Source organism: Pipistrellus hanaki, assembly GCF_964339955.1.
Source record: "Pipistrellus hanaki genome assembly, chromosome: 15".
NCBI classification, from domain to species: Eukaryota; Metazoa; Chordata; class Mammalia; order Chiroptera; family Vespertilionidae; genus Pipistrellus; species Pipistrellus hanaki.
The window spans coordinates 4,876,786-5,015,712 of NC_140517.1; the positions used below are offsets into that span (position 1 = coordinate 4,876,786).

At 47.0% G+C, this 138,927-nt stretch overlaps 9 protein-coding genes and 1 long non-coding RNA gene across 17 annotated transcripts in view; 7 read left to right on the plus strand and 3 right to left on the minus strand.

Annotated features, from left to right (window-relative positions):
* Positions 1 to 483, minus strand: part of AMFR (autocrine motility factor receptor) — a 24,304-nt gene extending 23,821 nt beyond the window's left edge. The window contains exon 1 of the mRNA XM_084905112.1: positions 79 to 483. Within this exon, the coding sequence (XP_084761238.1) occupies positions 79 to 351 (273 nt within the window). The 5' untranslated portion in view covers positions 352 to 483. The remainder of the gene's footprint in view (positions 1 to 78) is intronic.
* A 6,294-nt stretch (positions 484 to 6,777) lies between these two features.
* Positions 6,778 to 17,665, minus strand: NUDT21 (nudix hydrolase 21). Its single transcript, XM_084861307.1, has 7 exons — positions 17,354 to 17,665; positions 14,572 to 14,772; positions 13,637 to 13,700; positions 12,019 to 12,108; positions 9,467 to 9,542; positions 8,522 to 8,636; positions 6,778 to 7,057 (listed from the first exon to the last, which is right to left on the minus strand). The coding sequence occupies exons 1-7, from the start codon at positions 17,467 to 17,469 to the stop codon at positions 7,036 to 7,038; spliced, it is 684 nt and encodes a 227-aa protein (XP_084717433.1). The 5' UTR covers positions 17,470 to 17,665; the 3' UTR covers positions 6,778 to 7,035.
* A 157-nt stretch (positions 17,666 to 17,822) lies between these two features.
* On the plus strand, positions 17,823 to 52,634 carry OGFOD1 (2-oxoglutarate and iron dependent oxygenase domain containing 1). Of its 4 annotated transcripts, none has more exons than XR_014792925.1 (14): positions 17,824 to 18,039; positions 20,881 to 21,026; positions 21,192 to 21,238; positions 22,098 to 22,198; positions 23,802 to 23,918; positions 24,726 to 24,817; positions 25,214 to 25,342; positions 25,640 to 25,753; positions 27,342 to 27,421; positions 27,682 to 27,995; positions 28,563 to 28,685; positions 29,119 to 29,177; positions 29,963 to 30,209; positions 51,757 to 52,634. XR_014792925.1 is itself a non-coding variant. In XM_084861260.1 (13 exons), the coding sequence occupies exons 1-13, from the start codon at positions 17,886 to 17,888 to the stop codon at positions 30,122 to 30,124; spliced, it is 1,638 nt and encodes a 545-aa protein (XP_084717386.1). In that variant the 5' UTR covers positions 17,823 to 17,885; the 3' UTR covers positions 30,125 to 30,366. The 4 variants fall into 4 exon arrangements, 1 of the variants encoding a protein (XP_084717386.1); XR_014792926.1 differs by lacking the exon at positions 51,757 to 52,634 and adding an exon at positions 38,740 to 39,219; XR_014792927.1 differs by lacking the exon at positions 51,757 to 52,634 and adding an exon at positions 31,819 to 31,979.
* Positions 30,197 to 66,505, plus strand: MT4 (metallothionein 4). The gene is made up of 5 exons (XM_084861312.1): positions 30,197 to 30,209; positions 54,973 to 55,061; positions 63,712 to 63,773; positions 65,384 to 65,449; positions 65,897 to 66,505. Exons 3-5 carry the CDS (start codon positions 63,743 to 63,745, stop codon positions 65,986 to 65,988), a joined length of 189 nt encoding a protein of 62 aa, XP_084717438.1. The 5' UTR covers positions 30,197 to 30,209; positions 54,973 to 55,061; positions 63,712 to 63,742; the 3' UTR covers positions 65,989 to 66,505.
* On the minus strand, positions 31,768 to 48,884 carry BBS2 (Bardet-Biedl syndrome 2). Of its 2 annotated transcripts, XM_084861230.1 has the most exons (17): positions 48,538 to 48,884; positions 46,632 to 46,859; positions 45,300 to 45,425; positions 45,009 to 45,071; positions 43,913 to 43,990; positions 40,713 to 40,817; positions 40,543 to 40,629; positions 39,061 to 39,196; positions 38,680 to 38,819; positions 37,874 to 38,018; positions 37,612 to 37,783; positions 36,921 to 37,050; positions 35,687 to 35,818; positions 35,216 to 35,353; positions 34,252 to 34,364; positions 32,887 to 33,035; positions 31,768 to 32,228 (listed from the first exon to the last, which is right to left on the minus strand). In XM_084861230.1, exons 1-17 carry the CDS (start codon positions 48,652 to 48,654, stop codon positions 32,122 to 32,124), a joined length of 2,166 nt encoding a protein of 721 aa, XP_084717356.1. In that variant the 5' UTR covers positions 48,655 to 48,884; the 3' UTR covers positions 31,768 to 32,121. The 2 variants fall into 2 exon arrangements, with proteins under 2 accessions (XP_084717356.1, XP_084717355.1); XM_084861229.1 differs by having other exon boundaries at positions 37,612 to 38,018; positions 48,538 to 48,848.
* A 2,935-nt stretch (positions 66,506 to 69,440) lies between the features above and the next one.
* MT3 (metallothionein 3) lies at positions 69,441 to 72,172 on the plus strand. Of its 2 annotated transcripts, XM_084861342.1 has the most exons (4): positions 69,441 to 69,688; positions 69,900 to 69,968; positions 71,141 to 71,287; positions 71,530 to 72,172. In XM_084861342.1, exons 1-3 carry the CDS (start codon positions 69,658 to 69,660, stop codon positions 71,248 to 71,250), a joined length of 210 nt encoding a protein of 69 aa, XP_084717468.1. In that variant the 5' UTR covers positions 69,441 to 69,657; the 3' UTR covers positions 71,251 to 71,287; positions 71,530 to 72,172. The 2 variants fall into 2 exon arrangements, with proteins under 2 accessions (XP_084717468.1, XP_084717467.1); XM_084861341.1 differs by lacking the exon at positions 71,530 to 72,172 and having other exon boundaries at positions 69,445 to 69,688; positions 71,141 to 71,404.
* Positions 72,173 to 74,832: 2,660 nt separating this feature from the next.
* LOC311633132 (metallothionein-1E) lies at positions 74,833 to 75,847 on the plus strand. The gene is made up of 3 exons (XM_084905383.1): positions 74,833 to 75,105; positions 75,323 to 75,388; positions 75,596 to 75,847. The coding sequence occupies exons 1-3, from the start codon at positions 75,078 to 75,080 to the stop codon at positions 75,685 to 75,687; spliced, it is 186 nt and encodes a 61-aa protein (XP_084761509.1). The 5' UTR covers positions 74,833 to 75,077; the 3' UTR covers positions 75,688 to 75,847.
* A 3,106-nt stretch (positions 75,848 to 78,953) lies between these two features.
* LOC311633941 lies at positions 78,954 to 82,176 on the plus strand. Its single transcript, XR_014797022.1, has 3 exons — positions 78,954 to 79,422; positions 80,871 to 80,909; positions 81,406 to 82,176. It is a non-coding gene; the product is annotated as an uncharacterized lncRNA (long non-coding RNA).
* A 4,727-nt stretch (positions 82,177 to 86,903) lies between these two features.
* On the plus strand, positions 86,904 to 88,661 carry LOC311633940 (metallothionein-1E-like). The gene is made up of 3 exons (XM_084906949.1): positions 86,904 to 87,092; positions 87,629 to 87,694; positions 88,407 to 88,661. Exons 1-3 carry the CDS (start codon positions 87,065 to 87,067, stop codon positions 88,496 to 88,498), a joined length of 186 nt encoding a protein of 61 aa, XP_084763075.1. The 5' UTR covers positions 86,904 to 87,064; the 3' UTR covers positions 88,499 to 88,661.
* A 7,129-nt stretch (positions 88,662 to 95,790) lies between these two features.
* NUP93 (nucleoporin 93) overlaps positions 95,791 to 138,927 on the plus strand; it is a 73,805-nt gene continuing 30,668 nt past the window's right edge. The window contains exons 1-3 of one of the 3 annotated variants that reach the window (XM_084861226.1): positions 95,791 to 95,887; positions 106,759 to 106,951; positions 109,753 to 109,870. In XM_084861226.1, coding sequence (XP_084717352.1) covers positions 95,872 to 95,887; positions 106,759 to 106,951; positions 109,753 to 109,870 — 327 coding nt within the window. In that variant the 5' untranslated portion in view covers positions 95,791 to 95,871. Of the gene's footprint in view, positions 95,888 to 96,338; positions 96,452 to 106,758; positions 106,952 to 109,752; positions 109,871 to 128,297; positions 128,379 to 138,927 lie in introns of those variants that run through there. The other 2 variants (XM_084861227.1, XM_084861228.1) reach the window with 2 other exon arrangements.

Sequence of the window (138,927 nt, forward strand, 5' to 3'; positions counted from 1 at the left end):
GGACCTCGCTCTCGGGGTCCGGGGGGGGGACCCCGCCAGCCACACCCCCCGCGGATAATGGGGGGCCCCCTCGCTCACCCACACGAACAGGCTGTCGGCGAGCAGGAACTGGGCCACGTCGCGCAGCCCCGGGCCCCCCGCGCTCGGCCGGGCCCGGGCGGCGGCGCCGGGCGGCGGGGCGGCGGCGGCGGGCTCCCCGGGCGCCGGGGCCGGGGCCGGGGCCGGGGCCGGGGCGCCGGGCCCGAGCGCGCGGAGGGCGCTGCCCAGGGCGCCGAGCAGGGCCAGGCCGCTGAGCGCCGCGTAGGCGCGCAGGCTGGGCCAGGGCAGGCGCTCCAGGAACAGCAGCGGCATGGCGGGCGCGGCGGGCTCGGGCGCCCAGGCCGCGGCGCGCTGCGGGCCGCCCGCCTCCGTCGCCGCCGCTGCTGCCGGCGCGGAAGCGCCTCCGCGGGCCCGGGCCGGGGCGCCGCCTCCCGCGGGCAGCGGGCGGGCCGGGCGCGGGGGCGCGGCCTCCGTCCCCCGCCCCCCGCGGGCGCGCCGCCGCCGGGCCGGGTAGGGCCGCGGCCGCAGGGCCTGGCCGCCGGCGCCCAGCATCGCCGCTCCGCCTCCGCCTCCGCCCTCCGCCCGGCGACCCCTCGGCCTCCGCCCCGCGACCCCTCGGCCTCCGCCTCCGCCTCCGGCCCCTCCGCCGCGGGCCCGACTCAACCGCCGGCCCGGCCTCCGCGTCACCGGCGCTGACGGCGTGGAACCCGGCCGCGTGGCCCGGCCCAGGGCGCGGGGCCTGGACCCCCCGGCTTCCGGCCGGTTCTGTGCCTTAGTCCCCCTCCCCGCGTCACCCTGAGCCCCCTCCGATCCCCCTCCCCGCGTCACCCTGAGCCCCCTCCCCGTGTCACCCTGAGCCCCCGAGTCCTCCCCGTGTCACCCTGAGCCCCCTCCTCGTGTCACCCTGAGCCCCCTCCCCGTGTCACCCTGAGCCCCCCTGAGTCCCCCTCCCCGCGTCACCCTGAGCCCCCTCCGATCCCCCTCCCCGCGTCACCCTGAGCCCCCTCCCCGTGTCACCCTGAGCCCCCTCCCCGTGTCACCCTGAACCCCCCTCCCCGTGTCACCCTGAGCCCCACTGTGGGCCTAGCTGCTGCCCTGGTGGCCGGAAGAGATGGGAATAACAGGGAATAATAAGAGGATCTGACCCCAAAACAATGGAGTCTTCAGTGTGTTGCCTGATAACAGGTCATCAACTTTCTGCCGGTTTCTAGTAGCCTGGAGCAGAGTCTAAAACGAACCTGATGTAGCAGGAAATAAACGTGTTTCCTCATACACCAGGTAGGAAATGTATTGTAAAATGGATTCACTCGGCTCTTTAAATAAAGTTCAACATAGAAGGGATCGCTTGGCCTGGCAATTCCACTGCCAGGAGTCTTGTAGCCAAAGGAATGGAAACACATGTCCACATAAGACTCGTACCCTGGTGTTGATGGCAGCATTATTGTCATAGCCAAAGGGTGGAACGACCCTAATGTCCATGGAGGGATGAACCCTCAATAAAGAGTACAGAGCAGTTTTATTCGGCCATAAAAGGAGTGAAGTTAATGACATGCTACAACCTGGACAAACTGGGAAACCACGTGAAGGGAAAGGGGAAAGCAGCCCAGACCAGCACAATGTGGGATGTCCAGAAAGGGCTAATGTACCTGCAGATGCAGAAAGCAGATTCATGGTTGCTTAGGGATGGGGGCATGATGGAACTGTGGGGAGGGGAGAGCTAAATATGATTTCTTTATGAAGTAATGAAAATGTTCTGAAACCGTGGTGATGGTTGCACAACTCCGAATATAGACTAAAAGTCATTTGATTGCAGTTTAGTGAGGTATATCTCAATAGGTGAATTATAGCTCAATAAAGCCATTACCCAAACAAAAAAACACGCTACCAAGCAAGTCTATCCTCAAGGCCTATAAATAGTACCTGGCTCACAGTTAGGTGCTCAGTATGTAGTTATTGAACCTTACAAACTTTCAAAAGAACTCAATTATCTTCAAGGCCTCTTTTATGCCTAATACTCTAATTCTAAAAATCAATTAGAAAGCAAAACAAGAATCTCTCAGGATGACTGCCGTCCACTTGGGAATTTTTAGGAAAATCCTAGTGAAGGGCCTGTAACGGAGCATCACAGTTCCGCTCTTGGCAGTGAGGGTGGGCACGTGGTTGCCACACATTCTTTTTTATATGAGGCTTGTATATTAGACTTTAGTTCATTTGAAATGCTAAACTTTTATCTTTATTGGTAAAATAACACTTTATTTTTTTTTTGGGGGGGGGGGGTGGATGATAGTAATTGTCCAGGGAAGTTTTCTACTTTATCTGAGTTCCGTAATTTCTAAGCCATCCTATCAGATGACCTATATTCAATCCAAGTCACAACACGCCACAGCAGACGCGCCCTGCCAATGGGGATTGCCGTTAATAGATCGCCCTTATTATATTCCACCATCTTAAGTTTCAGGGTGCTATCCTCCCGTGGAATTACTCACTGCTTAAAAAACAAGCTTCAATCTGCTTTCTGAAATGACTTTGTAACGTGTTTAATAGCAACTATTTCTCATTCTGACTACGTCAGAACTATAGTCTAAGCTTCCTGTAAACTTTTAGAAACTTGAACGTTCTGAAGATCCAATGCCAGAGTAGGTGAAATTTACCCACTGTAGTTATTTTTTATTTGCATTTTAGATGTTTAAAGGTTTTCAAGGGCATGTGTATGGTTGTAGGCTCAATCGCCTTGCAGGATGCAGCCAATCGATGATTCTCTCTCACTGATGTTTTTCTCTCTCTCCTCCACTCCTTTCTTCTCTGAAATCAATTAAAAAAATATATTTTTTTAAAAACTGCGGGAGTCAACTCTCTTCTATCAAAGAAGAAACTGAGTCCCCAGTGGTGAAAAGACATAGCACTTAATGTGATTGTGTGGCAACTTCTAAATGCGTCTTCAGGTTGTCTGCAGTGTGAGCCGGTCTTCCTAAGAGCACTTCTCACACACCCAGTGGAGAGGGAGGGGAGGGCATTATCGGTGCACCAGTAGGTCTTCAGGCCCTCGCCGTTAGGCTTGTCTGCCTCTTACCTAATGGCCCCGGCCACTGGCGCTGAAAAGGAAGCCTGCCATCTGAATGGCACACTAACTGCAGCCATGCACACAGTCACAGTCATTGTTTTAAATTGTTTTAATTGAAATGACAACAAAATAAAACTGTAAAACAACAGTTGACCATTTTAATCGAACTTTTACTGTAATTACAAATATAAAAATATGACCAAAACTGCAGTTTCTTTTTATACATTTTCTGTATATTTATACGAGAAAACTTAATATGAGAAAAATTCTCCAAGCCCAACTATAAATGATGTCTGCACTCTAGGATGTGAACACAAAACCAAAAGCTTATAAATGTAGTGATCTTTCCCTCAACATTTCCCCTCTATGACTCTAGTCTAACAATACAGCCCATCATTAAAATACAAACTACACCTAAACTGGCTCAATCTAGACTGACTTGGGCTTTAGTCTATTGTTTTTGTCTTTTTTTTTTTTCCACCAAAAAAAACCTTATAAATATAACAGGAGTTAACACTAAAGTGTCTTTTATGGCTGAAGTGAAAATTATAGTAGTATGTTTCTCATCACATATTTAATAACAAAGGGAATCAAAGTGAGTCCAGTTTAACCCAAATAAGTGATAGAAACGAGTGGAATAATTACGGGAGATGAAACCTAATGTTACAGAAGCTGCCTTGCATTACAGTCAAAAACCACTAACCCCCTCTGGCAATGCACACTCTCTGACACAGTCTTAGTGATGGGCACATACTGTCCCCAGCACTGTAAACTAGTGAAAACATTAAGTCTGAGGGACTCCAATGTGAAAAGCTACACCATCATTATCTCAAATGACTGAACAAATAACTTAAAAAATAAAAAAAGTCATTAAAAACCTGGAAGCAGGTTTAACTGACTGCTTGCTGGCCTACTAAATCTGGAGGGCCTCTATCTCTCACTTCTAATTAATTATGGAAGGAAAAAAATAGGCTAATTTATTTTAGCCAAACAAAAGTGCTCCCTTAAAGGAACTCTTAAATATCCAAAGTAATAATTGAGCCACACAATGCTAGTTACAAGGTAGGATAAAAATCCAGACCGGCTCTGAAAAAGCACCAATTCCTAGATTATCATAAGCCATTTTAAGTATTACCTACGTTTAAAAAAATCACAAGTCTTGCCCTATCCTGTTTGGCTCAGTAGATAGAGCATCGGCCTGGGGACTGAAGGGTCCTGGTCAAGAGCAGGTGCCTAGGCTGCAGGCTCCTTATCGGCCTGGGCCCTCGTCAGGACTCCTGCAGGAGTCACCAATAAGTGTGTTTCTCTCACATCGATCAATATTTTTCTCTTTTCCTCTCTCTAAAAATCAATGGGGGGGAAAAATATCCTCAGGTGAGTATTCAAAAAAAATTAAAAAATCACACATCTTGACCACTTAGAAAAAAATGGTTTTCAATGCTAAATATGATTTAAAACATTTGAGTAAAACCTTTTGTTTTTTCCCCTCAATCTTCTAATGAATATTTCCCAGTTTCATTTAGTAGTTTTATATAAAATATATACTACTTGGATTACTCAGGGAAAATAATATGACAAATACTATAGTTATACAATACAAAAGAACATGCATTTATAAACAAACCTGAACATAGAAGGCAGTCAAAAATATGTCAGTTAATCAAGAGCTCCTTTAAAAACTATGCAGTATTTAGTATGTAGAGCCTTGGAATGCACAATTTAAGACTTAGTTCTTGAAGAAGTGTGGTATGTTTATTTATCCAAGACCTTTCTGTTAAACAGTGTCCTTGAACCCTCTTCCAATGCTATAAGAATACATCCTATTTAAACATCCCTATTTCCTTCCAGAAACCGGAACAAGAGTGCGAGGTTACAACTACAACTAGCCAGTTCAAATGCAGTTTGAAAAATTTATGTTTGTGTGTTATGAATATTACATTCAAACCCAGATCTCTCAGAGTCCAAGGTTAGTCATCCAGCTGGCTTAAATGAAAGATTTTTCTCACCTCGACCCCAGTGTACGGATGACTGACTCAAGTACTGATACTGGAAAGCAGTGATTAAAGAAGAATTTCTAGGTCAGAGCTTAAGTTACAAAGGACATGAGTGGCCTCAAATCAGATGCCTCTTCAATTCACTCCTTTACTGACAGCACTTTATAAATCACACCAAAAAATAAAAATAAAAAAGGCTACCTCTTTCCACCCACCCCAAGTGGCAAGAGCTAACGTGGTCTGGAATGTGGTCGCTTGAGGCCTTTCCGTTGGGTTCAGAAGCATCATGGAAAGTGGGCTGGATCCCGCAGTTTCCAACTCTGCCTTCCCCAATGTTTTAGGACTCAGCTAATCGGTGAGTTCACCAATAAAGTAATTATTTAGAAATACGCTAGTGTAAACCAGAGGGCAGGACCGTTAGCCCTTGCGGGAAGAGGACCATCCACAGAACTGGGGCTTTTTCGAAGGACACTGCTCATTTTGGTCCCAGAGTGTGGAGCTCACCTACTACCCGAGCGGAGGCCCAGTTACAGTTACTATTTGATACGCAACCAGGTGAAGGTTTGACAGGACCTCAACTAAGTGAATTCGAATGTTTATAAATAAAATTGCCCAGGCACTCTTGGTCTGACTTTCTCAAGTCTAAATAGGGAAAAACATGATACAGCTTTCACATCAGAATAGCCGTAAATTGTAAGAACCTATCAACAGTTCCTCTCTATTAAAAACCTAACTTGCCAATCTCCTTGAATAGCTGTATCTTGCAAAATTTCCTTTGCATTAAGTCTACAGTAAACAAGTTTGTAATAGGCATACACAATATATTTTGACCATTAAGAAACGGCACAGCCAGCAAACTGCCCTAAGATTTGTTTTTTTATTCCTTTAATTTGACATTAATTCAGCAGTATTTTTAAAGTTTTTAAAATTTGTTGTTTTTCTCTTAGGCTGACAAAAATCTATCCCCTATCCTGTCCTTAGATTTCAGATTATTCCAACATTACTTTGGAATATAACTTCTCCACTGGGTCAACTGCTAAAATCAAATTTTCATCTCTATGGATACAACAAGTTAATTGAAATAACTAACTTTGCAATCCAAGAGTACAAAACCTAACTCATTCACTTTCATAAACTTCCTTCACAGATGGCCATTTTACCGTGGCCCTAAGAATAACCAAGACACAAATTCAGAACAGCACAAATAATTAATACCCTGATTATGTGAGAAAACTCTCTAGATCCTTCTCTTTTTATGCCAATCCCCCTGATTTTCCCAAGCCTACCCCATTTAATGGTTCCCCTTATGTTTAAGGCCCATTGTTTATAAAGTAAGGTCTGGCCGAACCGTGTGAAATGTACCAGGCGTTAACATACTGGCATTTCGGCTGTAATACAGCGCATCGGAGTGTAAAGTTTGGTACAGAAGTTGCACCTTGGACTCATTCAAGCCAATCCAGTTCCCAAAAGTAACAGAAGATCCTCATCACAAAGACCTCTGCACGGCCTCAGAGTGTACCCTCAAGAGTGGTCCCCCAACAAGGGTCCCCTAAACCTGACTGATCTAAACCTGCCATGGTCTCTGAACACTCACCAGCCTAAGCGGGGAGAAAAACACCATACCATCCTCACCTGTAACAGTTTTACAAGTTTAATGTGAAATTTAAAAAAAATACAAATAGAAAGAAGTCCACTTTTTTTTTAATGTACAAAAATGTGTGAGTAGAAACAAAAGCAAATTAAACATTATCACATATGTTTTCACCACTATCTAGGTTCTTCATATCAACATTACTGTTCAAACAAGAGAAAGCAGGTGGCAATTTAGGGCGTGGGAAAGAGAGAAAACAAAACACCTTTCTTTTCTACCATGTTTTTTCTAGACTGTGCGGAGCTGTGCTCACAGAGACGGCTTCTTTTACTTCTCCGCTGCGCAGGAATTCAGTTGTATATAAAATTGAACCTGAATTTTAAAAAGAACAGCGGCTTTATTAAAAACAATGTTCTTTACATAGTTCTTACCTGAGATCAGCAATTTTCAACCTTCTTCATCTCATGGCACATGTAAGTGAACCACTAAAATTTTGCAGCACACCAAAAAATGTATTTTTGCTGATCTGATCAAAATAAAAATAGGTATAACTTTGATTCATTCACACCAGACGGCTACTGTGTTGGCTGTCATTTTTTCATTTGACAATCTAAAGGAAAAGAAGTCAGTGCCCCGGATTAAGTAGCCATGTATTGCAAGTTTTAAGAATTCTGCAGCACACCAGATGAACAATTACTGCCTTAGATCAGTGATGGTCTGCGAAGTCCGAAAGGTTGGCAGCCACTGCCTTAGATGATAAAATAATTTGGACGTTTCTACCCTCCTTGACATTTTTGGATTTTCTACCCCGAGATGCACTTTTCTCTCACCCGTCACATCTTACACATTAAATAACAGTTATTGAAACTTAAAAGAGTCTAAATTTGATTAACTATCCACTAATAGTTTCCCCGAGGGGAGGAAAAGTTTTTATACTTCATTGTATTCTGATCACTCAGCCCTGTTCCTGGCCCGGTAGGTGGTGTTTAAATAAATGAATAATATGACCTTTTATCATATCCCATTTTTCAACCAAAGCAGAGGAGTAAAAGATGAAGTTTGATTAGTGTAACAAAATAGAAAGGCCAATTTTACTCAAGAAGCTTTAATAAAAGGCAAAATGACTACTGGAATTGTTTTTAAATTAACGTTTATTAAGCGCTTACCAGGTGCCTGGCATTATTATAAGCACTTTATGTGTGATATTTCACTTGTTTCTCACAATTCTGTGAAGTGGGGACCACCATCCCCATTTACAGATGAAGAAAGAGGCAAATAGGTATGTATAACCATTTGTCCTGGCCACTCTGTCAAATCCAGACACTGACCACAGAATCTGTAATCTTAACCGCCATGCTATTCTGCAATTCCTGGCTATGGCTGGCTCTACGTTCAACCACTATGAGTCAAATTTCAAAAAATGCATTTCTCACCACTCTGACTTAAAAAAAATACCAAATTCGAAAGGAAAAAGAATGTATTACACCAAGAGATTCAATGCCCACATTTTTATGTAGGTAACTCCCTTCGTCTTTATTGCACATTGCTGACTACAATTTTTCCATAGCTTCTTTGAATAAAGACTTCAAACTTAACTGTACAGAGTATCAAATTTGGAGAAGAGCAGTTACACAAATACCATGATGACATGTCACAAGTTAGGACCACTTTTGGCCAGTCATGTTTAATCTGTGGCTGCACATGATGTAAGGGCACATCTACGGTCTTAACTTCCTTAGAGACCAAAATCCATGAACTGTCCCTTCTCAAGCGGCTCGGAGTATTTTAAGTCTGGCAGCTTCATCAAATCAACCACAAATGCTCAACATTCCATACCTGCTCAAAAGCTGAGGGAGACTAGAGATGATGGGTCCGTAGCCCGGGGCGTTGTCATACAATTCAAACAGTGGCGCGGCTACCAGCTTGTAATTCTTAGGGACTGCAAACAAGGCTAAAAGAAAACAAAGCAGTACTCATTTTCTCTAATTTCTTACATAATCAGTTTCCACTTCATTTGTAATCACCAATTTTACATGTGAGAAACATTTGTGGAAAAAGGTAATCTCAATACATTTTGGTTCAGTCTTTGAAGCAAATTCATAGTGAGAGCTTTGAAACTGATTCTCTAAAGAGATCCGTACTACTACGGTATTAACAACCAAGAGCACCTGATATAAGTTCTGACCCTGAGAGGATGGGGAGAAGTAATTTGTAATTTATTTTGGATTCCCCTTTAAGAATATTATAAGAAATTGGATAATTATTTGTTAAAATGCACAATAAGCCTAAAGATGCTATTTTTTTTTTTTTTTTTTTAAATAAAAATTCATCTGGTACTTTAGGCTCTAGTTAAACTTACTTTCTCGCCCTAGCTGGTTTGGCTCAGTGGATAGAGCATGAGCCTGCGGACTGAAGGGTCCCAGGTTCGATTCCAGTCAAGGGCACAGGCCTGGGCTGCAGGCTTTATCCTCAGTTGGGGGAGGGGGATGTGCAGGAGGCAGCCAACCAATGATTTCTCTCATCATTGATCTTTCTCTCTCTCTCCTCCTTTCCTCTCTGGAATCAATAAAAATATACTTAAAAAAATAAACAAATAAATTTACTTTCTCCCCAATAGTATATCACTAGCATATCTATGAGAAAAACTAGGTAGTTCTGTATAAACTTGCTTTGTGTTTTTAAAAAACTCAAGGAAACTGAAGAAAAGACAAATAGAAGTATCCTTGAAATTACTCTATAAAAGTTTTTAGATGGCTGCATTCAAAAACAAAAAAAACCTACCTTTCTCTTGAAGTTGAACCAAAAACAACTTCTTATGTTCCTTAGGCTTTGTAATATGCGCAGGAATATATGGATACTAAAATAATAAGAGAATAATTTGTTGTTGCCAAATCATCCCTTATACCTCCATGCCTCTATTTATCAAATTCTTCCATTTCAGACATTATGTCCAAATATAAGCCCACTGAGGCCAAGTTCCTCACAACCCCAACATAATTTATTTTAACATATACTCTGTAACTTCATTTCTTTACATGTTTATCCCCAAACAGTGCTGCTGAGAGAACCAGAATCCTTTCTAGTCTTCTCTTTACCAGGATCTAGTACCTAATGGATGTACTAATAAAGAAATGCTTTAAGAAATATAAAACAACAAATAGTGATCTACTCAACCATTCAAGACAAACAGACATAGGATTTACAGTTTGAGAAATTTACAACACAATTAAGTCTAATATTTTTAAAAAGTTGTTTGTTTTTCCTGCAAATATCATGATTAATTTAAATTACTAGAATCCTGATGTGCTCCTTTCCTTTAAGCCTTTTTCTCTAGTCATCTTGGTGTTTAAGTCAATTGTGCTTTACAAAAAGAGATACAAAGATGGTGCTCATTTTCCCCAACACCTAACCAATACCCCAAGTTTACTAAAACACAACCCTTATGTTATATCTTACACTAGCAGAGCTGACACTAGGGTTTAATAAATTAAGGGAATTGTCCTAGGACCATGGCAGGGGACATGAATGAGACTATTCAGAAAGTAGCCTGGAGAGCTTTTGGGTTTTCACTGAGCATTTTCCAGTTAGATCCAGGAATGTACAAAAGTTTACAGCAATTGTTCTGTGCATCTTTTGACCAGGAACTCCATTCATTTCCAGATGAAATTCTACTTTCTTAAAGCCAACACAATTCTCAGGCAGTGAGCATGGCACAGCTTCCATCGCACCTCATCTTCCTATCCCTCGGCTCTACTGGGAAGTCAGAAGGAAGAGGATAGACAGAACAATCTTTAGATTGGCCAACATTTTGTGAAATTCTTAACCTGGGATGTCTTGTCATGCAAAGAAGCTATTAAAGTCATAGAGCCTGGCCAAAAGAATTCCTGATCCAACTTCGAGTCTCTATTCTTTCCTACACAAACTATACTTCAGGGTAACCAAGTACTCGATGGGAAAAGTTTCTCTTTATTTTAAGGATCAGAATGCCAATGAAATGAGCAGATCCAGGAAACTGTATCAATGAGCTAATAACATTACAAAGGAGACAATCTGACATTATAACATTTCTGATAAAAGTACACAATACCACCCTTGATAGCCAACCTCCAAAATGACTCCCATGGTCTCAGTCTCCTTCCTGGTACCCACACCTGTGTGTAGTTGTCTCCCACAGTGTACTATGTGGGTTTGTGTGACTGACAGTATACAGTAGAAATCCTAGTATGTCACCACCAACATCAGATTATAACAGGCTGTAGCTTCCTAGTTGGGCACTCTTTCTGTCAAAGTCTCCATCTTGTGGATCACACACTGGGGGAAGCCAGCTGTCTTACTGGGAGTTGCCCTAAGGGGATGCTCTCATGGCAACTGAGGAAGGTCTTAGGTCAACAGCCAAGAAGGAGATGAGGCCTTCAGTCCAGCAGCCCAGAGGAACTGAGAGGTCTGCTAAGAATCACACATGTGAGCTTGGGGTCAGATACGTAAGCCTCAGTTCAGCCTTGAGATGATGCAATTCCAGATGACAACTTGACCAAAACTTCACAAGAGACCATGAGCCAGAAACACCCAGCTAAGCAGCTCCAGATGCCTGACCCTGAGAAACTAAGATAATAAATGTTTGCCGTTTTAGACCGATAAGTTTCAGGGTAATAGATTAGGCAACAGTAAATAATATTACCTCCTCTGGTGAGTCTTGCACTCGCCTCCCAAAAAATTGAATCCAAATTTAATCTATTGATCTAACTATCAATTACAGGAGAAGATAAAGAGCTACATGTTCAATGACAACAGGGAATGCAATCAGCAATAGGAACACTACACTCTCTCTAAAAATATCAATTTTAAAAAAAGAAAAAACAGGGAGCCAACTTGTAGATGTAAAAAAGACTTAAGAGATTATCCTAATTCAAATAAATTAACAATAAAATTTTAAACTATAAGGAATATGTGAACAGTAACTACATGTTTAAAGACATTATGGATTTATTTTTATTATTTAAAAAAAATCCTTATCTTTCAGAGACACACACTGGAAAATTTACTATTGAAATTATATCGAGGATTTGCCTCCAAACAATCTCAGCTCTTAACTGAAGTTGGATGACAGGTAAAGGATATATTCACTCTTACTATTTTCTGGACTTTTGTGTAGATTTGAAATGTTCTTTTAAAGAAAAAAAAAATTTCTATTAAGAAAGCTAAAAAGAAAATTTCAAGTTTAAGTCTACTATGATATTTTTATTTTATTTTTTTACTATGATCTTTTTAAATGGCTGGAATTAAATCCATTTCCTACTTCCTCAAATGCCCAGCAAATACAACTGAACACTGACCTGAGGAGGTTCAAAATTTGGTCTCCACCAGTTACCAATGCAGTCATCAATGACCCAGTCTTGCAGGACTCCATCTTGACGACCTAGTATCTGTGAGAAAAGAAATGATACAGCCAGTGAACAATAAAACATCCAGGCCCACACACTCTTCTTCAATGAAGAGATTTTTTTTGGCAGCCCTCCTAATAGATACATGCTTTCCATATGGGCTTCCTTTCTATAATCTCTATTTATTACTGTATGTGTCACCCTGCCCAAGACATACACTATTAGTTCAAAACTAACAATCTAGCATTGACATGACCAGAGAGGCCCGACAAATATTGTTATACCCTGACTATACTTTAAAAAAAAAAAAGAAAGATAATCAATTACCTATATCAGCCAATGTTATAGAATAGTTTTTATAAAATCAACTATTGCTTCTGTATGTCACCTATCTGACGAAGTTATAAAAGTGTGCAAAACTCAAAATGTTTCTTTTTATGATTCTGTATAACATTAAACTTACATTGTTTTAAGCAAAGCTGTACTCTACATTTTAATTAGTCAAAAATGGTTCTAAAAGCTTCATAACAACAAAGAGCAGTTCCCTACCCCACTTCACCCATTACCACTGGCTGTAACTCTCAACTCTTAGCTGTTTTACCCTGATATTTGCCTCTATTTTTAAAAGCATTCAAAATTCTAGAGAGGCCTACCCTGGAACAAAACTACCTGCATTCAGAGCTCCAGCATCAAGACCTACTGGATAACACCAAGTTACTTGAACTCTCGTTGCCCGTTTTCTTATCAGTAAAATGGAGTTAATAGCAATACCTACTCCCTAGGGCTGCTGTGATAACTAAAGAAGTTATTGTATGTAAAACACTTAGTATAGCACAGTAAGTACCCAATAAATATTGACCTTTGTTAACCATTACTGTTACATAAACACTTCAAAGAAAAAAATAAAAGTATAAGTTCAACTTCTGGAAAATAAACATTGTACATATTAACACTGGGAATTAAGTTTGTGGGGTTTTTTAATATATTTTATTGATTTTTTTTTTTTTTTACAGAGAAGAAGGGAGAGGGATAGAGAGTTAGAAACATCGATCAGCTACCTCCTGCACACCCCCCTCTGGGGATGTGCCCGCAACCAAGGTACATGACTTTGACTGGAATTGAACCAGGGACCCTTTAGTCCATAGGCCAACACTCTATCCACTGAGCCAACCCAGTCAGGGCAAGTTTTATTTATTGAAAAGTAATCGTCAAGCCGAAACTGGTTTGGCTCAGCGGTAGAGCGTCAGTCTGCGGACTGAAAGGTCCCGGGTTCGATTCCGGTCAAGGGCATGTGCATTGGTTGCGGGCACATCCCCGGGAGGGGTTGTGCAGGAGGCAGCTGGTCGATGTTTCTCTCTCATCGACGTTTCTAGCTCTCTATCCCTCTCTCCTCCTCTCTGTAAAAGATCAATAAAAAATACATTTAAAAAGAAAAAAGAAAAAAAAAAAAGTAATCGTCAAAATAAACTTATCCTTTTCAGAAAACATAAAAAGCCTAATTATCTAGTAAGTGGGTGGTATTAACAAGAGCAATAATAATAACCGTCCAAGTGGTTAAATAGAAAAATACCTCTGTCATTAAGCGTTTTAGTCCTTCCACTTCGTCTTCTCCTGGGTTAAGTTCACCACCAGGTCTGCATAAAGGTTAAGAATTTCAGCTTTCAACTCAATACAATATTGGGATAATAGGAAGAAGATAGTAATAGTTATTTCTATCAAGTAACTGAACAGCACACATATTCCAGTGTCACATGATGAGGCAAAATCAAAGCGAAGGGGAAGAATATGCTAGAAATAGAAAGCTGAATTCATATTAATTCACCAGACTAACCAGTACACAAACGCTAATTTTAAACAAAATATGTAGCATAGTGTAAACATTACATAATTGCTGACCATCAGTCCACCCCATCTCTTTTCCCGGGGAAGCTATCTAGCGATAGTGAAGTCTGGAAACATCCAGAGAGCAGTGAGCCACATTCTTTTGGTCTGAAGAATGGGGCATTTTTCCAGAACTCCAACCTAAATATAACTCCAACCTAAATATTTGAGACCTCCCTTTTGGTACAATCTGGTCAAATAGTTGTGAACCAAATGTGTATCAGGAAATCTATAAGCTTAAATGGTAAAACTAGAAATTTATCCATAAAAATGTTAAGTCGTTTGAAGAACAGAAAACACTATTCATCCTAAGAAATAACATCCATTGTTCATAGCGATGCTACAATGACATCTAGTAATAGGACTTGGACCAATTTGTTTAAGAGGGCTCCTGTCAAGCTCAGTCATTAATATCAACAACATCGAGACACGTGGATTTCTAGTGAGGCAATAAGTGAGCGTTGCCCTGAAGAAAAATTACTTGTGATTTTTCTGTTTCTGAAGACTCCAAGAACAGCCCTGTTTGTTGAGATAAATGTCTACCGTAAAAACTATATTCCAACGCTGCTTAAGACAGCAACCTTATTGAAAGCTGTCTTGCTATTCATTTCCAACAACACTTACAGTTTGAAGAAAGTTGTTCCCAGCTGGAGCAGTAGCACATGGGGCAGTCGGTGCTCATGTACAATCAGAACCCCTTCCACAGTCCTCCTCATTCCAATTTTGTCAAATTCCTCCCTCATGCGTTGAAATCGGGCTGCAACAGAGCTGTCCTTCTCATAGAGGGGCTCTTTTGTACCAAAAGTATAATTGGTAAGAGGGTACCTGTGATCCGAAGACACACATTACACATGAGAACCGGGACCATAATTCACCATCATAGATACAACCATACAACATATACATATGTACGTATATAGAACATATGTATATGGTAGATAGTGTATATATTGTACTCAGAGACATAGGATTTGTCCAGAGTTACACAACTCGTTAATGAAACAGCAGAGACTAGAATCCAGATCTTGGAAGTCTTCTATTAGATTAAGCATATACACCACTATCCGTAAGGCCCTTAAATATTATCTGGACATCTGATAATCCTCTGGTTTTAGGTTGTGGCTAGTGTAACAGCATTGCCAAGCTGGCTAATGTCCATTTGGGCTCCTCTTACAGGTAATCAGAAATTCTATTAGCTTACATGCTAATCTCTTTTGTCTAAAAGTAGAGCTACCACTTCCATCATCTCTTCTGTTTTTTTCTACTTCTCCCAGTCAAATATCCGCAGACATCTTTAGACGAACTTTCCTTTCCCCTCTAAAACCTTCTAGCCTGCGTTTATTTCATTCATTACCCTTATTCTTCCCTTCTCTTCATTCATATCTCCGACCCAATCTGAATATTCTCTCCTTCTTTATCAGAATATGCTCAAATTTTGAAGACCATTTTCATCTTGCCTAGCAAAGACCAAATTTTTCCTTAAAACTACCATGTTTATATTTTTATCACACATATCACCTTGTAACCCCTCAATCAGGAGACTTATAGTAAGAAGCCTCTAGTTATAAGCCTTTGAGTAAAAATGGTTTACCACATTGTCCATCCCCAAGATATGTACTCTATAAAAACGCCTTGACATTCAGTCAGTAACTACATAACTAGTCCACTCTGCTATTCTTGAAAGGGGTTGCCAAAACTTAAAAAAAAGTTAGTTTGAGCCCGGCCATGTGGCTCAGCAGAGGTCAGGGCACATGCCTAGATTGTGGGCTCAATTCCCAGTGAGGAGGTGTGCAGGAGGCAGCTGGTCAATGATTCTCTCTCATCATTGATGTTTCTATCTCTCCCTCTTCCTGTCTGAAATCAATTAAAATAAATGTTTTGGGGGGGAGAAAAGGACTTACTTACAATTTGCTCACACACATGAATTGATTTACAACACAATTCTGAATACCACATTTATATAGGAGAGAAAAATCTGTAAATCCATCAACACATAACTTTAATGGAGCAAAGATTAAAACATTTTCACCAAATTAATTCTGCGTAATGGCTTAGTGCAAACTGATCCAATAACCGAGGCAACTCAAGGGAAAACTGTGAGTCCCGGTTCTAATCACCACTATGGAGCTGTGCTTTCACTTTGTTTGAAAGGGGAACATTTGTCTTTCCCACATGATGGGAATCTTATGAGGATTTTTAAAAGCAGTAATGTGCAATTAAAATATATTTCGGTAATATAATATCTATTCACTTGTATATACGCAACTATACCAATCCCAGGTTTCATAAGCCCCAAAGTTTCATTATCTACATTTCCAAGTCAGCATCTGTTTTGCCAAATAAAACAATAACCATCTTTTCGATTTCAATTCGCTTTTGAGGGAAATTCATTTATTTGAATATGAAACAGAGAAAACATCTAAAGTGTCTATCAAAAACACCAATATCAGAAAATCCTTGCACTTTTTTTTAAAAGCTATGTTGTTATTGATTTGAGAGAGAAGAGAGTAGAGAGAGAGAAAAAAAAACACTAATGAGAGAAAGAAAAATATCAATAGGCTGCCTCCTTTACAACCCCTCTCCCCGCCCCCCACGGGGGATGCAGCCCTCAATCCAGGGCTCGAACCCTGACCAGGAGTCAAACCGGAGACCTTCTGATGCTCCACCATCTGCACACCCAGGGCAAACCCTTTTACACACTGACCAGAACTAAATGGCCATTTCCTCCATGAAGGCCAGCATCACAAGTGCCTCTCAAACTCGCAGGACAACTTCTTGACAATTACCTGCCACCGCGAGATTACTAGTGAGAGTGGCCTCCACACGCAATGGCTTTAAGTGCTTAAAACAGAAAGATGTAGAGGACAAAACGCAGCTACCACGGGTTCCCCGGGGTTACACTGGAGACTCCTCCAAGGTCTTAAAGCCCAACCGTCTCAGCACCCACCCTCCCGAGCGGATGGTGGGTGGCTGGAGGGCTCTCCCCGCGGCAGAGAAGCCCTGTGCATGCACAGGGCAGGCCAGAGAGCCCTGAGCACGCGAATAACATGTGTGTGCATGCGCTGAAATGCACAGAATTGAAATCTGAGCCGTTAGGAAGAAAGAAAAAAAACTAACGCTAAGCGTTAAAGCTACTGTGAAGACACCATATTTTGCGGGTATCTGTGGGTAGGTGGAGGAAAACAATGAATTCAAAGCAAACTATGGTTCTTCTTCCTATGAGTACAGGGGCATGGGAAACACACTTCTTTCGGGAAAAGAAAAAACCCTTGCAAGTAAGACAGGGCTCGAACCCCTTGGCGCCAGGGAAGGTGGAAGGGGCCTGCGGGAGGGGGGTCGGGGGGAGTCATAGAGCTCCGGACGGGTGAGCCGGCCAAGGGGCTCGGGCAGGCCGGGCCGCACTTACAGGTTGATGGTGCGCTCCAAGGTGAGGGGCTTGGTCTGCTGGATGTACTTATTGCCGAACTGGTTGACCCCCCGCGGCCAGCCGGTTTGAGAGCGATTGGGCGGCACCACGGACATGCTGGCGAGGACCGGCGGCGAGGACTGGCGGCGATCGGAAAGGGGGGGAGAGGAGGAGAGGCAGGGAGGCTTTCCCCGGCGCGGGCAGCGGTTATCTGCGGGCCCGCTCAGCAGCCGCCGCCCGCCATTAACGTGAGATCGCTAGAGGAGGCATCCGCACGCCGGAAGTGCCTCCAGCGCCTCGGGCGGCCGGAAGTAGAGAGGCGGGAGCCAGCCAAGGCGGAGCACCGCTGGCCCTGTGGCTGGTGGGATGTCGCGACGTCTTGAGCTCCCATTGGTAGAGCAGGTATGGGTTCCGCCTCCTCTTGCCTTTGGCGCTTCCTATTGGGTGGCGCTGGGAAAGAGTGCATTCTGGGAATTATAGTCTTGGTGAGCTGCTTGGTCTGGGTGGCGTGGGGTCTGCGGCTGCTGAGGAGATGAATGGGAAACGGCCCCCCGACCCTCACCCGGACCGGATGGGGAAGAAGAGGAAGAAGGAGGTGACGGTGGAGTTTTCGGACGCTGTCAAGGAGGAAGCCTTGAGAAAGCGGGTGGCCGAGGCCTGGAGGGGCAGGACGCCGCTCAGTCACGGTAACCGGGTGCTGGGAAGGGGGAGCCACCATGCGGGGCCCGGGGCCTCGGCAAGTCCTGGCGCTGGAGCCCAGCCCGGGGCAGCGGGGCCACAGAGATGGATGGAGGCTGTTGGAGAGAGCGTGACTTGGGCAACTCCGACCCTCCGGCCTGGCCTGTGCCCCGCTTTCGTTGCAAGTTCGGTTTGGAAGTAGAAGCCGGAGGCGGGCGTGCAGGTCGGAGAGTTCGGGGAAGTAGAGGGCGTGCAAGTTCTTGGCTGAATTCTGGAACCAAAGGCTCCTAGTTGAATTCTCGAAGCCCTCCACTGGCTGTGCGTGGTCGTCGTCGGTGGGTTTAACTTTTTAAAAACTTGAGTTCCTTCCGGTGTAAAATGGGATAGCTAAATAGGATTTACCTCGGAAAGACCTTGAATGAGATTAGTGAGCTAATGCGTGTATGTGTCTGACAGTGTTTCCCCGAAGAAGCACCAATAAGCATTGGGACACACATCTGAGTGGCTTAGGTGATGTTTTCCTGTGAAGGTGGTGCTGGGCTGGCCCGGGATGGTGCAGCCAGAGCTTTGGAGCGTACTCGGTTTTGGTTTTGGTTTTTTAATATATTTTATTGATTGTTTACAGGGAGGGAGGGAGAAGGAGAGGGATAGAGAGTTAGAAACATGGATGAGAGAGAAACATCGATCAGCTGCTTCCTGCACACCCCCTACTGGGGATGTGCCTGCAACCAAGGCACATGCCCTTGACCGGAATTGAGCCTGGGACCCTGCCTGCAGTCCACAAACCAACGCTCTATCCACTGAGCCAAACCGGTTAGGGCCATTCTGGCTATTTTATGCCCGGCTCCCACCCTCCTTGGCCGACCTGGCGCTACCCGCTCGCGACCCCCCCAAGCTCCTGTCTTGAGCATCTGCCCCCTGGTGGTCAGTACTTGTCATAGCGACCAGTCCTTCCACTGTTCGGTGGATTTGCATATGTATTAGGGTTTTAGATAGATGAAAGGTACCGTAGGTACCGTGTTTCCCCGGAAAATAAAACATCCTCCGAAAATAAGACCTACTTACAGGTTTCCTTCTGAGTGAAATATAAGGCATCCCCCCCGAAAATAAGGCCCCCGAGGCTAAACATGAGAGATTTGGTCCACTGATTCTAAAAGAAATGGAGTCACAAGAAATTCACCAGGAAATTCAGGAATCGGATTGTTGTGATGATGTTCCAGAAGATGATGACATGATTGTCATTGAATAAATGAGTAAATTCTTGATACTGTAGGATTCACAGTTTGTCTGGTTTGTGTTGACAACTATCGTACCACCGTACCGTATACAGATAATAAATTTCCTTTATTTTCATTTAACAATCAATGTGTACCGTATTCTTCTTCATGGAAAAATAAGACATCCCCTGAAAATAAGACCTAGCGCATCTTAGGGAGCAAAAATTAATATAAGACACTGTCTTGTTTTGGGGGAAACAGGTTAGGTAGGTAGGTGATAGATGATAGATAGATAGATAGATAGATGATAGATAGATAGATAGATAGATAGATAGATAGATAGATAGAACCACTTGGCCTATGAAAGTAAAACGTGTTGTAGGAGGAAGGAACCTACAACCTCAACTTCACGTGTCACCTTATAGCATAAGAACTCCATAATGCATCATGCTTTCCCTTCTAAAGTGCGTGGTGATTTTTGTTGTGGTGAAGTGCTCTAAGCGGTGAGTCCTGGGGGCTCTGGATGCACGTGGACAGTGACAGCCCAGCCGTAGGCAGCTGCCTAGGTTGCCTTGTACCTAGGTACGTGTTACACTGCTGGGAGAGCAGCAGCCGCGAGCTGGCTGGCGTCCTGGGCATGGTTCCTTCCCACTCTGTTGTTAACTATACCAGGATGCCCGCATAATTGAAAAAGAAAAGAAAGACACAATAGCTCAGTGTTTAAAGATTTCTCATTGTCCTCATCTGTGGGATGAAGACAGTGATCATGTCTGCCTTAGCATGGTGGGAAAATTAAATAATGCATGCAAAGCACCACTGTGCTTGGCACTGGTGTGATTATTAGATGGTACATAATATAGCCCAACAGAGGCAGTGGGTAAAGTGAATTAGAAGGGGTTATGCCTGAATTGGTTTTTTGTGGGTTGTTTTTTTTGTGTTTTTTTTAACCCACAAAGTGTATATGTTCTAACTGTCTTGGACAATAACTTAGGGAAAGAAAAAGGGTTGAGGAAAATTGCCAACCAGTATTGCTATTCTCATTTTTAATTGGCTACTCTCATTTTAAATGTGTTGGGGAGGGGGTGATATATTCAAGACTTTAAAATATATTCAGTTCGCCGGAACCAGTTTGGCTCAGTGGATAGAGTCTGCGGACTGAAAGGTCCCAGGTTCAATTCCCATCAAGGGCATGTACCTTGGTTGCAGACACATCCCCAGTAGGGGGTGTGCTAAGAGGCAGCTGATCGATGTTTCTCTCTCATCGATGTTTCTAACACTCTATCCCTTTCTCTTACTCTCTGTAAAAACTCAGTAAAGCATATTAATATATATATATATATATATATATATATATATATATATTTTTTTTTTTTCAATTCAACAAGTAAACATTAAACTAACCCTCCCGCCCCCCAATTTTAAGGCCTAATATTTTAAGCACAGTATCATTAAAAAGTAGTGTTGGGTGGGTAAAGAAAAAAAAGGGAACAGCTTATAATCCCCCAAATCTGAGACTTCAGGTATTAGATTTCTGAAAATTCATGACCATCCCCTTTTGTATTCTCTGTACTATGCTACTCAGGGGTCAAAAATACAAACGAAAAATAAGCCATACTGTTTTCCTCCCAATAGAAGCCATCATCATGGACACGGACCCCTTTCTTCATTGTGTGATCCCAAACTTCATCCCAAGTCAAAACTTCTTGGAAGGGCTTCAGAAGGAGCTTTTGAACTTGGACTTCCATGAAAAGTACAATGATTTATATAAGTTCCAGCAGGTATTTATGACCTTTTCCATTCGTTCTTCCACTTTAGAAACCTATTTACAGAAAAGTCATTCAGTACCTTTACATTTGAGGTTTTACCTTGGAGGGGCATTGCCTTGATGTTGTGTCATATATGAAGGAAATCCTTTTTCTCTCTCTCTCTCTTTCATGGTTAAGTCTGATGATTTGAAGAAGAGAAAAGAGCCTCACATCTGTGCTTTAAGGTAAACAAGTAATCATATTTGTTGGGTGTCTGGTATGTGCCAGGCTGGCTAGTAAATGCTTTAAAATGTTATGTCTTAAATCTCTGTGGATGTATTACCCTATTTTGTAGAGGAGGAAACAGCCTCTGAGAAATTACGTAACTTCTTCAAGGCCACCTAGGTAAAAATTGAGGGAACTAAGATACAAGCCTGAGTGTCTGATCCCAGGGTCCAATTCTCAGTGATAAAATGTTCAGCTTTGTTAGTAGTCCAGGCAACAAATTAACACTGAAATTACCATTCTTCACATATTAAGTTGGTAAATATTAAAAACAAAAACTCCCGCTCTGACCGGTTTGGCTCAGTGGATAGAGCGTCGGCCTGTGGACTAAAGGGTCCCAGGTTCGATTCTGGTCAAGGGCATGTACCTTGGTTGAGGGCACATCCCTAGTTGGAGGTATGCAGGAGGCAGCTGATTGATGTTTCTAACTCTCTATCCCTTTCCCTTCCTCTCTGTAAAAAATCAATAAAATATATTTAAAAAATAAAAACAAATCTCGCGTGTTGATAGAAGTATAGTAGATGCCTTTATACACTGCTGCAGTCTTTCTTAGAAATGGTTTTGAAAGATGTATCAAAGCCCTTCAAATCAGGCTTTCTCTTTTTGTAGTGTGATTCTACTTATAAAAATTTATCCTGAGCAAATAATTAAGGATGTGTCCTGGGAATATTAGCCCTAAACTATGCAAGTTTAAAGTGAGGGAGACTCTTGGGAATAGATCTCTTGAAAAACAACAACCTCCAGGAAAAAACAGTTGTGACATATACCCAAATGTAGGCCACACTATGACATCACAGGTTATCTTGTTTGCATTTCTAGGAAAATTCTGTTTGAAGATTTCCGGGCTTGGCTTTCTGACATTTCCAAGATTGACCTGGAATCAACCATTGACATGTCCTGTGCCAAATATGAATTCTCAGGTAAGAAAGATAAAGCCCTGATGTCTGTAAGAGTTAAAGCCTTATCTAAACAATAGTAGAAAGATAGTATCAGTATATCAAAATCCTGGACTGTGTCCCAGTATATCATTAGGATCTTACTAAGGAAGATCTGACCTGGCTCCTATACAGAAACGCCCTTCGTATTGGAAGGTATAAGGCAGTGGTTCTCTTTGGGAATATGATGAAAGCTATTGACCATATTTTCAGGAAAATGCTGATAACATACACACCCACTTTCCCTACAATATGGGAAATTCAGAGGTGATATTGTAAACTCTCCTCTTAGACTGCTTAAGGAACAAATGTCCCCCTCAAAGCAATTTTTTTCTTTATAAGTTTGAAGTTAATAAGTGAATATACTCTTTAAGGAAAAAATTTTGAAACAATATAGAAATATACAGTGTAAACCTTGATAGTCCCCTTCACGTGTGTCAAATTCCCGCCCCCCAACCCGCTATCTCTTCAGGGGTATTCATTGTCACCAGTTTGGGGTGCATTCTCCCAGTTCCCACTCTGAGCATCTACATGTCTTTTTGAAAACATTTGGTTACGTTTTGAAAAGTGTGGTGTGTTGTTTTAGATTTAACTCCCGTCTTGGAAGTTTAACTTAGTAACAACGTTTTGAGGATAACTTAGTGATACACATGAAAAATCATATCAGATGATTATTTTTTAACTTTTTTTTTTAAGTAATTTCAAACTTAGAAAAGTGGCACACATAGTACAAATCTTTCCCCCCCCCCCCCCCCCGTTTTACTACAAATAGATTACAGTTGTGATCTCCGTGAATGACTTCAGTAACGCCTACAGGAACAGTCTCCTACTAATAGTGATAAACCATTAAAATCAGTTAGTTCCATTACTTGGTGCTCTACAGCAAAAGGATCCAGTCCAGGATCCTACATTCCATAGGGTTCCTTCTAGAGTTCTCCTTTTTCATATTTGTAATTCCTTCTTCGACGGAGAAACCTGGTTACATTATCTTTAATATATTTATTCACTGTAGCATTCCTTCCTCTCCTACCCTGCACAGCTCCCACCATGCTCAACCCCACCTCACGGGTTTTAGAAGTTTACCTGGAGAAATTAGTGGGAACAAGTCCAAAAAGATCTTTGTGCAATAATTCCCATTGAAACATTATTTCTTAATAGATAAGAAATGGGAACAACGTAACAAAGAAGATTGATTAAAGGGTGAGGGAGTGATTCATAATCCTTAGAGTAAAATAACTGCAGTCATTAAAAAAGATGAAAAGTATATGGAAAACACACTTGCCATGTAGTAATTGTTTTAAAAAAGCAGGCCACAAAATAACCACCCAGGATAATATTTCTTTCCTGAAGCAAACACGCATATAGAAACAATATTGTAAGGAATATGTAAAAATATTGTTAGTGATTCTTCAGTGTTTTCAGAGTTGACAGTTTTATTTCTGTAATTATAAAAGAGAAGTCAGTGTCATTTTAAGGCCGGAGGAGCTGACATTACAGATGAGTGTCCAATGGCTGACATAAACGCAGGGTCGGGTCCCAGCTGCTCCTTGTCTGTGCAGGGACATGCAGCTGTGCGTTCAACTTGCAGATGCCCTGCTCTGCCATGACGATGAGCTGGAGGGGCGCCGGATCGCCTTCATTCTCTACCTGGTTCCTCCCTGGGACAGGAGCTTGGGGGGCACCCTGGACCTGTACAACGTCGATGGTAAGACACGCGCATGCTCTTCAACACCCATAGCTACGTCCCAGGCCTTAGGCACAATGCCTGTACTCCAGGGAGATGGGAGCCATTGATTACAGTAACTGCTGCAGGAGGAATGAATGCCAGCTCTGACATCTGCCTCCCTGAGTTGTACTTGAGATAATGATCACTCCAGACAGAGATAAGTTATAAGTGATTTAGATGAGGAGCAATCAGATCTGGCATCTGAATACAGACTGTGGAAGGGTAGCAGAGACCATGTACACCTGCCTGTGGCTCTGAATCTGCCAGGACCAGTCCATTTGACAGGAAATCAGGGGGTTTTTTGTTTGTTTAATAAATATATTTTTATTGATTTCCGAGAAGGGAGAGGAAAAGAGAAATAGAAACATCACTGATGAGAGAGAATCATTGATTGGCTGCCTCCTGCATGCCTCACACTAGGGATTGAGCCCACAACCTGGGCATGTGCCCTGACCAGGAATCGAACTATGACCTCCTAGTTCATAGGTCAACGCTCACCCACTGAGCCACACTGGCTGGGCATCGGGGATTTTTATTATAATGACTGACCACAGAGGTTGACTCAAGGGAGGTTTCAGCCCTCATCCAATAATAGATGGGTGGTGTAAGGAGGAACAGGTGTCACCTGGCAGAACTAGCAAAATGAGCAAAGTAGCTGGGAGGATGGTCTTTGAGGATCACAGGGTACATTCAGAGACGCTTAGAAATCAGGATTGTTAGGGTGAAACGGGTGGCCTGAAGTGGTAAGTGCTAACATGTTTATGGGTGTGTTCTCTCCTGGTGCAGAACATTTCCAGCCGAAGCAGATCGTCAAGTCCCTTATTCCTTCGTGGAACACACTAGTTTTCTTTGAAGTGTCTCCAGTGTCCTTTCACCAGGTAAAGATTGTAAGCCACAGATGTAAGAGCACTAAGGCTGATGCCTTAGGTTCTCTCATTCCTATTAGAGCTGGCTGGTCAGACTATTTTCACACCCAGCATGAAGGATCTAGAATAGGGGTGTCGAACTCAATCAGCAAAGGGGCCAAAATCTAAAATCCAGCCTAAATCGCGGGCCGAATGGTTTACTGAACAGTCATAAACTGACAATGTCATAAACTGACAGCGGAGTGCAGTGATGACAGCGCAGTGCGGGCCACATTGCAAGGCCTGGCGGGCTGGATTTGGCCCGCGGGCCTTGTGTTTGACACATGTGATCTAGAAGGTGGTGTGCCTTGGCTGGTAATCTCCCTCCGCATTCTTTGAGTTGATGTCCCATTGGTTTTGTCCTTTCAGGTGTCTGAAGTCCTGTCTGAAGAAAAGTCACGTCTGTCTATCAGCGGCTGGTTTCACGGTCCTTCACTGACCAGGCCTCCCACCTACTTTGAACCTCCCATACCTCGGAGCCCTCATATCCCGAGAGATGTAAGAATAAGTGCCTGCTTCCGGATTTTTAACTTAGCAGTTGTAGCGTAGCGGGTGTTTTTGTGGTTCCGAAAGTGGCTCTTCCTGATAATGAAACTGGCCTTGAGCTTGCCCTTCCACTTTCCTTAGATAAACTTGGCTGGTGTCCTTCTCAGGCAGTTTCCCTGCGCTTTATATTTAACAAGGAGACAATTATAAATTGAGGATTTGCACTTATTATTTTACTACTGTGAAATGATGTGAGAACAAAAGCAATAGGAATTAACTCACCTTTTGCATCTGCTGCTTCTTTGTAAGCATGAAATTTTGTATGAGTGGATCAACCCTACTTATCTGGACATGGAATACCAAATTCAAATTCAAGAGGAGTTTGAAGAACAGTCTGAAATCCTCCTAAAGGACTTCCTTAAGGTAGGTCCGCATGTCCCGTCTGCTATGTCTTGTTTGGCATGCAGTCTTGCTTCTTGGGGGGGTGAATAGGCATCACCGAGAGTTTTTGTTGTTTTTGTTTTGTTCCTGGTTAGAATGCTTAGGTCATCCTCTACGTCACATAAGACATAGAGATGATGTTAATAGCTAACATCGGTATCAGTTGTGTGTTTAGTGGGTTAAGAGTCCCTTGGGCCGAAACCGGTTTGGCTCAGTGGTAGAGCGTCGGTCTGCGGACTTAAAGGTCCCAAGTTCGATTCCGGTCAGGGGCATGTACGTTGGTTGCAGGCACATCCACAGTAGGGAGTGTGCAAGAGGCAGCTGGTTGATGTTTCTCTCTCATCAACATTTCTAGCTCTCTATCTCTCTCCCTTCCTCTCTGTAAAAAATCAATAAAATATATTTAAAAAAAAAAAAAAAGAGTCCCTTCGGTATTCTCCATTTCTCTAGAATCTTGATACACACACAGAGGCTGGGGGGAGGGGGGATTCTACACTGGAGTTGTGTGTCATTCCCGTCCCATTCATTTGATGACTCTGGTGCATGCTATGACTTTTAGTGAGACAGATTGCTAATTGATCAGCACCTATTGATGAATGTTTGACAGTGATGAAGCAACACTTTATAGTGAGAAAAAAGCTAGAGCAGAAGTCGGAGACCATATAGTCATGCCTGGCTCTGTGATTTACTAGCCTGACCAGATCACTCAGTCCCTGAGCTCTAAACCTGCCTGTCCATCTTGAAGGGTGGTGGGGGCCAGATGAGATCATGTCACCGGTGTGGTGCTTCACAGTTGACCCTGAGCCCTGAGTGCCATGGCATCACAGTCCCAAGAGCGGTTCCTCCATGAGAAAAAGGTTGAGACAGTACATATTCTCTGTCTCTCTCAGAATTGTATTGCTGACATTAGCTATTAAGGAATTTGAAAAGTATCGTAGAAAATAAACTTCTTTAAACCCTATGTAATTCAGCTTAACTACACCATGCTTTGGAATCCTTTTCCTACTTTGCTGATAGGCCTACTATTTTCAGAACACTCCTTGGGAAACTGCATTAAGCAGGTACATAGCTCCTTTGGAAAATATTTTAGTAAGTTAACCTAATTCTTGTACTGAACTTAACGTTTTAAGTTTAGAGTGTTGATTAAATGAAAGGAATGAGCTGAAGCCTAGAGAATCCATATTGTTTACAGATTTTCATTGTAATGACATTGACTGCTTTGCTTTAATTCTTCCCCCTCACATCTTATGAATTACAAAGTCTACATTATGATCCTTATTTTATAATTGAAGGAGATTAAGAGGTTGAGCAATCTGATACAAGATAAACAACTACTTTAGGAAATGGTCCAAGTAGACACTTGAGTCTCTTGGCTAAAGCATGCTGATGATTTATCCCATCTTTCCTCTGGCTTCTTATCGGGACTAGGGAATGTTGTGTGGAAGGGGTGAGAATCAGCTGACCCCTTTAAGAATCAGCCAGATGGTTCTGCAGAGCTTCCACACCAGCAAGGCCAGGGAGGAGTCACAGGGAGATTTGCTGACTGCTTCTTTATTTGCTCATTTTCCAGCCTGAGAAATTTGCGGCAGTCTTTGAGGCTTTGGAGAAAGGAGGTGTGAAATGGAACAGCCGAGGGCCCCCTAACAAAAGGTAGGACCCATCATCCAAGACATTTGCTTCTGCGTGTGGCGCCTGCCTGTCTGTCTGGAAGGCTCACTTCCCTAATGATATCTGGTTCCCAGGGACATCCAGTACCAGGCCCGAGCAAAAGCTCCCTGTTGTCATATGTGCTTTAGTAGGTAGCTATGCCAAGAATTAGGGGAGAGGCCCAAAGCTAACTTATCAGCTTTTATTCCATAAGTAATTTTATATCTGTGGCTCTGATGAAAACTGCCATTGCTGCTTTCCAGGTTTTATGAAAAAGCTGAGGAGAGCACGCTTCCCAACGTTCTCCAGGACTGCATGACATTGTTTCGCTCCGAGGCACTGTTCTTGCTGCTGTCCAACTTCACGGGCCTGAAACTTCATTTCTTGGCCCCTTCCGAAGAAGAGGAGATGGAGGGCACAAAGGAGGGAGAAGCAGCCTCTGTTCCTGAGAGCACTGAAGAAGGGACAAGTCATAGCTCCTCGGAGCCAGAGACTCACCTGGCAGCTGCCAGCAACAACAGCCAGCAGAGCAATGAGCAGGCAAGCCCAGAGCCAGAGGAAAAGGAAGCCAAGGAAGGTAAGCTTCATGGCTTGTCCTGGTTTTCCATTCAGCACTCACCATTCAGTCATGCATTCAACAAACATTTCTTGAGTATCTACTGTTTGTTAGGTCCTGTTTGGGGAGTTGGAGAAGAAAAGCACAGACAAGGTCCTTGCTGTCCTTGAGCTCACATTCTAAAAGGAGAGGACAGTTTGTTTTTTAAAAAATATATAAAAAAAATAACATCAATTTCAGATGTTTAGACGAACAAATCATTGTCATTCCTTTGCAATCTAGCAGTGGTATCAAAGTTATTTTCATATTAAAGGCCCTGTACACAAAATTCATGCACGGGTAGGGTCCCTAGGCCTGGCCAGTGATCAGGACCCATCTGTGGGGGAACTGGCGGGGCAATCAGGGGACCCCTGATGGCACCTACATTGTCTGGGCTAAGGGCAGCTCCTGCATTTAGCATCTGCCCCCTGGTGGTCAGCGCACATCATAGCGACCAGTCATTCTGCTGTTTGGTTGATTTGCATTTTAGGCTTTTATTATATAGGATTTTCTGGCCTTTTATTTATTTATTTATTTATTTTTCCTTAGAATCAAGTGTTCCCACATGCCAGGGTGAACTGAGGCATTGGCAGCCTGGTCACTACACTTTAATCCATGACAACAGCAAGACTGAATTTGCCCTGGACTTACTTCTTTACTGTGGCTGTGAAGGTAGGAGGGAGGAGAGGAAGCAGTGACTGTTGCCTTAAAGGGGCAGTCTCTCCTGCATGCCCCTCTCCAACTGAACCAGTTCAGAAGTATTTGCCTTGTCCAGGATCTCAGTATTGGGAGCGGTATTGGGGGGGTGAATTTCAGCCTCCGAACTCAAAGTAGGATTTGTACCTGTGACCAGGGTGTGGGAGATGGACCGAACCATACATACTTACCCTCCAAGAATGCTCCCCTCCCTGATCTACTGTCCTTAAATCTAGCATTTAGTTCTTAGTGTGGAGTTCTTTAGTGTTGATTGAATGGTAAATTCAGGCTCCTAAGTCATAGTGTTGGTTACTACTAGACTCCCAATCCCCCGTTCACGCAGCATGGGATCAGTGGTCTAAGCAGCAGATGAGAGCTTTCTGAATGTTGTTTTTTTTCTCCTTGTAAGGTTGGGAGCCTGAATATGGTGGCTTTACTTCCTACATTGCCAAAGGGGAAGATGAAGAGGTAAGTTGCTCCTGATAGCAAACTATCTTTTTAGTTCTTGATGCTTTCCTTCTTCAAAAACCCAATTTTTATGACCTACCATTGTCTTTTACCAATGAGTCAATGTTGATCTGCCTGGCAGTGATCTAATTTCTAGTAGAAAGTACTCAGCATGGAACAAAGATGTAAAAGGATAATCACTAAGCATTTATTCATTCTACCCTAAGAAATTACAAATGAATTAAGAGCCACGTGAGCCGAAACCGGTTTGGCTCAGTGGATAGAGCTTCGGTCTGTGGACTGGAGGGTCCCGGGTTCGATTCCGGTCAGGGGCATGTACATTGGTTGCGGGCACGTCCCCGGTGGGGGGTGTGCAGGAGGCAGCTGGTCGATGTTTCTCTCTCATCGATGTTTCTAGCTCTCTATCTCTCTCCCTTCCTCTCTGTAAAAAATCAATAAAATATATTTAAAAAAAAAAAAGAGCCACGTGAATTCCAAATGTATTAAGACCCAATACATTCCCATCAATTTTACAATGTAATAAATGAGTGCATTAGCTGACATTTTTCTGGGTATGTATTAGAATGGGTTTGTTGGAAAATGACTTGACAGCCAGAACAATAGCTCTTCTTAGTAAAAGCTCTTTATTATCCCCTATGCTCTATTATCCCCATATCAAGTACTTAAGTACCTGTCTTAAGTACTTGCTATGGAAGTACTTGATATTCATCTGTTTAGTGATGAATCACTGAAGAGTTTAGAATAAGCTCTGTGTTCTGATGTGTCATTGTATTTGCCTGTTTCAGCTGCTAACAGTGAATCCAGAAAACAATTCTTTGGCATTGGTCTACAGAGATAGAGAGACTCTTAAATTTGTCAAGCATGTTAACCACCGAAGCCTGGAACAAAAGAAAACCTTCCCAAACAGAACAGGTTTCTGGGACTTCTCGTTCGTCTACTATGAATGACAGGGCTGGGCGAAGCTGCCGAGAGAGACCCTTCAGCGGCACTGGAAAGGCTGAAGAGCTGTCATCCAGCCAAGGAGAGCTACAGGTAACCTGTCTTGACACTTCTTAAAACCGCGTGGTTGGCCTTCAATAGGACTCACAGTGATTGTCCTCAGTCTAGACCTTGAACTTGGGGAGTTTTAAAATGTGGGGTTTCTTTTTGTGGTAAAATACGTGACATAAAATTTACCATTTTAACCAAATTCCACTACATGTGGTAGTTTCTTCCCCACAAAATACAAAAAAAAAATACCAACTCTTGGGTTCTCTCTCCCAGAGAAGTAATTTTTTAGCTAGAAGTTTTGGCTGCAGGATCTCTTCAGTGCCGTGATATATACTTACCACTTCTAATGAGTGAGAGCGTACAGATCCTCTTGGGAGAGTCTGACAGATCCCAGAGGCAGGCTTTCCAGTCTCCACGAACTAAACATTCCCACAAAAACTGATTCCTTCTCTGATTGACACGAAGTCAGTCCACATAGGCAGTTTTGAAAACTACTTAGGAACTGTCCATGTGGTATCATTTTAGGAAAAGCAGATTTCTGTACCAAAAAGATAACTGAAGAGCCAGAGCACATAGTGTGGGCAGGGGCCAGATGGGAACGAGGAGAAAATGCAAAACACCAGGCTGCATGGGTATCATCTTGTACTTGAGTTTCAGAGTGAAACGGGGGATAATTTAGTTCTGTGATCACAGGACTCTGCTTTTGGCAGATTTGTAACTACTAATTATAAAATTTTAAGCTTTAATAATGTTGAAAGTCATTCTTGTAAAGCATGTCCAGGGTTGCATAATGGTTATAAAGTTCCTAGTTCTTTGATTTCTAAAACTACTGACGGCTGACAGGACAAGACAGTCTCAGGGGGAGTAGCAGATGCTGTATGTGCTGAAAGCATTCGCTCAGCATTGTGGGGAGATAAAGCTGATTAAGACGCAGCCCCTGCTCTCACTTAAGAGGGGCTTAAGATTTATATAAAAGGATATAATGAGGGCTAGAAATAGACATGAGAGAGGAACGGTCTCCTGAGAAGAGAGCATTTCAGCTGAGCTGTGTGTGGATAGGCAGACATGGTGGGAACTAATACAAACCATGCTAAGATACTGAGGTCCTGGTAGTGGTGGCTTGGACAGAGTAACTGCAAGGCCTTAGACATCCCTTATCCAGTCGGATTCTAAGTGAGAGGGAAGCCCCAAGGCCGTCAGTCTTCACTGCGTGCAGTAGAAGTGGTCACCCCAGTCCTTGCGAGGCAGGGTTCTCTAAAGCAACGGTTGCCAACCGGTGGTCCGCAGACCACTGGTGGTTGTGAGGTCTGAAAGGTTGGCAACCGCTGAGAAAGGCTGCCCTGGATGGTCCCTGAGCAGCTATAGAGAAAGCTGACATACTGAAAAATAAATGGGTCCTGGGCATTCTGAGGTCTGTTTTAGCAGTTACCATTACTCCGGCCAATAGATCATCCTGAACTTTTAATACAAATTGTTTACACCCACCTTTCAGCGATTAAAACAAAGGCACACAAATGTAATGACCATATTTTTTCTCTGCACTTAATAGAAATGGTTTATGCAGTTCTGATGTGGTAATTTTAAAATCAGTCAACACAAATTTTAACGTAAAGGTAGATAATCTATTTTAAAATTACAAATTTAATTACAGGAAAATAGATGTATCTATACATCAACTTTACATATATGCAGAAATAATTGGACTTTGGAACCCTGATGCTTCAAAAGTATTCACCTTCCTCCAAACAAACCTAGTATTTGGCAACGGTACTACTGGATCTTAAAAACAGAAAGTGAATACACTTCAGATGCAATGCCTTGTCTTTCATTTGTACAACTCGCCAAGGTTGTTTTCATTCTCTGCACCCTCGGTTCACCAGGATGCGATCCAAAGCAAACCAACCTTGATTTTAGGAAAGAACACTTTCTAGGAACTTCACCACCTTTCTCTCTCCTATGAAGAGGTTGTCCCCGCCCGCATGATTCTGAACAGAGTGTTGATGTTGTTGCTTCGAATCGCATCCCGACAAGCCGTGATCACCTGGTTCTTTGGTTTTCCAACTATATGAAAAGAAATACCAAATCAGTGCAATCTGAAAGGTTATGGAAAGTGAAATTATAAACCAGAGGCCAGCTTTAAAATTGTAAAATTAGGGTAGAAGAGAGTTACAGGTAGTGCAAATTCAACTAAATTATCTTATCACTCCCTTAAAAAGATCTCCTGTGTGAGGAAGTGACACAAACCAAATCCTGAGACCATTTTAAACCTAGAAATCAAGTCAGTTTTATAGGAAAGGATCACAGCTCATATCCACCTACCAAAGATTATTTCTGAGGATTCTGACTGTAAGTATAGATCTCTGGTTATTTCTGCTTCCTTTGGGTTACTTTATTGTTCTTTTTCTAACTTTTAAATTGGACACAACTCATTAATTTTCAGTCTCCCTTTTTTTTTTTTTTTTTAAATTAATAAGGGTACTTAAGGCTTTCCTCTTGAGTATATGCCATTAGGTCTAAGAAAAGGAACTACAAGCTTTCTTTCCTCTGAAATCTGGATACTAACCAAGCTGAACAGACTGACTGAAACTCAAGCGCCTGGTGCCAATGTCAGTATTAAAAGTCTCTATAGATACAGGCCCTGATACGCATTCTCGAAACTACCACCATCTTCCGTGATTCTCACCCCCAAATTACCAATAATAGCACCATACAGACTTACCACGCAGACGGCCTGCTCTTTGGATGGCTTGATTTACTGCCTTGAGGTTTCCCAACAGCTCTGTGTGATTGTTACATCGAATCTTATATCCATTTAGCAAGTCTTTATTAAGATCATAGAGCTCCCTATAGCGATTCTTCATTGTTTTCCTGTGTAAATCAATAGAAATTGAACATCATTGTACCTCGATACAGCAGGCTTAAATGGAAAAAAAAAAAAAAAAAAAAATGCAAACTTCTTAGACATAAAGAATAGAAAACAGCACATTCTAAATTTTTCTTTGAAAACGTTAAGAAGTTTCTATCAAAATACTCTGTTTCTTACAAATACATGGAAGACAAGTGGTCTTCCTCTCTTATCAGTTCATGGTTTGTTTGAATTCAGGAGCCAAGAACGATCAAGTGCCCACTGCTGGGGAAAGTGAGATAGCCTGTTTCAAGGTGATAGCCTGTCTTCCAGCTTCAGATTAACATTCATTAGACAAAACCTGCTAGACCTGCGCCTATTTATTTTCACCTTTTATTATAAAATGTAATGCAAATTCAAAAATAAACAGGATGTTTATTATCCAAGTCAAAAAGGCATTGCCAGCATCCCAGAAGCTTTCTGAGGAGAAAATGCTATCTTACATGAAAATCTCTTCCCTGCATTACTTTATATTTTTATCATCTATCTATGCTTCCCAAATGATACAGTTTAATCTGTTCCCAAACTATAGTAAATGGAAGCATTTTACACATATTCTTTTGAGTTTTACTTTTTTCTGTCTCATTATGCTTATAAGATCTGTTCACGTTGGTACATGTTATTGAGATACATGCATTCTCATTGGGAGTAGTCTTCCATTTGGATGGACATATCATAATTTATCCACAACAGTGTTCGTGCTAGCTTAGATTGTCTCCTCTTCGGAGGATGCCTTTATGAGCACTCTTATAAAAATATCCTGTTTCATACATGCATTCATTTCTCTAGATTAGGGGTGTCGAACTCAATCAGAGAAGGGGCCAAAATCTAAAATCCAGCCTAAATCGTGGGCCGAATGGTTTACTGAACAGTCATAAACTGACAATGTCATAAACTGACAGCAGAGTGCAGTGATGACAGCGCGGTGCGGGCCACATTGCAAGGCCTGGCGGGCTGGATTTGGCCCGTGGGCCTTGTGTTTGACACATGTGCTCTAGATTACAAATCAGGAGAATTGCTGGGTCATGGGGTATGCATTTTCAGCTCTACTGATAATGCCAAGTTATTTTACGAAGTCTTTGTACCAAACACACTCCTCTCAGTAGCATCTGAGAGCTGCTATTCCATATTGCTGCCATGCTTCATCTTACACCTGTCCTAGTCACGGTATATACTCACATGTCCCTCATCAGACGAGCATCCTCAGCTCGGACCAGCAAACTTCGGATCAGGTTGGAATTGTCAGCCATGTCAGCACTGAGCTTCTGATGCACTGAGTGATATTCATCCACCTGGAGTCCATGAACAAGCAGGAATGAAAAAAAAAACTCCCAGACTGCTTGAAAACCAGACTGTCTACCATACAGTAAGGCCTTCTCCCCCCTGCTGACTTGACCTATCTCAGTGGTTCTCAACCTTATTAATGCCGCGACCCTTTAACACAGTTCCTCATGTTGTGGTGACCCCCCACCATAAAATTATTTTCGTTGCTACTTCGTAACTGTAATTTTGCTACTGTTATGAATCGTAATGTAAATATCTGTGTTTTCCAATGGTCTCAGGCGACCCTGCTAGTCGAAAATAATTTTATGGTTGGGGGTCAGAACCACTGGCCCTATCTTAACCCCATTGTGTCAGCTCCTCAGTGAAGTGACTAGTCTGTGCTGACATTCCAGTTGGATCGTTTTTGTGTCTAAGCATGGGAGTCCTAGCAACGCTCAGATTAACATTCTAGAGACTGGGGGTGGGAACTCTGTTATAATTTGAGGTCAATCAAAATTGTTAGTTTTCCTTTTTTTTTTCTTTTTTTTTAATTTGTGTTGTTGGAAATCCCTAAACCAAAGAGAAAGTAATACAATTAAGATGATAGTTAGCAAAGGAAATGCTGATATATATTTTAAAAAGCATTCCCCTAAAGCAAAGAAAGAAAGCAGGGTGGTAAGGAGCTAGCCACTCACTGTTATAAAAGAAATCCTTTAACTAGTGAACTCCAATACTAGTTCAATTTTGATTTTAAGAATTTGCAGAATTCTTTAAAACATAACTATCATATAACATACAGTCGTGCCATTACTCTCCTGAGAGAAATGTTTCAGACATTAAACTACCACGTTCTCATAAATGCATCACTGTGAGCTCTCACCTTAACTAGCACCTTTCGTAACTCCTCAAAGTAGACAGGGAAATCCGCTTCCACCTGAAGGTCTTCAACAGCAAAAAATGATGCAAGTGACTGGATGATGTCACCAGCCAGATCGATGTCATCAGTCTTCACTGTGATCTATCCAAAGGGAAAGAGCCAAGTTCAGCATCCTCAGATATTAAAGACAGTACTAAGCTGAAACCTGCATTTCCCCATTCTCAACACATTTCCTGAGTACAAATTGATATGTGGTAATGAATAAGATAGGGGTTAACCCTCAAGGAAATTTCAAACCACATTTATTATTGTAGCAGCAAGTTAAGAGATCCTTTTGCCTCATAAACAAAATCATTCAAACAGTGAAAATGTTTCTGTTCACCTCTGTATTCCTAACCCTCCCCAAATTAGACAAGGAAGGAGGGAGGCAGCAAACCAAACAGACTAAATTATGTCCAAGACATTAAACTTTACCTCTCCATTAAGCTTTACTTGTATATACAGCTGGCTACCGTTCCGTAAGGATGTGAAACACACTTGAAATGGAGCATTCTGAATGTCAGTGTCTTCTGGGAGCAGAAAATTCTGGTTGAGCCATATAAAAACCTTAAAAATGAATAAGATGACGTGAACTTCACGCATAGTCATTTTCAAGTACAGTCACTGTTAAGAGTTACCTCCTTTCTCGTTTCATTGTTTGGTAAACAAAGAATTATACTTCACACACTACCCCCACCAGGAAATCACACTCTCTTTCCCCACCTTCTGCATGTTCATAATTATGTCTGGCCCCACAGCATGCATGATTTAATAGTATCTTCAAATTAGACATAAACTTATATGCAATGCAGAAACAATTCAGATATGATGCTAATTCTGTTCACACGATAGCTCTTCTGTGGCCATAGACAATGTAATCTGCTTAAAATTACTCCAGTCCATTCTTAAAAAAAAAAAAAAATTAATGAAATATGCATGCATAGACACTGTGACACATAGAAAATAAGAATAAAATTAATATTAATGAGTTATTCACAGTGGTTTGTAACGCAAGTTCCACATAAAAACCACCCTGAGGCTTTTGAAAGGGCCCACCTGTAGTGTCCGGTTCCTTGGACTGGGCGGGGGCCTAAGAATTCCATGATTGAAAAGCCTCACTAAGAATGCTGAGGGCCAGCCATGATTAAAGTCCATTGGTATCAGGCCTCTCAAATTTACATGGTGTTTTCACACCAATTATGTAATCTTCATATAGGAGGTAAGATATCCTCACAGATAAGGAAACAGGCTCAGACCGGTGCAGGGCATTTCCCCGAAATCACTAAGAATTCAGTCAGTTAAGGCAGCATTTGAGCCCAAAAATATTCCCAGCCCCAAGTCCCCTGCTCCTTCCGCTTTGATGCAGGGTCCTCATTAAATAGTAGGTCAGGACAACCACACTGTTACCATAACTATGGAAAGAAATTAACTGGCGAGCATTCACCTGTAACAAAGTGTTCAGGTAAATGCGGTCCGTATTTTTTCAGAATGAGGGGGGTTACTTTAGCAACATTTTTGTTCCAGGTTATCAACCAACTCCAAGCCACGTCACTCATGTCATATGTACTGCTATCAAATAGCTCACTCATGTGATTCCTCTCTTCTAATAAGTAACAGCCAAAGGATTCTAAAATGCAGAAGTATTGAAAGAAAAAAGCCAGATGCTCACTCTCTGGGCCCGTTCCGCAATGGTGAAGTTGACGTAGCCGAGCGGCTGGCTGGCGGAGTCCGGGCTGGTCAGCGCGTACATGGAGAATCTTGGGAGCTGTCTTGTCAGCTCAAATACGTGGAACTGGGTGCTGTGGCCGACCAATGGGACACAGAACTTTCATGTAGAACGGTGTTTCAAAGCGCAAGGCCCAGAAAATACAGTCACTGAGTCATCATGGTGATATTTAAGGGTTTCACAGGTGGTCAACCAAAACTTGAGGACTAAGTAGTACGTTAATGGGGGTTGAGATTTGGAGATAACGTAAGTCTACGTATACGTATTATATAAACCAAGGGCTTAAAAGACCCTAAAAGGCTCAAACCCAGTGGATTTCCTCCCCAAGCCGAGGTTATATAAAACCCTAATATAAAGCTGCGTCCTAACCCTTACAGTCTTATGGTCGAAGCTAGAAGTTGACAAATCATCAGTTAAGCATATTTTGTGATTATAAAATCATCAGACTAAAGCCAGAAAATAACCTTCTGAAACTTAAATAGCCTCCCTTTTTGGAAGATTTCAGACTAGTGAAATAAGGTCCTGGGAACCATGAAAGGCTCCTGTGGTCCCGCAGGATCCCGGGCGTGATGGAAAACCCCACGCCTCTAGCCCTCTGTGTCATCTGCAAACAAACGGACTTGCAGAGGGTCACCTGCTTCTGTACCCCACGAAGTTTTTCAAGTGCAGATCCACAGGGACGTCTTTGGGGGGGGTGATCGGGATGCAGATGGAGCTGGAAAGGTTGTGAATGCTGGGGTGTACCACGTGGCTTTCACCTAGAAAAATGCCCTCTGCGAAAATCAGTACCGCTCGGATGATGGTGTCTGCAGAGGAGAGGGGAAACGGAAGGCCGTTGAAGAACCGCTCGGAGATAGCACGGGGCCTGAGAATGCCAGCTACAAGTAACTTCTTACCGTTCGAAGTGGAAATGCACAGTTCTGTGTGAGCAGCCCGGGTCTCGCTCCCCAGGTTGACCGAGAGGGCGGTGTGCAGCTTGGTGTTGGCTGGGATTATGCCCCACTGCCCATCAGCCTCATTCAGCGGACTGCTCCACTCAGCCTGCAAAACATCCGCTTCCAGCTCAGTCACCACCAGGGAACTAATGGCACCTTTAACACTGTGGTTATCTTATATGCACCTGGTTTTTCAGAATTCAGAAGACTCCTCCTTGGTGCCCCTTGCTCTACCAGCCTTCTCCCAAGCAAAAACACCCTCATCCCTTTCTGTGTCCCAGGTCCACTGTACCCCATCACGCCTTTCACATTTTTAACACTGATCTTTTAAAGTAACAAAATTCCATTTAGCATAGCAAATTCAAAAATACTTCTGTGTGCCCTAGCCAGTCTGGCTCAATGCAAAGAGTGTCAGTCTGAAGACTGAAGGGTCCCAGGATCGATTCTAGTCAAGGGCACAGGCTAGCATTGCGGCTTGATCCCCAGTGGGGGGCATGCAGGAGGCAGTGATCAGTGATTCTCTCTCATCATTGATGTTTTTATTCTTCTCCCTTCCTCTAAAATCAATGCAAGTGCATATTTTTTTAAATGGGCTGTTTTATCTAATACAGTTTAGTTAAGCCTATATAAATAAATACTGACTTTTTCTAGGCGCCCCTGCCAGAGGGAGGGAGGGAGCTTGCACATGGCAGACATTTTCTCGTTCTGCTTTCACATGCCGCCCCTCACCTTTTCAGATTTCATGTCCCCTCCACGTTAGGCCCCACCTTGGCGTTTTCCTCGTAGTTATGGAGTTCCAGCAACAGATTCTGTTTTTTCTGACTCAGCTCTCGGATAAGCTCCTGCTCTACGCTGGTGTCCATGAGGTTCCCTCTCATTTCCGCCGAGCCTGGCAGGTAGCCCCGGACTGAGGAGAAGGAACAAATGTGCATCACACTAAGGAAGAGCCCAAGCACAGCCAGGTCTGCTTGCAAGTCATCCGTCACCTGGTCCGATAACCAAACACCTAAGTTCTCATTGCCCCAACGTGGGTGAACTTGTGAGGACCAGAGGACAGCGATGCAAACATTTTCCAGTGGAATTTCTGGTACTCTGACCCAGTCACCCTGAACATCTGACTTCTCAAGGATTTCCCCATCCCAATTTACTTTCCCCATCCACGGAACAGCAGATTAACTGGACATGGCCATCCATCCGGTAGTCTCCCTCTACCACGCCAGCGATGGCAGAAGAAAAGTTGTCTTTAAAGATGACCTCCCCAGTTCGGTCACTTCGAGCATCAACCTGAAAATAAAATGAGAACTTGGAAAATTGCTTATATTAACTGATTTTTAAAAACACAAAACTTTAAAGGTCATTTAGTTGAGCAGTTTCCAAGAGTCTACTCCATGGAGCCCTGTGGCTTCTGAGGAGGCACCTGGGACCTCGGGTCCGAGGCCACCTGCCTGGGTTCCAGCCCCAGTTTTGCCCTTGCTATCTCTGGATCTCAGGCAAGTTTCTTAACCACACTGGCTGGGCTTGTCTCCTCATCTGGGGGTCCATGACAAGAACATGAGGACTATACCTGCACATACACCCCTTAGGGCTGGAGTGAGCCCTAAAGGATTAAACCACTTAGAACAGGGCCTGGCATGTCAAGGTAGATAAGAAAGGTTGGTTCTATATACAAAATTTTCTTTATTACATATAAATGTGTGAAATATAGCTCTATCTAAAGTTTGAAAATGCCAAACTAGCCAATCTTGTACCACAGATATAACCTTTCATAATGCGCTGTTTAAGAGTCCCTCTTCCCCTTAAAAACTATTGGGATACCTGGCGAGTCTCCTATCATCTTTGAGTCTCCTCTTCCTAGGAGAGGCAAATACATACCCAACTCACCAGAAACAAATGCATCTCAAAATCAACAATGAAGGAGGATCACTTACTGATAAAGTGATGATTGTGTTCTAAGCAAAAGACTAGCTATCGAAAATCTCAATGGCCTAGGCCATTCACTACTTTTATCTTTTCATAAACATCCTCTAGTCAAAATTGCCATGAGAAAATAAAGTAAGGTCATGGCCAACTACCAAACTCCTTCCCTTGGTCTGGAGAATATCACATTCACACATCCATGCTATTAGCGACATCATGGAAGCCTAAAAATTATGGATGCAGAAGCCTTTCATCTTTGGGTTTTCAAGTGTCTTAATATGCAACTACACAGTCTTCCCTTATAATTTTTAATGCCTATACCAGCATAATGGCAAAGGAAGGTGGCAAGGTCCAGCCAAGAGTAAAGAAAAATCAAAGGAGAAAAGCCAGGAATTAGTTGATCCTCAGAGAATCATCACTGGCAGACAGAGAGTGAGGGCAAACGGTGCCATGGAGATGTGGCAGCACACAGGCAGTCTCTCACAAAACTGTGCTGACCTGCCAAAAGACTACAAAATTCTGATTTGAAGTGAGAAAAGCAAAGAAAGCAAAAAGCGGGAAGAAAAAATGTGGAAAGATTAAGAAGTTAAGTTTTAAAGCACCGCCAAGGAATGCGAGTTTGTACCCTCACGTTACTGTTCTGAATCATGCAGCCAAAATGTCTCGGACAATTATTACTTTGAATTACACCTGAACTCTGCTATTTAACTTACCTTCCCATTGGACCAACCAGTTATCAGTTCGCACACGCCATCAGAATTAAGGTCAAAAGCATGAATGCTCGTGGCATAATTTTTGGACTGAAAAGGAATTTCAATAATCAGTACAGAAGTCTCTCGGTGTGTAGAAAACCTCTGCATCGCAGAGGCTGAATCATACTAACTTTAATTCTCCAGTATCGGGCTGTTTTGTCGTAAACTCCAACTGTGCCATTGGCCAGGGCATAACCAAACCGGCTGCCATACACCGAGCAGAGAGAGGTGACTATCTGCAAAAAAATAGCACATGGAAATACCTCAGCGTTTCATTAAGACTCAACCTAAGGTGAAGCATGGCTGTATGAAACTGCATGCCTTGCTCCAGGCGTGTTAAAATTAGATTTAAATGCACTTCCAGTCCATTAGTGGGTAAGGTATTCCTCTTTTCAAATTCATCTATTTCACAGGCTGGATAATCAGAACTGAATAAACTCCCAAAGTTTGCTGTTTTAGCTCAAGCTTATGTGGCAAGTTTCAGCAAATTACAAAAAGTAAATACAATAAGATTGAGGAATAAAGGAGGAAGTAAGCTACGTACACAAGAACTAGGGTATGTACAGTTCACACTCAGAAATGTTTTCATGGTGATTTCAATATTTTACCTTCACTCATAATATCCCACTAAATTTAGTTCTGAGAGAGAAACATCTATTTGTTGTTGCACTTATATTATGCGTTGATTGGTTGATTCTTGTTTGTTCTCTGGCAAGGATCAAACCATGACCTTGGTGTATCAGGATGACACTCTAACCAACTGAGCTAGTGGGCCAGGCCCATGAACAAATTTTTTTTTAAAAATGTACAAAATCCACCACTGAGTGTGTGTACTTTTCTTTCTGTGATATAATTTGTTTGCAGAGATAAAAGACATTTTTTAGAAAGAAAAAAAACCACATAATCTTTAGAAAAGTGACAACCCAAGCACATGCTTCTGTGTATGTATGTGTTAATACACAGAACGGATGCATTAGGACTGGGATTTAACATTTCAAACATAAATTTTTCATACTAAACAAAATTACCTTTTGAAGTTAAAACCAAAGATTAATAACATCTATGATCTTGCAGACCTACTTTCTCATTCTGACCCTAATAAAAATTGTAAAGCAGAGAATAGTTATGTAATTTCCTCTACACCTACAGCTTTTCTACAAAACCACCCACATCACCTAACTCTGAATACAAAGTACTGTTGGTTTCAGAATTATTTAGCTCGAGGCATTCTTCTGGCAATGCTTGTACTGCTGAACTGCCAAATAGATTATGATTTTGCTGATATGGGAAAAGATATTTGAGCTAGGGGCAAAATCAAACTGACAGGACAAGAAAATGGCCTGAAATGAACAATTTTTATAAAGTCCACATTTTCTTATATTTAAGCCCAGATTGCCTGTGCCCCTTAGTCCTTCCTTAGTTCACTAGTTTTTCTTGTGTGGACTAGAGAGTCAATAGTCACCTCAAAGCCCTAGTTCTACTTCATGTTTTCCTGGCCTCTGGTAGGATTTAGAAAAAGAATGCACCCTCTTCATATCCAGTATTGACAACAAACAAATCTGAAACGTGAATGATTCCCACCAAATGGGGAAAAATTTACTACAAATTTGCATGAAAGGGAAATGACAATGCAGGCACAGCACCTACAGGCCAGTGATTGTCAAGTTAGTTTTTTGAGGGGAGATGATCAGGCTGAGAGGTGGTGAACCCCTTTAAGAATCTAATGAGCCTGGCCAGTGTGACTCAATGGTTGAGTGTCAACCCATGAACCAGGAAGTCACAGTTCGATTCCTGGTTAGGGCACATGTCTGAGTTGCAGGCTCGATCTCCAGTAGGGGAGTGCAGGAGACAGCCAATCAATGATTCTCTCTCATTGATGTTTCTCTCTCTCTCTCTCTCTCTCTCTCTCTCTCTCTCTCTCTCTCTCTCTCCCCCCCCCCCACCCCGCCCCCCCGTCCTCTCTGAAATCAATAAAAAAAATATTTTTAAAGAATCTAATGAAAGCTAAGGAACCTTTCTCCAGAAAAAACACATGTTAAGCACCTACACACAAAATAGAACCCTCTGTACAGACACATGTCTTCAGACTACTGCTTTTTGCATTCATCTCTCTCCTTCATTTCTTCTCTTTCCATAACTACCACTTCACAACCATAGTGACTGTAAGTATATAAAAAGCATAGTAGGACTAAGTAAAAATCCAAAGCTCTCGCTATAGCGTAATGGTCAATTAGTCATTGGTAACACTTTATATAAATATGCAAGCTTTATTTTTCGGCTTCCTCTGCAGTTAGGGGAACAGAAGCCTGACTCTCCTGAGTTGCTTTTGTAAGTGTTGAGAAGCAGGAATAAGTGGTCAAGTGCGGTTTTCAGGCCAGACTCCCAAACACCATGTGACTACACTTTGCAGAATCGGGCCATTCTGACCTCTTAGACTCCTTTCTCTTCCCCACCCCCACCACCCCCCCCCCGCCCCCTATCGGTTTATAGTGTTCACAAGCCATTGCTCCTTTATCCTCTTCTACTTCCTTAATTCAGAATATCCTAATTCCTCTGTTTCCATCTTGCTCAGTGCTGGAAAAACAGCAGCTTGTATCCTAAGAATATCAAAACAACCAAGGACAAGGACAATCCTAGGGACTACTTTGAAAAATGAAGTTTAAATTCTTTCAGAAACATCAGGTTCAATCAGATGAAGTAATTATAGTCACAAAGAAACTAGCCAAGTTCTCTAACATCTAATTCTTAAGTTCACCTACAGAAATGTGCCTAAAAAGTACTTAAATTGAATGAAGAGAAAAAAGTGTAAAAACCTCACTTAGGCCCTTCATTCAATCCCATTTAACAGACAGGAGGAGGAGGAGGAGGACAAGACACAAAGGTTCAAATCCTGACCAAGCCACTTAATAGGCATGACCTGTATGTGTAATTTAACAAAGAAACTTAATTTCATTAAAGTGGGAATAATAGTATTTCCTTCCCAATTGGGTTGTTGAAGAGTTAAATGACTTAATTCCTGTAAAGCACTTAGAACAGTGACTGGCATATACTAATATTAACAGTACTAGTGAACAATAGATAGTTGTGATGATGAGGATGATGTAACTCATTAAAGGAAATGCCTTTCCACTCAGTAATTTTCCTCTATTTAATGTCTTTTCAAAATATGTCTTATACTAGATTTTAAATGCTTCCTTCTCTGTAATGTCTAGCTCTGTTTAACCCCCACAGTTTACCCTATGATGGCCTAGATTGTGAGATGGCCCAGCCCTCTCAGCTGATGTTACATCAGACTGTGCTCATCTATCTTGCCCACTGTCACACTGCTCACCTCTGTTTCTGTCATTTCTGCCACAATCTCATCTTCTTTAAAAACTCGGATATCAAAGTCCTCAGATCCAACGAGAAGCTTAAAATAAAAGCAAGCATGTTTAGTTCAGCAAGTGAACACAGAAAAATTCCCATAAATAAGACAAAAAAATTGCATAACTTTTTGAATGTTGCTACTGCTACCCAAGACTTCTAGTTTCCCAGCGAGCTAATGCTCAAGAAAGTTCCCTCCAATGTGAAGGTCAACAAATTCAGTCAGTGAAGAAACAGTGGCTTGCCTGGCCAGTATGGCTCAGTGGTTGAGCATCAGCCTGTAACCAGGAGGTCACAGCTCAATTCCCCAGTCAGGACACATGCCTGGGTTTCTGGACTTGATCCCCAGTATGGGGCATGTAGGAGGCAGCCAATCAGTGGTTCTCTCATCATTGATTTTTCTATCTCTTGCTCCCTCTCTGAAATCAATACAAATATGATGTTTCAAAAAAGAAGTAGTGGCTCTAGAGATTTCCTCCAGCCATGGGGGCTGCACATCCCGCCAGGGCGTGTTCTTCCAGCCGCACCTGAGAGTGCTCGTGGTTCAGCCCCTGCCTGCCTCAGATGGAAACCCCGTTTCCCATGCCAGAGCCTGGCACCCACGGGCAAGAGAGGGGCAACTCACTGCCCAACACAGCAGCTCACTGGCTGCTCAAGAAGCTACTTTTTAGAGGAACCATGAGGATCATTTCAAAGATTCAGAGGCAATTCCTAAAACTTCTAAAGTCCTGAAAAGTTGGCCAGAATTGAAAACTGTTTACTTATATGATTCGAAAGCATCAAAAGCAAGTTATAAGACTGTGACTACGACTGCAATCCCATCAACTTTCACCCTCCCTCCCGCTCCTGTGTCTCTGAAATATCACGGCCTTGATCTTTGCACTCGACAGACAAAGTGATGTATTGTTCAAGAGAGAGAAGGACATACGAGGCCAGCGAGCTCATTATTTAGGCAACAGGGCCCCCGCAGCAACCATGAGAAGCTGACACTTCTCCCAACGCCAAGGTCACTGTCAGGGCAGATTGATTCAGCTGAACACAGAGAAGAGTCCTCCCCCACGTACCTCTTTTTTCCCGTCACCATCGAAGTCGCACAAGGCCAAGGAATGAACATTATCTCCAGTGACCTGAAAACAAAACCCAGTATCATGAGCATGCCCTCTTTTTCCACTCAACCCGACTATCCCAGCCACAGGAAAGGGAAGATTACAAACCACCAACAGGTGTTATTCCAATTCTGCATATTTTTTAATGCACAGGATTAGAAATACAGATGGTAAAAAACAAAGCTAAATAAAGAACATTTAAAGTTAAAATGTTTAAGAGTCCTAAAGAGAGTGCTTTGTTCTTCCTACCGTCCAGAAGAGGTCCTTTCCTTCATGATCGAAACCCTGCAGAGCACAGTTTCCCCCGATAATCGCCAGAGGAGCGGAAATGTCCCCCAGTGTCCCCAACACAATTGCATTAGCCCCATCTGCCACCTGAGAAGAAAAAATAAATAAAAGCCACCTGAGAAGAAAAAATAAATAAAATCTCAGATAACAAGGATGCACAGGCACCCCAGAGGTAACATGTATCCTTATCTGTATCTGGACACTCAAATTCCTTCGTCATCAATTGTGAGAGACCACGCGGTCCCCTGAGAGGCAGGTGTATGTCACTGTGGCGTACGTGTGCTGAGGCAAGGCTGAGCGCAGATCCAGGGTACACTCGGGCACTTGGCGGCACACACTAAAGTGCTACGAAGTCCAAGGCTCTTTAGGATATTTGACCAAACATTATTCTAGATGTTTCTGTGGAGGTATGTTTAGATAAGATTAACATTTAAATCAGTAGACTTTGAGTAAAGCAATTATACTCTATAATGTGGGTGATCCAAACAGTTGAAGACCTTCATAGAAAAAAGACTGGCCCCTGAGGAAGAATTCAGAACACTGCCTTCAGATTTGTGTTTCAACATCAGCTCTTCCTTGGGTCTGAAATTTTGGACTTGACAGCCTTCACAATCATGTGAACCAATTCTTTAAAATATATCCCTCTCCACCCCTCTATATACACATCCTGTTAATTCTGTTTATCTGGAGAACCCTGACTAATGCAGTCCTAAACTCAATTCCAGTCTTGTGCAACAACACAGGAGGTGTATCTATGTGAACAAAGATTCTTAGAAGGTCAGGAAAAGCACTCACTCACAGTTAAAGAAAAGAAAAAAAAAACGATTGATTAGCTGGGCTTTATCAAAATTGAAAACTTTTACTCATCAGAAGATACCTACCTGTTGGGATAAGCCACATACTGGGAGGAAATATTTGTTACAAATAAATCTGACAAAGAACTTGTACCCATTATTTCCAAAGAACATCTACAAATCAATAATACACTCAAACTACTAATAAATAAATAGGCAAAGACTTCAACGCTTCACAACAGACATGTAAATAGGCCCAGGAAAGGGAGTTCTACATCACTGTTCATGGGAGGAATGCAAAATGAAAGCGGTTAGCAGTCTTGACCAAATAAACGTAAAGTGGATGAAGCAGATGCAAATGGCAAAATCACAGCAGTGTTTGAACACAGGGCAACAGCCACATAATAAACCAAAATAAATGTCTGATCTCCTTCAAGCATAACAAAAATGAACCTTAACGGGTAATGGGGACTTTATTGTTATAAAGGGATATACTTGCCTCTCTGTAGAAAAAATCTGAATTATTGTAGACATCGTAAGCCAAAAGATTAGTCTGTGTCCCCACTAAAAGAGCATCACAGCCAAGTTCAGGGTTCAATACTCCTGCCGTCAGGCAGCTGACAGCCTGGTTGATATTGAGAAGAGAAACGTCAGACTCCAGGGGGCTCTGCAGGACTCTGGGCGCACTGAAATGCTGGCTCCGGGTATGAGGATTGTGAATAAAAACCTACAACAAAACCAGTTCGTTACATTCCCTTCAAATACCAAACATGTAAAATTAACATACATTTTTTTAAAAGCTATCAACATTAACAAAAGGTCACTTTAATCAACGATAAACTTACTTAAAACACCTACAACACAGTTCTGTGCATGGCTGACTTTCAATCACTATGAATTGTGGGAATCGTGGTTCCTGGCATTGTAAAGAACAAGGTCATGTACAAGGCCTCGTTGCTTACTAGGGCAGCTTACATGCTAGGCTCTGGCAGGCTGTCCAAGCGCTCTGACATGCCAAAACGATCCCAGCAAATAAAAGAAGAAACACTTCCTTTAGTATCTTTCAACCAAGCACCGAATGAATTCACTTCCTAACCCTTAAAACAGTCTGGCAGTAAATTTGTTTTATAGACTTCAACCGAGTCATTCAAATCTTAGATATAAAAATACATTTTGCCCCCTTTATTGTCCGGTTCCCAGTGTAAGCTCTAAGGGGGAGAGACTTGTCACATTCACCCTGGCACCTGCAGAGCTAAGAACAGTGCCCAGCACATATTAATACCTCAATAAATTAGGGGCTAAGCTGCTATCAATGGGCCCTTCCCAGAAGAAACAATATGAATTTCTTTCTGGCATTTGTCAGTGCTTCTTAACAATAACAATGGGCATTATTATTTGCCAGGGCCTAAGTGCTTTACTTCATTAAACTATGTAAAGAAAATTTATTTTTTAAATTATGTACTCCAAGGCATATCATAAGAATATACAACGTACGGGGAAGTATTATTATGTAAATGTTTTAATCATTATGAAATCTGCACTGGGTCAGAGAACAAGGCCTCTAATCTCATTTCCATGACTTTCTAGTTGAGGGACCTCAAAGTATCACTTGACACCTCTCTGAACCACTCGTCAGTGAAGTGGGAGGGATAAAAAATAACAGTTAACCATTGGTGACCATTTCTTATATGCCAAATGCTTCATGTGCATTAACTGACTAGTATTTGGTCCTCAGAACAACCCGAGGTTGTAGATACTATTATCAAGTTAACTCGCCCAGGTCGTGGCATTAGTAGTAGGTCATGACATGTGCTGCTGCCCTTGGCATTGTTGCAAGAATGCCGAGATAATGTCAATCCTCACATCTACCACTTTTTTAAAAAATTGGTGACCGTTGTATGACCCTGTCTTACTCATCTCTGTGACTCCCACACCTTGCACAGCACCTGGCATATCTCTTCCCACTAAGTACATAGGTATTCAGTGAATAACTTATGGGAAAAGATGTGAATGTACATGGATACATATCAAAAAGTGCAATCTGAATCATGGAGGGGGTTATTGTATTTCATCCCCCCCACCCCCCATCAAATTGTGTGGCTGTGCAGTCTGAGTTGGTGGAAGGAGTTCAGAGGGAAAGGCAAAGAATCAGAGGTCTGTTACCACTGCTAACCCTGACCAGTCCCTTCTTCCCCTGGCAGAGTTAACTGCTCAGAAAAGCTATTCATGCGAGACCCCATTGTTCTTTATTCTGCGCCGGATGGAGAACTACCGGACTACAGACCGGTTGCCGGGCAACCCACGGCTGGGGGCGGAGTCGGGGTGAGGGGCGGGGTGGAGGGTAGCGGCCCGCGGAGATGGTGGGGCTCCTGGGGCCCGGGCTCCGTGCAGGCGGGAGCGGTTACCTTGCCCGCTTGGGTGGCAGCCGCCAGGCACGGGTGCGTCCCGTCGAAGCGCCCTATGGCCACCATGCGGGGGTTGATTTTGTGGCGCAGTTTCAGGGTGAACACGGGCAGCAGCATGATGGCGGCGGCCCCGGGGAGGGCGGCTGGTGGCCCGAGGCCGGCGCAGCCGAGCCGGTCTCACCCGCCGCGGGGCGGGGCGCAGGGATCGGGCCAACCCAGCGGCTCAGGCTGCCCCGGGCCGAGCGCGAAACGGCGCGGGTTCGAGGTGTCCCCACCCCCGGGCTGTCCTGCCAGCTACTCCGCGATTGCGCAGACCCGCCTAGCTGCTTCTGCGGCTGCGCAGGCTCCGCCCAGCTCCTTCTGCGGCTGCGCAGTGGAGCCTCTCCGGAGGCAGAGCCTGAACTTGATAGAGTCACGTGTTTTGCTGCTGGAATTTATCCTTATTTTCCATCCCTAACGTGTCTGCAGTGGCCGGGCCTGCACCAGCGCACCCGCGGGGCTTCTCCTCCTAGCACTACAGCTTTCCACAAGTTGTACAACTTGTGCTTGTCCTGTAAGATGCTGCCAGATTCATGAATAATAGCTCAATAAAGCCAATTAGGTCTTCAAATTTACTCCATTGAATTTTGTGTGTGTGTGTATGTGTGTGATTCAATAACACTTTAATAATAGATACTGACCCTTGAATTTCATATAATTTTCACATGTCACAAGATGTTATTCATCTTTTGCTTTTCCCTCTAACCATTTAAAAATGTGAAAATCGCCAAAACCGGTTTGGCTCAGTGGATAGAGCGTTGGCCTGCGTTGGCCTGCGAACTCAAGGGTCCCGGGTTCGATTCCGGTCAGGGGCATGTATCTTGGTTGCGGGCACATCCTCAGTGGGGAGTGTGCAGGAGGCAGCTGATCCATGTGTCTCTCTCATCTATGTTTCTAACTCTCTATCCCTCTCCCTTTCCCTCTGTGAAAAAATCAATAAAATATGTTTAAAATCTCTTTAAAATGACTTCTAGAATATTGTCAATATTTGCATTTTGTAAATTCAGCTGTACAAATGAGCATTTTTTTCCCCCAAACCTATCGGTGCATCTTGACTAGTTGTAATCTCTTTTGTATTAATGTCCAAAGACTAAATTCGAGGAATCGGAAGGCAAGACCCGAGCCTGTAGCCGGATCGGCCTTGCCTCTGAGTTCTCCCAGCCCCTTTCTGCCCCACTTCCTCTTCTGCCCCACGTCCAGACCCCACAGTCCTGTAGCGGTTCTCTGACCAGTCCTGTCATGGAAACTGCCCGGGGTCTGAGCTTCTGCCCTCCAGCCCTGTGAGGGGGGTAAGCTCGAAGGTCTCGACAGCACAAAGACCTGGGTTCAAATTCCTCACCCATCAGTCACTCCCATTTATTGAGCGCCTTCTCTACGCACTCTTGACACACACGTACTCCTCCTGCCCTCACTGCCGCCCGGGGGGATCCTGTCCTCACACCCATTTTACAAGAGAGAAAACTGAGTCATGAGAGGTTATATGACATGAACCCAATGCCACACAGCTGGTAGGAGGCAGGACCAGGATGGCAAACCCAGTGGTCTCCTGAGCTGGAACCTCTGCACATACTGTGTCCCGCGGTGAACTTCTGGGGAGTGTTGCGGTGAGCATTAGACAAACTAATAGAAATAAAGCACTTTATGCTCTGCCTGGCATAAAGAGCTTAATAAGAGTTCCCATAAAAAGCTAGTATTATTAGGTTATTATTATTATTATTATTATTATTATTACCTCTAGATGAAAAGGCTGCCTGTGACTTGTCAGGGTTGCTATTGTAATAAACCTGGTGTCTTTTTTTTCTTTTCTTGTTAGCCAGTAGCATTGTTCCTGCTTCCCTCTCAGCCCTGGGGTGGGAAAGACCAACCTAGCCAGGTAAGGTCTGGTGGGAACCAGTTATGGCCAAGAGTTTAGATCACATGTGTCAAACACAAGGCCCGCGGGCCAAATCCAGCCCGCCAGGCCTTGCAATGTGGCCCGCACCGCGCTGTCATCACTGCACTCCGCTGTCAGTTTATGACATTGTCAGTTTATGACTGTTCAGTAAACCATTCGGCCCACGATTTAGGCTGGATTTTAGATTTTGGCCCCTTCTCTGATTGAGTTCGACACCCCTAGTTTAGATGCTGACTTACGCACACGCCTGCTGCCTGCTCCTCCGGCTCCTTCTCCTCATTTTGCGGAGGCAAAGCACCCCCACTAGAGGGTGTGCAGGTGTAAAGAATGGAGATTAAGCACCTTAGGACGCTGGACTAGAGGCCTGGAGGGAGGCAGGGTGAGAGGGCGCCCTGGCCATGCCTCATCCTGGGACAGGCTTTTTCCATCACTCGTTGCGGCCGGGCCACAAAAGAGGAAGAGGAGCCTCGCACCCCAGGGATCAGAGCGGAGCCGCAGGGCGTGGGACACCAGGACTGTTACACCATACCCTCGCTGCCTCTGCCAGCCTAACAGCATCCAAGCAGCCTCCACAGTTATTGGCACACAGCGGGTGCGCTTTAAATGTTTGGTCCATGAATGATGGGCCTCTTCAAATAAATCAATGGTCACATCTTAAATACCTCATTTGGCAGGACCCCACTCTACAGTTCTCTCCACCTGAAACAGCCCCCGGACCTTTATAAGCCTGGCTCCCACGTGTCCATCAGATCTCTCGGCCCAATGCTGGCCTCTTCCCAGAGGCCTGTCCTGAGCCCCCAGCCCCTCCCACTACCCCGAGTTCCAATCCCACCCAGTAGGGTTCCATAGAAGTTAGCTTCTAACCTCGCCCCGCTAAAAAGTTCTACATTGATTCATGGTCTTATACTGGTAAGCACTGGGGAGTGGCACCTCTTTCTTCTGCTTGTTTGGCACGAGGGCACCCACAAAACCATGCTCGAGGTTCTGGGCAGGATTCTGAGCTTGACTCATGATCCTGGGTGAGCCCGAGACTCCTGAGGTTACACCTGAAGATTCTTCAGGAAACGAGAGAAAAGATTTGATCTCGCAGGATTCACGTGTCACAATAGCCTTGACAGACAATTCACTCAAAGAAACACGCTGACTCATTTCTGTTGATGTAGTTCTTCCGAACCCTCTCTGGCTCCAGGCATCAGCTTCTGATTTTGAAATATCAATGGAACTTAAGTAGGTTGTGATTTTTGTTTAAACCGAAAGTACACTCTCCTTAATCCCTTTGTTGTTAGGATTGATGCAAACCTCCTCCGGACGTGGTCTCCCCCTGCCAAACCCATGGGGGCATTGATGGGACGATGTGACCAGAGCCGTGCCGACAGTGACCTGTTGGCCCTGCCAAGGCATGGAAGACCCAAGAGCTTTCGAATGCTTTTGAAATTAGAAGAGACCACGATGGGATGGGATCAGCCCAGCATCTGAGGAGCAGAGGGACCGGCCCCTGGCCCAGCGTGCTCCCAGGGTTCAGATCAAAGCTGATGGCGGGAGTGCGTTCCAGTTTCCAAGGAGTGTGCTCTTTCTGGTGCCCTGGAGCCATCGCTGGGCGTGGGCAGCATCAGACGCTGGCTGAGGCTTGACTCAGCGTTCCTAACCTCCTCTTTGGGCGGAAAGCCACCTCTGGCGCACCCCGATCTGGGAGGCTTAACTTACCGCCTTCGAATGAACTCCTGTAGCTGGAAGCAGCGTGCAGCTGGACGGATCTGAGCGCCACTTCTCCGAGGGGGAGACTCCACGTTCCTTTTCTGCAGCCCTGGCATTTCCAAGCAGGAAAGGGCCAGACAGATCACCAGCCTGGGCCGCTGTTGGTTTTATCCTTGTTGTCCTGTCCCTTTCGCTCACCCACCTTCACCTCTTTAACACAGCAGGGTTTTTGTTGTTTTTTTTTAAAAATATGTGATTTATTGCCCGGCTGCCATGGCTCAGTGGCTGAACACTGACCTATGAATCCAGAGGTCACAGGTGGATTCCTGGTCAGGGCTCACACCTGGGTTGTGGGCTCCATCCCCAGTAGAGGGCGTGCAGGAAGCAGCCGATGGATGATTCTCTCTCACTGATGTTTCACTCTCTCTCCTTCTCCCTTCCTCTCTCTGAAATCAATAAAAATGTATTTTAAAAAACCTATGTGTAATTTATTATTTGGATAGGTAATACTTTGATATCAACCAAATTTGAAGGTATGAAAGCATACACAGAAAGATGTGGAGAAATTGGGGTGCACTGTTGGTGGGAATGCAAATGGTATAGCCACTGTTCTACTCAGAATGAGGGTTCTTCAAAAATTAAACATAGGGCCCAACCGGAGTGGCTCCGTGGTTCAGCATCGACCCAGGAGGTCACGGTTGTATTCCTGATCAGGGCACACGCCCGGACTGCGGCTCCTCCCTAGTGGAGGCAGCTGACTGATGATTCTCTCTCCCTCTCCTTTCCTCTCTGAAATCAATGAAAGTAAAATATATATAATTTTTTAAAAGATGCCATACACAGACAAAAAAAAAATTAAACATAGAACTACCCAAGGATCCATCATATGAGTATGTCTTCAGAGGACATAAAAATCACTGTCTTGAAGAGATAGCTGCACCTCTATGTTCATGGCAGATTCTTGTATCCCAATATTCATAGCAGAATTAATCAACAATAGCTAAAAAAAACTCCTGCCTCGTGGCAGCTACTGTTCTAAGCCCATTAACTTATTTAACTCTCACAACAACCCTGTGAAGTAGGTGCCATTGTTAATTATTCCCATTTTACAGGCCAGGCCTTCCAGGCAAGGTCAGGAACGTGCCTAACATCATGGAGCTAATGACCGAGAGAACCGACTTCGCCCACACAGCGGGGCTGCAGGCCTCGGGGCACACAAACCTTTACTGAGCTTGCTGCCGGGCCCCGAGCTTCCTGGCGAGAGAGACGCGATGAGGCCTTAGAGTCTAAGGCTTAGACATAAGCCCCAACGCCACGGAGTTAATGACTGCAACAGGGACACCATTCACCCTGATGCCAGACAGAGAGCTGATCAGCGTTAAAAGGGGGAAGCACGAAATGTCCTGAAGAGCAGAGGAGAGGCGGTGAGGAGTGAAGCTGTGTGGAGGAGGTGACATCTGAGTGTGAAGACAACCAGCATATATGGAGTCCTGGTCCCGCACCAGCCACTTCACATGTTGAACCTCCCCAACAACCCTATTAGCCCCTCCATTTCACAGATCAGAACGACTGAGGCTCCCAAAGCTCCATATGTACATATCCTATATAATAAAAGCCTAATATGCTAAGTGTCGGGTCATCTGGCCATCTGTTCAACCAATCAAAGTATAACATGCTAATGATGTGCTATGGCTGCTCACCTGCTCGCTATGATGTGCACTGACCACCAGGGGGCAGACACTCCATCCAGTAGGTTAGCTTGCTGCTGGAGTCTGGCCGATTGGGACTGAGTGAGACTGGCCAGACATGCCCTGGAGCCCTCCCACAGTCCCTCCCTGGCTGGCCAACCTCCTGCGTCCCTCCCAGCTGAGCTGACCTGAGCTCATTAGGCCCCCCTCAGAGGTAACCACTGTTACGTGTTTCTTGGTCTCCTTGCCAGCAGATTCTGTTCATATGCCATCATGTATGACTATGTACCTTCCCTACTTTCTCTCTGTGCCTTTCTGAATACACCATGCTGCACTTCACTCCCCTCGGTTAACCTGTATCTTCTCCATCCTTCCCCACCAGGACGGGCAGAGCTGCCTGCTGCTCTCCAGGGCTGCCTGGAACTCCACTGCATCGCTGCCTCATGATTCCTGAACATTCGGTCCCTTCCCAACGCTTTACAATCAGATCACCATGCGTGGCGCCCACGTCCTGGTGCGCCCGGTGCAATAACTAGGATAATTTCCCAGCGGCAGTGTTGTCTCCTGCCAGCACATATGCCGTGTATGTTCTGGGGGCCACTGTGCCTGTCACCCTCCCTGCCAGATTCCGTCTGTCCCCCTCCTCCCCCACCTCCCCAAGAGGCACACTACGCCTTCCGGATCTCTGCCAATCAGATAGACATTTAAGAAATGATATCTGGCCGGGACCGGTTTGGCTCAATGGATAGAGCGTCGGCTTGGGGACTGAAGGGACCCGGGTTCGATTCCGGTCAAGGGCATGTACCTTGGTTGCGGGCATATCCCCAGTGGGGGGTGTGCAAGAGGCAGCTGATCTATGACTCTCTCTCATCAATGTTTCTAACTCTCTATCTCTCTCCCTTCCTCTATGTACAAAATCAATAAAATATATTTAAAAAAAAAAAAAAAAAAAGAAATGATATCTGGGTGTAGTTTTCATTTGCATGTCTATGATCGTAAGTGTAGATGAGTAGCTATCACTTCCTGTAAAAGTGATTTGTGTGTGTTTGTTTTTTCTTGGTCATCCCTTCCTGCACTGATGTGAATGACCTAAATGTTCTGTCTCCCCTACGAACATAGGAACTCCAGGACGGTGAGGTTTTGCTTGGTGTCATTGACTGTTGCATCTTCAGCACAGAGCCTGGAACCTGATGTACCTTAGGAACCCGGTAAATATTTTTTAAATGTATTTTTTATTGATTTCAGAGAGGAAGAGAGAGGGAGCGAGGCATAGAAACATCCATGATGAGAGAGAATCATGGATCGGCTGCCTCCTGCACGCCCCACACTGGGTTGGAGCCCGCAACCCGGGCCTGTGCCCTGACCGGGAATCGAACCATGGCCATGGACCCAGCCTTTCCCTGGGAAACCCACACCGTTAATCCCACACTAGTCCCTCTCTGGCCCCTGTTGGGGATGAAAGAGGCGGACCTGCCTGTCCTGGTGCCTCAGCACCACAGCCATGCCCAATGGCCCAGGCCTCCTTTCAGGATTTCTAGCTGTAAACCAGGGGCGATCTTTTAGCCCAGGTGCGGGGACCATGTCTCAGTCCCCCAACCCCCACCCCAGGGCAGCGGCCCCAGCAGGCTGGTCCTGGGACTTGGCAGAGCGCTGGGCTGCCCACCACGAGGAACAAAACTTCTCAGTCCTTCTGAGTTTCTGCTTTGTCCCCACATCTTAAACACTGTGGTGGGAACCGGCCACTTCATTCAAAGGAGGCCCTGAAAGGCCCTATTGTGTGCATGGGCCCAGGCACCAGCTCCCGGTTCTCTGAAGGAGAAAGACTTGGACAGAAGCAGGCGGCAGCCTAAGAACCCTGGAGGTCAGGCCCTCGTGAATTGGCCCGGGGCCTTGCCTCATTAGTATGCAAACACATGCAGAGCCCGGCCTTGGCTCCTCCTCAGAGCTTCCTTGACCCAGCTCTGTGCCAGTGCCGGGTTGAGAGGAGCAATTTTATTTTCCCTGCCACAGGGCCCTGGTATATGCCCTTCTCGCTGCCTGGAATACCCTTCCCCCCACAAACCTCTCTGTAAATTGGGTTCCCCTCAACTTATCTGTAGTTATCGCGCATGTCACATATCTGGACCTGGGATTATTTGTAGGCGTGCTTGCTTGTCTCCTGTCTCCCCTGCGAAAATAGAAACTCCAGGACGGTGAGCTTTTCCTTGATGTCATTGACTTGCCTCTTCAGCATAGAGTCTAGGACCTGATGTATCTTAGGAACCTGGTAAATATTTTTCAAATATATTTTTATTGATTTCAGAGAGGAAGAGAGGGAGCGAGGCATAGAAACATCAGTGATGGGAGAGAATCATGGTTCTTCTGTCTCCTGCATGCCTCACACTGGAGATCGAGCCCACAACCCGGGCATGTGCCCTGCCTGGGAATCGAACCGTGACCTCCTGGCTCAGAGGTCCATGCTCAATCCCTAAGTCACGCCATCTGAGCCTTGGTAAATATGTGTCATGGACGCATGAATGAGCACACGAGAGGGACTCTGCCAGGCCCATGGGTGTCCATTCATCCCTGTCTTCCTGCCGGTTGGTTCGAGGATGCCATTTCCCCAGCCTCCCTGTGGGATTCACTGAGCCCACGTGGCCCCTTTTCCCAGACTCCCTGGGCTGGGAGGTGAGTGGGAACACTTCGGGGCATTTGCATTCACACCCCGGTACATCTGTCAGGCAAAGGCCATGACGGCAGTGATCAAAGGGACGGTGGGAAGACAGAGCCTCCAAATGAGGCTTCTTCCAGGTGGAGAAGGGAGGCGTGGCTGGAATCAAAGCCATAAAGTCCCAACGGGCGTGCAGAGGGAGGGGTGGGGGACACCCCCCCAGCTGTTAGAAGGAGAGGTTTCCCTTGATGTTCAGGAGAGGTTAAGGCAAAGAAAAGCCACAACCCTCCCCCCAACCCACTTCTCTCAGAAAACCCTTGCGTTATGTTCTTCCCTGAGAGTACAGGCAGGTCTCAGAAGGCTCCGGCGGGCTGGGCGGCCGATCCGAGGCCGTCACATTGACAGCTGTGCGGTCCGTGCTTGGCCGATGTTGCCTAGAAACGTGATGGCATGAGTTTCACAGAGACCAGCATTCCTGTCCTCCAAGTGCCTCCCAAACCCTGGTCAAAGCAAGGGTGCCGGGCTAAAGGGGTTCAAATGGTCACGTATTTGCCGCTCCCGGCACCCTAAATCCTCAGGCTCCACCTGCTCCTGTTGGAAAGGCTCGTCTCCCAGGCCTGGGGGACAGGCACCGGGAGAGGCTCAGCGGCAGGGACAGGTGCAGGGAGAGAACGGCGATGCGGGAGCAGAGTGAGGGTTCAGCCTCGGCATTGGGTCCCGGGCGGATGGAGGGGGTCCCTGAGGGGCAAAGGGATGAGGTGGCGTGAACGAGCATCACCAGGATCTGGCCAAGAACCTGCCCCCCACGTCTCAAATCCCAGGAGGACTAGCTTCTCATCACGGGCCACCCCCCAACTTCCCCTGCCCCCTGTAGCACTCGCCCCTTTCTACCCAGCCAAAGGAGAGAGATCAGCCAGAGGACAAACGGGGACTTATGGCTGACAGCTAGAAGTGGTGGAGAAGGCGGCTCATGGAAAGAAGCAGCCCACCTCACACATGCGTGTACACACACACACACACACACACACACACACACACGACTTCATAGAGATAACTGATCCTCCAAGAGGGAGAGGCTCCCCAGAGATGATGAGCTCCCTGTCACTGCAGGAGTGCAAGTGGGACCCCGAGGGCCATTCTCACAGCTCCTGTAGATGGAATTCCAGCATCACCGACTTCCAAGGTTCTCCCCTTGGTGGCCGAGGTTGACTGTCAGAGGGAGGGGACTCAGGGAGGGGACATTGTTTGCAAAATGTTTTCTGAATGAGCATCTTTCCCTACTCCCAGGGAAAGGGTGTGTACCTTTCCTCAGCTTCTCAAAAGCGTTTATGGCTCCAAAAGATTACAAATCACCGGGAAGAAGCGATGAGGTCACCGCTTTTCCAACCTGGCTGTCCATCAGAATCGTCTGAGGAGTCAAAAAAGACAGGAACCCTTCCCAGGGTCCCACGCCAAGGGCACTGAATCAGAATCCTTACAAAACAGTGGTTTTGAAAAGCTCTCTCTGGGTGAGTCTGATGCCCTCAACCAGGGGTCGGTCTGAAAACTCTAGGAAATAGTAACCAAAGGCCTTGGTGAGTTTTAGGAGACTGCATCCTGAAGATGTAGGATTCTAAGACGGAGGTCACAAAACAGGACTGCGGGGACCCCTCCGGCCTACGGATGGATGCATTCCTTGTTCAAGGGGAGGTTGTTTAAACACAATAAACAAATAAACAGCTCTTTCCAGTGCTCACAATTGGAACAGTTCACATATACACACAATCCAGGTTGTAAATTCCTCTCACGCCATCAGAAGAGCGGACAGAATTTGACCCTCGTTCCCAGATCTCACTATTCAATTGGAGCTTAGTCACTTTGCCACAGCCCCCACCACTCCCTATTGCCTGCCCTCAACTGACTTCACGCTTACACACGAACTGCCTAGCCCCTCGGGTCACTTCCATTTGAGCCCCCTATTTGACGTTTCCCTGGGAAGTCACAGTTTGGGGGGGTTATTGGCGCTGAAGTGATTCCTGAGTGGCGACGGGAGCCATCTGCCCCAGGCTGAGCTGGGAACGGAAGAGCCCTCGGCCCAGGCATCCCCCAGACGTCGGTCCGCACTCACCCTCCTGTCTTGTGCCTCCAGCTCCGAGGCCAGGACTTCAAAGCCAAACAAGCTGCGCACTGAGTTGGCACCGACCCCCTTCGGCCTCCACCTGTTTTCCTGTGCCAGGCAGACCCTTCCCGCCTCCGCTCGCTTCCCATTAAAATTAACAAGTGTTGCAGGCAAGCATCAAAGGCAGGGCTGTGCCTTCAGCATTCCAGGCAGGCCCGGGCTCTGCTCACAGCCCCTCCCGAGCCTTCCCCTCTCTCTTCCAACTGCATCAGGGGCAACGGTTCCGTGGGGAAGGCCAGGATGGGGACTTTGGCCGTTCTCCTCTGTTTGATATTTGCATCAAGGAAAATTCCAGAGCCAGCAGAGCATCTTCACAGCCATTTTCTTCAAAGCGCCCAGCAAGAACGGGGCAATTATTCTTAAGAGGCACCCTTAGGAGAGTATGTCATCAGCCTCATTTTATTGGCAGGGAAACTGAGGTCAGATGGCTTGGCCAGAGAGAGAGAGGGAAAATCAAAGCAGTGGCGGACTAAATCTGGGTCCATCCGAGGCTCATGCAGACCTGAAGCTGGCCCAGGAACTGAGCACACTCAGGCCCCATGCCCAGCCTGGGGGTGGGGGTGGAGGGTCGTGGCCACCCCTCCTGGTTCTCACACTGCGCTTCCCAGACCCGAACTGCTAACAGGTCTTAGGTCAGTTAACCCCCCCACCCCCGGTCAGATTCCACTTACAGCGCAGGAGATGACAGCAGAGGACGTACCCCCTTCTATAAAACCCTCACACTGCATCTCCTCCCACCCCCCACTAACGTGGATGGGGGGTGATCCAATTATTTGCAAAGAGCTATGGGTTTATGCTGGAGAAATCAATAGATTAAAATACTCCTGCACTATGGCTCGGAGTTATGGTGAAACCCCTCACAGGTGGGGAAGGCCTCTTGGTCCCTGTGCCTGAGGGACCTGTTTCCACAGGCGTCCTCAGACCCCCAGGATTTGCGATCTGGAGGGAACCTGAGGGGTCTGGCCAGCCCACTGTTGGGAGAGTGGGGGAGGGGGGGGAGGTGTACAGGGCCCCAGGCTGCTGAACTCATCCTCCCATCTTTGGAGGAAAGGCAGAGCCCAAAAGCAACCAAAGACGATGGACAATTAGCGAAGTTCCTCGGAAACGTGGCTTTGATCCCAATGCTCAGATACCAGCTGCACTTTGGGGACGTGGCTGAGGGCGTTGCCCTAGAAATCTTAGAGCTAGGCACTTCCCAACCAGTTAAAAAGCCACTCTCTTGCCCGGCTGGTGTGGCTCAGTGGTTGAGAGTGACCTATGAACCAGGAGGTCACGGTTTGATTCCCGGTCAGGGCACATGCCCGGGTTGCAGGCTCCATCCCTAGTGTGGAGCATGCAGGAGGCAGCCGATCCATGATTCTCTCTCATCGTGGATGTTTCTATCTCTCTCTCCCTCTCGGAAATTAATAAAAAATACATTTTAAAAAAAAGAAAAACAGAAGGAGAAGGGACAGAGTGAGAGAAGAGACAGAGACATGGGTTCTGCGATTCTCGCCAGCGGTTTCTCCTCTGCGCGTCTCAGCAGCCCAGTAACACCGTAAAACCTTCTTCTTCTCGCTCCCTGGGTGACACATGCACAGCCTCGTGTGGGGCCCTCAGCCGTTGCTTGAATGGGCACACTCTGCAGTCACCTCGGAGAGTGCCAAGGCCCTGGGAAGGGCACCTCTCAACCCTCCCCTCACCCAGCGGCTGCCCTGGCAGTGGGGCCACAGGCAAGGCCTTTGGTTGAGACCGAGAGAAGGTGCGGACCACACGATGGCCCCAGTAGCTCTGGCTGTCTAGAGTGCCGTCAGTTCCTGGCTATGAACCCGCTGCAGCCAGAGGGAGGGTTTCTAAGCAAAGGCAATCAAGTGCAGGGACCCAGGACCAGCTTTGCCCACTTGCCTGTGCCCCTGGGCTCAGGCTGAGGGTGCGGCTCCGCTGCCCCTGCACCGCTCCCACTGCGGAGGCTCCTGCAAACACCCCTGGGAAGCCCGGGGCTCTGAGCATGCACCCCACATGCCCTGGGAAGCCAGGGTTCCCTGCACTGGGAGGGAGGGAGGGAAGGAGGGCTGAGACTAGGGTGAGGCACCTAGGGCTCAAAAAGTAGACAGGCGGCTCCCAGGTCCTTCAGGCGCCTCCCTGCAGAAGCCGCCTGCTTCCTCCTCTGACAGTTCTGGGCACGCTCATCGCCCCTGCTGGGGCTCCAGCTCCTGAGGCCCCCCGCCCTGGGTCCGGTTCAGTGTCCCACCCAGAGGGCTGGCCTGGAGCCCAGCACATAGGCCGCCCTGAGTGTGTTGCTGAATGATTGATTAAAGGAGAGAGAGACAGAGAGTAAGAGAGAGGAGGAGGGGGGTGGGGGGAGAAAAGAAGGAAAAAGGTGAACGTGAGCCTCCTTCCCCCTCTCCAAAGCCCTAACCTGGGCTGCCAGCCAACCTGGGCCAGACGCTGGGTGTGTTGGGGTTGGGGGGGGGGGGGGAGGGGAGGAGGGCAGGGAGCGTGGGTAATGGCCAGCTGCGGCCTTACTCATGCTTCCTCAGGGGCTGTGTGCAAAGCTGTAAAGCGGAGGGTTCCACTCGCGCCCTGGGTGCTGAGTGACAGCGGTGGGGCTGCCCTCCCTTTTAATTAACCGGCAGCCGCCGGCCCCAGGGAGCCTGTGAGGCCGCGGGGCACAGGGGCCCGGACTCCGCATTTAGCCTTGGCCTGGTTTCCCAGCCCAACCCCGGGAGGCTGCGGGGCTCTGCCAGGGCTCCTGAGTGGAACTGGACACAGAAATGCAGAATGGTGTGTGTGTGTGTGTGTGTGTGTGTGTGTATTTTGGTTGGGGGGGGGGGTGCTTTCTTAGAGCTATTCTGAGAAAGAGCAATCCAACCTCCCTGTCATCTCTCTCTCTCTCTCTCTCTCTCTCTCTCTCTCTCTCTCTCTCTCTCTCTCTCTCTCCCTCCCTCCCTCCCTTCCTCCCTCCCTCCCTCCCTCTCATTCTCATGTGTACACCTCAGACACCTGCATTGTTACTTTAGCTGATGGGACAAATCTCTAGAAAATATATATAAAGGGAATGTGAAAAGCTTTCCAGCTTATCAAAACCCACAGCACCTCCTCCTGATGGTAAGGCCTTTGAAGCTCCTTCGGCGCAGCTGTCAGAACTCCCACCCCAAAGAGGAAGCACGTCCCCAGGCGGCAGGGGAGGGGTAATAGTGCATTGGAAAGGGGGGGGGGGGCTGCCCCTGCTCTTCTCAACCAGCCTCACACCCCAAAGCCCAGCCCACCAGGGTCTGGGTCTGTGCCCTCTATGCTTTCCCAGGCCGGGCCACAGACAGATTTGAGACAAAGAAGATTTTTGTCTTCTGTGTTCTTGATGGCTTCTTACTTCTCCTCTGAGCTTCCTGCCTGAGTCTCTCCTGTCCTGCTCACAATCACCTCCTTCTAAAGATGGGTCCGGCTGGTGTGGCTTAGGGGTGGAACATCGACCCAGAAACCAACAGGTCGTGGGTTCCATTCCCCATCAGGGCACATGCCTGGGTTGCAGGCTCCGTCCCCAATGTGGGGCATACAGGAGGCAGCCAACCAATGGTTTTCTCTCATCATCGATGTTTCTATCTCTCTCCCTCTCATGTCCTTTCTGAAATCATGAAAAATATATTTTTAAAAAATAAAGATGACAAACTGAGGTTTGCAGAGGTGGCAAAGCGTTGGGGCAGTGCTCCAGGCATATCTGGCTCCATAGCAAGCTGCCTATCAGCCTATCACTCCACTATCAACACAAACTCGTAATAAAATCTATTCCTCGAGCAATTTGGGTATTAACTGCCTGATCATTTTCAGTTTCTCCTAAACCTCACCTCAACTCCAGGAGTGGACCCAGTTATTTTCATTATGTGGTTGAGATTCCCAGCGATAAAGAAACTTGTCTGGCCCTAGCTGGTTTGGCTCAGTGGATAGAGTGTCGGCCTATGGACTGCTGGGTCCCAGGTTCGATTCCAGTCAAGGGCATGTGCCTTGGTTGCATGCACATCCCCAGTGGGAAGTGTGCAGGAGGCAACTGATCGATGTTTGTCTCTCATCCATGTTTCTAACTCTCTCCCCCTTTCCCTTCCTTTCTGTGAAAAATCAATAAAATATATATATTTTTTTTTAAAGAAAAAGAATTAGGTTGAACTTAAAAGCAGGGACCCCAGAGATGAAAACTCTTCCCCATATGCACTGCTGCTGAATGCAACCTGCTCCAGACCCCGAGGGCTGTCCTAGAAGCCTGAAACATATAGCTGGGTGGGTGGCCGCCGGGTTGTAATAGGCACAGGTAATAATAATAATAATAATAATGATAATGATAATAATATTTATGTGCCAGGTTCTGAACTGAGCACTTAATAGGCATTCTCTCACTTAAGCCACACAACGGGGCCAGTGCGGTAGGGTTCTCTCTCCTTTTCATTAGCTTGACTGCAGATGAGTAAACTGAGGTCAGGCAGGGTGCAGGCTCCAGCTGGCACAAGCCCCTGACTTCTGGCCTTCTCACCCATGGGGCCTGGGGGTTATGTCCGGAAGAAGACCTGAGAGGGGCCGTCTGGAGCCCAGAACTAGGGTCCAGCCCCTCCTGCCCACCCAGGGGAGACAGAAGACGACCCTGAGCCAGGGCGGGAGCAGCCCCTGTGAAGGAAGAAGCAGAAAGGAGCAGCCCCTGTGAAGGAGGAAGCAGAAAGGAGCAGCCCCTGTGAAGGAGGAAGCAGAAAGGGCAGACAATGGGATGCACAGGAGACGGGGACCCTGGGTAGAGGAGGCTGCCAACCTGAGCCCCGCACGTGCCATCGAGCCTGAGCCTGGATCCCTGACCCCTGGGCAGGTGGGTGTGTGGGCAGGGTGGCAGTCACCTCCATCCCTGGTGATAAAAAGCCACCCGGATGACGGATGACGGCACTGCTCTCCCCAACCCCTCGCCTGTGGTGTCTGGCTCTGCCGTGTGCAAGGCGTCTGGCCCCAGGGAGAGGCGGGGTGAGCCTCCAACAGCAGCTCCTCGGCTATAAATAGGCAGCCTCCAGGGCTGCTCACTCACCTCCTTTCTCCACCACAGCCATCGCCTGAGCCTCTCTGACACCTGGACCATGGACCCCCGGGAGTGCTCCTGCTTGTCTGGTGAGTAAGGATGCCCACCCTTGCCTGGCTGGTGTGGCTCAGTGGCTGAGCGTCGACCTATGAACCAGGAGGTCAAGGTTTGATTCCTGGTCAGGGCACATGCCCAGGGTTGCAGGCTTGATCCCCAGTGTGGGGTGTGCAGAAGGCAGCTGATCCATGATTCTCTCTCATCGTTGATGTTTCTCTCTGTCCTCCCTTCCTCTTGGAAATCAATGCAAATATCTATATTTCTTAAAAGGAGGCCCATCCTTGGGCTTTGGGACTGTGCCCTTGCTTCCTCCAGGAGACTGCCAAGCCTGCGGGTGTCTAATCTTGCAGTTAGGAGCGGCCAGTGGTGTGTGTTTCAGACTGGGGACCTCTGGGGCAGCTCCCTGTCCTGTTGGCTACCAGCCTCATTGCTGGAGTTGATAGCCTGGCTCTGGAATGAGTGTGGGGGTGGGGGTGGGGTACCTAGCAGCAGGTCCCTAAAGGCAGCCACCAAGACAGGGGAAGCGCTCCAGCCCAGGTGCTGGAGACCTGGTTTGGGTCTGCTGCTGCCATCACTCTGACACTTTGTATTTCCAGGCCTCAGTTTCCTCAAAGGTTCCTGTGGGAACTTGGGCTTGATGGAGATGGCCTAGCCCAGTGGTCGGCAAACTCGTCAGTCAACAAAGCCAAATATCAACAGCACAACGATTGACATTTCTTCTGAGAGCCAAATGTTTTAAGCTTAAACTTCTTCTAACTCCACTTCTTCAAAATAGACTCGCCCAGGCCGTGGTATTTTGTGGAAGAGCCACACTCAAGGGGCCAAAGAGCCGCATGTGGCTCACGAGTTGTGGTTTGCCGACCACGGGCCTAGCCCAGTAGTACTCAAACCTGATTCTACAGTAGAATCACCTGGGTTGCTTTTTAACATACTGACTCCCACCTGGTCTGAGTGGCTCAGTGATTGACCGTCGACCTATGAACCAGGAGGTCATGGTTCAATTCCTGGTCAGGGCACATGCCCTAGTACATGCTCAATCCCCGGTAGAGGGCATGCAGGAGCCAGTCAATCATGATTCTCTCTTATCATTGGAGGTTTCTATCTGTCTCTCCCTCGTCCTTCCTCTCTGAAATCAATACTGTACAAATATATTTTAAAGAATAAAAATACTGCCTTAGCCCGTTTGGCTTAGTAGATAGACAGTCAGCCTGTGGACTGAAGGATCCCAGGTTCGATTCTGGACATGGGCACAGACCTGGGTTGTGTGTTCAGTCCCCAGTAGGGAGCAACTGATCAATGATTCTCTCTCATCATTAATGTTTCTCTCTCGCTCTCTCCCTCTTTGAAATCAATGAAAATATTATATATGTATACACACACATACTGACTCCCTTTCCCCTCCCAGATCTCTGAACCAGAACACCTCAAAGGTGTGTCCTAGGAATCTATATGTTAACGAGTACCCTGGCGGCCACCCAGGTTTCCGTGCGTGGACGGGGCCTGGGGACCACTGGCTGGTCTTCCCCTCTGTCCAGCCCCACTCACCGACGGCCCAGAGACCCTGCCCCTGTGGTGCTCTGCAGCACACCCCGTGCGCCCGTCTGCCTCAGTCCTCACGCTTCTGCTCTGTCCTCTCTCCTAGGAGGAATATGCATCTGCGGAGACAACTGCAAATGCACCACCTGCAACTGTAAAACATGTCGCAAAAGTGAGTCCGGTGACTGGGGCGCCGAGGGCCAGGCGCTGGGAAAATCTGTTCCCTCCATCTGCAACCTCCCAGCCGTGGTGGGAGGGAGAGGGATCAGGGTGCCTTTTACCCATCAGGGAGGCCTGAGGGAGAGTCCAGCCTGCCCAGCGGTAAAGGGGAGCGAGCACTGGCCTGGAGTCAGCAGCTCTGGGGTTTGGTCCCGGATCAGCCACTGTCCAGTAACCTCGGGCAAACCCTGGCCCCTGCTGGGCCTCTGACGGGCCTCGCATGGCCTCTGAGATTCCTTCTGGCCAACATCCCACAAACTTCCGGTCCCTGGGTTTTGTGACTGTGGATTGAAGCCCACGGCTGGCTCTTCTTTTCCTCCTTCCTCTGAGCGGTGGGAGGGAAGGGGGTAAGAGAGAGTGTGGCCCCCAAGCTGATCTGTCCGTCTCCCAACCCTTCCAGGCTGCTGCTCCTGCTGCCCCCCGGGCTGTGCCAAGTGCGCCCAGGGCTGTGTCTGCAAAGGCGGCTCCAGCAAGTGCAGCTGCTGCCCCTGAAGGGCCCCCCGGTGCTGGGTGCGGCCGGGGAAGCGTCTGTACAGTCACGGGTGGAGGAGTTGAGATGAGCGTGCTTTTTATACATCTGCCCCGAGGAGGTGTTGGTGACGTGTGTGTAAAGTGTTGGAGTAATAAAGTTTTCACTCACGGTTGTCTGGTGATCAGAACCCTGTTTGAGCCTCACTCGGAAGGACCCAGAAGGGCCGCCTCCATTGCAGATGTGGGGGGCGCCTGCCTGCATGCCTTCTGCCCAGGTTGCTAAGCACAAGCTCCTGCAGCTCTGCCTGGGGCTTTCTCCTGGTGCCTGGGCCTTTAAAATGTGTGTGTGTGTGTGTGTGTGTGTGTGTGTTGATTGATTTTGAGAAAAAGAGGGAGAGAGATAGAGAGGTAAAAACATCAAGGAGAGAGAAATATGACCAGCCCAGCAGCACATGGCTCAGTGTTTGAGCATCAACCTATGAACCAGAAGGTCAAGGTTCGATTTCGGATCAGGGCCCAGGCCCAGGTTGTAGGCTTGATCCCCAGTGTGGGGCATGCAAGAGGCAGTGATCCATGGTTCTCTCTCACCATTGATGTCTCTCTCTCTCTCTCTCTCATTCTCTCTTTTTTTTCTTCTCTCCCATCATTTCTGAAATCAATAAAAAATATTTTTAAAAACATGAAAAAAACAACAACACAAAACATCATCAATCGGCTGCCTCTTGCACGCTCCACACTGGGGACTGAGCCCACAACTCGGTCATGTTCCCTGACCCCGAATCAAACCTTGACCTTTTGGTTCCTGGGTCAACGCTCAACCCTTGAGCCACACTGACTGGGTTCCCTGGGCTTTCTTGCTGCAAGCACAAAGTAGGCTGGGAGGACTGGGGAGTCAAGACCACTGGGAACAGCCCTTACCCAATGACAAATAGTAGTCAGGAGGTAAAATAGATGCCCCATATCTTCCCCCTTACAGTGGGACAGATCTGAGACCTGGTCCACCCCTTCCCCCAGAAGTCCTGGTTCCTGCAGCTCCTTCGTCCTCTGCTCTCCCAGTCCGACTCCCCAACAACACAAAACAGTCCCCCACTGACCTCCCTCTCCGTCTGGATCTGAGCTGTGCCTTTCTCTGCTCCCATTCACCCATAAATGGGATTGGACCCAGCCTGGTATTCCAGAAAAATGGTAAAGTCTGGTTCGTTAATGTACGTGTCTAAGTCCTCTTTCTTCACATTGTTTTATAAAATGTATTGAGGCCTAGATACCAAAGAAAGAGGCTAACAACCCCATCATTACATGAAGAGTTTAGGAAGAAAACATAAACATACGAGGCTCATCTGGGGGACAATGAGTCGACACGGATGCCCTCTGCACCGCGTGGCAGGTGTTGAGGGTTCTATAGGACAGGGCGGCATGGATAGGGGGACTGGGGTGTGACCCACCCAGATAATGGGGCAAAGACTTAAAGAAGTCTAAGGAAGGGCAATGGCCTGTTCCAGGAAGCAGCCACCTGGGGCACTGGGAAGGGTGGGTGGGATTGTGGGAAGCCATCTTTATTCTGCTGGGATCTAAGTGGGTCTGGCCTAAGGGTCTGGCCGTCTCTGCTCCACAAACTCCAATCCTCAGCTCTTTTGTTAGTTTTTCTCTTTTCTCTCCTTGCCTTTTTAATGTTTCTTTTGATAGATTTTCAGGAAGAAGGAGAGGTAAATGCATGTTTTCAGCTTACCATGTTGTAGGCTTTTTTCTGGTATAATCGCTCCTCTTTGTCAACCCTACAGAACGGGGATTGCTATCTCCATTCTATAGGGGAGGAAACTGAGGCTCAGAGAAGACCCCAGCTCAGGCAGGACTAGCTGAGAGGGAAGCTTGAAGACCATGTGGGAAGATGGAAGGATGGGGGTTGGAGGGAGCTGAAGTGGAAAGTAAACAGACGGGTTCCAAGGGACCTTTCGGAGTAAAATGTAAGCTGGGGAGACAAAGGAGACGGATTTCAGGGCAAGAAGGAGAGCTTTCTCACGGCACAGCTCCCTGGAGCTGGCCAGTGCTGTGTCAGGGGGCGGACACATCACGGGTCGTGTTCCTGAGCTGCCTGAGGAAGACAATGGGGACCTCGGGTAGGCTGGGACAGACTCTGCACCTGGTCAGGATATAGTCCAACTTGGATGGAGATCAGAGGAGGGCTTGGTGGGAACGGAATGGAGGACTGGTCACAAGACAAGAAAGCAGTTCCGCGTGTGGACTGCAGGAGGCGCTCGAGGCACACAGGCAGCTGAGGGAGGAGTAGGCTGGGCCCTTGAGAATTGTGCCTGGGTTGAGAGGGGGTGTTCAGGCTTCACGCTGGCTGGCTTGGGGACCAGACACCCCAGAAAGGGCCTTGACCCCTCAGGTACAAATGCTCGGAGGATAAATCAAACCCAGCTCTCCACGAGACGATTGAGCCTCAGTTGTAAAGGCCTTAACAGAGGGTAAACCACGCAGATTCACAGGGCATGCAACTTTTAAAATAATTGGGTACCTGGTTGGCATGGCTCAGTGGTTGAGCGTAGACCTATGGACCAGGAGGTCACAGTTCAATTCCCTGTCAGGGCACATGCCCAGGATTCAGGCTCGAACCTCAGTGTGGGATGTGCAGGAGGCAGCCAATTCTCTCTCATCATTGATGTTTCTATCTCCCTCTTCCTTCCTCTCTGAAATCAGTAAAAATATATTTGTTTAATATTGTAGAAGTGAAATTAATTTCTGGGACACAAATGTAAAATCTATTGATAAATATGGGAAAGTCATTTATAAATCAGTGTGTACTATAGGCTTCTAATTTTATATTTGAAAGGATTATATATGCCTATATTTAATTCTCCAAAAATTTATACAATAAAGAAAGAATAAAGGGGAGGAGGGTATTTTAGACCCCCCTCAAGATCCTGGCCACCCTAAGGGTGTAGAGGGGTGTATTAGGGTTCTCCAGTGAAACAGAACCAGTATATATATATATATATATATATATATATATATATATATATATCTTGATATGACATATATACATATATATCTATGTACATATATTTGTGTGTGTGTGTATATATATATATATATATATATATATGGTGGGGCAAAAGTGGGTTTACAGTTGTTCATATGGAAAACAATACAATCATTAATAAGTAATAATACAAGAATAAACTGTTTTGCACAGTCACAACTGCACAGCTACTTTTGCCCCGCCCCGCACATACATTAGCACCTGTTATGCACTCAGGATGGGGTTTGGCTCTCGTGTCCTGGAGGAACGACGCAAACGCTGGTCTCTTCTGGAGACACCCTCTGACATGAGGTCTTCCCCGCCCAGGCGGGTCCTCCTATACATCACCCATCACCGTGGGGCGCGGACGGAGAGAGGCGCTCCCGGCTCAGAAGCCTCCATCACCGGGGTGGGGAGTGGCCCCGCTGTGCACACAGGCAGCGGGGAGGCGGCTGCAGGCAGAGCGGGGACGGGGAGCCCGGCGGGGAGGGGCCGCGGCCGCAGTGCGCGCTCTCCCGGGAGCGCAGATGGAGAGGGGGCGCCGGCGCGCGCCGCGGGCTGAGCCTGCGCGCCCCCGCCCGGGGCTATAAAAGCCTGGGCACCTGCGGCCACGGAGCTTCCGGTCGTCGGGAGAAGCCACTGCACCCTCTCCAGCGCCAGCTCCGCTCGCCATGGACCCCGAGGCCTGCTCCTGTCCTTCCGGTGAGCCCTCTCCCCCATGGCCCCCTCGATCGCAAAGAATCCCATGTCCTGTGGCTTGCGTCAAGGACATTGGGGGGAAGGGGCCCTTAGTTCCCGTTTTGAACCTCGTGAAGGGCAGGCATATCCCAAAGGGCGCTGAGATGGGGCACCTCACCTCCTCCCGCCCGAGGGGTAAACACTGGAGTCATTCCTGCGGCCTCTCCCTCTCTAGGTGGGTCCTGCACCTGCACCGGTGACTCCTGCAAGTGCGAGGGATGCAAATGCACCTCCTGCAAGAAAAGTGAGTGTGGGGTCCCCCTCCGCTCTGCCCCTGCCTGCCCTGCTCCCCCAGTCTGCCCAGGCAACGTGGAGAGACCCCGAGGCCCCCTGTGACATTGCCTCTGACTCTTCCTGGGACCGAGGACCTGGGGAGGCCTGAGATGCCATGGCCCTGGCCCCACCCCTCCCCTCCCCTACTTCTCTCCCCACCTCCCCCCAGTGACTCATGCAGTAGGCCTGGGGCAAGCCATTTTGGAAATTCCCAGCAGATTCCAGTAGGCAGCTGGAACTGAGGACTGTTATCCTGGTCCACCCCCTGTCCCCCATCCACGCCCCCCTTAAAACCTCCGGTGCCTGGGGGAGCCATTGGTGAGTTTGGGGGCTGGCTCTGGAGCTCCCATCCCTCGGCCGCTCAGGCCTTTGTGGATTCCCCTCAATCTGACCTCCCCGGGTCTCCCAGATGCAGCAGCGTGTAATGAGCGTGGGGAGGGGGAGGGGGGAAGGGGCCTCTCTTTTCCAGGGTGTGTAAGACTAGGGGTGGGTGACCCCAGGGGTCTCCTGGACCCTACACACACACACACACACACACACACACACACACACACACCGGTGCCATCTCTGCTCCTCCAAGTGGATCCTCCCAGCCTCATTTCAAGGCCATGTACCCTGTGAGGCTGTGAGGCCCAGCTCTCCCCCCCACCCCACCCCCGCCCCCCAGCCTGGGCCTCCCCTGCCATCCCTGACTCCCCTGTGTTATTGGGCCTCGGGCCAGTGGGTAGTGAGTGGGTTTCTTCCTTCATGCACGTTTGTTAGAGCTGGGGACGGTGGCACCAGGAAGTGCTAGGGTAGAAGAAGCGGCAGGAGAGAGCAGGCCGGCTACTTCGGCTCCCTCGAAAGGTTACGGGAAAGAAGGGAGCCGAGGCCCTGCTGTCAGCTCCCTGGAGAGGGAGGAGAGGGGCTTGGGGACAGGTTCGGGGGGCGGGGGGAGAGAGCCCGGGAGGAGCTGCCACTGCCCATTGCTCCCCTGGTTACAGGTCACTTCCCTGAGGGGCTGGGGACTGGGTACCCCTCGTCCACAGGCAGCCCAGCATGCATGCAGCTGACACGCCATGGATGCTGAGCCAGACCAGGTGTGAGAGTAGGCAGGGGACAACGACCAGCCTCCTTCGACCCCCTCCCCTTGTGTGACCCCAGGCTGCTGCTCCTGCTGCCCCCCTGAGTGCGAGAAATGCACCAAGGACTGCGAGTGCAAGGAGGCAGCGGGGGCGAAGGCCGAGGCTCAGAAGTGCAGCTGCTGCGACTGAGACAAGAACCTGCCCCTCCAGGAAACACGTGTAAATAGTGCTGGGGGCCCAGTGCCACCTCTCCCGGGGGGGGGGGGGCGGGGAGGGGGTGACTGTGTACCCCCCACCCCCGCTAGCTGCTGGCTAGTGACAATAAAGCCTATGAATGGCAGAAGCCAAGGACTGGTCTCTTCTTAAAGGGGAAGGATGTGTATGGGGGGCAGAGGGGGTGCCTCATCTGAGATGCCCAGTTGAAAAGTGTAACCCCGGGACTTGGCTGCTGTTCTGTTTGGGGCTCAGATGGAGTCGGAGTGCACCCCCTCCTGCAGACGGCCCTGGTCCTCCTGCTAAGCCAGGGTCAGCTCTGGGGAAAGGGGAGAGCAGACCCCTGTGAACACATCTCCATCTCTCTTCATCCGTCCCATGGGGCTGGGGGCAGTGAAAACCAGCCCCCAGCTCCCAACGCCTGACCTTTCTGGAATCTTCTAGTGGCTCCTTCAGAGCTACCCGTTGTCAGAGTCTTTGCGGGGAGTCCGGGAGGCTCCGGCCCATCTTGGCAAACTCAGCTGCGTTTCCAAGATCACACACAGCCCTGAATAGCCGTCTCCCCGCAACAGAGCCCGGCTCCTTTTCAGAGCTTCTCGGGGGCACTTTGTCTCCGCGGCCCCTTCTCCTCGGGGAAGGAGGCCAACAGAGCTTCTGTCCCTGGGCCTGTGGTCCAGGCCGTGGTGAGTGACAGCACCCAGCGAGCCTGGGCGGCGGCGGAGGGAGACACAGGGCTGGGAGAGAAAGGCTGACACATTTGAGATCACCTTGAACTCCTTCCCCTTAAGTACAGTACCTTATTGGACCCTTACATTCTAAAAGAATGGTATGACTGCTATACCTGTTTTATACATGGGGCACTAAGGCTTAGGGTAATTGGCATGAGGTCTGTTAAAAAATAAACTGAGCCGGGACCGGTTTGGCTCAGTGGATAGAGCGTCGGCCTGCGGACTGAAAGGTCCCGGGTTCGATTCCGGGCAAGGGCATGTACGTTGGTTGCGGGCACAACCCCAGTAGGGGGTGTGCAAGAGGCAGCTGATCGATGATTCTCTCTCTCATTGATGTTTCTAACTCTCTATCCCTCTCTCTTCCTCTCTGTGAAAAATCAATAAAATATATTTAAAATAATAATAATAAAAAATAAACTGAGGCAAATATCTATGAAGTGCACCCTGTGCCGGGGCTGGAGACACGCTGCAGGGCCATGAGCGCTCCTGGGGCTGTCCCTGGCAGCCTGGGCTGGGGAAGGAGACAGACAAGTATTCCAGGGGAAGTTCCAGGAAGAAAGAGCACAGGATGTTTTCCAGCACGTACCACGGGCACCCTGACGGAGCCCGGGGCTCAGGACTGCCCCGGAGGACGTGACCTTGGAGCTGAGCTGTGAACACATCTCCACAGGACCTGACAGTCCACACTGCCAGGACAGCCTGTTCCCTGCCGCCTCCTCCCTGCACAGCCGCCGCCAGCAGCCCCCGGGCCTGCCAGGGACCTTCTAGTAACCCGGCTCCTGACTCGATGACGACACGTTCTTGGCATCCGAGGTGGATGATCCGGGGAGGAATCCGGGCCGCCTGACCTCTCTTCCTCGCAGCATCCCCTGGGGAAGAAAGTTCTTGTGGGGTTTTTCCCTTCCACATGTTCCGGGACGTGTCAACGTTCAGGCCAGCGGCCTCCTCTGCTCCTCCCGCCCCCGCCTGGCAGGGCCTCACCCGCCTCGTGTCCCTGACCCGCTTCCTCCCGGGCTGCACTGGGTCTCCTCCTCTCGGCTCCCCCTGCCCCGGAGGGTGCCTCCCATCCTAGCCTTGACCCTGCTGTCACCTTTCCCGGACCCCTGGTGACACTGCCCCCGTGCCCAGGAGTTTCCGGAGCTCAGGGCTCGTGGTTTTGTGGCTTCTGTTCTCCCCTGTGGCCAGGCGATACCTACCCTTAGGAAGCCTTCAGCATGGCCGGGCTCTCTAACGGAATCACCAGGTTCTGCACTCCCCAGCTCTGTGACCCTGGGCATGTTACTAACCCCCATTTCCTCCTCTTTATTTATTTTTTTAAAATACATTTTTATTGAATTCTGGGAGGAAGGGAGAGGGAAAGAGAGAGAGAGAGAGAAACACCAATCATGGCCCTAGCTGGTTTGGCTCAGTGGGTAGAGCATCAGCCTACAGACTGAAGGGTCCCAGGTTCGATTCCGGTCAAGGGCACCTGCCTGGGTTGCAGGCTCGATCCCCAATAGGGGTGTGTGCAAGAGGCACACATTGATGCTTCCATCTCTCCCTCACCCTTCCTCTCTAAAATCAATAAAAAATATACATTAAAAAAAAAGAAAAAAGCCGAAACCGGTTTGGCTGGGTGGATAGAGCATCAGCCTGAGGACTGAGGGTCCCAGGTTCGATTCCGGTCAGGGGCATGTGCCTTGCTTTCGGGCACATCCCCGGTGGGGGTGTGCAGGAGGCGGCTGATCGATGTTTCTTTCTCATAGATGTTTCTAACTCTCTATCCCTCTCCCTTCCTCTCTGTGAGAAATCAATAAAAAATATTTTTTAAAAAGAAAATAAATATCAGTGATGAGAATCATTGATTGGCTGCCTCCCCACACTGAGGGTGGAGCCTGCAACCCAGGCATGTGCCTGAAGGGGAGCCTAACCATGACCTCCTGGGTCATAGGGCAATGCTCAACCACTGAGCCACACCAGCCGGTGTGATTTCCTCCCCTTTAAAAATAGGAATGACAGAGTCCCTGCCTCCCAGTGTTGGTGAAATGAGAGCCCCCACAGAACGGGAAGACTATACATGCCAAAGCGCTGGGTATACAATGGGCAAGCTGTGTCAATAACGGTCCCACGGGTTTAACATGATGCCACCCAGCTATGAAGCCTGGGCACGTACAGAGCATTGTGAGTCATCTGTTCTGGCTTCCAACGGATCATTTGTCCCAGCAGAACCCCCAAAGTGAGCTTTCAGGCTCTCTCACCAAGTTCAAGTTCAAGTAGGGGAGTAGGGGCACTTGGGTGTGGGAAGGGAGTGGAGCCGGAGGTCAGAGCCGGGTGCTGGGAGGTCAGAGCCAGGAGATGGGAGGTCAGGGCCGAGTGCTGGGGGGGTCACAGTGGGAGATCAGAGCCAGGAGCTGGGAGGTCAGAGCCGGGTGCTGGGGGGTCACAGTGAGAGGTCAGGGCCGGGTGCTGGGAGGTCAGAGCCAGGAGCTGGGAGGTCAGGGCCGGGTGCTGGGGGGGTCACAGAGGGAGGTCAGAGCCAGGTGCTGGGGGTCAGAGCCGGGTGCTGGGGGGGTCAGAGCCGGGTGCTGGGAGGTCAGAGTTGGGTGCAGGGGGGTCAGAGCCGGGTGCTGGGAGGTCAGAGCCGGGTGCTGGGAGGTCAGAGCCAGGAGATGGGAGGTCAGAGCCGGGTGCTGGGGGGTCAGAGCTTGGTGCTGGGGGGTCAGAGCCGGGTGCTGGGAGGTCAGGGCCGGGTGCTGGTTGGTTGCACGTCCTGATCTCCTGATCGCCTACTCACAGCTCTGCGCCCGGCCCCACCGGCGCGAGGCGGCCCGGCACGCACCGGGGGGAGGCTCCGGGCAGCGGCCGCAGGGACCGTGTGCACAGCCCGGTGCGCCCGGCCCGCCCGGTGCGCCCGCCGCCGCCGGTGACTCACGGGGGGCGTGTGCAGGCTGCGCCCGGCCCCACCCCCCTCGGGCTTTGCACCCGCCCCGGCCGGTCCGTTATAAAGGCGCCTCCGCGCCCGGCTCCGCAGCGCCTCCCGCAACTTCCAGTCTCCGTGTCACCTCTGTCCTCCGAACCGCAGCCGCTCAGCTCGCCATGGACCCCAACTGCTCCTGCGCCACCGGTAAGCGGCCTGGGCTGGGCCGGGGGTGCCGGGATGTCCTGCTCTTCTGGGTCCCGGGTGCTAACAGGTCTTAAAGCGGACGGCGCGCGTTTCTCCTCGGTCCCCCGTTTCACTGACGGGTGGTGGTGGAGCTGTGTTCGTGGTGGATCTGGGTTCGTGGTGGAGCTTCACCAGTTGCGTATCCGGGGACCATTCGCATCTATTTTTCTTCTTGCAGGTGGCTCCTGCACCTGCGCCGGCTCCTGCAAATGCAAAGAGTGCAAATGCACCTCCTGCAAGAAGAGTGAGTGCCGTCTTCTCTTCTGCTCCCTGCGTGCCCTCCCGCCCCCACCCTGCATGCCCTGCGCCCCCAGGGGCATTGAAACAGGGCAGTGGGCGCCCCCAGGGAGGGGGGCACCTCCTCCCCCGCGGCCCCTGTTGCGAAGGGCGGGGGTTTCTCACTGGTCTTTTCCCCCAAGCGCTCACCTCTGCCGCCCCTCTCCTCCCGCAGGCTGCTGCGCCTGCTGCCCTGCGGGCTGTGCCAAGTGCGCGCAGGGCTGCGTCTGCAAAGGCGCCGCCGACAAGTGCAGCTGCTGCGCGTGAGGATGCGTGATGCCGAGAGAGAGCCGGTCCCCGGTTGTAAATAGAGCCACGTGTACAAACCTGTTTGTTTGTTTTTTTTGTACAACCCTGACCCGTTTGCTACATTCCCGTTTTTATTTCTAGAAAACACATGAAAGATAATAAAAGTTTGTTGGCTTTATTCTGAGTCTGTTTTCCTTGGAGTATGTACCCACCAGGGCTGGGGGGTGGGGGGTGGGGTGGGGGAGGACTGAATGGGAAGGGAAAGGACAAGGGCCTGGGACGGAAGTGTTGTTGTTCCCTAACAGCCTTCAGACAAGCCACGTGGCCTCACCGAGAGGCTCTAGGGCAGGGGTCTTCAAACTACGGCCCGCGGGCCACAGGAGTCTGATCTGGCCCGCCAGGTTTTTTGGGCAGTGAGTGCAGCCGAGGTGTTACAGTAGGAATTAGTAGTTCATATAGTCCGGCCCTCCAGCTCTCTGAGGGACCGTGATCTGGCCCCCACTTTAAAAAGTTTGAGGACCCCTGCTCTAGGGCATTGGGTGGATATGGGGTCCCCGCTGGGGTCACAGCAACGCTGATGGCACAGAAATTTCTCGACCCAGAATGCTCCTTCTCTGTAGCTTCCCGGACCCACTTCAGTACCTCACTGCATGGAAGGCTTGAAGAATATAGGGTATACCTTACTTGCTTGGTTCTGAGGAGGGCTTTAAAATCCTTGTGGAGAAGCCTTATCCCTATGGTCGGCAAACTGCGGCTCGAGGGCCACATGTGGCTCTTTGGCCCCTTGAGTGTGGCTCTTCCACAAATTACCATGACCTGGGCGAGTCTATGTTGAAGAAGTGGCGTTAGAAGAAGTTTAAGTTTAAAAATTTTGGCTCTCCAAAGAAATTTCAATTGTTGTACTGTTGATATTTGGCTCTGTGGACTAGTGAGTTTGCTGACCACTGCCCTTGCCCGTTTGGCTCAGGGGACAGAGTGTCGGCCTGCAGACTGAAGGGTCCCCAGTTGGATTCCGCCAAACAGCACATGCCTGGGTTGTAGGCTCGATCCCCAGTAGGGGGCGTGCAGGAGGCAACTCATCATTGATGTTTCTATCTCTCTATCCCTTTCCCTTCCTCTCTGAAATCAATAAAGAAATATATTTTTTAAAATGAAATAAAATCCTTGTAGTGAAGAAGCAGTTCTTTCCCCCCTAATCCACCCCAGATCTACATTTTGGAAAATAATAATTCCTATGAAATGGTGTGAAAGATCAACACAAGCCACATTTTTAGATTTGAGACCATTTTCCGTATTGAGAGAGCAGATATGCGAGATTTGAAATTGCTGCCCCTGGCTCATCGGAAGGGCGCCTGGAGCACCGAAGACAATTCATAAACACCCCCAGAGTGTGGGACACACACACTGGGAGTACCCCCGTCCCAGTCTGAACTTGGCTCTGCATCTTTGCAAGTTCCTCCCTCTGGAGGGCAGGCTCAAACCCCCTCCAAAATCCAGCTCCTGGGGGTTTGGAGCAAATGGCCCAGGCTTCTTTTCTCAGGTAGAGGGAGGGGTGGCTGAGAATGGTTCCTGGTAAGGTACCCCCACCCCCAACCCCATTAGTGCAGGGTGATGTCAGGCTCCGAAGTTCAGAGCAGTGGCTTGTAATTAGGGACAACGGTTAGTGCCCCCTGGCTATTTGTAGAAGGAGTTGCTATTTGATGTGAAATCAAAGAGAAAGACAAGTCACATGGACCCGGGAGTCAGGACCATGCTTGCCTGCAAGGCTCTGTGTGAAAAGGGATCATCAGAGCCAGCCTGTGCCAAGTGCATGGGGTTTGATGCCATGAAGCCTGGTTCACAGCCTGCTTTTCCACAAATGGCATGTCCTGTGCGCGTCGCTGAAACTCTCTCAGCCTCCGCTTCCCCGTTTGTAAAAAGGAGATTTTATCTCTAAGGGAGGAATAATCAATAGTGTCCCAGCTCCAGGATGGCTGTTCTGATCTGTAGGGAGCAGCTATAAGGGTAAAGCCTCAGACTGACCTGTGGCAGAGCCCTCCTGGCACAATTAAGCTTGACCTTGCAGTCCTCCCTTGTTCCTAGGTAGCTAATGGGCTGTGGGAGGTGCAGCAAATGCTGCCAAAACAAAGCTTGAGTAACCAAATAGATTTGAAAAACTGGCAAGAACATTGTAAATATGCTGATCACTCCCTCTCTCCCCTCCCGTGTTTTGCTTGGTGTGATGTGACTATAAAAATTTTGGCTGACAGGCTGGGTCACTGTTTCCTCATCCAGGCACAGTGGTCCCACCTGGCCCCAACTGTATTCTCTTGTCCCCTCTTCTTTAACCCTTCACCGCCCCTCCTCAGGTTCACCCCTGGCCGGGGTTCAATGATCACTATGCCCATTCGTGTAGAGAGAATCCTTTTCCATCCCACCATGCACCTGGAGAAAGGCTCGTTGGTTTAGAAGCGTTACTGGACCCCGCCCACCGCGGAGGCTCAGTTGGTTAAGTGTCCTCCCATGCACTAACAAGGCTGCCGGCTCGGTTCCCAGTCAGGGCACACGCCCAGGTTTTAGGCCGGATCTCCATGGGGGTGTGTGCAGGAGGCTGCCAATGGATGTCTCGCATCGATGCTTCTATTTCTCTCCTTTCCTCCTTCTATAAGATCAATAAAAACATTTTTTCTTTTTTTTAAAGAAGCCTCACTCTGGGTCGGCCATGAAGGGTGGGATTAAAAATGTGCTGACCCGGCGCCAGGAAGAGAGAGGTCGCCTCCTGTAATAAGCACCCTGGGATAGGACACTGCCACCGCGTTTGGGTGGACCCCAGGCCTTTCCCGCCCTGTCCTTTCCCCCTCCCGGGGCCAGGGAGACTGCAGATGGAAGGGCTGAAGCGATTATGTCATTTTCCAGGGAAGCTTCGCAGAAAAGCTTTTGTCATTTTCCAAAATAACATAATCGCTTCAGCCCTTCCATCTGCAGTCTCCCTGGCCCCGGGAGGGGGAAAGGACGGGGCGGGAGACATGATCGCTCCCCTCGCCTGTCGCTGGTCTTGAGGCTGGGACCCCCTGACTCTCCTGCCTCGACAGAACATCTAGACCTCAGCTGTGTTTTAGCTCCAGGCCCAGAGAAGCAGCAGAACCAGACCAGCCAACCAGTGGCTGGCCTCGGCACCAGCTGCACTGAAAAAAGGAGCCCCTGCCCTGGCACCCACCCACGAATCAATCCGCGGGGACCCGGACCCTGAGCGGACACAGCTGTGAAGCTGCTGAACGTCCTGTGAAGATCCTCCGAACCCTTCCTTAGCAGAACTCAGGCACCCGTGTTGCTGAACCCAGGTCCCCTGTGGCCCCACCAGTCTATCCCTGGTGCTCTTCTCGCTGCCTGGCACCAGTTTGATAGATTAATTAAAGAATTAACCGAGACTGGGATGCCAGGAGACAGGCTTTTATTGGAGAGAGGGGTACCTCCGCCGGCTGCTTCCAGAGAGAAAGAGGCGGGAAGAAATCCGGGGGTCTACTCTTAAGGGGAGGATAGGGGACGGGGTTTAGGATCCTCAGCTAATGCTGATTGGTGGTTAGGGACCTAGGGGCTTAGGAATCGGGGGCTTAGGGTATTTGGCACGTGCTGACTGGTGGTCCAGTGCTCAGGTATATCTGGCTGCAGGTGGGGTTTGCGTCTGTCCATCAACTGAAGGATGTGGGGATCTATCACCTACAACAATATGCCAAGCGAAGTCTTCCCGTCACCTAAAAGGATGCCTCCTCTGAGGTAGGTAGGCTGTGGGGACCTCTGGGAGTGGGGTGTACCCGCAGGCTGTGGGCAACACTAGCGTTTTCTGTGAAGGACCTGACAGACGTGTCCATGGATCCCCCCAGGGGAGACTGGGAGGGTGGAAGAAGGCAGGGGCCTGGGCTAGCCAGGTGCCGTGTACCCCAGAAAGGGGGCTGTAGGCCCCATGTGGGGGGTGGGGGAGGAGCAAGGAGAAGAAATGCAGGTGGAAAGCCAAGGTCCAATTGCACACGGTTCCTCTGCACACAACTCCCTCCCTTTCTCCCCTGTTCCTGCCAAGTCATGCGCAGGAAGGGGAGAGGAGGGGGGGTGCTGCACACGGGCGGGCTCTCTGCCTGAGGTCAGCGGCAAGGGGTCCAGGGCCTGGGAAGATGGTGGGGTCCCAGGGGCTGGGTTCCAGCAAGAAGGCCGTGGAGATCAGCGGTGGCTGCCCCGGGTGGAAAATGGAGAAGGGTCAGGCCTGGAGGCTGGATACCGTGTGCCACACGGCACACATGCCGCGGGGCATTAACCAGGGGTCAAAGGTGGGGCCCCGCGCGGTGCGCACAGAGCTCAGCGGGGCGGGTGGAACAGTGCACCCCGCCCAGCCAGGTGCGCTCAGCCCAGACAGACAAACGGCTCCGCGAGGCGGGCGCAAAGGGACCGGGTGCAAGAGCCCGGGTGCAAGAGCCGGGGCGTGGCCTCTGCGCCCGGACCGCCTCTTCTGGGTGGAAAGGGAGCGCGTGGGCTCCTGGGCGCCACCACGCGGTGCACCCGGGCAAGTGCATCTTCTCCTCTTGCTTTGGACCCACTGCCTCATCTCTGCTGGGAATAGACCCCAACTGCTCCTGCCCAACTGGTAAGGACCCCGGCTCTGGACCTCAGGAGGCCCCTTCCTCGCCCTGAGGCGAGAGGAGGGAGTATTTGAGAGGGAGGAAAGAGAGAGAGAGAGAGAGAGAGAGAGAGAGAAAGAGAGAGAGAGAGAGAGTGAGAGAGACAGCAGCTTCTGTGCTTTCTCCCTGGCTAAGCGCCCTCATCCTGTTCGAGCATTTGCAGCCTCCCAGTGAGGCCTGAGGTTTGAGGTTGCCCTGCTCCGGGCCATCAGGTGGTCGGGGGCGGCTGGTCCAGGACTCTAAGTTGTCCCTGCCGGTTGGAGGCAGGGAACAGTGTGTCCTCCGGGCTGAGGACAGAGGTCCTGGCCCCCAGACTCAGCCTAACTGAACTAACTGGGCCTGGAGCCTGGGACCATCCCTGGGGGGCAAACAAAGGAAGTGCACCGCCCTCTCTAGCAGAAGGGCAGAGAAGGGGGTCAGCCCCATCTGTTCCATGTGGGACAGGAGTTCCCAGGGCTGGCCCCTGCCCAGGGGAGGGGGTGTGGGAGCAGAGGTGAGGGACAGCTGTCTCTCCTGCATCACGCATCTCACTGCCTGTCTTTCTCCTCCTTGCAGGTGGCTCCTGTGAATGCAACGACTGCAAATGCACCTCCTGTAAGAAGAGGGAGGGAGAGCCCTTCCCTGGGAATCTGGGGGCTGGGGAGTGGGAGGAGGGAGCTCTGAGCTGGTTGGAAGCGGATAGATCAGGAGAATGGGTCTGCCTTTGCCCCTGGGAAGCTGTCACTGCCTGTGCAGGCTCTCTGCCCGGCCCTGTCCCGGGCTCAGAAGGGGCAGGCCAGCTTTCTCCTGGTGAAACCCAAACCCTGATGGTCTTGCTAACTATTTCTCCATAGAGCATGCTCTTTTGTTCTCATGGGCAGTGCTAGGCCTGCTGTGGGGCAGGGAGGGGGCCTGGTAGTCACCTCTGAGCCCTCCTTTCCCCTGCTGTCTGCCCCGAGGGCTGCGCCCATTTCGCCCAGGGCTGCATCCGTGAGGGAGCGTTGGACAAGCGCAGCTGCTGTGCGTGAAGTGGGGGTTGGGGGGTGGGGGAGCCTGCTCCCTGATGTAATCAGAGCAGCATGCTCAAACCCGCCTTTTTTTTTTTTTTCAGTGACCCTGACCTGTCTGCCACATTCCCTCACTATTCCGTGTGAAATACGTGAGAGATAAGAAAGGTGGTTGAGTTCCTCTGACTCTGGCTTCCTTCCTGTGCGACAGGAGGAAGGAATGTGGTGCCTGCAGGGCTGGGTTGAGGACTGGGCTGGATCTGCAGAGGTGAGTGCTGGATGGAACAGTGAGTCTCCCCCAACATGAGCGCCTTCAGGCAGGAAGGTGATATCACAGGGGCGTCTGCTGTCAGGGCAAGAGCCTCGGGGCACGCACTGTGAGGGCCGCTTGCTTCTGAAGCACTGGGGGAGGGGGGACCACTTTGTAGTTTCTCACATTCACAGATATCACCTATAGTCAAATAAAGTGAATCATTAAGAAAAAGTTTGCCCTGGCCGGTTTGGCTCAGTAGATAGAGTGTCAGCCTATGGACTGAAGGGTCCTGGGTTTGATTCTGATCAAGGGCACATGCCCAGGTGATGGGTTTGACCTCCAGTGTGGAGTAAGCAGGAGGCAGCCAATCAATGATTCTCTCTTATCACTGATGTTTCAATCTCTCTTTCCCTCTCCCTTCCACTCTGAAATCAATAAAAGGAAAGTATAGCTGAAACCGGTTTGGCTCAGTGGTAGAGCGTCAGCTTGGGGACTGAAAGGTCCCGGGTTCGATTCCGGTCAAGGGCATGTACCTTGGTTGCAGGCACATCCCCAGTAGGGGTTGTGCAAGAGGCAGCTGATCGATGACTATCATCGATGTTTCTAACTCTCTTTCTCTCTCCCTTCCTCTCTGTACAAAATCAATAAAATATATTAAAAAAAATAAATAAATAAAAGGAAAGTATAAAAAACCCATTTTGTTCTATATAATAAAAGCCTAACATGCTAAGTGTCCAGTCATCCATTCAACCAATCAAAGCATAATATGCTAACTATATGCTAAGGCCACTCAACTGCTTGCTATGACATGCACTGACCACCAGGTGCACACTCTGACCAGTAGGTTAGCTTGCTGCTGGGGTCCAGCCGATCAGGACTGAGGGAGACAGGCCAGACATGCTTTGGAGCCCTCCCACAGTCCCTCCCCGGCCAGCCAACCTCCCACAGCCCTCCCAGCCCCCATCATGCACTGGTGGGGTCCCTTCGCCTGGCCAGTGGCCTCTTGCAATCCAGGCTGAGGAACCTCCTTTGAGTGCATGAATTTCATGCACCGGGCCTCTAGTAAATATATGAAGCACCAATAATAAAATCAGATATTTACCAACGCTGTGTGCATTTCCACCAACAGTGTGCACTGAGCAGTTGAAAACAAGTCGTGACTGGCCCAGTGCAGGGAGCACACAGCCTGGGAGCCATGCACCCCCTCCCCATACCCCCACAGGGAACCACAGTTCTTACCCCGTGTCTCTGACAGGGCACCTGCCACCCCTGAGAGCTCCCAGTTGTGGTTTGGCTTTGAATCTCAGGAAGTCCCTCCTGAGTCAGGCAGATATCTGCACCCCCCTGCCCCCCAATCCAGCCCTTGGCTACGGGAAGCTGGCAGAGTGACGAGGGATGTGGAGAGAATGGCAGGGAGGTGCCCAGGAAAGCCTGCTCGGCAAGGGGCAGGGTGGGTGCCCGAGCATTTGCAGGTGGAGGGCTTTGCGTCTGCCCAGGTGGGGTGCTGGCGGGCTGCTCACTAGACAGGCATGAGGCCCTGAGGGACTCATAAATAGCGGCGGGCCCTGCTGGCTGTTTGTGGAGGGAGCTGCTATTTGATGTAAAAATCAAAGGGAAAGTCAAGTCCAAGTCCAGCGGATCGGAGTCAGGACCGTGCTTGCCCTGGGTGCCCTGGGCGCTGGGGCTCTCAGCAGCCAGCCTGCGGAGGCATGCCGGTTCCCAGCCGCTGCGCCCCTCCCTGGCCGGGTGAGGGGGGGAGTCCTGCAGAAAGGAAATTACGTCTCCATCTGAGGAAGAAGGGATCGTGTCCAGCTCCAGGCCAGGCCAGGGCAGAGCAAACGGAGGCCATGATGACCGCTATGCCCATACTGAGATTCCCACGGAGAGAATCCTTCTAACTCCCAGCATGCTCCTGGAGAAAGGCTCCTCGGTTTTGAAGCCTTTGCCCGGGGTCGGAGGTTAGAGATGGAGTTAGAACCTGGCTGACCCCGTGCCCTGGGGAGGGTGGGTGGCCGGCCAGGAGCCCCCGGGACATGGTGTCTCCGGGGGTTCGATCCCGCCTCTTGTTACTCTGAGCTGCGAGAGGCCTCTGAGAGGGTCCTGTCGTCTCCTGTCTTGAGAGACAGCGGCAAACAGGAGGCCAGAGAGGTCACAGGGCCGCGCGCAGGGACCTGACTGCCACTCGGCTCCTCCCGCTGCGTCCGGGCCAGGATGCCACGAGCTGGGCGGTGGGGGAGGGCACGATGCTGCGGGCAGCCGGCGTGAGTGCCAGTCCCGGCTGCGTCCCTGGTCGCTGGGTGTCATTACCTGTCTGAGGCTCCGTCTCCTCCCCTGTGAAAAGGGAAAATAATAGTGTCTGGCTCTTCGGATGGAATGATCTCATACATGCAGTGAATTTGGAAGGATGCCGGGCACAGTGCGAGTGACCTACAGCATAGGACCTACCACCGAGAGCCTGCTCCCCGGTGTCACCAGAGCAGCATGCTCAAACCCGATTTTTTTTTTTTTTCAGTGCACCCTGACCCCTTTGCACATTCCCTCACTATTCTGTGTGAAATATGTGAAAGATAAAGTGGTTGAGACTGCTCTGACTCCCGTTTCTTTCCTGTTCGACAGAGGAAGGAATGTGGTGCCCGCAGGGCTGGGGTGGGGACTGGGCTGGATCTGCAGAGAGGTGAGTGCTGGATGGAACAGTGAGTCTCCCCCAAAACTGAGCGCCTTCAGGCAGGAAGGTGATGTCACTGAGGGGCGTCTGCTGCCAGGGCATGAGCCTCAGGGCACGCGCTGTGCGGGCTGCTTGCTTCTGAAGCACTGGGGGAGGGGGACCACTTTGTAGTTTCTCACATTCACGGATCTCGACTATGGTCAAATAAGGTGAATTGTTAAGAAAAAGTTTGCCCTGGCTGGTTTGGCTCAGTAGATAAGAGTATTGGGCTGTGGATTGAAGGGTCCTGGGTTTGATTCTGATCAAGGGCACATGCCCGCGTGGTGGGCTCCATCCCCAGTGGGAGCGTGCAGGAGGCAGCCAATCAATGACTCTCATTACTGACTGATGTTTCAATCTCCCTCTCCCTTTCTGAAATCAATAAAAACATATATTTAGAAAAGGGAAAAGTTTGAAAGGACAGTGTACAAAACCCATTTCGTCACTCAACGCTTGTAACCGCAATAAACATGTGAAGAATCGATTTTTAGCATCATCGTAGCATAGGAGACGGGTTGCTACCTGCAGACAAGCACACCAGCCCGCCCTGCCCTGTCCCTGTCAACCACGTGACCACGACACCAGTGGCCGGAGGAGGGTGGCCTCTCTCCCACCAAGAAGGATGGGCGCTCGGGGTGGACAGCCGGAGCAAGACAGACTGTGTCCCTCACAGGCACCGAAGGGGTCACCATTTCCGCTGTCCCCTGCACTATTTGTGTACTTAATTTTTATTTTATTATTTTTTTTAAAATATACTTTATTGATTTTTTTACAGAGAGGAAGAGAGAGCTAGAAACATCGATGAGAGAGAAACATTGATCAGCTGCCTCCTGCACACCCTCTACTGGGGATGTGCCCGCAACCAGGGTACACGCCCTTGACCAGAATCGAACCTGGGACCTTTCAGTCCGCAGGCTGATGCTCTATCCACTGAGCCAAACCGGTTTCGGCTGTGTACTTAACTTTTAAACCGTTCCTCTTGCCTTGACTATATTTCTATAAACTCCTCACCACGACCGAAAATGAGAACCAGTTTACTTCTAGACATAGGAGAGAGCCACAAAGGCACACAAGCGTGTGTTCCTTTTGTAGGTATCACGTAGTCGCCCCCAGGATTCGGCTGGGCACCGGGAGGCGGTGAAGGACCTACCCCGGGGCCAGAGGGAAGAAGGTTCTTCCTCTTTCGTTTGGCACGTGATGGGGACCGGATCAGGGCGGCACTCCAGCACTGACCGGGCTGTTTACAAACTCTCTGTGCCGCACTCCCTGTGCCACGTGTGATCCCGGGATTTCCCTCAGCGTTGGTAGGGTTTACGGAGGGAAAGTGATTCAGTAAGACTGGCACGGACTAAGCCTTATGTAACTGTCAGGAACACCGAAAGGGAAATCACATTATTTCTTGCCTGTTATTTATGCCAGGTCAGCCCAGGGGCTTCCTTCCTTGGGGGGGGGGGGGGTGAGCTGGAGGGAGGGGAGAAGGGGGAGATTGCACCCCATGCTTTGGGACCCTCCCTCCTGGAGGGGTGTGGACCCGCTAGGCCGAACAAACCCTGGGAAGTTTAGGCCAGTGGTCGGCAAACTCATTCGTCCACAGAGCCAAATATCAACAGCACGACGATTGAAATTTCTTTGGAGAGCCACATTTCTTTAAACTTAAACTGTAGCCGGGACCGGTTTGGCTCAGTGGATAGAGCGTCGCCCTGCGGACTGAAAGGTCCCGGGTTCGATTCCGGGCAAGGGCATGTACCTTGGTTGCAGGCACATCCCCGGTAGGGGGTGTGCAAGAGGCAGCTGATCGATGATTCTCTCTCATCGATGTTTCTAACTTTCTATCCCTCTCTCTTCATCTCTGTGAAAAATCAATAAAATATATTTAAAATAAATAAAAAAATAAACTTAAACTGTATAGGCAGGTACCTTGTTATTAACTTAATTAGGGTACTGCTAAGCTGGCCTTTGCCCAAAAACTCAAGGGGCCAAAGAGCCGCAGTTTGCCGACCACTGGCTTAGGCAGCAAAGGAGGACCAGGACAATATGCCCATTCGCGGCTTTCGTTGGGAGAATGGGACAAAGGGGGAAGAGGTCGCTCTAAGCTCCGGCCTGGCCCGAGTTGCTAAAACAGGGAACAAGGGAACAGGGAACAAGTAAACAGGGAACAAGGACGGGGGACACGGGGGAGGGGGGCGGTCGGGGAGCAGGGAGTGAGGCAGGGGCAGGGAGCGAGCGGGTGAAGGTCACGTCCACCACGTCTCTGCACACAGCTCCAGGCCGCCAGCCAGGCCGGGGACGTGAGTGAGCACAGGCCGGGTTTGCACACGGGCTCAGCACAGGGTGAACGGGAAGTCAGAGAGGAGCGGGCCAGCGGGTGGGGAAGACTTCTAGGACTCCGGGGCTGAGTTCCCAGAACTCGGGGAACAGGGATGGCTGCGCCCCTGGGGGTGATCAGGCTGGGACACGGTGTACCCGCAGCTCCTCCACCTGATCCGGCGCCAAAAGCGGAGGCCCAGGCCCCGGGGAGCCGTGCACACGGCCCGCCCGTGCGCTCAGCCCGGCCAGGGCGCTGCGGGCGGCACGGAGCCCCGGGCGGGCGGGTGCAGGGGCGGGTGCAGGGCCGGGGCGGGTGCAGGGCCGGGGCGGGGTGCAGGGCCGGGGCGGGTGCAATCGGGGCGGGGCCTCTGCGCCCGGGCCGCCTCCTCGGGGCTATAAAATCAGCACGCGGGCTCGTCCAGGCCACCACGCGTTTTGGACACGAACGAGTATCCTCTCTCCTCTCGCTTTGGGATTTCAAGCCTCACCTCTGATCGAAATGGACCCCAACTGCTCCTGCGCCACCGGTAAGCCCCCCGGCACTGGGCCCTGGATGCCCCTCTCCCGGGCACAGATGGGGGTTCTGAGGGTGGCGTAGGGGGTCCCTGGATGTCGGCTGGAGCAGTGGGTCCTGACCTGGGTCAGTGCGTCCTGCCCAGCCCGGCTGCTGAGGGCATGTCCCGTCGCCCTCTGCCTCTGGGTGAGCGCGGAGGGTCCCCAGGCTCAAGGCTGCTGTGTTCCAGGGTGGACCAGTGGGCTCAGGGGGGCTGCTGGACTGGGACCCAGTGTTCCGGGCAGGACTTGGTGGGCGGTGGGGACGTTGCCTGTTTGCAGTTCAGGCTATCTAGGACCCTGGCCCCTGCCTCTGTCTGGGCTGTGTCCCGAGCCCGGGACCTCCTCCCTTTGAGGGAAGCCAGGGGGAAAGAGAGCGACTTGAACTTCCCGCAGCGGGAAAGGAGCTCCCCGTAGGGTCCGGACGGAGGAGGGGCAGGGAGGGATGGTGGATGGGCCGCCGTGTCTCCTGAATCAGGCATCTCACCACTCCTCTTTCTCCTCCTGGCAGGGGGCTCCTGCGCCTGCGCCGGCTCCTGCAAATGCAAAGAGTGCAAATGCACCTCCTGCAAGAAGAGTGAGTGTGAGGGCCCTTCCGGGGGAGCGGGCGGTTGGACTAAGGAGGGAGCCCAGAGCTCAGCAGGCACCCGAGGACCAAGGACCCAGCATCTCTGCCCCACTTCCCCCGGCCGCTGGAGCAGAACCAGAGCTCAGAGAGCACTGGGGTCCAACATCTTCGTTCTAAAACGGGGCCCTGGGGTCCAGGGACCTCAGCACGTAGTGTCAGAGATGGAGCCCCAGCTGGACCCTGCCTCCTGGCGATGGAGCCTTTTGACCCCTCCAGTGTCCTGACCCTTCACACACGTGACCGTGGTCTCTCCCCCCCCCTGCCGGTGCCGCCCTTTCCCGTAGAGTCAGCCCAAAGCTTCCCGGACCCTCCTAGGGCACTGCTGGGGCTGGGGTTTGCCCCTCCCTCATCTTGAGGACCTTCCTCCCTTCATTGTGTGGTCCTAGGAGGCTGGGGGCCTACTTCCATCGCCCCTCCTGCTACCCCCAGGCCCTGGCACTGCCTCTTTAAGCTTTGTGACCTGTCTGGGCTCAGGATGGCAGGGCAGCCTCTTTCTAGGGGGTGGGACCTTCCCCAAAGGTTCTAGCCATGGTCTCAGGACAGCACCTGCCCTCTGAAACTCAGGCCCGTGGTGGTGGTGGGGGTGTAGCTTGTGCCAGGCCGCCGTCGGGCAGGGAGGTGCCGTGCTGAGTGCTGACTTCCCCCTCTGCCCCTCTCCCAGGCTGCTGCTCCTGCTGCCCCGCGGGCTGTGCCAAGTGCGCCCAGGGCTGCGTCTGCAAAGGCGCCGCCGACAAGTGCAGCTGCTGCGCGTGACGAGGCGTGACGATGCGTGACGCGGGGAGAGCCCGCCCCGGATGTAAATAGAGAAATGTCTACAAACCTGCCTTTTCGGATATTTTTTTTCATAAGCCCTGACCCCGTTGCTACGTCCCTTTTTGTATGGAATATTTGAATGACAATAAACGTTTCGAGACTCCTCTGGCTTCGTGTTCCTGATGGAGGGTGTTCTGGGAACAGGGGCCTCGTTTCTCCACGGGGCGGTGGTGAGGGGACCTGCCTGGGGGGCGGGGGGGAGGTGGGGTGTCGGCACAGGAAGGGGGAGGCGGGTGAAATGGGGCAGATGAACGTCTGGCCTGCCGCTGGCTGTCTCTCCGTTGTGCGTGGTTCCTCTACCACCTTCTAGAATGATCTGGTCCCTGTCCTTCCTGTGGGTACCGGGGCTGCCGTGTGTGTGCGTTTGGTAGCCACCACCTATGCTGCACCTACTGTCTACACAGGCAGCGGGCTGTCGGGAAGAGGTGACTCACAGGCTGCTGGGGAGACACAAAGCGGCTGAGACAGGATGTGCTGCTGGGTGGGCCTGAGGGGAGAGACCTTGGCACTGAGGTCTGAGTGCTGGGGGGGCGTGGGGGTGGGGAGGAGGCCAGCGTGTCTGGGCCAGTGTGTGAGGGGCGGAGCTCAAGTGCCCTTGGGAGAGGGGAGTACAGACCACCTGCCTCATTCATCGGGATGACTCCCCGCCTGGCCCTGCCCCTGAGTCACTGGGTGGGTGGAAAGGGCCCCAAGCCACCACCCTGCACCCCCTCCCAGCCCCAGCCTGATTTCTGAGATGTAATATGGGCCAGGGGAGGTCTGTATTTTTTAAAAATACATTTTTGTTGTTTTCAGAGAGGAAGGGAGAGAGAGAGAAAGAAACATCAATGATGAGAGAGAATCATGGATCGGCTGCCTCACAGCCCCCACTGGGGGTCGAGCTCACAACCCTGGCATGTGCCCTGGCCGGGAATGGAACTTTGACCTCCCGGGTCATAGGTTGATGCGCACCCACTGAGCCACACCGGCCGGGCAGGGATCTGTATGTTTAACAAGAACCTAAGCTTGCAGCCCACAAACATGCTCACATGGAGCCATTTAGAGAAACAAAAGGAGCTTCTGTAGAAAGTTTTTTTTTCTTTCTTTTCTTAATATATTTTATTGATTTCTTTACAGAGAGGAAGGGAGAGGGAGAGAGAGTTAGAAACATCGATCAGCTGCCTCTTGCACACCCCCCACTGGGGATGTACTCGCAACCATGCCCTTGACCGGAATCGAACCCGGGGCCCCTGAGTTTGAAGGCCGACGCTCTAGCCACTGAGCCAGACCAGCTAGGGCTGCAGGAAGTGTCTCTACCCTGGCGGGTCTTTGGAGCCATCACCCCTAGCCTGTGGCTGCCGGTGGCTGAGGGACCCTGGAGGGCCCGGGTCCTGCCTGGGGCAGGCAGGCTTCTATGATGAGAGGCTTGGTGGAGGGCGGGCCTCGCTGAGAGGATGGCACGCCGCCTTGGGGGCTGGCACTGTGGAAGCCGTGCGGCATCGCCGGGCTGGATGCCAGCCTGGCACGGACCTCGTGGGGCTGGAGCAGGAGCGGGACACGGCACTGTCCTGCTTGCACGTCCCGGTGCCAAGGTCACAAACGTGCCCACAGTTGGCTCTTTCGCAACCTTACCCTCAGGAACCGCAGCTGCCAAAGCTCTCCAGAGAAGGGGACCTGGTGTTTCAAACACAGTCACCCCAGCCACATGTGAAGTGACAGCTTCACTCTGTCCCCAAGCCCCGGCTCCCCAAGGGGTGGGCGGGGCACGGCCATTATGGGTGACTGTCGGAGAGATTCATTTGCATGAATGTTTTTCTGATTTCATATGGCTGCACCAGAATGCCTTGTTTGACTCCAGAAGATATTACTTTGCTTCATGGGAAGGCAGTTCAATGTGTCGTCTCTGGAGCCAGACCTGGCTGGAAGCAGAGCTTAGCTGCTTAGGCCGGTTCTGTGGCCTGCCTGTGCCTCGTAGTTCTCATCTGGAAAATGGGTACAATCGTAAGCGCCTACTCCACGGGGCTGCTGTGAGGTTACGTGTGTCCAGCACAGTCTCCGGCACACGCTAGGTTCTTAGTAAAGGAACTAAATTTATTTATTTCACGGTGCCTGACAATCAGTAGGCGATCCATCAGTGCTCTGTATTTGACTCCAGGAGCACTTGCTGTATGTAAATCACTGTGCTGAGCACGCACAGAGAGGGGAGTTAACATAGACACAGGATCCGATCTCTCTGCTGGAGGAGGACTTACTTCAGATCCCCGTGGCCACTTCCAGATGCAGCTGCTGAGCGGGGACAGAGAGTGAGAGCAAACTTTTCTGCCTCTGGAGAACAGCTCCATGCACACTGACTCTGGGGTCAGCAGCTAAGGCAGGGGTGTGGAAGCCTGGGGAAGAGGGTGCGAGTCAGTCTGCCCAGAGGCCAGGAGAAAATCCTGTTCACCCATCCATCCATCCATCCATCCATCCATTCATCCATCCACAGGGTCACTTGTTGGCCAGACTGATAAGAGCATTTGTGGCAAAGGGAACCTCAGCCAATCAGATAGCCCCCTTTGGAATTCAAGTATGGGCTGGAACGAGTTCCAGGGACATTTGTCAAGTCACATGCCCCGACAGGATTCTCTGGGCCCTGAGTCCAGGCCTGTGGCTCCCGCACCTCAGCCCTATGGCATTTCCTTGCTCCTGCCCCCTTTCCATGCTCGGCCCCCAGCCCCTCCCCTTTACCCTTCCCACCGGCGACCCTCCGCTCAGTCCCGCCGCCTGGAACCAAGGAGTCCGGAGAAGATGCTGGCGGGGCACAGGGCTCCCCCAGGGCCTCAAGCCCCCCGCAGAGGGTCTGAGGCTGAAGGCAGACCCGGACAGCGCCTGCATTTCACCTCCCGCGCTGGGCCACGCTGCTTCCTGCCTGGGCCTGTGGGACGCGCCCTGGGTGAGGCTTTCTGTGGGTGATGAGGCGGTTCCTCCCTGCCTTTGCAGGGGGAGGGGGGTGGGAGGCTCGGGAAACTCCCTTTTCCAGGTTTGTGCCACTCAGCTGCGGTTCCTCAGAGCCTTACCGGGCACAGGGTGTGGGGCCTGGTGCAGAGGAAACATCAAGGTCAACTCCCCAAGTAGGGGTGTCGAACTCAATCAGAGAAGGGGCCAAAATCTAAAATCCAGCCTAAATCGCGGGCCGAATGGTTTACTGAACAGTCATAAACCGACAATGTCATAAACTGACAGCGGAGTGCAGTGATGACAGCGCGGTGCGGGCCACATTGCAAGGCCTGGTGGGCTGGATTTGGCCCGAGGGCCTTGTGTTTGACACATGTGCCCGAAAGTCAGCTCTCCTGGCGGGAAACGGCTCCCAGGGCGCATGTGCACGAGGCCCTGGGCGCCACCGACTCTGAGAGCGCGCCCACCCCCATCCTGCCCGAGGGAAGAGAGTGAGGAAAGGCTTGGGGATGGACAGGACAGCCTGTGCGATCACTTCCCAGACAAGGTGGAGCCAGAGAGGGTTCAGGGGCAAGGGACCCGTGGGAAGGGGGCTGTATTATTATTATTATTTTTAAAAATATATATATTTCATTGATTTTTTTTACAGAGAGGAAGAGAGAGGGATAGTTAGAAACATCGATGAGAGAGAATCATCGATCAGCTGCTTCTTGCACACCCCCTACTGAGGATGTGCCCACAACCCAGGTACTTGCCCTTGACCGGAATCGAACCTGGGTCCCTTAAGTGCGCAGGTCGATGCTCCATCCACTGAGCCAAACCGGTTTCAGCATGTATTATAATTATAATAATTATTATTATTATTCAGCCACTGTACTGGGCCTGTGACAAGCACTGGTCAACACACATGAATTGTGCATTCGTGCAGAGTACATACACTTACTATAAATTATAATATAGGGGGCACATAGAAAAAATAACACAATGGAGGAACATCAACAAAATAGGCAAAACTCTCTGTTGTACTTGATACTGTCCCTATAGCCCATTGACTTTTTTTCCTCAGAATGCATTCGTCGATGGTTGCTAAACTGTTGTATCTGTAACCAATCTACCTATGGTTTGGAATTGCCCAGTAAGTGTAGTTCCGATACCATGAACTCGGATTCATGTTTTTGCTCTCGTTAGTAAGACGAAAGCCACATATGGTCTCTGTTGCATAGACATTTATTTATTTATTTATTTATTTATTTTACTTACTTATTTTTTTTAAAAAAAGAGAGAGGAAGGGACATGGAGAAAGAAACGTCCATCGGTGCCTCTGTACACCTCCTGCTGGTGATGGAGCCTGCAACCTAGGCATCTGCCCTGACCTGGAATCGAACCAGTGACCTCTTGGTGCATGGGATGGTGTTCAACCGCTGAGCCACACTGGCCAGGGCTATTTATTTATTTATACGACACTTTCAAAATGTAGAATCACTCTTTTAAAAAATATATATATTTTATTGATTTTTTTACAGAGAGGAAGAGAGAGGGATAGAGAGTTAGAAACATCGATGAGAGTGAATCATTGATCAGCTGCCTCTTGCACACCCCCCACTGGGGATGTGCCCGCAACTAAGATACATGCCCTTGACCGGAATCGAACCTGGGACCCTTCAGTCCACAGGCCGACGCTCTATCCACTGAGCCAAACCAGTTTTAGCTAGAATCACTCTTAGGCCATTCACAGACAAGGCTTGGGCCCTATTTAGCCCAGAGGCTATTATTTACTGACCCTTGATCTGTGCTTTTGAGATTGTTTACATCTACCCTATCTGACTGATGGGAACGCTAGGTAATAGGGTATCTCTTTCCAGCTCTGTGTCAGTGACATCACATGGGGCTGCTTGAGATCAGGCAGTACTTACCCTCTCTAAGTGGGCAGATCCTCAAGAGCAGAGTTTGACTTATTGTTTGTAGATTGTCGACTAGACTTAAAAAAGCGAGGCACTAAATGTTGATAATGCAGATTAATCCTAAAATATATAACTATTACATTATAAATAACACCAAAAATTGAGGGTTAGGGTTACTGATTTTTTTAGAGAGAGGAAAAGGGAGAGGGATAGAAACATCAATCAGCTGCCTTCTGCACTTCCCCTACTGGGGATCGAGCCTGCAACCCCGACATGTACCCTGCCTGACAGGGAATCAAACTGTGATGGCCTGGTTCCTGGGTCCATGCTTCACCACTGAGCCACGCCGGTGGGCTGAAATACCCAGTTTTGTTTTGTTTTTAAAGATTCTATGGAAGCTTAAAAGCATTGACTTTCCTTACTGGGTGTTTTCTGCCACCTGGTGGTCATTTCGTTTATTGCAACCTATGGGCCACCCTCCCCTTCTCGTCCAGTTTCACTTGTCAATCAACCTGCACGTCAAAAGGGTAAGATGACCAGGCTTGCTTTCCTCAGATGCTGGAAAGCAGTTCTGAGCTCACAGCCAGGACAGCGTGAGAGGTCACAGAGAGGCCCTGGGAAGGTAGTTTGGAGTTAGCATGAGCTGGCGTACACCATGTCCTGCCAGTTTTCCTCGGGCCTTAGTCTGAATTTTCAGTGCGCCAACTTTGCCCCCACCTTTTCCACCGTCTCTATGGCTACAGGCCCTGTTAGGACTGTGTTTATAATTTATGATCAAATGCATTTTAATTTATTTTGAGAAACATTTGCATAGACTTGGAGTTAATTACACACATTTAGGGTGCCATAAAATGAGGGTATATTGTATTAAAACTGTTTTCCAAATTTATATGGCATTAGAAATAGACAAAGAGATGTCCCCACAGCCACACACACACTCCCAGAGACTGTTCACAGCAAGGAGGTCTGGGAATCTCAGTGTCATGGGTGTCAGAGCTGTTGCTATGGTGACTCGGTGCTCTGGCTGACCTTGAGGATGGTGACTATCCCCAAGACTCAGTTTCCAGGCTTGGGCTACCTCCTGTCCATCTGATTCCAGATATGATGGTTATTCAGAGCCCAGGCTTGGACAGAAGCCAAGTTCTGTACCTGTTATTGATATGTATAGTATTTAATAGCAATAATGATGACGGTTCTAGAAGCTTTGAGAGAATTCAAACGAGTGCAGCCAGGACTTTGGACGATTCCCTACACAGCACCCAGATAGCACACGTCACTCCTCTGATCCGAACCCGCCAGGGGCTCCTCATTTCTCTTGGAGCAAAAGCTAAAGTCCTTACATTGGCTCAGAAGGCCAACATCACTCCCTCCCACCCACTACGTTAGCCTAATCCTGGTCCCAGGGCCACCAGCAATGCTCTGCCTCAGGCCTTTGCACCTCCTGTTCCCTGTGCCTTGGATGCTATCAGTGGCTCCCTTCCTCACCGCCAAGTCTTCACTCCGTCCCGCCCCTGGGAACCCACCCCAGCCCCCTCCCCAGTTTTATTTCCTTCCTGAGCACCCGCTGTTATCTAACCCCCTGTCTCCCCTAACAATGTGCATTCCACGAGGGCTTTTAATGAAAACATTCTTGCTTACTGCAGACAGTCAATGGCAGGGCATACACATAAGACATACATAAGACAAGACACACTTGCACATTGAAGACCTCTCTCTCTGGAAATACGGGCAGTATTTGAGGGAGACCATTTGAAGCCATTATGTAGCTACCATAAAGGATGTTTTATAATAATGGTAACAAATGTGCAATCATTTTCACTTAGCCCAGGAAGTAATAGCAGCATCTCACATCTTGGTTTTATAGGCTCAGAGATCTGACCCATACTTCTTCACTTCCTCTGCTTGTTACCTTACGATTCATTCAGTCAAGGCGAACAGTGAAGGGCCGCCATAGAGTAATGGCCCTGGAATTCAGAACAAACACATTGGGGAGTACGTGCTGAGAAGTGAACTGTGGCTCCTGCAATGGCTTTAATAAAAACAAGAATCGAATCGTTGACGGTTCTGGATCTGCATTAGATGTGGCATCCAATGGCCTGGGACAAGCCCTGTCTCTGCTATGTACTGGGCATGTCACTATGGGCCAATCCCAGTGCCCAGAATAGGTGACCAGATTTTATCATTGGTAAAGCGGGACACCATTGACTGTGTGTGTGTGTGTGTGTGTGTGTGTTCTTGATTAAAAATTTGGTCTATATGGAGCAACAAAAATTTTCATAGAACGCAGAAATAGTATTGTAATATATGTTTTTAAATTTCAACATAAGCACAATTTACAAATATAATACATTTTAAAAATTATGTAGAGTATTATATGGTTAGGGCTATTGATTATATTTTGTCTCCCCCACTTGGCCTGTGAACTCTCTCAGGGCAGGGATCTTTTCCGTGGTGGTCGCCACTGCGCCCACGGCATCCATATCAGTGCCTGTCACCAGGATGGCGCTGGATAAAGGTAAGAAACCCGCCCTTGCCCTCACCGGTGTGGCTCAGTGGCTAGAGCACCGGCCTGGGGACTGAAGGGTCCCACGTTCGATTCCAGTCTATTGCATGTACCTTGATGGCGGGCACATCCCCAGTGGGGGGTGTGCAGGAGGCAGCTGATGGATGTTTCTCTCTCATCGATGTTTCTCTCTCTCTCCCTTCCTCTCTGTAAAAAAATCAATAAAATATATTTAAAAAAGAAAGAAAGGAAAAAAAAAAAAAACCCGCCCTGGCAATTGTGGAACCGCCTCCTCTGGACTGAGCCTTCCGTAACCACGTGGGAGAGGCAATGGCCACCGTGAGGGGAGTGACAGCTCCGCGGGAGGCCCCGCCCCCGGCCCCGCCCCCGGCCCCGCCCCGGCCCTGTCCCTGTCCGCCTCCGCGGGGCTCCATAAAGTTTAATTGGCGGCTCAGCGCGCGGGGGCTTCTGGGAGCGCCGGCCTGGGCCAATCAGGAAGCGCGGGCGAGCGGCGCGAGAAGCGGCGGCCCTCATTCCGGGCCGGGACCTGAGCGGCGGAGGCGGCTGCCGAGCCAGGTGAGCCCGTCTCCGGCCGCGTGTCGCGGGCCTGGGTTTGTCACTTTGCCTCGAGCCGGGGTCCCCGAGGCGGGGCGGGGCGGGGCGGAGCCCGGCCCCCACGCCCGGAGCCATGCTGCCCCCCGGCCCGGAGCCCCACGGAGCCGGGCGTGTCCGACGGACGCGGGCGAGACGGCGCCTGGCGAGCCGCCTCCACGAGGGCGCCGGGCTGCGTCCGGAGGACCCCCTGCGGGCCCGCGTTCTGTGAACGGAGCCGTGGCCCCGCGCCCCCCTCCGGCTCCCCAACCTCCCCCTTTCCCTGCGCCACGCCCCCACCCAGCGCCGCCGGCCCACCCGCCCCGTCCCCGCCCCAGCTCCTCGCCCCTCGGGGGCGCATCCTGTCGGCAGGCATCGCCCCCCGAGGGAAGGGGGCTTTGCGCGAGGGTCACGCCCCTGCGAGCCTTCCCGACCCCTTGGCCTGTCCCCTCTGCCGCACCCCGGGGCGTGCTGCTTCCCCGCCAGGGAGGTGGCTCCCCGAGCTCTCTCTGGGCGCCCAGCACCCCATCCTCGGCAAAGGCAAAACCAAAGTTGATGGAGGTCTCTTTTCCGAAATTGCAGGGCTTCTCAAACTCAGCAGCACCCTTGTCATTCGGGGCTGGGTGATTCTTTGTCGTGGAGGCGGAGCTGTGCTTTGTGGGGTGTCCCTCTGATCTCCACCCTCCAGATGTCAGGGGCACAGGGCCCTTCTCCCTCGGTTGTGACAACCAAATAGGTCTCTGGGTGTTGCCGGTGATCCCTGCGGGAGAGACTTGCCCCCAGTGGAGAACCGTAGGTTTAGAGAGAAAAGCCCGATCCAGAGGCCTTCCGGGGGCCGGCTTGGTGATCTGTTGGAAGGTGGGGTGGCTGTCACTCCTGAGGTTCGGTATCCAGGTAGTTTCCATCCCCTGAAACGGGACCGCCCCTTCTGAAGACACATGGAGTTTAACGACTGAATTAACATAGCCGCCATTTGTGAATTCTTTATGGAGGGCAGGCCCTCAGGAATCATCTGAGCCAACCTCAGCTTCAGTGGTGGTCACACTGGGGTCCAGAGAGGGGTCCAGGGTTAGTCCCAAAGTAACGGGCTGATGGAGAGAGCCAGGCTGGCGTCCATTGTTCTTCGTTCCCACGCCTGGCTGCTACTGGGAGCTGCGAGCTTATCAGAAAGTAGTAACCTAGGACCTACTGGATATTGGATGTTTCCATGTGATGCCAGGTTGCCTCTCTGCTCATTGAAGGTGAAATAATGCAAGTGGTATTTTATGTATGAGGAACGCTGATCCTCCATATCCTTTACTGTACACACGAAGTCATCCAGGCCATTGCTAGTTTTTAATTTCTCTTCCGTCTAGGGTAATTTATTTCCGTTCCTTTGGTTTCCCCAGAAGCCCACCTTCTGAATAATGATTAGGGCTAACTTTCTGTTCGTCTTACAAGACTATGGAGAATTATCCAACTCTTATAAAAGAATCATTATTCTCTTTCTAGAAGCCTCAGAAACAGTGGTATCTGTTAAGATGTAATTTTTTTTTTTTTTTGTGGTGGTTATAATCGATAGCTGGCAGATACAGTAAAAAGTGGAATGATGTTGTCATCTAACCATAGTTTATATATTCAAAAGAAGAGAGGAGAGCAGAACCAGTCTTTGAAATCTTGAGTGAGGCTTTACTCATTAATCTTTGGTGTTGAAAACTGAACATGGCTCTTATTTAGCTTAATTAATAAGAAGGTTTGAGGACAAGATTTTAACTTTAAATTAAATGCTAAATTTCTTTTGAATCATACCTTCATTGTGGAAAGTTGGACTTAAAATAATAACGATGTGTCACCTCAGAACTGCCCTCTCGAAATCTGGGACCCCTCCGGGAATGTTGAAGAGCAGGTTTCAGCCCAATTCCCACAGGCCAGGCTGAGGGACCCCACCGGTGCATGAATCCATGCACTGGGCCTCTAGACCAGAATATTATAGCAGTGCTAACTGCATTTGTTAGGTTACAGGATCTTTGTAGCTGAAGAAATAATATTCGGATCTGTGGTAAAATTAGATTTCCATAGTGAGAGGTAACAAGTAATTGTTTGGAGATATATATATATATATATATATATATATATATATTTAAAATATATATATTTTATTGATTTTTGTACAGAGAAGAAGGGAGAGAGATAGTTAGAAACATCAATGAGAGAGAGTCATCGATCAGCTGCCTCTTGCACACCCCCTACTGGGGATATGCCTGCAACCAAGGTACATGTCCTTGACCGGAATCGAACCCGAGGCCCTTCAGTCCCCAAGCCGAGGCTCTATCCATTGAGCCAAACCCGTCCCGGCATTGTTTGGGTATATTAAATTTCCACAGGGGAACTAGTTGGTGTCATCATTTCAAGCAAATGGGTGAATCAGGAGAGATTCCTTTAACACTGAAGGGAAGACAGATGGCCTTGTCTGTCCTTTCATCTTTCTCAGTCCTTTGTATTTATTGGATAACTGGGCTGTCTGGTTGTGGGTGATAAGGAAAAGGAAAAAGTCACATGGTTTAATATTGTGTTGTACTTGAAAAGGGCAGTGAGTTCCCTCTAGCATTCTGTGTGTTAGGTCCAAAGAACACATTATCCTGGACGTATTTCATCGTTTGTAAAACAGATTCTTCTCCCAAACATGCTCTTCAGATGAACAGCTTCCAGAGAGACGGGAAATGAAACAGGGCTACTGTGCAGTTAACTTGCTGGAGCAGGACACAGAACTCAGAGAAACATTTATTTACGTTTATCAGTTTATCATAAAGGATATAGATGAACAGCCTGACAAAGGTACATAAGGTGGGATCTGGAAGGGTCCTGAGCACCAGAGCTTCTGTCCTATGAAACAGGTGCCTCATCCTTCCAGCCTGTGGAAGCACTCACCATCTAGAAGCTCATCAAATCTCATTGTTCAAGTGTTTGCTTCCTTAAACATCTCTATATATCTCTCTATATAAAAGGCTAATTGGCTGGCTGGCTGGTAGCTGTGACGCGCACTGACCACCAGGGGGCAGACACTCAATGCAGAAGCTGCCATGATGTGCACTTGCCATTTAAAACTAAACAGCACCAGGGACCTGATGCTGACAACCAACCCTCGGCTTCCCCCAAGTGGGACAGAGGCCCTGCCACCACCCTGGAGTGACACCCCACCAAATTTCAGCCAACGCTGCTAAGACCCCATAGCACAAAATGCAGCCAACAACCCCGCTCAGCCTGGAAACAGTGGCTGTGGGCGCTGGGTAACGACATCACATGGCAACGCCCAGCTTCCTCTCCCTAGCAACTAGCATCCTTGGAGTTTCTTCAGCCCAGGAACCTGACTTGCTTTATAGTCAGGTGCAAACATTTTACAGTTTAACCAAATGTTTGTGAAGCGTTTTGCCATGCCTCATCTCATTTGATCCTCACAGAAGTCCTAGAGTAGGCAGATAAGAGACTCGGTAGAATCATATTTTCTTTTTTTTAAATGGGAGTACATTTTATTTCAATTTTTCTCTAAATTGATTATTATAGTAACACCTGTGCTATTCTATTTTTGTTAAGAAGCAACTAAATCTTTAGCATCATGTTGTATTTTTCAGTCTTGACTCTTCAATTTTTTAACATGCGATTTTTACATGATATATTTGCAAACTTCTTATTCTGTCCTCCAAGTTTACTGTTACCTCCTGGTTCATAGGTTGATGTTCAGCTACTGAGCCATGCAGGCTGGGCTGTTCAAGATTATTTATGGAGATTAACATGCTGTCCCCCCTTCTCCTCAAAGGTTGGTGGGTGAAAGTTTCAGCCCTCCAATCCCTTGGTCTTTCTGGTGACCAGCCCCATTCTGATCATCTTTCCTTTTGAGTGAAGCTCAGTGGGTTTTCTAATTGGACAAACACGCTGTTAAGCAGCTCCCAGATTTAAAAAAAAAAAACACAACCCCCCCTCCCCCCAAAATTATTCTCCTTCCTCCATCCCACCTTCTCGAAGTCCCCCTTCTGTTATCCCCCCTGCAATGCTAAACAGTCCTGCCTCTGACAGCAGTGGTAAGTTGCCCTGCATTTTAGGCTTTCAGTTGCTTGGTGGTTGAGGAGTCTGGAGGCTCAGGAGGATTTCTGCCAAGGGGCCCAGAGAGCAGTTTGTTGTCTGGGCCCTGGGTCTCTGTGATGCTCTCTGAAGCACCTGTCAGTGTTTCCAAGCCCGCCATCAGGCTGAGTCACTGCAGACAGACCTCAGTGCGGTGAGTCGTCCTCACCGGCCTTCCCCACCCGGCCCCAGGTCTGCTCCATTGACTACTGTCCACAACCACTTCCGAGAGCTCTCAGGCTCCTTCCTGGCTCCCTCGTCCATGGCCCCCCAAGTGTGCAGCTGGCGCCCAGCCTCTGCCTGTCTCCTGGCCAGATTTTCACAACACAAGCTTGGACTTCATCCCTCTCCCACCATCATCTCAGTTCTTCCTGTTGGACAAAGCTAGGGAGGTTAATGTCATCATCAGTTTCTGGTATCGGGTCAAAATTCATATTTGGGTGGCCTAACCCCTATATTTTATGTCTCATTGGACATGTATTTTTCAGAGGTGCTAAAAACTGTCCTTAAATTGATTAAATTAACCACATATTAAAACATTAATGAAATGGGATGATGGCTATGTTAGAGTATAGATTTGAAACTTTAATAATTTTTAAAAGATATAATTTTATTGATTTCAGAGAGGAAGGGAGAGGGAGAGAGAGGAATATCAATAATAGAGAGAATCACTGATTGGCTGCCTCCTGGCCACCCCGAACTGGGGATCAAGCCCACAACCCAGGCACGTGCCATGACTGGGAATCGAACCTTGACATTCTGGGTCCATAGATCGGTGCTGAATGACTGAGCCATGCTGGCTGGCAATAATTTTTTTGTAAATTAATTTCCACTGGTTGCTTTATATACAATGCAGGATAGATCCAGTATTTTTTTAAAAAAATATTTTAATTGATTTCAGAGAGGAAGAATTATTCCTTCCTCTCATCATTGATTGGCTGCCTTTTGCATGCCCCTTAGTGGGGATCGAGCCCATAACCTAGCATGTGCCCTTGACTGGAATCTGAATCTGGGACCCTTCAGTCCTCAGCTGACGTTCTGTCTCCTGAGCCAAACCAGCTAGGGTAATTCAGTATTTCTTAAATATGATATTTTATACATATCTCTTCTCAGAGACATGGAACAAGTTTATTTTCAACTCTGAAGTTTTATCGCAGATTTCTTCCTATATGTATATTCATTCTTTTGGTTTGGGGTTCTGTTCACCTGAAAACTGGGCTATTTCTTCTAAAATGTCACTGTCTTTTTGGTCTGGGAAAAGCACTATTCTGGACCAAATGCGATCTGAAATCATGCCATTTGTACCGTCACTGCCTTATGCTCTGCAGCCTCAGAAATGTTAAGTATCAGTTGGTAGTCGGAAGGGAATGTGTTTGCTCTGCTCTTTGCTTGTCAGTGGGTGCTGATTTGGCAGGGGAGTGCAGGAAGCCTTGGAGAGGAACAGACCCTACGGACGGAAGAATAAAACTCCTCCTGTTCATTCAACAAAAAATGATTGTCTGCTGTGCGCCAGGCACTGTTCTCAGAGCCTGGGGAACAGCAGTGAACAAAGCAGGCCAGTCCCTGTCCTTGAGCAGCTTACCTTTCACAGGGGTGACAGACAGCAAGAGAGAGGGAGGCGGCTGGTGGGGGTTGCAGATTGCACTCTGAACTATTTTGTTCTGGGTTGTCATCAACAGCAAGGTGACGGTTTAGCTGGAACAGACGGGGAATCGTCTTGAGCATATCTGGGAGAGGAGTGGTCCAGTAGAGAAACAGGGAGTACAGAGACCCCAGGGTAGGAATGTGCCTGACCATTGGGGGACCAGCCAAGAGGCCTGAGTGGCTGGAGCCCAGGAAGGGAAGGGGGGACAGGCCTGGAGTGAGTCTGGGAGGTAAGGAGAGGCGGGGCAGCTTCTACAGGGCTTCCCTCTTACCAGAGATTTAAGCAGAGGAGGGATGTGATCTGACTCTAAAAGGGTCCCTGGCTGCTGGGTTGGGAATAGACTGTAGGCGTGAGGGCTGAAGCGGGAGGTCGGGAAGAGGTGATGGTGACTCGGAGGGTGAAAGTGATGGGAAGAGGTCGATTCTGGATGTTTTGAAGGTGGATTTGAAAGGCCTCGTTGACCTATTGGATGGGAGGTATGAGTCACGCAAGCTTTTAAAGATTTTGGCTGAAGCAACTGAGAAGGTAAGGAACAAGTTTTGTAGACAAGGTTAGAGCTCAGTTTGGGGCATATAAAATTTAGTGTATTGTTTAGAGATTCCGGCTTTATTTTTACCATGATCAAAATAATTTTTAAAAAATTATTTTTATTGATTTTAGAGAGGAAGGGAGAGGGACAGAGAGAGAGAGAGAAACATCAATGATGAGAGAGAATCATTGATCAGCTGCCTCCTGCACGCCCCGCACTGGGGAACGAGCCCGCAACCCAGGTATGTGTCCTTGGCTGGAATCGAACCCTGGATCCCTCAGTCCACAGGCCGACTGAGCAAAACTGGCTATGGCCAAAATAATTCTTTAAATAGCTTTAAAAAGTCTTTTATTGGACCACATGAAAGTTAATTAAGACTTTTGTTTGTCTTAATCAGGGATCCTCAAACTTTTTAAAGTGGGGGCCAGATCACGGTCCCTCAGAGAGCTGGAGGGCCGGACTATATGAACTACTAATCCCTACTGTAACACCTCGGCTGCGCTCACTGCCCAAAAAACCTGGCGGGCAGGATCAGACTCCCCTGGGGGCTGCATGTGGCCCGCGGGCCGTAGTTTGAAGACCCCTGGTCTTAATTGTTTATACTCAAATCCTTCACTCTAAACCTTTAAAAAAAATATAAATTTTATTGATTTCAGAGAGGAAGGGAGAGGGAGAGAGAGGTAGAAACATCAATAATAAGAGAGAATCATTGATGGGCTACCTCCTGTACCCCCTCTCCGCCACTGGTGATCGAGCCTGCAACCCAGGCATATACCCTGACTGGGAGTGGAACCTCTTGGTTCCTAGGTCAACGCTTAACCGCTGAGCCATACCCGGCTGGGTAACATCACTCTAAATCTTTATATGGGTAGATCATTTGAAGAATTGAGCATTTCCTTTCTCTTACGTGAATGTATTTGTTTTTTTTTTTATATATTTTATTGATTTTTAACAGAGAGAAAGGGAGAGAGATAGAGAGCTAGAAACGTCGATGAGAGAGAAACATCGACCAGCTGCCTCCTGCACATCCCCCACCGGGATGTGCCCGCAACCAACGTACATGCCCTTGACCTTAATCGAACCTGGGACCTTTCAGTCCGCAGACCGACGCTCTACCACTGAGCCAAACCGGCTTCGGCTCTTACGTGAATGTAAAATGTTATTCTCCCTGCCCCCCCCTTTTTTTTTTCAGAGAGAGAGGAAGAGAGAGGGATAGAGAGAGATGAGAAACATCGGTTGGCTGCCTCCTACATGCCCCCTACTAGGGATCAAGCCCACAACCTAGGCATGTGCCCTGACTGGGAACGGAACTGGTAACCTCTTGGTACATGTGTCAACACTCAACCTTTCAGCTATATCGGCTGGGTTCTTCTTTTTTTAAACATAGAAAAATTTTATTTCATTCAGTTCTTTATTCAGGGTGTTCAAAAATTTCCTTATGAAAGAAAAACAGTATTTCCTTTGCTTTGGCTCTGATAGACAAATTATGTTTATCTTAAAGTGAGAAAAATGTATGGAGAAGAGGCAGCAAATTACTTTTCTTTCCTCTTTCTGGTGATGGACCACGTTTCTGGTAGTTAGTAGGATGTCATTGATTTTCAGGGTTTCTGAGGTAAAACATTTCTCCATTGGATAGGAGCTGTTGTTTGAAAATATTCTCCTTTTTTTGTCCTTGAGAAAACTTTGCTTTTTCTGCCATCCCCATTTCCCCACAGGTAGAGATTGCTTGATTCTCTTGGGTAAAGACAGTGATTATCTAGAAACTTTAAGTGAAGAGTTATTGTGTATATGACTTTTTAAAAAATATATATTTTATTGATTTTTTACGGAGAGGAAGGGAGAGGGATAGAGAGTTAAAAACATCGATGAGAGAGAAACATCGATCAGCTTCCTCTTGTACACTCCCCACTGGGAATGTGCCTGCAACCAAAGTACATGCCCTTGACTGGAATTGAACCTTCAGTCCGCTGATGCTCTATCCACTGAGCCAAACCAGCTAGAGCTGTATATGACTTTTTGTCTAAAGATTGAACTCAGTTTAGTACTTATAAAGAATTTCAAAGTGTTTTCATGATTCCTCCAGCTGAGCTACTTTTGTTTTAACCTTGTGCCCTTGCCTTTAAAGTTAATGTTGCTTAATGCTCACTTTAAAAAGTTCCTGTTCTCCTGCTGTAGATTTATGATGATAACTATGCCCTTTTAACATTAACTGGTCCTTCACAGCTGAGATATATATTACATTATACTGTAACCACAATTCTGGACCAGTGGGATTTCAAAAGTGGGCTTAAAACAAAGGAGAAAAGTATAATCAACAAGAGCTACTGTTTAAGGAATTTTGTTATTTTTAAAATAAATTACTTTGTTACCTTTTAGCAATATAAAATTTTTTCCCCCTAATGATGGTGATACTGTTTATCTTCTGATTATTTAAATATTTGTAGGACTTAACATCGTTTTGGTTAAGAACCTTATATAAGGATAGTACAGGATATATATAATTCATAAACATATAATATCTATTACATTTTTACACTGTTTATAGAGCCTTTCTTGGTCATTTGGTGGAGAAACAGGTGGTCTTGTTAACATTCATGGTGTAGAAGCCAGCTGCTTTTATATTATAATTATTATTAGCAATCATATTTCTAAAAGCAGTAGGAATATTAACAAGTCTAATATCTGAATATCATCACAAACAAACATGGATCTCTGCTCTCAGTAATCTTGTAAGGTAAAGAACATGAGAATGGAGACTTGGACATGAATTTGAAGAGACTGTCTATTATGTTAGTGGAGGAGCAGGTATGTGAAAATAACATGACCTATCTCTGGACTTGGTTCAGCCCCTTTGTAGTGGAGAATATTGTGGGCATGGAGCTGAGCTCTGTGGGTTGGAGTTGCTTCTTCTGTTTGCTCAGGACTCTTATAGAGTTGCTAAGAATCCTATATAATAAAACCCTAATATGCAAATTGACCAAATGGTACAATAACTGGTTGCTGCGACGCACACTGACCACCAGGGGGCAGACACTCAAAGCAGGAGCTGTTTCCTGGTGGTCAGTGCGCTCCCATAGGAGCGCTGCTCAGCCAGAAGCCGGCTGATGGTTGGTGAGCTGCAGCAGAGGTGATGAGAGCCTCTCCTGCCTCTTCAGCAGCAATAAGGACCCCTCGGGGGATGTCCGACTGCTCCCCGCCCCAGTGTACAAAAGTCATACACTGGGCCTTTAGTCATGAGATAAGGGCCTTATAAGTTGCCTAGCACTGCGGATAGTGGTGCTTTACTTACACAGGTGGAGAAACAGGAGGTGGAGGGTGGTGGTTCTTTGAGTCTCCCAGAAATTGCCACCATCACTTCCATTTCCTTGTCGGCTCCATGGAAGGAGGCAGGAATCCTGGTCTGTGGCTTAGTATCTACATTTGTTCTGATGGCAGAAGTCAATCTTGGAACTGTCAATATACTCAAATGATCTATTTCTTTAAAAAAAAAATAGATATTTTTAATGATTTCAGAGAGGAAGGAAGAAGGAGAGAGAGAAACGTCAATGATGAGAGAGAATCATTGATCAGCTGCCTCCCGCACACCCCTACGGGAGACTGAGCCTGAAACCCAGGCATGTGCCCTTGGCACAGGAATCAAACCCAGGACCCTTGGATCTGCAGGTGAATGCTCTATCCACTGAGCCAAACCAGCTAGGGCTAGAAATGATGGATTTCTTCACAGTCTGACTCATTTTCTCTGTCAGGCCTGTTCTTGGGGGTATGTTCAGGAACAAATCCACTTGTTTGTTTACAAAAAGGCCTAGTGTTGTGCTCACTTCGGCAGCACATACACTAAAATTGGAACGATACAGAGGAGATCAGCATGGCCCCTGTGCAAGGATGACACACAAATTCGTGAAGCGTTCCATATTAAAAATAAAATAAAAAAGTCCCAGTGTTTCATTAAGCTTGTAACAGATCCAGGTAGTGTTTGGAGCCCGTCTTCCCTTTGATTGAGGTCTCCTTTCTCCTCCCCTCTAGGATCTGCACCGCCAATGGATACCGAGGGGTTTGGTGAGCTCCTTCAGCAAGCTGAACAGCTTGCTGCCGAGACCGAGGGCATCTCCGAGCTCCCCCATGTGGAACGGAACCTGCAGGAGATCCAGCAGGCGGGCGAGCGCCTGCGCTCCCGCACCCTCACACGCACGTCCCAGGAGACGGCAGATGTCAAGGCGTGAGTGCTGGTGGGGAGGCAGCGTTGGCCCTGGGTGGCTGGGGGCAGGATCCCTTTCTTCTTTCCTGTCTTGAGTTTGGATTCAGTTTGTAAATGGCACGCAAGCCAGATTCTTGGGAACTCAGAGTGATTTTGTAAACAGGCCAGTAGCCTCGCCTTGTCTCCTTGCCCAGGCGTTCCAGCCTGTCTTCCTGACGAAGCTGTGAGCCCCTGTCACAAGCAGAGATGGTCAGGATGGGGAGGGGCGAAGAGTTTGTCATGCAGAGACCGGTCACAGCAGTTCCCGCCTGGGTTCGCTGACGGTTGGGTCACAATGGCTCCTGTAAGTGTGTTAGTCAGCGAGGGCCACTCAGGTGACTGTTACTGCCTGCGCCAGGGAGCACTCAGAGATGAGCAGTGTTTTTAAGGGCACTTGGAGGAAACTGATGGACAGTCAGTGGCGAGAAGCCATCCAAGCGAGGTGTGGTTCTGTCTGCTGTTGTCAGTGACCCCGCGGGCTGCCTCTGAGGGACCTGGCAATGCAGTGTCTGCCAGGGGATTACACAGGAAAGAGGGTGAGTGTCAGGGAGTGCAGCTGCAGAAAGTGCTGACATTGATTCCACAGACATGTGTTTGGGGTCCTCACTGTGCTAGGCCTGGGACTTCTCTAGGGCTCCTACCATTAGTTAGCCATGGTCCTTGTCTTCAAGGAGCTTATAATTTTGGGAAGCAGAAAAAAAATCTTGGTGCTTTCCATAAGAAGCATGATTTAGCCGGGCCAGCATGGCTCAGTGGTTGAGCATCCACCCATGAACCAGGAGGTCATGGTTTGATTCCCAGTCAGGGCACATGCCTGGGTTGCAGGCTCGATCCCCAGTATGGGACTTGCAGGAGGCAGTCTATCAATGAATCTCTCTCCTCGATATTTCTGTATCTCTCTCCCTTTCCTTTCCTCTCTGAAATCAATAAAAATATATATATTTTTAAAAAGAAGTGTGATATATTGACTACTTAAGATTTTGCTTATCCTCACAGTGAATATTAGGACTGTTGTCCTCTTATTACATTGAGTAGCTGAGGCTCAGATCACACAGCTGGTGAGTGATGAGCCAGGGTTCAAACCCAGACAGGCTGACTCCAGAGCACATGTGAAGGGGGAGTGGTACTGTTATTTATGACCGTGGTGGGTCTGGAAAGGCAGAGATTCTGTCGGGGGGATGTGGGAAACTGTCGGTTTCTGAATTGAACTTGAGGAAGACCTAAGTGCTTATGTTAACACCAAAGGCCCTGTGCACAAAATTTGTGCAAGAGTAGGCCTTCACACCCCCGACTTTGTCCACAAGGTCACCCGGAAGGTCCTTCCGCTCTTCGGCGGTTGGGTTGATTTGCATATTATGCTTTTATTATTATAGATGGGTACATTGTTTTGGGTACGTAATAAATGTCCCAGGAATGAATATAAGGGCTACAGCTAATCTTGAGAGCTGAAAGTTTTGGCTGCTCTTCTAAGTCAGTAAGTAGGTTGTAGAAATTGTTCTGTAGATCTCCCCAAAATTTATTTTTAAAAACAATACTAGTTAGTTTCGGTTCTGTTGGTATTGGTAAAGTAAGTCGGAGGAGCCCTGGCAGGGATTTTGAACTATCCACCTTGCAGCTACCTGCAAACAACTGCTCCCCGACTGTTCACCAGCACCCCAGCCAGCATTAGACATTGCTGCTGACCAGGCTCCTTACTGCTGCTCCCATTGCCTGTGGTTCCCCCGGTCCTGAGTGTGCAGCTCTGTGCTCGTGTGCAAGGATGCTGCTGGAGCCAGATGATCATCCTGCCAGCTGAGTTGCTATAGTTATAATTTAATTGCATCAGCCTTACAGTCTATTAAGAGCAAAGACGGAAAATGTTTTCTTGGTAACAATATCAGCCATGCTCTCTTGTAAATTTCCATTCTTCCTCATCGCTGTCTACCTTAAATTCATTATTTTAGTGCGGAGGAAGTTAGAATATTGAAAGAATGGGGCAGGTGCTTAAAAAGATACCAAAGGGCCGTTGACTGTGCTTGCCAGAGACATAAATTGTGCTGTGAATATTTTAGTGCAGGATGAGGGCAGAGAAGAGAACTGAATAAGAAATTTTTTCTTAACTGGAATTTTGAAAGAAAACTCTGTCTTACAGATTTTAATTAAAATTAGGTGGTAGGTTTAAGATTGAATTGTTTGGTGCTGAATTCATTAGTTTAAACACACTTTGTTGGATTTTTTATTTTAGGGAACAGATTTGATAGATTTTTGTTTCTGTTTAATATTTTTAAGTTGTTAATTTTTTTCACACGTGAAGAATATGTGTGACATATATAAAGGTGTTCTTCAAGGCTGGGCAGGCTATGACCCACGAGCCAAAGCCAGTGGCTGCCTGTTCAAGTTGTATCGGAGCACAGCCACGCGTGTTCATGTACTGTCCATGCTGCTTTGCGCTGCAGTTGCTGTAAATAATAAAACGGATGAGAAGGTCACCTGTCTCCTGATCTCCTTTCCTGGAAACTGTTTGGAGCCGTCTGGCCTGTTATTTTATTGATATACTCTCATGTTATTCTTGACAAGTCCCTTACTCTGATTCAGGCACAATCAGAACTTTCTCTCTAGCTACCAAATGCACTGTTGGTCTATTATTTCAGGTGGTAGATCTTTCTGGAAAGGTATAAACCAGCCAGATAAGAGTGTCTAGGCAGTGTATAGCGAGCTTTGGATAAAAAATACTCTTTAGTATTTTGTGAAACTTACTAAGGTCTTAATTCTACTTTTCCTCCCTGTGCTGTATCCTTACGCAGGTCCGTTCTCCTGGGGTCTCGGGGACTTGACATATCCCACATCTCCCAGCGTTTGGAGAGCCTGAGCGCGGCCACCACCTTCGAGCCTCTTGAGCCTGTGAAGGACACAGACATTCAGGTAAGGGCTGCCGGGTGCCTGGACCCGTGCCGGCGGGACCCTGAGCGTGCAAGCCAGGCTGAGGGCCCTGGCCCTGTGTTGACTGGCTGGTTTAGGAATTCCCAATTTCTTTTTTAATTCTCTTCTTCCTCGGATGTTCAGAGAACAGGACACTCGGCTTTGGAGGTTACTGGGGAACATTGGGTTATTTTCCGAGTTCTCTGCTAGGCTGAATCTAAGGAAGCAGTTCCGACCTGCACTTGGTAATTGTGAGAACAGATTTCTCTTCCTTCTTTGGGCTTAATCCAAGGCACAAACATTAGTTTTATGTCTTTCTTGTTTTCTTTGCTACATCTCAAGTCATTTTACTGTTTGTCTTCCACATTTCTTTTCTGCATCTTGCTTGCATTGGTTGGCAAAGAGCTGGGGAAACTTAGAGCATTATTTGCTAAAGCCTACTCATCAATTTCTAGGAAGTATTTGGCTACATTAGTGGTACCAGGAAATTGTCTAATAGAGCACTCTACTCTCATTTAACCTAACATGTCACTGGCACAGTTGATTGCTATTTTAACCTAATCAGAAATTGATGTGAGTGTGTGTGTGTGTGTGTGTGTGTGAGAGAGAAACATTGTTAAAGAAAAAACTTGTGTGATCCATTTAGTTTTGAGGCATTGGAATTTCATTTGTGTTAGAGTAAAGGGATAGTGAGGGACCATTTTTCTTACTGATTTACCTTTGAATTGAAAGGATCCAGGCAAATCCTAGTACAAATGGTACTAATTGTGTTATTCTTTGGGCTCAATTTGGATTAATACTCTCTACCCGCTACCCTTTCCAAGAGCTGTTTTAATTCACCTAATGGCCGCAGTTCTGTGTTTAGTCCTATTCAGAAACCTAAAACACTGTATTTTGAGTTGAGAGTTGAGTAACTGTAGCTATTCTTTATTTTTCCTGTTACTGATATGGTCCTAGAGTATGGAAATCTAGTTTTTTCTAGTACTAAATCACATTTGCCTGTTACCTAATAGTTATCTTCTTATTCCCATGTAATCTCAAAATGCCATGGAGCCCTAGCCAGTTTGACTCAGTGGATAGAGCATTGGTCTGAAGACCAGAGAGTTCCAGCTTCAAGGTACAAGGGTATGTACCTTGGTTGCAGGCTGCTCCTCAGCCAGGGCCCCCTGGTCACAGTGCATGCAGGAGCCAGCCAACCAGTGTTTCTCTCACATCGATGTTTCTCTCTGTCTTACCCTCTCCCACTCTCTCTCTCTTAAAAAAAAAAAAGAAAAAATCAATGGAAAAATATCCTTGGATGAGGATTAATAAAAACTCCCCACAAAAAACAAAAAAACAAACAAAACAAAAATGCTTTGGATACATACTTGTCACTTAACTTTTTTAAAATTTTTTTTAGTTTTAGCTGTTCTCCTCCCCTCCTTGTATTTCAACTGCTTGCTACTCTGTAAACAAATACTTATAACAGGGTTGAAGTGTGTGAATGGGATAAGTGCTCATACAGTTAGGATACTCACCATATATTTTGGGGAGTACCCCAATAGTTTGGAAAGACATGGCACTTGATGTCAGATAGGTTGTTGTTTGTTTGTTTTTTATGTTTAAAATACCAAGGAAGTTGTGTATTTTTTTAAAAAGTGAACTGCTTTTTAAGTTTTCTTTGTTTACAGTCCGTATTTGGAATACTCGGCCACATTTACTGGTGCACTTCACCAATGCCCACTGATGTGGTACTCTATTTTTTGCTTTGAGGTGTGAATGACGGGCTCCTGAATGCATTGAGTCATAAGGGTCATTTATTCTGACCTTCTACTTAATGCATGAACAGTCCCCTTCAACCTCCGTCAGATGGCTTCCCAGCACTGCACGCTTGGTCACATCAGTGTTTTTTGATTTGGAATGAGCATAGCTAAGAGTTTTGGTCTTACCATTGGGAAATCTTGGAATTTTGAGAGGAAGGTTGCCTCCATGCAAAATTTTACCTCTCAGTTGGGCTTTTCTGGAATACCTTCAGAAATGCAAAATGTCAATTCAAAATAACTTTAGATTACTTGGGAATTGAGTATCTAGACCTGAAGTAAAGACTTACTCGTTTTCAAAGTCCTCTATTGACTTTATCTTCTTGCCGGCAAAGGCTTTAACGGAGAAAATTTAACTTTAAAAGGGCTGACACTTGGCTTGATCTGAGATGGCTCTAGTTATTGGTAGGGACTGGAAGCTTTAAGTTGCATTGTGTGGCTCAGCTGACCTATGTTCCAACTTCTGGTCTACACAGTAGTGTCATGCCCGTGTCTGATTTCTTATTTATAAGACAAAGGTAAGAACCAAGCCAGCTTTTGCCCTTGATCTGGAGTGGTCTTCCTTTTCATTCTTCTCATAATGTATTTGTTATCCAAGAAGAGTTAAGTTGGAAATTTTCCATTTTTTTTGTTTTTAGAAAATCCAGATATTTTTTTTTGATGGACATTTTTTCTTCTTTATTTTAACAGTTTTATTGATATATAATTCACACACCATAAAGCTGATGGATTTTGGTGTATGAACACTTGTTTTCTAGCCAATGTGTTTTTTTTTTTAAAATATATTTTATTGATTTTGTACAGAGAGGAAGGGAGAGAGATAGAGAGTTAGAAACATCGATGAGAGAGAGTCATCGATCAGCTGCCTCTTGCACACCCCCTACTGGGGATATGCCCGCAACCAAGGTACATGCCCTTGACCGGAATCAAACCCGGGACCCTTCAGTCCCCAAGCCGACGCTCTATCCATTGAGCCAAACCGGTTTCGGCTAGCCAATGTGGTTTTTGAGATGAGAGTACACCTTAATCTCTTGGGCCGAATACCACACAGAGTGAATTTATGATGTCAGTTTATAAATGCATAAGAGGAAATGCTACAGGATCCTTTATACTAGTAGATGCTGCCCAACTTGTAGATGTAGTTGTTGGCATTACTTATAAACTTGCATCTCTATATACATGGTAGTCCTTTTCTGTTTGGTAAATACTAATATTTCCTTCCGTTTCTAATGGAGCTTGAAATTGATGCAGGTCTTTTTGTTGTTACTTTTTTGTTTGTCATAATCAGTGATGTGATTGGCATGCACTGAGAATACATTTTAAAACATTGTTCTTGCCAGCAAAAGTAATATATTTTTTTTTAAAAAAACACTTAAATATAGGTATGGCTGATGCTAGTAGAATTTTAAAAAATGTTTATTGATTTGATTTTTTGGAAATGATCGTAAAGAAGGCCTACACATTTGCATAATAGAGGTGGAAGAGCAAGAACTAGTAACAGGACATGTTACCGACACGACTATCCTGCTGTATTAAAGTGACGAGCACAAGTCCTCTCACCGAGGCCCACTTGCTCACTTCCGTCTGTGGAGAGAAATATTGAGGGCAGATTGCACATCTTTATTATGATCTGAACAGACCTAATGTACCATGGCTGACGTGTACTCTATAGTAATAAAGTGCAGATTTACACAGTTCAGTTATAGTCTTGGCTTTCCCACTAGATTGCGTATATATTTCAAGGCTATGCAGAAGTAGCCCGAGTTAGTCATAAAAACGGGAGATGCCATTTATCAGCATTAGACCATAATATTTTCTAATGACACTAGATCAAATAGAATAATATTATTGCTAAATGCATTGCATTAGATTCCTAGGCCTGCCACAACAAATTACCACAAACTTAATGGCCTAACCATTAGAAATTTACCTCTCACAATTTTGGAGGCCAGGGTTTGAAATTGGCAGCAGCATGCTCCTCTCCGGGCTTTTTCTCGTGTTGGCAAATGTACGTCTTCTTTTGTAAGGGCACTGCTGGTCACTGGGTTAGGGCCTACCCTAAATCCAGGATGATGATGTGTTTGAGAGATTTCTGTAGAGACATTTCCAACTAGAAACAGCCTGCTTTGTATAATATTAAATACCTAGTTTTTAGGGTAAGTATAAGTAGGATTAAGTTGTGGTACTTTTCGAAGGCAGGAAGAACTAATTTGGGTGTTTGTGTATTCAGCCAAACAGTGGCCTAATCTTTTCTCTTTTCTTTTATACGTTCGGCCTTTGCTTACCACTTTCTTTAGCATGGAGTAGCACCTTTGTAATGCCCAAGCCCTGACTTCAGTCCAGCACTCCACGGCTTTCCTTAAATGCCACCCCTTGAATGGTCTTAGCGCTCTCCCCATGAAGTCCGAAGTTAATGTGTTGGCTTTACTGCTTAAGAAAAAACAAAACTTTCTGAATGTTCCTTCACAAAGTAAACAGAAATTTAGAATATATTGTTGGAATTGATTTAGCAGCCAATTCAAATTCTAGATTTTAGCCTGTTCTTTAGAAACAAGAATTCTAAACCAAATGTCTTCCTAATGTCTGAATTTCCAGATGAAAATCTGTCCTGTGTGAGGAAAGAGAAAACGAAGTCTTAAACAGAATAAAATGACTGTAAGAAAATTAAAGTCGGGGAAACGGATCTATCATAGATAAGACTAATGGTGCAGTAATAATTGACTTGTTAAAACCTTGTTTTGCTTACCACACTGTGTCGATAATAAAATATTCATCATTTCCTTCCTCTTTTTCTGTTCTTGGCTTTGGAAAGGTAGCGTATGCTCAAACCACTCTTAGCTTATTTCAGTAATCAGAGGAAATGAAATGGCTTTGGTAAGTATAAAAACGAATCACGCTGGTGGCATAACCCCTTATTGTTATATAATCTAAATTTATTTTCATGGTTTATCTTTTAACTTTATGTCTTCGGAATTAAGATACTGCTGCTTAAATGCAACTATATATAACACCGAAGAAGAAAAGTGGTTGTGTTGCTTGCTAATGATGTGTTTGTGACACTCGCAAGTCCTTAGTAGGAATTGGTTTCAGAAATCCTGCGGTAATTTGTTGGAAAGAGGGTCAGACTTTCCTCGAATGATCAGCAGGTCTTCAGGAAGATTATAGGTAAAATGTAACATTGAGGAAAAAGCACAATAAACTTCCTGGCTCAACTCCGTTGAAGGAAAGTGCATTCTGCTTGGGTGAACTGTAGCTTAATTCCAGGATTATTTTGAAAGAAATGTAGTTGTCATTTTCATCTGTTTCTAGAAATTGAAACTACTAAGCATGTGTACCAAGGAGAGAGGTCTTGCCAGAGCTGCTTTAGTAAATTTAAGGAAGAGATGAGGTTCATTCATAAGATTGCATCTATTTGCATACTGAGAATTTATGTAACAAGTATGAGAAATAGTCTAAGTAGGAAAAACACAATTCTTTCATATTCTTCGTGCCGTTGATATGCTTGAGTAGGCTTTTCTGCACATAATGGAGACCAAGACCAAATGGAGTATTAGAAATTCTGAATTGGTGGACTCTGAAGGAATAAGACTTTGCTCTTTAGATGTTTTCACATCAGAAAAGATGAGAGAGTATGGCATGGAATCTAATAGTGCAATTTTAATAAAAGGTTTTTATTTAAGCAGGTGTCCTATTTCATATTTCTCTAGCCCCTAAGGGAACTTCATGGTAACCTTTCTCTTGAGGTTTTAAAGGACTTGAATGGATATTTGAATCTTGCCCTTTCCCAGCTTATAACTGCTGCCTGTTCTGGATTTAACCCATAGTTAATGCTCTTGGGTTCACTAGCAAATCAGTCCAGTTTTCACTGTATCCAAATTCTGTTGGAGAGAAACCCTTTCCTGGAAGAAACTCCAGGTACATTTTGGGCCAAGCCTCCATTGTAGCAGCCGAAGTGCATGTGGAAAAAAAAAATTTGAATTCCTGTCTTCTATGCTTTCATGGCAGCTAAAATCAGGGAGGCAAAGCTAAGATTTACCGAACACTTATTATGTCCAGACACTGTACCAAACACTCTCTGGTTTCCTCATTTAATTCTTTTCAGTAATGGCCTGATGTGGATACTATTGCTCACCGAATTTCACTGGTGAGGAACCTAAGGCCTCAGAGGCTAGGCTTGCCAGACTTGAGCTCCCTTCTGTTGGTTTGAGTGCAGCCCTTAGGTTTTAAATTTCATTTGTAGACAATGTTTTAGTAAAGGAGTGAATTTCCAGGATATTTGAAGGAGAGAGAGATAGTGGAAGTATGAGAGAGAAGTATAATAGAGTGTTCATTTAGAGCAAAATAACGAGGGGAAAGCCCTCTCTGGGTGTGGCAGGCATTGCTCTTACTTGTATAAGCTTAGTAATAAAACAATATTGATTAAGAGAGAAGGTGGAACATGCTTTCCAGCTGGCTTTGGGGGAGCTGAGCTTTACAGAAGGCCAAACCTGCTTCATCCCTTTATCCTCTCCAGGTGCTTGCTTTTTGTCATGCTTTTCTGCTTTCTGAGCTGTCAGTTCAATTTACTGTCTAAAGCTCAGCCCGATATGCCTCAGCTTCACTGTCCTGCAGGTACACAGCAAAGGATTTCTGTGAAATCCTGGAGCAGCTTTTAGTTTTGAAATGCCAAGGCTTTGTGCTTTGAAAATTGTTGTATTCAGCTTCTGCTTGATCATCTTTGTTTTGTTTTGCCTCTGAAGCTGAGCTTGGGTTAGAAGGATGCTGCTAGAAGCAATTTAAAGGGCACATCAAATTTTTACCGTAATTCTGAACTATTGATTGTTGACTTATTTGTAGGTTTAATGCAGACCCATTTCCTTACTTAGCGTCTGACTGGCCATTAGGCTCTGGCAGTGTGCCGGAATGCTGAAATATTGAATCTTATAATATGATTTGGCTGTCTAAGGGAATTACGTGTGTTTAGTTTTTAAAGATACAGACAAAGCCCTCAACTTTGTTTGCTCCAGAATACAGGAAGTAATTTCTCTATACAGCAAAATTATTCATTTCTAGGAGACAGCATGGGATTTCGGAGTTGAATAGAATGCCAACTAAAGTCATACGAATTGCTATCCTTTGGATTAACTGGCTCTTTTATTTATTTATTTATTAATATATTTTATTGATTTTTACAGAGAGGAAGGGAGAGGGATAGAGAGTTAGAAACATTGATGAGAGAGAGACATCGACCAGCTTGCTCCTGCACAACCCCTATCGGGGATGTGCCCGCAACCAAGGTACATGCCCTTGATCGGAATCGAACCTGGGACCCTTCAGTCCGCAGGCTGATGCTCTACCCACTGAGCCAAACCGGTTTTGGCATTAACTGGCTCTTTTAAATAAATGCAAACTAACAACAAAATTTCAAAGAGAAGACCGAGCAGGGAACCAAAATGTCCTTGTGGTGTTCAAGAGTAGGTCCCAGTTAAGCACTCCCGGGTAAGTGGCCCTCAGCCTGGATCTGATGCCACTCTCCAGAATCCAGCTGAGGGGCTGGTGCAGGTCCTGCTTTCGGAGGGCGCTGGGCTCAGAGGGCGGAGGAGAAGTAGTCATTGCCCATTACCGACTTTCCTTCCCAACCGGGACCCTCGATTGGAACAGAGGGAGGCTCACGTCCTGCGTGAGGGCTGAGGGAGTTAGATGACCAGGAAACATTACATTTGGGATTTTGAGAGTGAATGTGAACTGAATGGCTTTAGGAGGAAAATCTACTTTTCTCCTTAATTACAAAACGAAGACATGCTTACTTTAGAGAACTTGAAAAATGGCTTCATAGCGCTTTCTAGATGGCTGTATTACCCCTGGAAGTTGCTGGACCATTTTGGGAATGTTAAATTGTATTGACCAGGTACTTGAGACTATGGAACATCTGTTTGAAATTATAAGGAAAATAGATCCATTTTAACAGGTGAGGAATTAGTCCATAAAGCACGTGTTAGAGATAAACTATAAAAAAATGGCTGTTATTATTTAGAATTCCTTAATTCCTATAAATGACCCCTCTTTTCTTTACCATTTGTCCAGTACCATCTGGTAACTCATGGCAATGTTTCAGGTGGGTTAAGTGGGTGTTGTCATCATTTCTATTAGAAGGGGAAGTGGAGACCCAGATAGAGAGATTAGTTCTGATCTGAGGTGGAACTTGAACTTGAACTCAGTTACTCCTGGTACCTTGCCCTCTATCCTTATTATCATGCCTTGCTGCGGAAAGCATCAGGGGCTGGACTGGTTGGGAGAATGCCACGTTACTGTTTTTGCAAAGACACCAGGGTAGTTCTTTGGCCACTGATGTTTTGGTCCTTTCCTTCCTCTTGGACCTTTTCTCACCTACTTTCTTTGGAGTGACATTTCCGTTTCTTTCCATGTGAAAGGCTTGCTGGTAAGTGAAATCAATTGTAGAGATGAAAGTGCTACTTAGAAGAGTAAACCAAGCCTCATTTTTTCATCTTAGATATATTTTGGAACAAAAAGCGGTGCTGATGTTTGCTGCTGCTGCTGCCTTAGTTTACAGATGCCCTTTAAGTGAAGGGCTCGGGGTTTCCTGAGCTCTGTCCCCCAGGGCCTTTCACCTGGTTTGTGTTGTCTGAGTAGGTCATTGGTGCCAAACGAATGCAATGTGGCAAACCAGAGCAAATGTCACATTGAAACTTCAGGCAAACTACTGGTAGACGGTCAGGGTTTAGAGTAGATTTGGGGGAGAGGTTTTTTATTTGTTTTTTTGCTTTCTATTTCACCCCCATTTTCTTCCTTTCCCCTGCTACCTTCCCTTCTTTGCTTTCCTTTCTTTCTTTCTGTCCTTTTGAATTTCTCTTCCCCCTTTCCCCAATCGGGTTAGCTGTGAGATCATGGCTGTCTTCTCTGTGGAGCGAGCACCCATCTAGACGTGAGGTTGTCCGGGGCTGGTGGAGGGACTGGTTCTGTGGGAACCTGGCCCTGCTGGCTGCCAGCGGGGGCCTCTTCCTCACACACTCTCATCACTGTGTTTTCTGCATTTGCAAACCCCAAAGAAGTGGAACTTATTTTCTCCATCTAGCTAACCTGCTCAAGTTTGGCTCTTTTAATGGGTACCGGAAGTTGTATTTTCTTATTCTTGGCCCTTGTCCAAAGCTTCTGCTTATATTCTACTTTTGTGTTTTTGATACCTGACTCAGCTTTATTTCGAAGGTGTGTAAGATTTTTCTGTTATAGTACATAGCAAAGGAACTGATTATACATTAAAGCCAAATCCTAAGTAGAGAGGATGATGGGGAAGAAAAATGACCAAGGGATACTTAATTTTGTTCCTCATGTTTTAGGAAATCAGTTTATAGATTAACTCCCAGCTTCATGTGCGTTCTTCACCATTTTTTAACTATTCATCCTACTAGTTTGAGAGAGAGAGAGAGAGAGAGAGAGAGAGAGAGAGAGAGAGAGAACGCGCGAGCAAGCTGTATAAGAGACACATCGATTGGAAGCCCCTACTGGGACTGGGGATTGAGCATGTAATCAGGTATATGCCCTTCGGTGTGCGGGCCGACATTCTGACCACTGAGGAATACTTGCCAGGGCTTCTACTAGCTCATTTTTGGGGGAAGGAGGTTGTGCTGGACTGGGTTTGTTTTTGAATAGCAGACATATTGCAGAGCCCTTCAGGCATCTAGGTCTTTCTTTGGGAGTTCGGAAGGGAAAGGAGCTGTAAATCTCATCTCTGTCTTTGTATTAGCTTTCTACCTCTGGTTGGTTTTAATTTCCTTCTCCTTTCTCCTCATGCCCTCAGTACCTCTGGCAACCGAAAGAGGCTTTTTCTCAATGATTCCAAAGTGTGGGGTCAGACCAGCATCAGCATCTCTGGGACTGTGTGAAATGCAAATTCTCAGCTCCACCTCTGTCCTGGATCCAAATCTATGGAGGTGGGATCCCAGAATCTGTGTTTTAACAAACACTCCAGTTTGAGATCTACCAAGGTTAAGTGATTACAGAAGTCTAGTGTAGGTAAAACCTTGTTTTTCCAGCCGTCTGCCCACTTTTAAATTATTTGTTTGAGTCCATAAAGAATTTATTACCACCCTTGTTTTTATCTTTGTTCCATCAAGGACACAGCAGTCAATAAAATATATGTTTAAAAACTTATATATATTAAAAACTTATGACTTCTAATTGGTCATTGACTTTTTTTCACCATGGAGGTAGTATTGACTTCGTTAACTGAGGCTGTAGCTCAAAATACACTGCCTAAAAAGCAGTCAGAGCCCAGAGGGGAATGGGGAGAGGAGACAGAGGAAAGGGAAGTGGAGGGATTATTAATTCCATCTTGGTTAATTGTCATTGTCCTCCCAGATCGCTGTAAGTGGGTCTGCTGTCGCTTCTGCAAACGTTAATAATTCATGGCTGGACTATGCCAACGGGAGGCCTTAAATCTGGTCTCTCAGCAGATTACACACACCGTCTGCCATCAGGAAAAGCCAGGAGAGATGAAAGATGGACTTGTTTTTCTTCCTAACCCCATTTTCTCTGCCTTTCTCCTTAACGCCACTCAGCCTCATTTCGTTTACCTTTTCATTTGCTTCTCACTGTGCTCCCCTCCCTCATTGAGTGAGTGGTGCGGACCTGGGATCTACTGTTAATGACATTAGATTTTCTTTTCCTTAGCTACTAGTAACAACAGATGCCATGAGAGAAAGCTGAAAGGCAGAATATTTCCTTAGACATGCCTGAATCAGTCTGCATATTTGAAAGATGTATTAACATGTGCAGCCTGTGTTTTAGAAATCATTTAAAAGGACTTTGCTTTGAAGAATAATTATATTGTATAGACAGTTGAAGAATCGTGTTCTTACTTCATTTAGGTCTGATGAAATTTCCCCATTTTACAGATGAGAATACTGAGCCATGAGGTGCCTCACTTATTTAGGGTTACCTAGAACTGAATTCTTTTGACTCCAACTTGTACTTTCCACTAGACCTGATTACCTCTTGCTTTTAGAAATCATATGTAGGTAATCTTATCGGGTGTTAAATACAATAGAATTAAATTAGGCTCAAAGAATATGTAGGAAGCGACATAGAAACATACAAATTAAATTCTAAATGTAAATTTGCCAAGAAGCGCCAGAGTCGGAAAAGGCTGATAACAATCTGCAATTGTGCAGACGTTTCTAGAGCTTCTGAATAACATCCCTCAGCATCTTAAAGGTTAATCAATAAATACATGTTGAACACTTAACCCTGGGCATGATGCTTTGTAAGTGGATATAATAGATTCCTACCTTCATTAGATTTTCAGTGTTTTAGTTTACATGAGGGGTTCAGCTATCTGACATGCCCAGGATGTGAGACGGCAAAGTAGCAGAACTGGGGCTGTTTGCTTTAGTTACCTTTAGTCACCTCATAGTTTGCTGGGGGACGTAGTGGTAAGAAGCAGTTAATCAAACTGAACCGTTGGCTCAACAATGATTTCTGCCCTTGTCCCTCTGGAAGGCTGACAGAGAGAAGAATGATGTGGGAAAAGCAGATTTTAAAATCAGCCTGATTAAAAACACACACAAACGTTTTAGAAATACAGATCCTGTGTTCCTAATCTAGAGAAGAGAAGGGTGCAGTACAGAGATGAAGGCCTGACCTGGTGTTGTGTTATAGGACAGTATAAGCTCCGGGGGTTAGACAGAGTCCCTGCCTCACTTGCCGTGGCTGTCTGTCCTGATGCAAGTCACTGTCCCCACTCGCCTCTCTCCCCTGCTCACGAAGGATGAGCATCCTATCACCATGCTTTCTGTTTCAAATTCACTTTGTTATTTCTCATATAATTTTATCTTTTTTTTTTTAAGGCTGCATCCTTGAATATAATTTTATTATATCTTGATTTCAAATTTTATATATTGCTTTGAGTAATGCCATATTCAACTTTATAAAAGGGATTAATGAGAAAATAGAACTCTGCCTACAATTTTTCTTCATAGAAAAATTTCAGGAACCTATATTTTGTATGTCAGTAAACTTGAAATTCTCACCAGATAACAAAATATAGTTTTCCCCTTGTTTAAGTCATTGATGGTTGGATAATTTTAGTAATTTTTTTTTTTCTATTGAGGGGTCCTTTTTTTTTTTTAAATCAGTTTTCGGCCTCATCAGTGTTTTCCAGCCAATAGCAAAAATAGTAAATATGTATAGCAAAAGAAGTACATGAAAATGAAGGTTTTAGTGTCTTTAATCTAAAATAATATTAATAATACGATGGAACCTGCTTTAGTAAGCAAAGTCAAACTCAGTATCTGCATTTATAAAAGAAATCTTGGGGCCATATTGAGCTTTAGTACTCCTTCAAATAATAGCTTCCCTGCTCAGTTTAAAATAGAATTTGTCTAAAAGAATTCTATTTACAATCAACCTGGTAATAAATACATCTGTTGTGTAAAGTACATTGGTAACAAGAACTAGCAAGCTAGCAGCTGTTCTTTTGTGTCCTCTCCCTCCCACCCCATGTAATAACTTGAAATCTGGGCTCTGGCGCACACCTGAGCAGCTTTTCTTGGTATGGTGCCCCACAGTGCTGTGCAAAAGCCCTGTAAGCCTTAGTTTCTTAATCTGTGCCACAGGGGAAATTAATTACCCCTGACGTTTTATGGCTGTGACTCTGATAAGTCTTCATATACTTTATTATTTATTTTTTATTAAGATAGAACTTTTCCATTTAGTCTACAAGTCCTTGCCAAAATCATTTGTTCCTTGTATCTGAACACTATGGCTTTATAGATACTGTGTGTGTGTGTGTGTGTATGTGCACGTGTGTGTGTGTGTGTGTGCACTCGCGCACTAGAGCTCTTTCTCATCATTCTGGGTTTCTGCAACCTGGGACCGCAGTGACTGCAGTATGAATTGCCCTGGAGGAATATTTGAGGATGCTTCCTCCTCCCCTGTTGGCCTATTCCCATTAGTAACTGTATTTCCTGGGAACTACTTCTTGAAAACATGCTCAAAGCGGAAAATCTTACTTCTGAAATTACTTTCACTCATGTGGGCTAAGCTAAGCTTCCAGCCACCTCTACACTCTTTGGTTTGTGGGCATCCCCGAGGCAGTGGTCCTCACTCAGAACAGTACTCAAGGTGAAGTGCCATTGATAAAATGAGCAGATTGCTTTTTCATTGTCGGCTGATTTTCCGGACTTACCAGCTATGACTTCCGCAACATTGACTTTTAGCCAGGACCATCTCATTTTCCCTGCAACTCCTTGGCTCTAGATGCAACTGAGAAGGAAGCTGACTTTGAGAATTGAATACTGTTGGTAATAATGCTTAGTCACAAAGCAAAGTTTGGTGCCTCTGCACAATGGCCAAAACCACATCAGCATTTCTCTTACTACCTAAGGCAGCATTTATCTCCGGGAGCTGAAGAGATTTGAAAGAACAAACAACAAGCAAAAATAATATTTATATTTAGTGCCTCTTTAAGTAGTTGCCTGCACCTGTCTTGGGTGGGGCCTAGTGAACACTAAAAATCAACCAAGTAGTTTTGTTAGTGCTCATAAGTTCAGCGCTAAGTGGTAGGCACTGATGAAGATTAGAATAAACATAAATTGCAGATACTGCCTTCTGAAAGCTTCTACCTGGAGAACCAAGCCTAACATTCCTATGATAGGATTAAGCCGTCCAAGACAGTGTAAACTGGCAGGCAAAATTGAAAGGGGATGACATGAGATTCCAAATGCCATGGGGGTTCGGAGGAGAGGGAGGGAGTGCTGATGAATGAATTTTGGGGTGGTTGAGGATGGCCCCCTAGAGTAGACAGGATCTCAGTAGACCTTGAAAGATTAAATGGGTTTAGCTTGCATGAAGTGAAGGAGGATGTGAGAGTAAGAACCTGACCAAAGATAGGTTATATGCTAAGAAATAAAATCTGTCAGGGAGGGGGCCTAAAATGTGGAAGGAGGGACTGCCAAGCAGTGGAGTGAAGACAGTACTTGCTGTTGAAAATTTTGGAGCAGGTAAATGTAAAAAGGAAGCAGGGAAAGTGTGGAAACACTTATGGAAGTGGCAAGTGGCTTGGCCAGTGGAAGGAGACTTGCTCAGATGTCTTTCAGAAATATAATAGTTGTAGCATTCCAGCTACGGTGATGACGGCCAGGACCAGGTTGGTGGCCAAGAAAGCAGAGAGAAAGCGGTGTATGGGAGACGTTTGGAATAAGTCACATGACCCTTGGGCTTAGGAAGGAGGTTCAGAAATAACTCAAGGAGGATTGACATTGTTGGTCAAGGCTGGGAAATTAGGAAGATTAACTAGATTGAGGGTTGAGAGTTCACATCAGTTTTTGATGTTCTGGTAAAACATCACGGTGAAACATTGAGTGATAAGATAAGAAACACTACTCAGAGAATAGCCCCTGACAGAATTTTCCAGAGCCACTGGTATAGAGGTGAGACTTGTGGCAGGGAAAAGAAATATATAGGACAAGTCTGTAGCATTGGGCAAGGGAACCATGTCTCAGCGAAGACAGAGGAGCCAGGAGGAGGATGGTGATGGTGGGCTGGGAAGACAGCCAGGATCCAGTGCTGCCTCAGAAGGCTAGACACTCGGGCACGGTTAATGCTCAACCTTGCATGGCCTCTCGTTCTTAACTCTTAAAAGCACTTTCCCACCAGTGATATTACTTGATCTTCCCAGCAGCCCAGTGGACCTGGCAGAAGGCAGAACAGAGCTCCCCAGGGATCTGAGAAAGTTTGATTTCTGGGTGCCGCCCTGCATATTGTCAGTGCACTTCAGAGCTTCCAGTTGTTCACTTGAACATAATTTCACTGGGGGTTATTATAATTCTACTTGAACCACAGAATTTCAGTGGCTTCCTTTCTTCTGTTCTGTAATCTTGTTTATTAATGATAACAGTAAAAAAGGCAGGATACTAATGCCACACCTTCAAAAATGTCTCCTCATCCTTGTTGTGGAAACTGGAGCCATCTTCCAATATTTTTCCTTCCTTCCTACTCAGAAATTTTCCAAACCAATTAACTGAGGGAGAAGGTCAGAAAGTCTTTGGAATCTGAATATCTTAAATTGGAGTAACTGTTCCTACTTTTTAGGAAAACTTTAGGGGCGGGATCCTATACATGTACTTTTCTGGGAGTTCTTTAATGGACTCATTGGGGAGAATCTAGAGAGAGATGAAAATAGAAATAATACTTGAAACTTTTCTAGAAAGATTACAGAGGATTCTAAGGAACTATCTAAAGGCATGCTTTGTTGGAGTTTTATATGGAATACTGTTTGAAAATTCAAGCCTTCACCTGAAATTTGGAGATCTTTCAAATACACAGAGGCCTAAATACACTTTGGCCATTGTAGCAGTAAGATCCATCTGTCTGTCTTTACACTTGTGGGTGTCTAGGTTTTTTTTTTATATAGTGTGTAAGTAATGTTCAAGTTAGCTGCAGAATGGTGCAGTGCGCAGAGGATTTTGAAAAGTTGGTCCTCTTTGGTAGAAAGGATTAAATGTCATCTTTGCATTTGAATGAGCAAGCCCATTTTTATTCCTTATGTTAATAAACTAGAGGCCTGGTGCACGAAATTTGTGCACTTGAGGGGGCAGTCCCTTAACCCGGCCTGCACCCTCTCGGAGTCTGGGAGCCCTCAGGGGATGTCTGACTGATGGCTTAGGCCTTAGGGGAGCAGGCCTAAGCCGGCAGTCGGACAGCCTTAGTGCTGCTGTGGAGGCAGGAGAGGCTCCCGCCGCTGCTGCTGCACTCTCCAGCCATGAGCCCAGCTTTTGGCTGAGCGGCACTCATCCTGTGGGAGCACACTGACCACTGGGGGCAGCCCCTGCATTGAGCGTCTGCCCCCTGTTGGTCTGTGCATATCATAGCAACTGGTCTTTCCACCCTTCGATCTATTTGCAAATTTGCCTTTTGTTATATAGGATGCTGGGTCCAGTAGTTATCTCCCTTTTCTCTTTTAGTTTTTGGTGCTATATAAAGACAAAACAAAATTAAACAAGGGACTACTGAATAGACATTTAGGAATGGACCACTTTATGTTCAGCTGAGGATAAAACAAGCGGAGAGGTATGAGGTGGCTTCTTTCCAGTGTTTACAACCTTCACGTACATATTCAGGCACCTGGGGTCTGAGTTCTTAGTTAACGCCTCCCAGTACCCTCTGCTCTGAGGTCTTTGAACTGCTTTCTTTAGGATTCTCCTAGATTGGAGGGAGATGGAGTCTGAGCGGGTGTACCGTTTATTCTGGCATAAATATCCTTTCCATTTATTTGTGGGGCATACTGCGAAGAAAAGTGTCTTAATAGTGAGTGACTCAGTGAGGCATTTTTTGTTTTGTTTCTTAGCTATTAAAGGGGTTTCTCATTCACCCATAGTGAACCTCACAGGGCTCCTCCGAGAATAGGCTTTCACCATCGGTGACATGGTTTCACCATAACCACACCGGGGTCTTTGGGTTCTTTTTCTTCTTGCCCCTGCCATCCCCAGGCAGGACCTCTTATTGCTGCATATCCACTATGCTCCAGTGCGGTGTTTATTTGATCCCAAACAAAAGAGTTTGCTTCTTGGGCTGGTTCAGAAAGAGGTCCCCCAGGACTGTCTTTTGTTCAGTAATTGGAGCATAAGCCTAGCCTGGTTAATTTCAAAGCTACCCCCAACACACACGGTTTTCCCCTCCTTCCTTGTGCAGTTTCTCAGCTACTAGTGGTACCTTGTATTGGGTCTGGAACAAAAAAAACCCGAATTGTTGAATGTTCGCTATAACTACTGTGACATCTGCTGTGGCTTCAGTAGCACTGTGGGTGCTGCTAATGTTAAGTGAGGGGGAAAAACAGAACTACAAAGCTCTTGAGCTTCACAGAGCTTGTTAACACATGCACCTCCAAATTATGCATTTGGTGCTATCACAGTGAATAAAACAAAGGAAGTCATGAGTTGATTTTCATGTTAGTAACATAAGTTCTTCCACTGTTACTCACTGTTCACACTCCAGTGTGTTTCTCTGTTCATTCTCTCACATAGCTTTCTCGTTTTTTATAAATGTCTGAAGCATCTCAACTCGGGGCACTTAATTCACAAAAGTTGTGTTGCGAGCTATATTGGTTCATTATATTAGTTTTTCTTTTAAAGCATTGAAATCTGTAACTTGGCTCTGCTTTAAAAACCAAACCGATGATTGGAGGTGAAGAAGAACCTTAAGTAGCCAAATTCTAGATGCCAGGTAGCCAAGTTAATATTTGTTTAAAATATTTGATGGAATTGCCAGCCTCGTGTGTCCTTCGGGTTCTGCAGTATCGGTGTTGGTTCTGCAGCCAGCAGATTGCAATCATCGGGCTTGTGGATTTTGTTTTTGAAGATGAAAGAGTCTTTCTCTTGATTTTTCTTTTGCCGTCCACTACCTGCCTGCCTGACTTTAATCATCTGGCTCCTGTTTCTTAGTGCGGTCTCATCTTTGCTTCTTCACAAGCTTCCCTGTAATTGCATAGCTGTTTGCTGCACTGACTTTCTTTTAGTGACAATGAAAAACATGTTAGTATTTCATGCAGTCTTTAAGTTTCAGGCTGTACATTAAAACATGGAGGGAAAATCTTCTGAGGAACACTTTGAAAAACCGTTAAGTATAATGGGAATATTCATTACTTACACATCATCCATTTCCCCCCTGAATGTTGTATAAAGAAGTGACAGTTGAGCCGAGCATATGTTAATAAAAGGTCTGCATTTCCCCGTGTCACTGACAGTTTCATTGGCTGTATGTTCCTGAGATGCAAATAACCTCGTTTCTGTTGAAAGCTATAATTAATCTGAATAGTTATTTAAACAGTATCAAAACCTTTTAACCACTGCGAGGCCAAACGCTTAAGATGGTGAATTTGCTGTTCTGTGTGGAGGACGGTGCAGTTGACGAGGGCGCAGTCATCTGAGGTGCTTGTGTATGTGGGAGCTACACATTCTGTAGGCTAAAATGGCAGGAGCTGCCTGCTGCTGTATAAAATCTTTTAACTACCATTTATTTTAGCATCATGGCATGTGCAGATTCCTGCTGCTCCGTTACGGGACCAGCTTCACAACTGGAGTAACAGTCTGTGGCTACAGCACTGCATCACAATGCAGCAAATGCATGCTCCACATTACCCAGACATGACAGCCGAAGCGGTTTCTAACCACGCAAGATGTCGGAAGTCATCAAAAATTCACATCAGAGTAATTGCAGTAGCTTGGGTCGGGGGAAAAAGTATCACAGCATTTCTTGCCTACATGTTGTCTCTCCCCCTCTTAAATCTTAACTTGGTACAGTCCGTTAACAATAAAATACCCTTCTGTAACCTATAAATTGTTACTCCCATCAGTTTGTGCCTTGAGACTGAGGGCTGACTCCTCTGAATTCATGTAGAGCGGAAGGATGGGGATGCTGTGGTCTGGGGGCTGCAAGGCACCCCTTTCCCAGGGCCCTGCAGCCTCCTTGTCTACGTGGACTCTTCAGTGCTCAGTCATGTCCACATTTGCGGGGTGTTCTCTTTTCCTTTTTCTTCTTTCTCTCTCTCCTCTCTTCTCTTCTCTCTTCCCACCCCTCCTTTTCCTCCTCCACTTTGGCTGTTCAGAGTGGGAAAACTTAAGCTCTGGTTCTAACAGCTCATCCCACATAGAAGGAATGGAAGAGCTGCAGTGACCCACAGCAGCCACCGGTCTGGAACTCCTTGAATTTGAGAGCTGCAGGTAGGCTTGCCTTTGCCTGTGTTTTGTAAAGAAATGAAAATAAATGCACCTTGTAAATAGAGTGACAGCATGTTGTAGTGCCTCTGGAAGACAGTGTCTTGGTTTGATAGAAAAAGTACTTGATTCTCCTGAGAATTGCTCCGATTTGTGTCTTGTCATTCTAATATTTTGCTTTTAAAAAAAAATCTGTTGGGTGGGGCAGAGAGGTGTTTGCTTAAAGATTTAAATGTTTATTTAGGATTTTTGCAGACTTCACCTTTAAGTGGGGACTTTCTTTAGGATTCTTTTAAAAAGATGCATGTGAAGTGCAGTTCTTATTTGAGATAAAATATTAAAGTAGAATTTCTTTTCATTGCTAAAACCAGATCCTTCTTTGGGATTGTAGATGACTGTGTGTGTGTGTGTGTGTGTGTGTGTGTGTGTGTGTGTGTAGGATACCTTACCAAGGAATTCAGTCATTTATATTTTGTTACAGGAAAAAAGTACTATTAGAATTAGAGATATCTGGAATTATCTCCTAGAAAATGCTTTAGCATAAGGCTTTACATGAAAAAGAAATAGTAACATCAAAGGTGTGGATTCTTAAAGTTTCTTTTCTTTTAAAATTCATCCTCAGAAGAGTATGCTTAGAGTCCTTTAAATATAGTTCAGATTGTTTGGTGTAGAGAATGTGATTTGTGTAAGTGAAATGAAAACTTCCTAAGTCATGCAAGCATTATCCAGAGGGTAATAACATTGTAAATGTTGGCTATAACACTTTTAATGCCTTGAGTAATATCAGAGATAAAATGCTTTTAATTCCGCATTAAAAAGCAGCTTTCTTGTTGTATATGCATATTACAATGATGTATAGCTTTTTATCTCAGGAACGTATTTGTGTCATGGGACCAGTAAGGTCTGGACTTCTTTCCTCAATGGGGACTTGGAAATTGCTCACCTAGTTGAGAGATTTAGCTGCTGGAGGTGTGGGACTTTCTGTACTCTTAACAATGGGAAGACTTGAGGAGCTGTCAAGTGGGGAGCGGAGAAGGGCTGCTCAGGGAAGAATTCAGCTTGTCTGGCTGTTGGAGGTCTGGCTTTCCCCAAGACCAGGATTCCTTTAAAACTCTGACCCAGCGCAGCATTGCAAAGAATTGATTTCTGAGACGAGACAATGAGCTGTGGTTTGCATTTTGTAAAGATGGAGGAAACCTCTCACACTGACCCTGTAAGGGAGATGACTCAATTATCCATGCCCGGTACAGTTGCAAATTATTTTCCTTTGTCTGAAGTGGGTGGATGCCAGCGCCTTCATCAGCGCTCCTTAATTTAATGTATGGAAAATGCCTCAGCCTCCATTTTTAACAATTAGCTGTATCACGGTTGAGGTGAGCTGGGCTCTGAAGGCAGCTGCAGGGCCATTTCATTTACATTAGGTCTGTGCCACGAGAGCTTTGTTACTGTAAAACTCAGAAATGAATTTGCACCCTGCATACAAGAGTTCTCTGGGAGGATGGAGAACATTCCCTGGAAGAAAATGGAATCCTTTTGTCTACAGTAAGTATTTCTCATACTCATATAGCTGTGCGAGGTTGAAAAATTGCCTTTGGTTGAATGGGCAAAAAAGACTTTAAAATGAATGCTGCAGATGCTAAAGGTGTAACAAAGGTTCTTGGATACATTCTTTTATGAATGTGTTAGAAACCAAGTGTGATATATATACTTGAAATATAGGTTTTATATAGTTATATATATATTTAGGTTTTATATATGTGTTAAAATTGACGATTTTAACACATGCTTTTAATTAACTATGCATTGTTAATTTAAGGTAATGAGAAGTATGAATTTATCACTAGTAAAGATGAAAATGACACTTGAGAGAAAAAAATAAATCTAAATATGGTATATTTAAAAGAGTTCAGGCTTCTTTTCACTGTCTTTTACAGTCAGTTTATTTTCCATTCCTAAAGAAAATTGCTGGATTTTAGTTGGTTTTTGTTGCTGCTGCTGCTGTTCATTTTTAAGAAAATATTTTCATGATCTGTAACAGCTGATTAAAATATACAAGAAAAAATGCTTTAACAAGACAAGATTTTGCCCTAAAAGATCAATAGATTGGAGCTTTCATTCACTAATGAGAATAATTTTTAGTGCCTTCTGTTTTAATTTCACTTCAAAGCTACTCTTGGAAAACTCTTGTTTCTATTTGTAAGCTTAGAAATCTTGATTTTTAAAATTAATTGGATTTGACTGGGCTAATTCCTTTGTTCCTTCATGCTATTACTTAGAGGAAACAAGTGGATTTTAACTTTGATTTGTGTGTTTATCTTTTTAAGGGTACTTAACCCTCAAGATTTATAGTAAGTGTAAATTTACAGTAAACTGTACCTTGACGAATTTGCTCAGAAGGCTGTGCTAGGAGTTGAATCTTCACAGAATGGTTATTGGAGAAGCCTCTTCACTCGATATCAAATTTATAAAACCAGCTGTTCTTCCAGGTCTGGGGGCACTAGCTGTTCACCGCGTTCACTGAGTGCTGTTTTCTCATTAATAGATGCTCTTGAAACCGAGAGGACGGTTTTCACATCAGTCTTCCATTGAAATCGAAGGCTCAGTTGTCCTGTTTAGAATCCTACAAAGATTCCATAAAGCTTGCGGAAATCTTATTTACACTTCCAGCATGAAAGCTTAGATCCCTGTATATTTTTTTAACCCCAAGAGGGACATTTAATGTATTAATTGTTTAGATACATGGTATATAGAGACATAAAATGCAATGGGAGCCTTCCTCCTTCGATTTTGTAAGGCTTGCACTTGAAATAAAGTGTGAGGGCAGCAAATTAGAACTCCATTTTACTTACAGCTTTGCGTGCATAAAATGTTTGGTTGGATGGCATGAGAGGTGTCAGCCTGCCTTTGACATTTCTACATAAAACTTGGTTAGAGAGTCTGGTCAGATTTTCTTTCTCTGGTTTATGGAAGCAGGTGCTCAGGGAGACAGCAGAGGCCCAGGTGCGTCTCCATTTCTTTGCCTCCACCATGGGCTACTCAGGTTGGGCTGCCGGGAAGAGGCTCTCCTTTCTGGCACTTGGAGGGGTTTCCCAAATAGCTTGACTAAGCTCATTGGTTTTCTCATCACATTTTAGCCTGGCTGGTAGTAAAAAGTCGGGGGCTGGCTCTTTTTGCTACAAAAATAAAAAAATTTATTCAGAGCAGACCTTTGAATGCTATGGCAGTGAGTGGCATCATGTAGATAAGCAAGCATGCCTGCTGGCCCGCTAGGACGCATCGTGGTGGCACTAAGATGGCAGTGAGGAGGAAAGGAAATGGCGGCACCAGGAGCCCTGTGACAGAGGGGACCGCACGTGAGTTATCCTCCTTCAGTCCAGTTTGAAGTCACCCTCTTAACACTGTCTTGCCAATTTGCAGCAGCTACTTTTTATTCTGTTAGAAGATCGCAATTTTGAGATGTTCCTGAAGTAAAGATTTGATTAGCATTTATATCTAGATAGCTTCCGATGAATGCTTTTAAGAAATTGTTGGCAAATATGAGTAAAACAGAATTTTACACAGATATTTTATATCAGCACTTCTGCAATCCATTGCTTTGTGCTTCCTCATTCTTTTTTAAAATGTAGAAACTTACTCCTTCTAGTGTAAGATGGATATTCAGAAAACAGAAGACAGGATGCTGCTCCTTTGTGCAAGATGAAACTGGCATTCCTATGTTTGGTTCTGATTTTCATTCTCATTCTTTGTGGGTTTGGTAATTCTATATATAAAACATATGTCTGCTGCTTTCAAAACCAAAGTTTATTGTATTTCTTTTGTGGTTCAAGGTACCATTATTTTGGAAGTGAACTGTAGCTGTAGTGTTAGTGACCAGGCTCATTTCTTACCCGTTCCCACCTGTCATGGAGGTGGACTTTCTGGAGCTGGCCTGAGAGTTTGTGTAGTACAATCAGCTCATCTGACAGTTAGGTGAAGCAAGACTTACTGTAGTTAAACAACCTTTCTCAAGGTCACAAATCTGGAAAACAGTCAATTTTGCCCTAAATCCAGGCCTCTTGATTCCTGGTCTGTGCTGTGCCTCTGTCTGCATTTGACTCCAAAGAGGACTCATTGAGCTGTGTATGGAGTCTTCGGAAGCCTGTGTGGTAGTAGATGATAGCATTTATAAATTTATCACCTATAAACAAACATTAAAAAAAAAAAAAGATATACTGCCCAGCTGATTTGGCTCAGTGGATAGAGTGTTGGCCTGTGGACTGAAGGGTCCTGGGTTTGATTCCGGTCAAGGGCATTTATCTGGGTTGCAGGCTCCCCGTCCTGGTCGGGGGCATGCAGGAGGCAATTAATAGATGTGTCTCACATCGGCGTTTCTCTCTGTCTCACCTTTTCCCTTCTACTCTCTAAAAATCAATGAAAAAAAAAATATCCTAAGATGAGGATTAAAATAAATAAATAAACCTGCAAGGTCAAGATTTTAGGTCCATTGTGTTAGCTAGACATGATGGGCGAAAGTCTCATGGGAGGGCATGGGCGTGCATTCATCTGTTCTGAGCCGGGATGGAGTGGCATCCTGATGTGCCCTTTAACGCTAGGTGTGGGGGGTGCCACAGCGCAGGGTCCTCCTCCTCCTCCTCCTGTACGGATGGGCTGGGTGAGAGGCCTTGGCTCCCTTCAGTCTCCGGCGGTTTGTATTTGAAAACTGGCCTTGCCCTCTCTCCTCCTGTTGCTTGTGTTTGTCACTCCAGCTAAGCAGTGTGCTGAGTTTTCTGTGTCCGCGGTGACACTGGTGAGTGGCTCATCCTGCAGTGTGACAGGGGAAAGTTAGCTCTGACAGGGTGAAGTCAGGACGCTGTCAGACTTAATGAAGGTTTTGGAGAGAGTGTGAAATCCCAAGTACTGTTCGCAGAGGAGTGCCGTGACAAATTCCATTTAAGACAGTGGGAAGCGATAAAAGAGAAGGACTCCTGTTTGTTTTTCCTGTTTGTTTTACCGGTCTCCAGACAAATACATTAAAAAAAGAATTTCCGAACTAGAAGACGCTGCAGGAAAACCAGAGCGCCCTTTGCTGTGCCAGCCATGATGCTCAGTGCTCCAGTCCCAGCAGCATACACTGTGCTGCATCGCGGGAGGAGCTGTGGTTTTCGACTGCAGTGTACATGCCTGACACCAGGTACCAGCAGGGAGTTAATGTGGCACGTGGTGCCCAAGCGTTGTCTGGACTAATAGCGCTCCTTGTGCTTGCCAAATAGAGCTGGGGCTTAATCCTGAGCTCTGTAGGAACCAGCCTGGCAAAAACAGCTCAGCTCCCACCTGAGGGGCTGGGGGAGACACCCGCTCCTGTCTGCCCTCTGACAGCCCCACACCTTGCTTTGGCTTCCTGATCCCAAAGGGAAAGGACGCTACATCTGACACAGCGCGGGACCCGTGGGTTTGTCTGTTTAAAAAAGAACGCAGGGCTGCTTTAGTGAGTTGTCCTAGAGCGGGTCTGGGGGGCAGAGGAGGGGATGTTGGTCACAATAAAGACCATCATCGATGCATCTCCATTTCTTTTATATTGCAATGCAGCTTTAGTACCCAGCGTTCTTTGCATGTGGACTAATCCATCTTCAAGATGGAAGTCCGTTCCTCAAAGACATATCAGAGCATTTTTTATTGTCCCTTAATGTACCCTCTTTAACTTTCCATCTCTCAGAGAGGCTCTGTGGCATTGATGTTTTTTAGATCCGTGCGTGCCTGTGGGTGAGGAGGGTTCTGCTGCTGCTCTTTGGACCCGAGCATGCTTTGGCCCACTGCAGGTCCATTTCAAAGCCAGATTGGAAAGTTTTCTCTTCAGAGTCTTCCCTGATCTGTGTCCCCCAAAATTAGCCCTAGCAAGTATGTTAGCTTGGGGCGGGGGGCGGCAGGGAGAAGATGAAATGCTTGGAGTTGCTTACCCAGTGACTGAGCTGGATGGATTGCCTTTCTTTCCTGGACGGCCAGAGATGGATAGCAGATAACTGGCATGCCGTGGGCCCCCTAAAAGGGGCAGAAATGGCTTTGCAGCAGTAGCACAAGAGACTTAAATGGCCCTCCCAGGGATGCAGCCCTAGCCTGGTGCCTTGTTGTAGAGATAAGAAGAGGCACCTTGTAGTTATGTGCCCACATTTTGTTGACAAAGGAGGTGTGCTACATCCACCCCTGTGCCCCTTCCTCCTGTACCACAGGAATGGCCCATCTCCATTCTCAGGGGTGACTTTCCCTTCTGGTCATTCTTGACCCAATGCTGAAAATCTTGGAAAGTTAGTGTGTGTTTTTTTTTGTTTGTTTTGTTTTATTTTTTTGCTATAAGATCCCCTCTCCCTCCCTCCCTCCCTCCCTCCTTCCCTCCCTCCTTCCCTCCCTCCCTTCTTCCCTTCCTTTTCTTCCATTTTTGTTGGGATGGGGAGGATAATAGGGAGGGGTTCACAAAAGGCAGACTCACATGAATGGCTTTCTCAAAGGCGGGTGGATTTTTCTATTGTAGAAGGCTCAGGTGAGGTGGAACCGTATCATGGCTATCCTGGCATGCCTTTGAAGGGATCAGGTGTGCCAGTATACTTAAGTCAGAATGCTGGTTCTGGAGGAGGCATTTCTCCGAGCCGTGTGTTCCTGGGTGTAGAATTTTCTTGCACACTTTGGGTTTTCTTCATTCTGAGAATTTGTAGACCATCCTGTAAACCAATTTGAGTTATGGAGAGCAAGTGATCCATTCTGCCTTAATGAACCAAAATCCATCACATAGGTGTGTGACCCTTTGTTTAGCCCAGGAGCCGAAGCCATTACAAAATGGGACCCTGCAGCTTGGCAGGGACAGATGGCCTGGTGCCCCTGCAGCATCGTGTTACAGAGCCAAGGTCTGCCACCTGTGGCTCCGGAGCTGCCTGCGGGCCCATGGATATGCAGAGCTGGCAATGGTGGGGCTCCACAGCCACTCTGCAGGGTCTGCTGCCACCTGCTGCGTGAGAGCAGCGAGGCTTTTGGTAAGGGCACAGAGAGAAGTCCTGCAGCAGCATTAAAGATGGATTACCATTGGCGATGTCAGCTCTGCCCGCTTAGCGCTGTCTTCTGCAGGGGCTGTTTTAAAGATAGATGTTTTAATTCAATCTGTGAACAAATTATTTAAAATATTATTTATTATTATTTTTTATATTTTTTGCAGAAAAGAAGCAGTGGGGCTTACTCTAAATATCTGGGTGGTAGAATAAAGCCTTGATTTGCTATTCAGTCTGTATTCCTTGCAAAAAGAGATTCATTCTCTCGTGGGCCTTTAAATATATATATATATATTGATTTCAGAGAGAAAGGGAGAGGTGAGAAAGATAGAAACATCAATGATGAGAGATTCATTGATCAGCTGCCTCCTGCACCCCCCCCCCCCCCCCCATTGAGCCCGCAACCCAGGCATGTGTCCTTGACGGGAATTGAACCTGGGGCCCTCCAGGCTGCAGGCAGACGCTCTATCCACTGAGCCAAATAGGCTAGGGCTCTCATGGGCTTTTTAAGCTGACATCTTATGTATTCTTATTTTATTATATTAAATATTGGTCTAAGATAATAACCAAAGGTGCTATAAACAATGTAAAATTTTCCCAAATCCTGAAAATGCCCTGGTTTTAAAATTTCTTCATCTTTTGGGTTTTATCAACAGTGAACATCTCTTCTCTGAGAAATTCCCGGAGGCGCTCTCTGCAGGCGCCACAAAGGGAGCTAATGAAAAGAGTCCACACCATCTGATAAGCCCCGGGCTCCCAGGACCACACAGGCTCCTGTGTGCTCCCCTGAAAACAGTACTTTGCTTTGTCCTTCCTCACTTTCTCCTTAAGGAACAGTTTTACCTCCTAAAAATGTCACCCAAGAATAGGCTGCAGAAGAGGCCGTTCATTCAGAAATTGGGAGGGAGGTTGGGAGAGGGGAAGGAGTAGGCATTTTCCTGAGGAGGAGCTGAAGCAAAATGATGGCTGTCGCTCCCTCTGTCTTTAGGGAAATGGGACCTTTCTCCACTCACCGCCTGGAGATCGAATGAATACTCACAGTGCGCACTGGGATTCTTGTTTCATCTGGGAGCAGACCCTCTTCATTATTCTGTGTTTGGTTTTTTAAAGTTTTTTGTTGTTTTTTTTCTTTGCTTATTTTTCACTCCATCTCATTGCTGTCCTCGCTATTGCTTGTATCTCGGCAAGGTTATTTTGAACCACAGTGACCATTTTCTGCTGTTACTGCTTTCAGTTGTTAATATTACTTGATTTGGAATGTTGGTTACGGGTGTCTTATTTTGTGTATAGTGTATGTGTTAAATGAGAGAGGTGAGAGAGGATACGAGACTTTTATTGCTCCCACCATGTGGTTTTATCTTATGTCAGATTCCTTCTGGCACAAAGGCTGGCCTGCTGTGGGCGCCTCACTTTCAGTTTTGACAGAGTAGATTGCCATTTGGTCTCTTGAAGAGGAAGAGGCATGGAATGGCCTTTTGGTTTTTTTGAGAGCCATGTAAACTGTGACTTTTGCCTTGTGGGGCCATCTTAGACTCATTATTTTATCTTTTTCCATTTTATTTTGTAATACTGATCAGGAAATGTGTGTTCTTCCATTCAAACCGTTTCTGTAACTAACAAATCACTTATTTGTAGTAGGTGGGAAACAGACGTGCAAGAATCTGTGTGGGTTTTATTGCTGCGTTACTTTCCTCACTGAAGTGTATCCTGATGTTTTTCTCACAGAGACCCTTATACTTTACAGTTCTCGCTTTTGGAAAGCAAAAGAGAATTTGGCCATTTGACAAAAACAAACATTCTTTTGCTCATTCTCTTTTTCTGCAGTCAGCATTAGCTGCCACTTGTCTTCTGGAACCCAGAGTCGGCAAGACGATGAAAACGGTGCATTTTCATGCCCTTCTTTCTCAACTTGAGCTGTGTTTTGCCAGTTTGGCGGCCAGGTCCCTGAGATGTGACCACACATTTGATAGGCAAATCAACTTACCTTGTGGTTACATTCTGGGTTGTTCTCAGCCGTATACCTTCCAATGCAGTCCAGTCCTCTGTTACAGATGGAAACGTAACTGAGGGTATTGCTTGGGCAGATGTATGGTGTTTATTGTTCCATGGCAATAAATATTAATATTTTAAATGCTACAGAGTTGACATTTAGAGCAGTAATTGCATCTCTTTTGCCTGTGACCCAAAGTAAGAAATACATTTTATGCAATAACCCACTTCATACATACACATAAGTACATGTAATTGAAAGAAAAGTTCCACAACACAGTATTTACCCATACCAAATATCTCTGTAGTATTCTATTCCGTTTAAAAAATTGCTGATTGATTTCGTGATCCAATTATGGGTCCTGACCCACTTTTTGAACAGCACCGTTGTAAAGAAATGCCAAAAACTTTACTACGTGAAGTAGGAGGACGAAAGGAATAAATAAATAATACAAGCATTACATGTTCTTAAATTGCAGGCCTGCAGCTGAACACAGACTGTTCCTCATTGAGTAGGTCTACAGTAGAAGGCCTGGGTGGGGGCCTGTGAGCAGTTAAAACGTGCTTGTTGGCAAGAAGAGGGGACGTTAGTGATGAGGAGCTCTGAGGGTCACAGGCAGACCACTGGCATCTCCGCATGGAAGGATGGGCCTTCTCTGTGACCAGGGTCTTCACTGGGGCGGGGATCCCCACCCAGGGAGAGAACGCACCTCCCTTCCTGTCTAGCTCACCTCTCCAGAAAACCCATTTATGATAAGTTGTGAAAGTATCTATCTGGGATGAGAGGTTCTCACAGGACAGTTGGAAGGAAAGGAAACAGGTGGAAAAGGGAAGTTGTGGAAGAGACCTGTGGGAAGCATGGGCTGAGGCAGGTATTTTTCTGCCCAACTTTTTAATTCAATTTGTTACTTTTCTTGTCCTTGTAAAGAAACAGACGGCCACTAGATGGTGCACAGATCCAGTGGTATTTGACTATAAATTTTAAGGTTCTTTTCAAAAGATAGCCACCAAAAATGGTTTTTTGTTTGTTTTTTTAAAATAAAATGTGAGTTGTCGCCTATCTTAGTATTCATTTTAGAAAGGAATAAAGGATGAAAAATTCAAATTCTCTCTCTCTTGTGGGCTGTTTGTGCTGTAGAGAAAGCCTAATTGTTGAGGTACATAATGGTAATGAATATTTTAAGGAAGAAAATAATCTGCCCAGAGCAATATCTTTTCTTCTCCTTTTTCTTTCTTAACTACGACTTAAAATATAATTTCTTAAAAAAACTTTTAGAATTTTCTTACAGTATGTTGCTTTAAGACAAATGTGCCTATTGCTTTGCATTTGTGTTTTAATGGTGTGTATGTGTATGTGGGTTATATGTAGACATGGGTTCAGTCAAAAGAATGGGATAGGCTGGTAGTTGATTGGGAAGAGCAGAGGAAGCCCAGTGAGGCTGTGGGGCAGTTGGCATAGACCCTACCACCCCAACCAAAAAGAATAAAATAAGACCAGACCTAATCAGGTAGTGGTTTTCACCCTCCTGGCACCCTCCCCGATGTGATAGGTGCTT

Excerpts from the sequence above, each read along its gene's own strand:
- NUDT21 (XM_084861307.1), bottom strand. The coding sequence starts at position 17,469 with ATGTCCGTGGTGCCGCCCAATCGCTCTCAAACCGGCTGGCCGCGGGGG. Across the intron at positions 14,773-17,353 it reads TTGGAGCGCACCATCAACCT|GTACCCTCTTACCAATTATA; the intron begins GTAAGTGCGGCC and ends TTCGGATCACAG. Across the intron at positions 13,701-14,571 it reads GGAACAACTTTCTTCAAACT|ACCTGGTGGTGAACTTAACC; the intron begins GTAAGTGTTGTT and ends ACCTTTATGCAG.
- OGFOD1 (XM_084861260.1), top strand. The coding sequence starts at position 17,886 with ATGAATGGGAAACGGCCCCCCGACCCTCACCCGGACCGGATGGGGAAG. Across the intron at positions 25,754-27,341 it reads TCCTAAAGGACTTCCTTAAG|CCTGAGAAATTTGCGGCAGT; the intron begins GTAGGTCCGCAT and ends CTCATTTTCCAG. Across the intron at positions 28,686-29,118 it reads TCTTTACTGTGGCTGTGAAG|GTTGGGAGCCTGAATATGGT; the intron begins GTAGGAGGGAGG and ends TCTCCTTGTAAG.
- BBS2 (XM_084861229.1), bottom strand. The coding sequence starts at position 48,654 with ATGCTGCTGCCCGTGTTCACCCTGAAACTGCGCCACAAAATCAACCCC. Across the intron at positions 38,820-39,060 it reads CTGTTCCGTGGATGGGGAAA|TCCGGGGCTACCTGCCAGGC; the intron begins GTAAATTGGGAT and ends CCTTCTCCTCAG. Across the intron at positions 37,051-37,611 it reads TTCGTGGGGTACAGAAGCAG|CACCCAGTTCCACGTATTTG; the intron begins GTGACCCTCTGC and ends GGTCGGCCACAG.
- MT4 (XM_084861312.1), top strand. The coding sequence starts at position 63,743 with ATGGACCCCCGGGAGTGCTCCTGCTTGTCTG. Across the intron at positions 63,774-65,383 it reads GGAGTGCTCCTGCTTGTCTG|GAGGAATATGCATCTGCGGA; the intron begins GTGAGTAAGGAT and ends CCTCTCTCCTAG. Across the intron at positions 65,450-65,896 it reads CTGTAAAACATGTCGCAAAA|GCTGCTGCTCCTGCTGCCCC; the intron begins GTGAGTCCGGTG and ends CAACCCTTCCAG.
- MT3 (XM_084861342.1), top strand. The coding sequence starts at position 69,658 with ATGGACCCCGAGGCCTGCTCCTGTCCTTCCG. Across the intron at positions 69,689-69,899 it reads GGCCTGCTCCTGTCCTTCCG|GTGGGTCCTGCACCTGCACC; the intron begins GTGAGCCCTCTC and ends CTCCCTCTCTAG. Across the intron at positions 69,969-71,140 it reads ATGCACCTCCTGCAAGAAAA|GCTGCTGCTCCTGCTGCCCC; the intron begins GTGAGTGTGGGG and ends GTGTGACCCCAG.
- LOC311633132 (XM_084905383.1), top strand. The coding sequence starts at position 75,078 with ATGGACCCCAACTGCTCCTGCGCCACCG. Across the intron at positions 75,106-75,322 it reads CAACTGCTCCTGCGCCACCG|GTGGCTCCTGCACCTGCGCC; the intron begins GTAAGCGGCCTG and ends TTCTTCTTGCAG. Across the intron at positions 75,389-75,595 it reads ATGCACCTCCTGCAAGAAGA|GCTGCTGCGCCTGCTGCCCT; the intron begins GTGAGTGCCGTC and ends CTCCTCCCGCAG.
- LOC311633940 (XM_084906949.1), top strand. The coding sequence starts at position 87,065 with ATGGACCCCAACTGCTCCTGCGCCACCG. Across the intron at positions 87,093-87,628 it reads CAACTGCTCCTGCGCCACCG|GGGGCTCCTGCGCCTGCGCC; the intron begins GTAAGCCCCCCG and ends TCCTCCTGGCAG. Across the intron at positions 87,695-88,406 it reads ATGCACCTCCTGCAAGAAGA|GCTGCTGCTCCTGCTGCCCC; the intron begins GTGAGTGTGAGG and ends CCCCTCTCCCAG.